Raw genomic sequence first — 105068 nt, forward strand, 5'->3', positions numbered from 1 at the left:
AGCCTCTAGCCTTCATTTTTAATCGATCGCTCGAATTGAGAGCATTTCCCAACTCTTGGAAACTATCTCACATGTTTCCTGTATTTAAATCTGATGACCGTAAGGACGTTAAAAATTATCGTGGTATTACCAGCTTGCCTGTTGCTTCTAAGGTTTTTGAGATCATTGAGATTCTCCATAGCGATCATGTCCTTCATGCTGCAAAAAAACACATTTCGACGGATCAACACGGCTTTTTTCCCGGTAGGTCGGTGACCACTAATTTACTGGAGTTCACTACCACCTGCTTGACAGCCATGGAAGAAAAATCGCAAGTGGATGTGATTTACACGGACCTCAAGGCGGCGTTTGACAAAATTGACCACAAGGTACTGCTTCGTAAACTCTCTCGTCTGAGATTTTCAAACAAACTGATGTCGTGGTTTTCCTCATATCTGTGTGGCCGGTCAATGTGTGTTATGCAGCGTACATACCAGTCAAACAGTTTGACGAACAATTGACTCCACACCCCCAAGAAAATGCCTCGGTTGTGTCGTGACCCGGACCTAGGATATGATGTGACAAGTAGTCATTAAAAATCGTACCGATTTTCTGTCACAATCGTACCGGTTGCTGATTGGTTGAAAATGACAATCGATTACTTCGATTGGTGGCGGCGCGTTTTTCGAAGGGCAGCATGTTGTTAGTTTGGCCGTGTTGCAAGTTTGTAAAGTTGATATTAGGCAAAACTCGTAAATGTTTGAGTTTCAGTTTTTTGGGCCAAAATTAGTTTACACTGGATTTTGTTTTTACACGATTTACACTTTCTTAATTTTTCACTCATCTTAAATGCTTAACGCATATTAATTACCATGTGATTTTTCTTTGAATTATTTAGGATTTTTTGAAACATGTTGCAAAGCTTTTGGTGACAAATTGAAGTCACACGAACAAAAATACGAGCGAACAAAAATCGTGTAAAAACAAAATCCTGTGTATATTGAACTGCAAACGCCACATATATTTATCTAAAGGGTTGTAAAGGTTTAAAATTGTTGATTTAAAGCGTTATCACTCCCCTCTCTGTCATTTTCGATCTCAAAGTCATATTTTCGTTAGCAAAAACTTCTCTCTGTAAGTCTTTCGTTTCTCTTACATAAATAATGAATTGAACGGAAAGAAAAACTTCAAGTTTTGATACATAATATTTGGAAGATTTTGTAGCAAATTAATTTGGATGCACTGGCGACCACCTCGTCAGAGCAACCGACTAAAAAACAACAAGGCAGTCTCAATTGAGTTGTCACATCCTATCCTAGACCCGGACGAGGTTTCTAAGCTCGACCGTTCGTCGCAACAATACTCAGCAAACTGAACTCTGTTATCGATTCGTTCCAACATGAAAGAAAAACCGAAAACACCTTTGCGTTACCATGGAGCACAAGATAGCCCTATACACGCTGATCAAAATGAATCAATAAATGAGTATATATCGTAATAATAATCTCGCCAAACATGTTTGAGCGTTTGTAGTGAAGTCACACAACCCCCTTACATTTTTGATGGTTGGTGTTCCAGTTGGCGCGTCGGTCGTTCGTGTGTGATATTGTTGGTCGAATAAATTGAGTGTTCGTGTTGCGGTTTGTAGAACATGGTCGATGTTTGACTAAACGAGGGGTGGAGTCAATGTTCGTCAAACTGCTTGACCGTGTGTACGTACCATTAGACACGGATCATAAGTCTCAATAATATCCAAGGATGTCACGGATCCGCACTGTTTTAAAACACTTTATTAGTGCTGTCCAATGATCAGCTCGAAGTTGTTCCCGTCCTGCTCGTTCTTTTTTGTCAACAAATGGACATGAGCAGGACAGGGAGAAACTGAAGAATTTTAATGGATCTTTTTTCCGGGAAGAATTTTCGGATGAATTTTCCGAGGAATTCCTGGAGAAGTTTTCTGAAGAATTCCAGGAGGAACTTCTCAACTAATTTCGGGTGGAAATTTCAGAAGAATTCCTGGAGGAACTTCCGAAGGAATTGTTGAAAGAACTTCTAAAAGAAATAATGGAAGATTTTCTAGAGGAACTTCCAGAGCCATTCTTGAAGGAACTTCATTGCTGGAGGAATTTGGATGGAATTTGTTAGAAATTCCGGGAAGAATTCTTGGAGAAACTTTTTTTCGGTTGGAATTCCCTGAGGACCTTCCGAAGGAGTTCCTGAAGGAACTGCCGTAGGAATTCCTGAAGAAATTTCCAGAGAAATTCCTGGAGGAACTACCAGATGAATTCCTGAAGGAACTTCCGGAAGAATTCCTGGTGGAACTTCCAAACTAATTCCTGGAGGAACTTCAGAAGATATTCTTGAACAAACTCTCTGAGGAATTGCTGGAGGAATTTGGATGGATTTTATTAGAAATTTCGAGAAAAATTGTTGGCGAAACTTTCCTAGGAATTTCTGGAAAAGCTTTCTAAATAATTCCTGGAGGAACTTCCGGAGGAATTCTTGGAGGAACTTCCTTAGGCATTCTTGGAGGAAGAAATTTTCAAACGAAATCCTGGAGGAACTTTCGGACAAATTTCTGGAGGAACTACCGGAGGAATTTCTGGTAGAACTTCGAAAGAATTTCCAGACGAAATCCTGGAGGAACTTCCGGAGGAACCCCTGAAGGAACGTCCGGGGAAATTCCTGGAGGAACTTCCGGAGGAATTACTGGAGGAACTTTCGGAGCAATTGCTGGAAGAACTTACAGAGGAATTCCTGGATGAACCTCCGGAGGAACTGCTGGGGGAACTTCCGGATGAATTCCTGGAGGAATTTCCAGAAGAAATCCTGGAGGAACTTGAAGAGGAATCCCTGGACGAATTCCTGGAGGACCTTCCGCAAGAATTTCTCGAGGAACTTCCTAGAGGTATTTCCGAAGGAATAGCTGGAGGAATGTCCAGAGGAATTTCTTAATGAACTTCCCAACGAACTTGTAGAGGAATATTAGCGACGATGAACAAGCTGTGGAGTCGCCTACACTAGATGAGGTTAAAAAAGCTGTTAAAGAGTTGAAAAACAATAAGGCTGCGGGGAAGGACCAGCTCCCGGCTGAACTTCTCAAACATGGCAGTGAGCAGCTTTATGAAGTTCTGCACCATATTATGTCGAAAATATGGAAAGACGAGGAAATGCCTGCTAGCTGGTTGGACGGCCTCATTTGCCCTCTCTTTAAGAAAGGGCACAGACTGGAGTGCGCCAATTACCGAGGAATAACCCTCCTTAATTCGGCGTACAAAATTATGTCCCGTATTCTGTTCAACAGATTGAGACCGCTTGAAGAGTCCTTCGTCGGCGAATACCAAGCAGGTTTTCGTGAGGGCCGATCAACGACGGATCAAATGTTTACCCTGAGACAGATCCTTGATAAATTCCGGGAGTACAACTTGCAGACACATCATGTGTTTATTGATTTCAACACCCAACCAGCGGATGGCATATTTTAATACAGCTCTGCATAAGAACCTTACAGAAACTGAATAATAATTGGGCATATACAATTTTGGAAGATTTTAATACAATTGTTGAATTGAAATAATACAGATTTGTATTATTTTAATACAATATTTGTATAAAAAGCTAACAGAATTGTATATGCCCAGATATTATACAATAATTGTCAGATTTGTGTTTTGGGTGAAGGCGGCGTACGATTCGGTGAAACGGAATGAATTATGGCAAATTAAGCTTGAACATGGTTTCCCGGCGAAACTGATACGGCTGATTCGTATAACGTTGGACGGATCGAAATCAAGTGTAATGGGTCAAACACAATTGATACGTTTGCGTGCGTTTTGACAGTTTTGGCAGGGTTGCGGATGAAATATCGATGTCATTTGTTACCTTAGATGGATTAAAGCAGGGTGATGCACTCTCGAATCTACTGTTCAATATAGCGCTCGAGGGAGCGATTACGAGAGCTGGTGTGCACAGAAGCGGTACAATTATCACAAAATCGCATATGCTGCTGGGATTTGCGGACGATCGATATTATGGGGATTGATCGCCGTGCCGTGGAAGAGGCTTTTGTGCCTTTTAAGAGGGAGACAGCGAGAATTGGACTCACGATCAGTTCCAGCAAAACGAAGTATATGGTCGCTGGCAATCAACGTGGGTTCATTAGTGGTGGTGGTAGCGAAATGGTGCTTGATGGTAAAAAGTTTGAAGTGGTAGAAGAATTTGTGTATCTTGGAACATTAGTGACGTGCGATAATGATGTTACCCGCGAGGTGAAAAGGCGTATTGCAGCTGCAAATAGGGCTTATTACGGACTTCGTAACCAGCTTAAGTCCCATAGTCTGCATACGAAAACAAAACTCGCGCTGTATATTACTCTGATTCTTCCGGTGGCTTGAATTTTATCATACCCAAATTTCGACCATATTGATTAACAGACTGAAAAAATATTGCGGTGATATCAAAATGAATTTTTTAGCAAAGAATTGTTTTACAAAAAAATCCGGGGGAACATTGATTATTTATTTAAATTGTTTTGTAAATTTTCCCCCGTAAGTGAAATCATGGCTTATTACAGATTTTTAAAACGAGTACTGTTAGATGTAGAACGAGCAAGGCTCTTGTTCTTGATTATTTGATAATTTTAAACTTGTTTTAAAAATCGTTTTAGTTGAGTTTTTAGGTTTTTCAATTTGTGATAACTTCATCAAATGTTTCGATCATTTATCTGTACAAATGTCTGTCTGCTGTGTGTGTGTGCATGTTTGTGTACGTTTGTGTATGTGTGTATGTAGGGATCCTTATCCGATACTCCCGTAACGAGTTGCATAGAATTTTATACAAACTGGTCATTTATTTTGAAAGATATGAAGAAAATGGTAAATTTTTCACATTGCAACGTCTATAAAGCAAGCGTCTGTAAACGTCTTAAGGTAGGCAATTATTGGAATTCCTTACACTGAGGCGATGTGTATCGATTGTTTCGAGAAAGGCATTATCACCGCTAGGTGAAATTTTTTGGGTGTTCAATATTAAAAATCAAAATTTTGAAACAAAAAATATAGATCAGTCAAGAGAATAAGATTACTTATCACACAATTTTTGGTACGAGCTTAATTTGTTTTTATTATTATATTTGTTTTGAGTACTTTTTAGGCAGCCTGCAGAGAGTACAAAAGTATATGTTGATTTTTTTTTCACCAAATTTTGGTGAAAAATAAATGCAAATTTATCCGAAGATTATATCATTCAGTAGCAAATTTAGTCATGATTAACACCTGACTCACAATAAGTAATTGTGATATAACAGGAAATAATATTTTATTCATTTCTTGAAAATGGTGAACCTGATCAATTTTACCCCGGTGACCAAAGTTACCCCGAATTAAGGTATCTAGAAAACTACAACTCTTAGCGTACATTACATTACTTTGCATTATCAGAATACGCATTTTTACTGAACACGTCATCAGTCTAAAACTTTATATATTTAATAGAACAATAGAACTTAAAATATTTATAAAATATGTTTTTGCCAAGAAATTCATTTTTGTATTACCGCAATATATTTTTTACCCTGTGAATCAATAAGGTATGGTGAAATTCAAGCTACAACTGAGATCTGATCAAATTTTCAAATCGGTTAACGGGCAACCGAGATCCAAAGCTCCAAAGTTGACCATTTTGTCATAATATAAATATTTCTTTAGGAATGAGAATATGAGTTCGTGTTGAATTGTTCGTTTTGCAAACAATGCCTTTCTCCACAACCCTCCGTTTTCCCATTGACACATCCACACTTTCTAAAATCGTTTCCTTATGAGTTATAATAGAGAATATGTGTATCAAATTCGGATGAAATAAGCTATGGCCATCCGGAAGATGCTCCCTGATGATCTGAATCATACGAACCATAATTCGAGCATGACGCTAGTCCACACCAGTCACGACGTCAATAACCCGAATCTGCAACTGAAATAACCTAAACCTAAATCCCTACCCCGTCCGTCCTGAATAAAGTAATCTCTAACCTTGAGTCACCACGAGTATTTTGGTCTTTGTCCCTTCCCAACTAACTGTTAATTATAAGATGATATACATTGTATTGATATGATACTTGAGAATTGCGACTCCGCAAAGTGTCACATACGACTGAGCCTTCGAAATAAATAATATGGTTAAAAAAATTCGGATGAAATTGTACGGGGCTTCCGAATTGAACGTCTTCTAGACAATACCACGCTCCCACCCCTTCTTTCTTTTCGAAATGACCCTCCCATCGTTACTAAAATTGTCTCCTTAGGATAATGCAGCGGTTCTCAACCTAGGAAACATGTACATCTGGGTAATGTTGCCCGAATGAAACTTTTTTTCCGCGTTTGAATCATGCAAGCATTTTTTTTCAATTTTATTTGTGATTTGTGATTCTATTAGTGATATTTTAGACTTAGACTATGATATTTTGCTATTTCAAACGTTTAAAGAGTCCCGCACATAGGATACGTTTGCGCTGCGTTTGACACTTTTTCCATGGGAAATGTGTCAAACGCAACGCAAACGTATCCTATGCGCTTATTATTAGTTTACTAGTTGGATTATTATTTTTATTTTCTGTTACAGATGCTGCTCTTTATTGCCTTAATAGCCCATCCACTGTATATAACCGCAAAATCGGTGCAACTACTGCCAGATGATGTTTTCGTTGACCCAAACCCACAAACTGATCCAAAAACGAACCAGCAATATGGTGACTATTTGAAACATTTGACCAGGTTTGATGACTGGGCTACCGGACAAAGACATGTTCGTCAGCCTCATGAAGTTCTCCCGGATGACGAGTTCAACGATCCCAAACCCCAAACAAATCCCAACAATACTGCATTCAACGATTACGTCAAAGAGCTTACCAGATTCGACTCATGGGTAACCGGCAAAGTTGTTCCCATACCAGCTGATCCAGCAACGGATGCCCTACATCAGGATCTAGAGTCGGAAGGAACTGAAAACGCACAAGCTTCCAACTTTGACCCGGTCACAGTAGGCAATCCGCAAGCGGGAAACATCGGATTTCCAGATTATGCTCCACCTGACCATGCTGACCCTACCCAAGCTTTCAAAGACTACGCTAAAGTGTTGACACGATTTGACTCATGGGTTACCGGCGTAAGAGTACCAATTCCAGCGGACTCTGCTACTGATGCCCTACATCAGAAGTTTCGTCGATCAGTGATCAGTTCCGAGAAGAGTTTTGCCGACAAATTCGAAGACCAGGCCCCAGTGAATCCTACCGGGAGTTCTTCGTATAATGATTTCGTCAAGAAGCTGAAGCGATTTGATCCATCGATAACTGGTCATAAGGTACCAATTCCGCGGGACGCAACTACTGACACTTTACATCAAATTAATAAACGATCATCGCTAAATGGTAGTTTCATTCAAACGAAATAAATGTGATAAAATTTACTAATCCATGAAAATTGTTTCATTATTTTTGCAGTCCATAGAAACAGAGCTTAAGCAACCCAAAGGTGATAATCGATATGGCATTGAGAGTTAAAGAGTAACAAATTGTGAGCAGCTGAACGATGACTAGTCTCGTGAATTTACTGCGAGCAAATATTTTCCATATATAAAGTGTGAATAAATGTTTTGAAACTGTTATATACCTCAATGTTGCAATTTTTTTAAAGGCGAAGATAAATACAGAAGCTTCCGATGTGTCATACAACCGGTTATAATCCAATGCGTTTGATTATTTGCGACTTCTGGTATTGAAACCTGAGAAATGTTCTTGATTTGAATGTCGTTGTACAATGTACATATTGAGCTTTTTCGTCAATAACTGCATAGATTAAAACAAATCGTTATCCTTAAATTTGTGCTTTGCTTTTAGTTAAAGTTATCCATAACTGATGAATATATGTAATGGGAATCGGCTTTACATGTCTAAATTATTCAAATAATGTTTCAACTGCCCAGTTAGAAGGAGTTAAAACATTATTGTTTGAACAATTTAGACTATAAAGCCGATTCCCATTATGTTACCCATAACTGATTCGAATGGTATAGATGTCCCAGGTACTATAATATAACCCAGTCCCAGGTACTATAGGTATAACTTGCTATTTGACTCGTGTCCTTATACTTTTTTCGCGTAGTGTACTCCGTTGTAGTAGTAGTAGTAGTAATTCATTTATTTATCATCAGATAATTTATAATACAATTCATACAATGTTTAACTTAATCTATACATATTCCTGACAAACATAGTACATTTTCTTTTAAATTCCATGACTGATCTTGCATTTTTCACGTCTGAAGGTAACCGATTAAAAAGTCGTATTCCGTTGTAATAAATTGATTTTTGATTGGTGGTCATTGTGAATGGAACCACCCGCAAATCGTCAGCCTGTCTTGTTGTGTGTCGGTGTACATTTCTACCTCTTACAATTATATGGGTTAAGTATTCCGGTGTCATGTTGTTTGTCAATTTATATATTAACAAAAGCACATTGAAAGTAATTCTTTGTTTCACAGACTGCTTTCAGGACCGTTGTACATGATATTCCACAGAACCGGTCCGAGGATCGATCCGTGTCGTATATCAACACCCTATTCTGAAAATAGCTTTTCATTATGCTGCACAGATAATCCGAAACCATCAATCGGTGCAGGGAATCAGTAATAGCTGCCCAGCTAGCGTTATAAAACGCATTTTTCACATCAAGTTTACTGTCGTGAATCGCATATCTGTCCTATCTTTGCTGGGTTTCCTATACATATGGGACAAATATGCGATTCACAGAAGTGTAATCAATGCGCAGACGCGCAGTACCGAATACCTCGCCTATTCAAATCTCTCGCTATCTTAGCCGTATCCGGTACCGATCGAATTGCTTCGATGGTAGAATGGCCCTTACGGAAACCATACTGGTTGCTAGATAAGCCCATCACACTCTGTATAAGCTGACAATCTATTCAGGATAACCCTCTATAGCAGCTTTCCAGCTGTGTCGAGTAGGCAAATTGATCTGCCGTTTCGAGCGATCTGGGAAGTTTCCTTCGTCCATGCATCTTTGGAGGCAGCTCCTGGACATATCTGGATCAGCAAGAATAGCATGTTTAAGGACCAGGTTTAGAATGTTATCCGGGCCTGGTGCCTTATTGAGCTTAAGTTTTCTTGCAGCTACGATAAGCTCCTCGTTAGTCACTAGCGGTACCACGTCGACTGACTCATACGGTGTAGTAGGCCAGGGCGGAAACAATCCTTCGACTATTCTGGCCCCTTTACATTCATAAGATTTATGACCCTTGCCAAAACACCTGAAGCAGCCCTGAAGCTGTTGGCTTATGCTCAGCGGGCATACTGACCAACCCACTTTCAGTTTAGCCTTATCCATTACCTTCTTTGCCTCGAACAGAGGTACTTGGTATGAGGCAACCTGCATTCTCGCGTAACTTTTGCGTAGCCGAGCCGCAAAATCCTCGATCTCGACATTGCACTGATCTCTCAGTGCGTCGACCAGGTCTCTGGCCTCGGATACTTCAACCAGCCCCTTGCACTGGATATTCGAGACTGGGCATAAGGCTCTTACCGAGGCTCTTACTTGAACCCCATCACCCATGACCTCCTCCGTCAACTTTTTGTACTCAGAACTCTTCTGAGCAGCATCCCGCTTTAAGACGAGAATCATCGCTAACTCTCATGGCCTTCAATACTTCAGCGTAGCTTTTATCGTCAGTCTTGACGATAATCGCCTCACCTCTGTCTTTGCGCTTTCCACTGCCATTGGTAGGCACACCCGTCTTCTCCTGGGCTCTACCGTTAGCAGCCGTGCGCTGCCGACTCCTCCTCGCCTTTTTGGGCAGGGCAGGGCAGCTCTTCTTCCTGGCGAGCTTCAGTGGTCCTCGCTGGTAAAGGCACTGGTCTCTCTGTCTTGGTAGGGCCAGCCTGTTCGACCACATTGAGAGTTGACGTAAAGTCAATGTCAACTTCTCTCCCCGAACAGCCAAGATAGCTGTGTGGTGTCGGCAGCCAGTTATCTGGCTAAGAATAACGCTACGGATTGCCTGTTCCGGTAGTAGAAGTCCACCATACAGGTGACCCCAAATTCTTGGTGTGATGCGGCTTTATGCTTACCGTGCCTACGAATGAATGGTTAGGGGGGTCTAAAAAGAACCTAACCGCTAACGGAGCCTGTGAAGCACCAGGGCACCCTTTACAGTATCTAGCCCTTACTGCGCTAACCGGAGCTATGGCGTAGTTGACTTTTTGCTTCTCCGAAATAATCGGCTACTCTTATTCAATCTCAACTTGAGGTTAAATAAGGGTGGGATTATGAGCATGTTTTTATTTAGTTTTTCAACAAATTGTCACCTATATGGATTCGCTTTATGCGTTTTTCACAGTGTACTCTGTGTTTCGTCTTTGACGTTCTTGATACGATACTGACTTGGTTTCATCGTTGCTGTTCATATCAATGCTGAAGTTGTGGAGTGCATTATCTTAATTTGCAATGGCTTCAGTTAAGATAGCTCAAATCAATCTTCAGCATAAAAGAACAGCAACGATTAATCTTTGTAGACTCATGCAAAATGGCAAATCCCAAGTGGCTTTGGTGCAGGAACCCTATTTTCGCAAGGGTAGCTTCTACCTAGGTAACCTAGTGAACCCGGTTTTTGCTGCTTTCAGTAAAGAAATGGCAAACTCTCGATCAATGCCGCGTGCATGTGTGCTTGTTAACAATGCTATTGTTGCTACACTTATCTCTGAACTAACAACCAGAGATGTATGTGCTGTCACAATTGATGCAACTGGCAGAACCCCCGTCAGGAAATACGTCTATTGTTCGGTTTATCTACCACATGATGAACCATCCCCTACGGATGCTTTCAAACGAGTTGTCATATATTGCACTTCAAAAGGCCTTCCGCCAATTGTCGGCAGTGATGCTAATGCTCATCACATCATCTGGGATAGCTCGGATATCAATCTGAGAGGCTCCAGCTTGATGGAATACTTAAGTAGTACCGAACTTAGTTTACTTAACATAGGCAATCGCCCAACCTTTATGGTATCTAATAGAGCAGAAGTGTTAGACCAGTGGTTCCCAAACTGTGGGTCGCGACCCCCAGGGGGGTCGTGGGCTGTTCAGTGGTGGGTCGCGAAAGACAAATCTTAATTAATAATTTTGTTACTGTTTTGTCCCACAAATCTATTCCATATTTTGAATTAGGATTTAACTAATGATTGCAACAAACCTGACTAGGTCAATGGCTTTTTTTGTTATACGATATTTGGGCAAGTAGAAAGAAGTCCTATCCCAAGTAACATTTAAAGTTTTATAACGCTCTTGAAGAGCATAATTTACTCTTCAAGAGTGTTATAAAACCAGCATAAAACCAAAATGTTACTAGGGATACAATCCAAATGTAAGCCCCGAACCCAATCCAAAACCAATCCTAATCCAATTCGAATCCGATCTAAATCAAATCCAAATCTATTCAAAATCCAATCTAGTGATGAACTTTCTTTATAATTTAAAAATTACTTTAATAAAAAAGAAAATTCAAATCCAATCCAAATCTAATTCAAATCCAATCAAAATCCAATCCAAATCCAATCCTAATCAAATCGAAATCCAATTCAAACCCAATCCAAATCCAACCCAAATTCAATTCAAATTCCATCCAAATCCAATCCACATCTAATCCAAAAAATTGACGAATTTTTGACAAATACAATGATGGGATATAAAGCAATTTATTATAATTTGTCCAATCGAACGCGAACTCATTTTTATCTAAATTCACAAAATCAATGCATTTGGTACCTGGTGGGTCGCAAGCAATATGGGATTCTGCTTGGTGGGTCGCATATCCAAAAGTTTGGGAACCTCTGTGTTAGACATAACCCTTTGCTCCAATAGAATCAGTCACGAATTGACGAATTGGCATGTGTCAGATGAGGAATCGATATCTGACCATCGCTACATCTACTTTGATCATTTGAATGTTACTTCGCAGACCTTGCGTTTTAGAAATCCCCGTTCAACAAACTGGGATCTTTACACAGAGTTGCTCTCTACCAAATTTCATGGATATCTACCTTCAATAGAAACTCCTACCGACTTGGATGATGCAGTTGATACTACAACGTTGCACATCGTGGAAGCTTTCGAAGAAGCTTGCCCTTTACGTTCTGTAAAAACCTCAAGAGGAACCCCTTGGTGGAATTCCGATTTGGCTAAGCTAAGGAAGCAGTGCAGAAGGAGTTGGAACAGACGCCATTCAGCAGGGACGGATTCTTTCAAGTTGGCTCGCAAAGCTTACAAGAAGGCTCTACGATTTGCTGAACGATCCGGCTGGAAAAACCTTTGTGCAAATGTTTCCAATTTGAGTGAAGCCAGTCGATTGAATAAAATTCTTGCGAGATCCAAGGATTTCCAAGTTGGCGAAATTCGCAAGCCAAATGGCGACTACACTTCTTCTGATGAAGAATCGTTAGAACACTTATTTGATACGCACTTCCCTGGATGTGTCGATATAACATCTTCGGATGATCCTGATGGCTTTTCATGTAGCTATGGGTCTTGGGCTCAAGCACGTAGAATCATTCATTTCATTTCATTTCATTTATTTAGTTAACATCTAAACAGATAACACTGAATCAACAATTTGACGCCACAATACACGGTTCGAGGCCGCATCTCTCCATCCTCGGATACGCCCCACGCTCGCCAAGTCGTTCTGCACCTGGTCTGCCCATCTCGCTCGCTGCGCTCCACGCCGTCTCGTACCTGCCGGATCGGAAGCGAACACCATCTTTGCAGGGTTGCTGTCCGGCATTCTTGCAACATGTCCTGCCCATCGTACCCTTCCGGCTTTAGCTACCTTCTGGATACTGGGTTCGCCGTAGAGTTGGGCGAGCTCATGGTTCATTCTTCGCCGCCACACACCGTCTTCTTGCACACCGCCAAAGATGGTCCTAAGCACCCGTCTCTCGAATACTCCGAGTGCTTGCAAGTCCTTCTCGAGCATTGTCCATGTTTCATGTCCGTAGAGGACTACCGGTCCTCACGTAGAATAAAGCACGTAGAATCATAACTACTGAATCGATTCAATGGGCTCTTAATAGTTTTGCTCCTTACAAATCTCCAGGGGAAGATGGGATCTATCCCGTTCTTCTTCAGAAGGGTTTTGAGCATATCAAACATGTTTTGAAAAAACTTTTAGTAGTTTTGCTACTGGGTATATTCCCATATCCTGGCGGGATGTCACTGTAAAGTTTATCCCAAAAGGAGGACGTGCTTCGTATGAAGAAGCGAAGAGTTTTAGACCCATCAGTCTGACCTCATTTCTTCTAAAATGCTTAGAACGTATTATCGACCATCACATTCGTGATGACTGTTTGGCAAACATGCCTCTTCATGTTAATCAACATGCTTACCAATCTGGAAAGTCCACCGTGACTCTTCTACACAAGGTTGTGTACGATATCGAGGAAGCATTCGTTCAAAAGCAATCGTGCTTGGGTGCTTTCTTAGATATTGAAGGTGCTTTCGACAACGTGTCTTTCGATGCAATATTGGAAGCCGCACGTTGTCATGGGCTACCTAATATTATTACCAAATGGATTCACCAGATGCTTAAAAACCGACATCTCTACTCGACATTACGTCAAGCAGCGATTAGGAAATTAAGTGTCTGCGGATGCCCTCAAGGGGGAGTATTATCTCCACTTTTGTGGAATCTCGTTGCAGATACGCTATTGAGGTTACTCAATAATGGCGGTTTTCCTACCTATGGATTTGCCGACGACTATCTTACATTGATAGTGGGTTTGTGCATGACTACCTTATTCGACCTGATGCAAAATGCTCTTCAGGTAGTTGAAAGTTGGTGTCGCCAATATGGCCTTTCGGTCAATCCGAATAAAACATCTATTGTTCTTTTCACGGAAAACGTAATCGTAATGGTATTCGTCCATTACATCTTTTTGGTTCTGAAATAAATGTAACTGATCAGGTAAAGTGTGTGGGTCTAGTCCTTTATTCTAAGATTTCCTGGAGAGCTAACACCGAGTTCAAAGACGAAAGGACGTGTATGGCCAATGCCGAAAAACCTTAGGGTAAAACTTGAGGTCTTGAACCTAAATGTATCAAATGGATTTACACAACAATTGTACGACCAATTTTGGTTTATGGATTTCTTGTGTGGTGGCCAAGGGGAAGTGAGGACAATTCAGTCTAAATTAGGCCATCTTCAAAGGATGTGCCTAATGGCAATGACTGGTGCGTTCTCTTCAACTCCCACGGCTGCTCTCGAAGTTCTCTTCGACGTGGCCCCACTACACATACATCTCAAACAAGAAGCATTTTCTTGTACTTACCGACTATGGGTTCTCGGTTTTATGGAAGAGAATCCTGTAAACCGCAGTTCTACACACACTTCGTTGTTACCGCTTATGGTTAATTGGGACAAAATTTTCCTTGCTCCAAGTGATCTCACACAAGTTAGTAGTTTTCCTTATAGGACATTTTCGACACAATTCCCTCGCGGGATGAGTGGACATCTGGCTATTTGGAGAGAAGTATGTCGGACAGCATTGTTTGTTACACTGACGGCTCCCTCCTCGAAGGTAGAGCAGGTGCAGGCGTCTATTCGCGTGAGCTGAGATTGGAACAGTCACACTCACTGGGTACACACTGCACTGTCTTTCAAGCGGAAATATTTGCCATCATGTGTGAAGTGCAATCTGCACTGCAGCAACGCATTATGGGCAAAGTAATATACTTCTGTTCAGATAGCCAAGCAGCTATTAAAGCTCTCGCCTCGGCCAACTCAAGGTCGAAGTTAGTAATCGCATGTCGAACTCAAATTGAGGAACTGAATTCAGTAAATACTTTACACCTTATATGGGTACCTGGCCATTCTTCCATAGCTGGAAACGAATTGGCTGATGAGTTAGCTCGTAATGGAGCATCGCATGACTTCATTGGTCCTGAGCCAGCTATTCCAATGTCCAAGTGTTGGGTGAAGCTTTTGATCAACTCTTGGGCTGTCACTCAGCACAAATGGCATTGGAGTAGTCTGGATTCATGTCATCAAACAAAATTGTACATCCGGGAGCCATCTCCGGTAGTAGCAAGCTATTTAGCTAATCTGTCTAAACAGAATTGCAGTGTCTTAGTCAAGGCTTTGACAGGTCACTGCCGACTGAACTATCACATGGCGAATATTCAACGCGTTGAATCATCTGTTTGTAATAGTTGTGAATCCGATTATGGAACTTCTTATCATCTAATATGTAACTGCCCAGTCTATGCACAATTGCGCTTCCAAATATTTGGTAAACACTTACTTAGTGAAATTGACTTCAGAAACCTGAATCTTCAGAGTATTTTGTTGTTCATAACCCGTTGTGGTAAGGAGCTATAAGCTCTTGTACGCTTATGCATTGTATGCCCTCTTCAAGGGCCCTTTTCCAAACATTCCCTTTGTTCTCCCATCCACATTCCTTTCCTTTTGTTCACTTCCTTTTCCGTCAGGTGTGTGATGAAAAAGGCTGTGAAGGCGATGGCACAAATCTCCCAAATTGAGGTGAACGTGCCCCTGGAGCCGACGTTCTGATACCTGATACCTGGGCATAAGGCTCTTACCGAGGCTCTTACTTGAACCCCATCACCCATGACCTCCTTCGTCAACTTTTTGTACTCAAAACTCTTCTGAGCAGCATCCCGCTTTAAGACGAGAATCATCGCTAACTCTCATGGCTTTCAACACTTCAGCGTAGCTTTTATCGTCAGTCTTGACGATAATCGCCTCACCTCTGTCTTTGCGTTTTCCACTGCCATTGGTAGGCACACCCGTCTTCTCCTGGGCTCTACCGTTAGCAGCCGTGCGCTGCCGACTCCTCCTCGCCTTTTTGGGCAGGGCAGGGCAGCTCTTCTTCCTGGCGAGCTTCAGTGGTCCTCGCTGGTAAAGGCACTGGTCTCTCTGTCTTGGTAGGGCCAGCATTCCGCTCGATGTTCTCCCGTCTTTCCCGCTTAGGAGCTGCTGACCTCTCGGTCCACCTCCGCCTGCGGACTTCCTCGGTCTGGCTCTCCACCAGCCGTTTTCCTTCGGCAAGGAGACGAATCCTCGATTCAGTCTCCTATCTGACCTTCTCCACCTGGCGTTCCGCCAGCTTCTGCTCCTCCGTAAGTTTGCAGATTTCGCGCTCCGCACTCTTACTGGCATCTAATAGGGTCCTCTACTACTAGAGCGCAGAGCGTCTGTACAGCAAGTTTCAGGTCCTTGCTGTACTTAACGCGGTTGTCCAGAAACGACATGATCACATCTGACACGTCTGTAATCACCTCCATCGTCTGGCCACCGCGTTCATCGTAGTTGTTCATCACCGAATTGATGACTCTGGTCAGGGTAGGACCGTCCATGTTTACTTCGACCGGCACCTCCTCTCACCCTCCACGGCCTTCTCCTTCGCCTTCCCCCGACGACCTTTGGAGTGACCTCTCGATTTGTTCAATGCGTTCAACAATGAAGAGCAAGTAAAAATCATGCAATGATGTAAATCCCGATTCGAATTATGAGCGATTCTCTGGGCCATGATTCTGATGGGATTTTTACTCACACATGATTTGAATCGTCGATGAGATTTGAGATTTTACTAACACTATGGAGCAGAAGTCTTAATTGCTGTTTTTCTAATCTGTTCCAGTGGCCTTTCATCGCTCAGGTCTTGTCCTCTACGTTGATTTACCCCAAACAATACCATACTTGGAGTATTATTTACAGAACGACAAAGTGTGTTGTTTAAATAATACTCAACATTGTACAAATATAGTAGAAGTACCCCTATCAGATACGATCCTCCGTGGCACAGAATACTGAAGAAAACTGTTTTCCAGGCATCTCACTACTTCCCCAGAACCAGTACTTTTCGTTGAATACAGTTTGATGTATCTTGTGAATGCATCTATCACTGCAAAAATATACTTATTTACAATGTTTCATATTAAAATTTAGTTCGACAAAAAAACAGACCAACGTGCAATCTAGAGATTAATATCTTTTTGTCAAGGGTTTGTGCCAGCGAGTTGATGAGGCCAAAACTAGCGCGCCATATAATTGAACCTGAAACCTCTGCAAACAATACACAAACACCAGATTAACTAGCTCAAAACTGTGGAGCCTTGATTCAGAGACTTTTTTGATAAAGTACATCACAGGGTGCATACCCCTAGTAACATTTTGGTTTTATACTGGTTTTATCACACTCTTGTAGAGTAAATTATGGTCTTCAAGAGCGTTATAAAACTAAAAATGTTACTTGGGACTCCCTCCTTGCCCATCTTTCAACAGCATACCTCCAAATCATAATGCACTTGCAACAGTATGCAGCTCCATTCTCGCTGTAGGCAAATTGATCGCAAGTACATATTGACTCATTAATGTATCCAGAGTGTAAAATAATCGAAATTTTTTGGTGAACTCCACCTTTCTTCACTTGTCAGCTCACTTCCAGACACATTCATAGTCGGCTCTGGACTGTCAATATTCAGTTGAATATTAGTTGAATATTCAATAATATTTATGCACATTATACAAATTGATAAATTATCTGAAATCTGAACACGTCTCAAATGAGTAAAGTAATTTATCACTAAATCCGATTCTCAACCGTGAGGCACTTTCAACGGTAAACATCAACATGAACAATGCTAATTTTTTTTTCTGCACATAGTAAGCACTCTTAGTGACAGTCGAATGAATGAGTTTTTGGAGTAGTCGTCTGACTATGCCATTCTATGTTATGAATATTCATGCGATGTTTGTCAAAATTCGTACTGAAGCTGCTTCATGAAGATGAATATTTTATGCTCTGAATGTATCTTTCAATTCTAGGAACGACATCAAACCGACATCGTTCAATAAAAAACGGTTCTGCTTAACAATCTGATACACCGGATGAGCTATGGTCGAATAATACTGAATATTTTTACGAAAATATGATGTCAGTCCTATGAACCTTTGCTTGCGACTTACCTCAATGAAGTTTCTTGGTATCGGAAAATAGTCAACGGCGTGAACATTACTCTGACTTGGATGCATTCCGTGCTGGTCGACTTCGTATCCTAAATATGTCACATTAGTTTTCAAAATTTAACATTTCAAAATTTGTAGCTCCAGTTTACTTCCGCTCCGTAGCTGTAGCTATCATTACATCATCCATGTAAACCATTATTTTGCCTTCACGAATGAGATCCTTGAAGATCAAGTTAATGAAACGCATGAACACCGCAGGAGAATTACACAGACCAAATGGAATACGAGTAAACGATTAATGTCAAATTGTGTGTGACGAAAGATGTGAAATGTGTACTACCTTCGTAAATAGTAAGGTGGAAAAAACACTTCTTTCCTTGCAACTTATCGATGTGGTCTTCTGTCAATGCCATAGGAAACCTGTCTTTCGCCACCAGGTTTGTTCAGTGAGCAAAAATTGACGCACATCCTATTTTCCCCATTCTACTTTTTGACTAGCAAAATTTAACCCACATGCGGTAAAGAACTTTCGTTTATAACTACCTCTGCGAGAAGGTCTTCGATGATTACTTCAACACTTGTCCGTTCACTCTAAGACAATCGTCGTGAAGTGTAACTGAAAAGTTCCTCTTTTTGCAAATTACATTTTTATTTTATAGCACACTTTCGGCCGAAAAGCATGAATGTAGCAATCCTTCAGAACACGTTTAGCTTCATATTTTGCGTTAGATGATGTTCCAGCATCTCCTGTTGGAATATCAGGTAGTGTGCGACGCCTCGCTATAGATCGAAGATGGATAGAAGCGGGCGCCGGTTAGTTGTAGTTGCTCTTTGGTACAGATTAAGGAAGTTTGTTATGGATTATTGTATATACCTACTGTTGAATAAAGAGAACTGCAGCTGCTGGCATAATTATCAGTCAGTAGCCTGCCGTGGAGTGAGAGGGAACTCTAGTTGTTATTCTTTGTAAGAGATTCCCTTCCTATGGCCAAAAGGTTATGGGCCCAGGAACGATTCCCGTTCCATCTTAGAGGGATGATATGGCCGTCGACGTTATCGCAGTGGGATCATGGATCGGCCGCATAGGTCGCGTGGCGCAGTGGGATCATGGATCAGCCACGTTAGTCTTGGGTAGCGCCGGACGGAATTCATCAGGAGTTTGGAACGTTCGGTAGGATGCTGGCTGGTCAGTCCAGGAGGAGCTTTGAATCGGAACATTCGGGAGCTGGTCGGCAGAACATCGAGAGGCGCTGTGCAAGCTTCGGAGTCGGGCCACTTGTGCAGGCGCATGTGCTGGAGAGGTTGTCGTACAAACATCGGAGTGGAGGCCATTTGTACGGGCAAAGAATTTGGACCACGAGGAATTGATCCAGCGAGGAGGAGCCAGGAGAGTTGCGAGGCATACACACTAAGGAGGAGTGTTGGAATATCAGGTAGTGTGCGACGCCTCGCTGTAGATCGAAGATGGATAAGAAGCGGGCGCCGGTTAGTTGTAGTTGCTCTTTGGTATAGATTAAGGAAGTTTGTTATGGATTATTGTATATACCTACTCTGCCGGTACTTTCATATCAGTCCCATATTGTATTTTCGCATACTGAGATAATAGCCGATGAAGCCTCAAAACGCATTTTCCATGCATAACTTAAAAAAAATCTAATAAATTCAAACATTATGCGATCTGGTTGAAATTTTGCAGAGTCATTCCTCATTCAATGAGTTAATGCAAAACGATTCAAATCAATGGAAAAATAATTGAATTTTGAGCAATCCACTTATGTAAATTCTTAATGGGACTGGTATGCGGGTACATTCAATATGGGACAAGGTTGGTTTGGTATTTTTTCACATTTCTCCCGAGCAAAGTCTCATTTTTTATCATGTTATGTGGAAGCATGATAAAATTAAATGCTATTCACGGTAATAACTCAAAAGTGACGAAAACCGAAATGGGACTGATATGCGAGTAGCGGCAGTACTGTTGAATAAAGAGAACTGCAGCTCGTGGCTCATCATTCGCCGCACACACCGCCAAAGATGGTCCCAAGCATCCCCGTCTCTCAAATACTCTGAGTGCTTGCAAGTTCTCCTTGTACGTGCATTATCCAAGTTTCATGTCCGTAGAGGAATACCGGTCTTAGCAGCGTTTTGTACATGGCACATTTGATGCGGTGGTGAATCTTTTTTTGATCGCAGTTTCTTCTGACCACGCCTTCGTATTTCACCACTAATATTATTATCAGCCATTAGCAAGGATCCAAGATAAACGAATTCATCGACCAACTCGAAGGTATCCCCGTCTATCGTAACACTGATTCCCAGGCGGGCCCTGTCAAGCTTGGTTCCGCCCACTAGCATGTAAATATATCACTGTCAACTACTAACTTTCCGTAAAAGACATCTTTGAATAATATCTCGGAATTATTGATTCCAATGTATCTCTCCTTAAAACTGACTTCTTTCGTTGCTATGATCCCTGCATCCCTAACAACCGAATCATGAATCAGCGTTACCGTCTGCACTTCAATGTCGTTTACATAAACAGTAAAAGTTGTTAGGTCCCTACCTTCATGGATTACAGCAACTCCAAACTCCTTTGATGGTCCGTGCAGTGAAACCGGTGTCGGTTGACGCATGACCGCCCCTGTTTCTGCTTGCCTGTTTTTCGCACCGCCTAGTCGGCAGACTCGAACGAAATGTCCTCTGTTATTGCAATAGTTGCACCGAATGCCTCCTTTTCCTGAACGCCAGTCTATCGATTTTTTATCCGTCGTGTCGCCCTCGAAAGAGCAGCCTCCGACGTCTCCGGATTACCTCATTTCGGAGCGACTTCAACTCATCGTCTTTGATATTTTCTTCATCATTTGCGCCATTCTCCACTTGCGTCGTCAAAGGATTTTACTGAAGAAACTTTTTTCGACTCTTCCGAACAATTACCACTTATTTTCCGCTGATCCCACTTCTGAACTGTAGTAAAACAAGTTGCGTTCATTTCCACAGTATGTGCTTTTATTGAAGCTTGCCAAGTCCGAGTCTCCGCAATAACGGAAGTTACGCCTATAATTCATCTGCAAGAAATTTGGATACTTGATACAGCTCATGATTCATGCGTCTGCGCCACACACCATTTTCTAGTTTCTCTCCGAGTATTGCACGCAGCACTTTTCGCTTTTTTGACGTCCATAAAGTTTTATTAGTGTACATAGTAGTTAGGTTATCAAATTTAAAAAAAAAAACACACTAGCGCCTCCTAAAGGCCGTCATGATATATTATATTTTAAAACTCAGATAAGAATATAAAAATCAAATCGAAGTTAAAGGGTCAAGCCGGCCGATCACTGTATATGTATAAACAAAATAATTGTAGAACAAAAAATGATTGAATAAAGAAGAATTTTACTACTACTATACGTCCATAAAGGACCACTGGTAGAATCAAAGTTTTGTATAGAGCAAATTTCGTTTTCGTCTGCATGTTGCGGGACCTAAGCGTAATCCGTAAAAGGCACATGTCACAAGCGTTCCAAGGTAAACAAATTCTTCAAAAACCTCAAACACCTCCTCATCAAGCACTATCTCAGCACCACCACCACTAGGTCTTCCTCTTTCTCTACCTGCCACCATGTACTTTGTCTTGGTAGAGTTAATGGTTAAGCCTATCCTCGCCGTCTCCACTACTGCTCTGCGATCGATTCCAATGAGGTCGATGTCGTCCGCAAGGCCCAGGAGCATATGCGACCGTGTGATGATAGTGCCGTTGCTCTGCACGCCAGATCTCCTAATAGCGCCCTGGAGTGCATTGTTGAACAATAAATTCGAAAGTGCATCACCCTGCTTCAATCCGTCTAAGGTCACAAACGAGGATGACACTTCGTTTGCAATCCAGATACTTGATTTCGAGCCATCCAGCGTTGGACGTATCAGTCTAATCAATTTCGCCGGAAAACCATGTTTGGACATCATCTGCCACAGCTTATTTCTTTTCACTGAATCGTACGCTGTTTTGTAATCAATGAATAGGTGATAAGTCTGTAAGTTGTAGTCCCGGAATTTATCAGGGATCATCCACAGGCTAAACATCTGATCCGTCGTTGATCGGCCCTCACGAAAACCTGCCTGGTATTCGCCGACGAAGGACTCCTCAAGCGGTTTCAGTCTGTTAAACAGGATACGCGACAGGATTTTGTACGCAGAGTTCAGAAGGGTGATCTCTCTGTAGATGGCACACTCTAGTCTGTGCCCTTTCTTATAGGTTGGGCATATGAGGCCATCCAACCAGCCGGCAGGCAGTTTTTCATCCTCCCATATTTTCTGGATAATGTGGTGGATTGATTGATACCGGTAGTCCTCTACGGAGACGAGACCAGGACGATGCTCGTGGAGGACCACCGCGCACTTGGAGTTTTCGAAAGAAAAGTGCTGCGTACCATCTATGGTGGCGGATGGCGGATGGTACGTGGAGGAGGCGAATGAACCACGAGTTGCATCAGCTTTTGGGAGAACCATCCATCGTTCACACCGCGAAAATAGGGCGACTGCGGTGGGCCGGGCACGTAGCCAGAATGTCGGACAGTAACCCGGTGAAAATGGTTCTCGACAACGATCCGACGGGCACAAGAAGGCGAGGTGCGCAGCAGGCAAGGTGGATCGATCAGGTGGAAGATGACTTGCGGACCCTCCTTAGACTGCGTGGTTGGCAACGTGTAGCCATGGACCGAGCCGAATGGAGAAGACTCTTATATACCGCACAGGCCACTTCGGCTTTAGTCTGAATAAATGAAATGAATTGATTGATGCAGCTGCTCACTTCCGTGTTTGAGAATCTCTACCGGGATCTCGTCCTTCCCAGCAGCTTTACTGTTTTCAGCTCGTTTAGAGCCTTCTTTACCTCGTCCAGCGTTGGTGGTTCCACAGCTTGACCAACGCTGACTATGTCCATCATGCTCCTTAATACACCTTCATATCCACCGTATGGGGCCCTCCTTAGTCGTGCGGTAAGACGCGCGGCTACAAAGCAAGACCATGCTGAGGGTGGCTGGGTTCGATTCCCGGTGCCGGTCTAGGAAATTTTCGGATTGAAAATTGTTTGGACTTCCCTGGGCATAAAAGTATCATCGTGTTAGCCTCATGATATACGAATGCAAAAATGGTAACCTGGCTTATAAGCCTCGCAGTTAATAACTGTGGAAGTGCTTAATAAACACTAAGCTGCGAGGCGGCTCTGTCCCAGTGTGGGGATGTAATGCCAATAAGAAGAAGAAGATCCACCGTTCAACAAATCTTCGAAGTGCTCCTTCCAGTTGGCTGCCACCATAGTCTTGTCTGTCAGCAAATTCCCCTCCCGGTCATTCCACATGGCGGGCGCTGGCGCAGTCTTATGCCGCGCGTCATTGACAGTTGCGTAAAACCTCCGAATATCGTTTCTATCCATGTTCTCCTGCGCTTCAGCTATCACACGCTTTTCGTGTTGCCTTTTTTCCTGCGGTGTTTTCGTTTCTCTTCTGCTCTTGCTACACTGTACCGCTCTCTGTTGGAACGGGTACGAGTCACTAGCATTCGACTCCTAGCAGCATTTTTTTCGTCCGTCACTCGCTGGCACTCCTCATCAAACCAACCATTTTGTTGGCGTCGCTATACAGTGCCTAACACTTCCTGCGCTGTTGTAGTCACAGCTTCGTGGATATTTTCCCACAATCTGTTGACATCGCCAGATCCGGTGGCATCTCCTATCCGCTCGTCCAGCTTCTAGTGGTACTGTTCAGCAACTTCTTCAACTGACAAGCATTGGATATTGAAACACATAATTCTGTTGTTTCGCGAAATCGTGACGCTGGAAAGTCGCGCCCGAATTTTTGCAACTACAAGGTAGTGATCCGAGTCAATGTTCGGACCTCTGAAGGACCTTACATCTATAACATCCGAGAAATGTCGTCCGTCACTCAGAACATGGTCTATCTGTGAGCAAGTGTCTCCACTCGGATGTTGCCAGGTGTGTTTGCGGATTTTTATACGTGCGAATTAGGTACTGCTGATTGTCATCCCTCTAGCTGTAAAGGTTACAAGCCGCTCCTAACTTGGAGAACAGACGCTCGATCAGATGTGCACCTCCGGAGATGAGCAAATTCCTCCTTCCCTGTCAGCATACGACCATAGTTCCCACCGGGGTTGGTTACCCGATCTACCCTAAGGTTGCTCGTATCCCGGCCAGCGCCACGAGGGGGTTGGTATAAGAGTTGCTGGGTAAGAGGGTAAGGACCACGAAATGGGGTCTATTTTATTCCTTTAGGTACGAAACATACCAATGGTACGCTTTACCCAGCAATTACCGCGCGCGAAATGCTGGATACGCAGAATCCACCAGATTTGCATTGTATTGAATAGGCATTGGATCTAGATATCGAAACAAAATCGAAACACACTTAGGGGATGTTCACAAATCACGTAACGCTGTCGAGAGAGGAAGGGAGCGTTACAATTCATACAAATAAAAATGAGCAATGGGTAATGTTTTGAACATAACCTCGAGTAGACGTAGGACTTAAATAAACGTAATGTATTTACATTGAACTTTTGAACAACTTTTGAATTTCTGGGGTTTGAAAATAGGTATTGATTTTGGAAACAACAAACTGTGTAGAATTATTAGCAATTTGTGTATTTAGAACTTCAGGAAATAAATAAAAACATAATCAGATATCAGAATAGCCGTGAACTCCGAGCGATGCGATGGGCGATCGCATCAATCGCAACCAAAACCACTGCATCCGACCATAATCAAGCATAGAATGACAAAAAAATATGTCCACTTCAGTAGGCGCTGCTGTCACAAACTGAAATAACTCACACACGGCAGGCACAGCATCTTTTTTTAACAAAGAAAATATTGCGGTGGACCTGAAGGCCCGTGGGATACTGCATTCTGATGTCCGTGTTAGGAATGCCCGGGATTGGTTATATATGAAATTGTCATTGGCTTTGACAAGAATTGCAAATTTCAATAGCTAATCGTTAATAATCTAAAGTTTCAATGAAATTGACAAATTCCTGGAGAAATTGATATATAAATCTTCAAAATCCACCGAAAGATAAAGGCGCTAGTAACGTTCGAAATCTTTCCTTCCAGCGTAACGTTCTCGATTTCCAAAAATCTAAATGACACCCAGTACCCAGTATAGTAAAGAAAGACGTAAGACGTACGTCAAAAAAAAACCTTTCATACAAAAAGTGTTACGAGGGGGAGGGTGGGTGTCAAAAATCTCCCAATTTATCGTTACATAATTTGTAAACAAACACTTAGTGGCGTGTTGAATTGAATTAAAAAAGGTTGTGTTGTGTTACGACCCAATTTTGTCACCCCAACAAAACGAAAATTTTAGTCATTCATTTTATTTTTGTAAATAAATACTACAAACAACAATGATTTACATGAAATAACTTTTACCGCCTATGGTTTATTATAAATAATTTCTGAGTACCTGTCAAGGATTTTTTAAGGTTTCTGGACAAGAAATAACGGGTAACGTACACGCATTTTACCTTTCCAAGGCCTAAACTGAATCATATTTGTGGAATGAATTAAAAAATTTAAAATAAAAAAAAATCCGATTTTGTCACATTCTCTATTTTATCACCCCAAAATTCGCCAAAGGGGTGATAAAATCAGGATATTACTGTATTCAGTTAGTTTCCAAGGCATATCTAGATCACCTTCTTAACTAATTATTCCTTCCCGGGCGCTCACGGAGATGCAGAGAATTCCTCGGTTTATTGTAGCAATGAGTGTAGAACCAATTGTTCCATTCTATTCCTAAGCTAGCTGAATGTGAAGACGTGGTCGTCTTCGATATTGATCTCGAATTCATGAAACTCCAAAGCATGTAGAATACTTTCGAGAGGCAAAAAGAGTACGTTGCGATGCGACGTATCGGAGCCGAGGCAAATCTAATTAGCAATCCCATAGAGCCGATGCCCATGTAGCGTTTTTTAACGCCAAGTAACGCCTAAAAAATAACGCAAGTATGCATTGACGCTACAACGCTTTACCGCTATTTCTTGATGCACACCTGTCTCCTTTTAATGTCACGTGCACGAAATTTTTAAAATACGCTACGGAGGCAGCGGCCCTAAGTGGTGTGTGAATTATTTACTAGCACTAGGTTAAACAAGCTTAATTTAAATTAGGAAGGATTTGCATCAAATCACTCTCTAGAGCTAATATGAAGAATCTCGCTAAAGCCCAGATATTTTAAATAAATTTACAAAGCTGAAGGGATAGGGGGATAGTACGACGTATAACGTAGTTTGTAAGAATATTTGAAAAATGAAAAGAAATTAGTAAATATACTTGAATATATCATCATCAATACTTTCAGTGATTCGCCTTTATTTTAACTTAGTCATTAAAATAGGAATGGAAAATGTCATCAATTTGAAAATAAAACCATCTGTCCGTAATTCATTGTGACGATTTAAACAATAGACTTTGTATTATCATTGCATTTGCTATACACTTGACAAACCCTCGTTATATTCTCAATTAAATATCAGAAAAATACTATTCAAGTGTTGAATACCTCTATTTTACCTAAATACATTTACCTACATTAAATTTAGCTATTTTCTAATCTGGCAAAAGAGATAACTACAGCTGCAGCTATCTTGGAATCATATCCCATTGTCAAAGAGAGCTGCTTGCCTACGCGCCCTACCAGTTCAATGATATGTCTTCTAACTTTGTTATAACTAACAGATCTTCCTTAAGCGTTGATTGCTTGTTTTTCTAGTAGCTTAAAACTAGTATCACAAAAGAATACGCAAGAATTCCATCTTGCGGATTAGAAAAACGACTGCACATATGCGGTCGAATTACCGATATTGCAAAACATATCGTTTTGTCACCTCCGGGGTGTGTGTCGAGACCACCGACAGCAGAAGGGGCATGTCATTGGCAGTGATATTCAGGGTTTTGGTTATCGATTCAATTGAGCAGAAATCAGTGGTGAGAAGAAAACTGGCGATCGATTCCGACTGCAGGTATAACTCGCGCAGTTTGGACTCGATGAATGCCATACACTGGAAGGATGATAGTCCGGAGATCCACATAGCGTGTACCGTTTCCAGCATGGAAGAAACAATCTGCGACATGCCTACCAGTTCGCCGTTGATGCTGCCGGGCGCCATTGAAGATTGGTTGGAAGTAATCAATCGAACATCGTGAGTCTCGAGGTTGGCGACGATGGCGAGATTTTCCGTGGAGTACTGCTCCATGAGGGCAAATCTGGATGCCAGCCGAAGATCCTTTTTAAGAACCCTTTCCCACTTGGGTGGAGGAGCGGTGGTGCCCTGCAAAATCATGTCCGGGATATAGTGGTCCGTAACACGGGAGAACAACGAGGGTATAAAACCAGCTTTGCTAGGCAATTTCCTTAATTTATCAGTCTTGTCGTTGTTGTTCTCATCGTTCGCGTTGACGGATGGCTTCAATATTGGTATATCCACTAGCTTAAGAATGCTGTCCGGATGTTTATATTTGAGTTCAACATTTTCTTGAACAGTTGCTAAAGAGAAGGGGTTAGGGTTTCGATCGTGACAGGATGAATCATTCAGTGAGCTGGACAAGCTTCCTTCATTCAGGTCACTGGAGAATTCGAGTTCTGATGCATTTGTTGGGGTTTGTAAACACAGCAGAGAGGTATTACGGCAAATGTCGCACTCTTCTTCCTCGGCGGGATCCGTGGAAGGTGGAAAATCAGCTTCCGGATGAAACTTGAGGGACAGTTTTACGCCTTTTTCGAGAAAATCGTGCTCACTGAGTTCGAGGTTTTGACTTTTCAAATAGTTCTCTACCACTTTGGGGTACTGACCAAAATTGAAAATGACGGAATGTTTTTTAATTCTATTGTGGGAACATGGCTTCTTTCCGCCAACTGCGCCTAACTCATTTGCTCTATCGGTTGATGTTGAAGCTTGTGGTTGTTTGATATTTACAAGTTGTTCATCCTCTCCCAGCACGAATACAACCTCTTCTTTGGGACGATTTTGCTTTAACGCCTCATAGTTCCCACGCAGGACGTCAATATATTTTAACTGTTCCAGTGAAATGCCTTCTTTTATCCCTTCTAGTCCCCATAGAAATCTCTGTTTTCTCACCGCATCTCCGATGTTGTTCTCCGTGATTAACTTGGACAATCGTATCGAATCGCAATCACTTGTATCACTTACATCTAATTCTATCGCCTCTTGGCCAGTCTCATCTGGTTGGGTTAACGTCATCCTTATTGGTGACATATTCTGCTCCTTTTTGATATGATATATTTCTAGAAACTGCTTTTCCCTGGCATTCATCAACAGTTCAGTGTCCATGCTTTTGTTGCCAATCCTGAGCTCCTGCTGTACAAATCTGGAGTCTCGATAAACCAATACGTTCGGTATGTCATTCATCACTGTTTTCTTCAGCAAACTTGATAGCTCCATATCTATATCATCGCCTATATCCTTTCCCATTGTAGTCAAGTCTTTTACACGCGTTGCAGATCGAACCATTCCGGAAGCGGTTCTCGAAAGTTTAGGTGATTTATAATCACTGCTCTGCCCCGTTCCACATTGAAAGGTCTGATTATTGACTATACGTTGAGCAGCAAAAGCTTCTTTAACTTTATCTTCCTCGAACACTTCCGCTTGAGCTGTTCGCCGAATTTCACTACACCGAACAAAGTAGGACAAAACGTTTAGAACTTTGTCGATGGTATTGCTTAGCTGGGGACTGCCGCAGATGATGGTTTTTGTCAGCTTGACCGGATGTCCTACCGCTCCGTACAGATCACTCAATTGTGCCCACAAAACGTTGTATGGATGGTTTGCCGTAATTTTGGATATTTTATCCTTTTCGCCCACTGGTCCTGCGAGTGACTCTGATGAACCAAAGGTGGTCATTGGTGCAATGGTACTTACCCAGCCAAGGTGGTGAGTTAAGACCGCCGTCAGAAGGGTGCTGATGAATCTAAAAACAAAAGAAATTATATAATTACCATATTGAAAAAAATTTCAACTTCATTCTTTCTACCGAATTATGTTAAGCGTACCGAAATGTAGCTATTCAAAAGCACTGTTTTATATTGACAGGAACTAGGCCACATTACAATGCTAAAAAACAAAATTATGGCAGTTTGAATTGGTCTATTTATAAAAATATACTTACAATTTGGTATCTTTAGTATCCGCCAGCGACAGTAATGAGGACAAATCATTCATGAATTTGTTAGCAATATTAAGAGCAGCTGCCTGATTGAGTTGTAAACTGTTATTTGTTGTTCCCGAACCCGCGCTGGTACTTAAAGTAAGCCACACTGGATTCGCCAACCGAGGAGCCGTAAAGAAATCCATCAGCCATTGCTGTGCTGTGTGCCACGCAGTCAGCATTATCTATTAAAGAAGCATACTTAAGTCAAATAGTGCTCATTATCATAAATTACTTAATGTAATAACAACCTGCAAAAACATCGGCCATCTGTGGCACGCAGTCTCCGCTGCTGCTCTAAGTCTGCACAGAATAGATTCGAAAATACTCATGTGTTCCGAGCAGTAGGCCTCCAGCTCGTGCTGTGAACCATCATCCAGCTGAATATACAAAGCCAGGCCTAGCCGTGCCTTCTTGCTCGGTGGTTTACCCTGATAATTGGTTGAAGTTGACAACACTTCACCACTGAAAGCTTTCCGCCTATTCAGTTCCATTGTTTCACTGTTTCTCCGATGCCGTCCAATACCGACACATCCATCACTAGCTGTCACTTGATTACTGGCACACGTGGGTCCCGTTTGATTGAGATCGTCCACATGGCCAACATGGTCGGCCATTGACAGCCGATTTTCGAACGACGTGGACAAATTTTTCGACACTCGACGATTAAAGCTTCCATACTGACTACAATCACTGACACTAACCGGTTGAGGTATGTCGATGTTGGTATCGGTACTAAGTCTCCGAAAACATTCGAAATCACTACTTATTGATGCCAGACTACTTCTATGAGACGACAAAGGATGCCGGGAGCTGCCTGCCGAACATGCCCAGGGATCTGTTCCACCATAGCCGGAATCCATCCCGCTGTTCGTTGATAACCGAGGATCAACTAACCGCTCCAACTGGCCAAACTCGGGTGGTATAGGTGGCCTGTGGCGAGAATTGTACGACATATCATGCTGTGTGGAAGTGGACGATGTGACGGTAAACGAACGAAGAGATGTAGTATCGATTGAACTAAGGTCGCTCCCGGATTGATATCGATCATGGATATACCCGCTATTGCTCCCGACTACTAATTCGGAACCCAAATATGACGAAACGGAAATTTTCTTACTGCTACTTCCACTGCCATTTTTCGACACCGGTGCAGGAAATACGTGAGAGCACATCATGGCAACGGGGGTCTTCAACCAGTGAACCTTCAAACTGCTTCCCTGGAAGGCTATCGGCGCCGAACCAAATATCATCTCCGCCAACGATTTGATGTCATTCTTTGGACTGGAACTATGCTGCATCAGAGATAAAAACTTCGATCAATAACTCTAATTCACGTGCAACTAGATCCATTACGAACCTGGTACAATGCCTTACAATGGTCACATTTTTGGATTGAGGGTACCGTTTTGTAGTTGGTTGTTGACGCAGTTGCTGTGGCTGTTGCGGCGGATGACGTGAATGGTGGCGATGGTCCCTCGGGAATTTTCTCAACCGCACTCGAGTCAAATAGCAGTTTGCGTCCACGGATATCGCATTCGCGAAAAAGAACAACACGAACCTGGTCGGCGGCAAATGGAAACTGTCTGCAAAATATAAAGAGAATAACATTGGTCATTATTGTATGCAGTTGGTTGGTTTGGGTCGTTCGTGTACTCATTTGGGACGTGTCTTTATTTTACTAACAGAGCAACTAATGAAATTGAGTATTCGTGAGAAGCTTCCAACATGATTTGATTTCACGTTGGTAAAAAATGCAGTTTATTCTCCTTTTCGCGATATTGAAGATCTTCTTCTTATTCCTTTCTAATAAAGAATAAAAAAAAAATCTTCTTCTTATTCTTAATTGGCATTATATCCTCCACTGGGACATTCTCAACTCGCATATTGTTCAGAAAAGCACCTCCACAGTTATTAACTGCGAGGTTTCTAAGCCAAGTTACCATTTGTGCATTCGTATATCATGAGGCTAACACAATGATACTGTTTTATGCCCAGGGAAGTCGAAATAATTTCCAACCCGAAAAATTCCTAGAACGGACCGAGAATCGAACCCACCCTTAGCATGGTCTTGCTTTGAAGCAGCGGCTAAGGAGGGCCCATCGAAGATCATAGAGATCAAAGAAGATGTAGTTGAAAAAAGTTAAATTTCTAAAATTAGTATGGAGAAATAAACCGAAATAGGTAAGATTTACATCGAATTAAAAAGTTCATCCATCTGTAAGAACATTGAAAAGTTACTGTATTCGGGTTTTAGAGCCGACCAATCTGTCTAATTTTCATATGTTTCCTAAAGTCGAAAAGGTATTCTTCCCGCACCTCAGCTATGATCAAAATGGAATCAGACTATACTAAATAATATGTACAATACTTTGCACTGCGCTTCGATGTAGCCGACGTTTTTTTCACGGATTTTCTGCCGGATCTGGACCTGAACACCCCACATTTTCTCGTGATTAAGATGGTCGAAATATTTTTCGTAGTCAACGAAAATCAAATTTGTTGATCTGGTTAAGAATAATAATCAATGATACCACGGAGCATGACAATATGGTCCACACAAGATCTTATGTCACTGAATTCAGCCACCGGATAGATCATTCGTAGATCAGTCGTATCGATCATTCACTGAATCCGCGATTAGATGTTCGATGAAACAGTTGTACGATTGGCATAGCATGGGATTGACTTTGATTTCATGCTTTGGGTGACCGTTTTTCGGGCCAAGACATAATCTTTTTTCCTCTTTTTAGTGAGGAATATCATTCATACATTACTCTTTTCTCTAAATAGAGCTAGCCTTGGAAGATAGACGAAAATCGTGCCTATTAGATAAATGAAATTCTGTTTTCCTTCCACCCTTTTTTCACTCATTTTTCGCAAGAATTATCGTCAAACAGTTATAAAAAAAAATATAAATTCGAAAGGATTCGAACCTTGAACATAAACAAAAAAAAGCGTAGTGATGCGCTCACTCTAGAGCCACATCACCAAACGAAGTGAGCGAAAAATGGATATCACTATATAATGTCTGATAAAGTCTATGGAGAGTAGAGTGGGGCGCAGTTGTATGGAAAAACGCAAACTTCGTCCGATCAAGTGAGATCAAGGTTTTTCTGAATCGTTTTGGGACCCCAATCAACTGTGCAAAATATGGGCTCGATTGGTTGCAACCTCGCATGCCGCATCGCGTTTTAAATTTACATGGAAATTAGTATGGGAAAATGTTCCCGTTGGATCGGTTTGAGCAAAAGCGGACATAATAAAAGTGCATGTGCTGAGAAAGCGACGACTGCTCAGCATGAAGGTGGACTGTATTCTCAATGTGAGGAATGATGCAGCAGGCGTTAGCAGACAGTATGGTCGGTATAAGCCAGAGGACAGCATTACGTTCGCAGCCTGGTACGCCAGGAAGGTATCAGGTCAGTTGGCCACACGCGATTTGGCTAAATGCCGTTCAGCCGAATAATTGAAAAAAAAAATCCCCGGGCTGCGAGAAGTGAAAAGCGAAAAGTATAGTAGTGAAAATTACGTAGTTTGTAGTGGAAGTTATGCACAAGATATTTCTCACTTCTCACTACACCACTGCACAAAAGAAACAAAAAAGTGAGAAGTCCGAAATGACAAGTGTGAGTGGAGTGAGAGTGAGAAGTAAGAAATAAGAAATGAGAAGTAAAATGTATGTATATAGTGAGAAGTGTTAAGTAAAAAGTGAGAAGTGTGAAGTGAGTAGTCAAAAGTGAGATTTGAAAAGTAAATAGTGAGAAAAGGCAAGTAGAAAATGAGTAGTGACAAATGTGAAGTTCAAAAGGACATGGGAAAAATTAGATGTAAGCATCAGGAAGTAAGAAATTAAAAACCAGAACTGAGAACTGCGATGTGAGAAATAAGAAATAGAAAGTTAGAACTAAGAAGTTAGAAGTGAGCGATGAGAAGTGAGAAATGAGAGTATCGAGAAATAAAAAAATGAGGGAGGTGGGAAATTAGAAGTTAAGAATGAAGAATAAGTAATGAGAAGTAAGAAATACAAAATGAGAATTGAAAACTGATTAATTATTTTTTAAGTCGCCTTTTGAGATCTTCCATCTTCCTTCTTGGCTTTTTCCTCTACCTTCTTCATTTCCCCTGATTCAATGCTATTCTTTCTTTTTCCTTCTTTCTTCTTGCTTCTTCCCTTTTCCTTCTTTCTTCCTTTGTGATTTCTTCCTTCTCTCTTGTTTCTCTTTCTTCTTTCTTCCTTGTTCTTTTTTTCCTTTTTCCTTCCTCCTTTATCTTCTTCCCATTTTATTCAACCTTTTTTCCTTTTTCCTTTCTTATTTTTCCTTTTACCTTTTTCTTTCTTCTTTCATTTTTTCCTTTTTTAGTATTTCCTTCTTTTTTTTTCTTTTCTCTTCTTTGTTCGTTTTCCTTCACTTTTACTTCACTTCTACTTTCTTTATTCTTTTCCGATCCTTCATCTCACTTATTTTTCCTTCTTCGTTCTTCTTTTGATCCTTCTTATTCTGTTTGTCCTTTGCTATTTCTTCTTCTCCTTTTTGTTACTTCGTTTTTCCTCCTTCTATCTTGTTTTTTCTTCCACTATCCTTTTATTTTGTTTACCTTTTTCTTTCTTTTTATCCTTGTTTCATTTACTTTTTCATCCTATCTCCTACCTTTAATTTTCCTTTTTATTTTTTCCGTCTTCCTTCTTCCTCTTCCTTCCCCATTTTTCATCACCCTCCCCGTTGTCTTCCTTCTCCCTTCTTTATTCTTCCTCCTTCCTTCTTCATTCTTTCTTCTTCCTTCTTTGTTCTCCTGCTTCCTTCTTCATTCTTCTTCCTTCCTTCTTCATTCTTCCTCTATTCCTCTTTATTCTGTCCTTAAATAAAAATCGCCATTTCGTTCAATTTCGAGTAAATGGAGTGAATGTGCATCTCCAGCTGGATACTGGTTTCTGTAAGCAAAAATGAAATGGACGGAAATGCATAGAATAAGTAGATTTTGATTAGCTTAAATGAATCTGAAAATTTTATTTTCCATTTGGGTTGATAAAAAATCAAAATTAAATTTCAGTACGTATCAGTACAAAAATAAAAAGTAAGGTTACGCGATGCCACTGATATTTCGCGTAAAATGTCCGTTGGCTAACGTCTTGTAAGTGGATGAAGAGTTAGATATACTAGAACGTACCAACATTATTTCACCAGTGGATTTCTCCGATTGGGCGGCTCCCATCGCAGTGGTGCGTAGGGCCAATGGAACGACTATTTGGTAGGCCTCAACGATGCTCTGCAGCCGCGCTATCTGTCCTCAGCCTTCATCCAAGTAAAAATCGAAAAAGCCAGTCGAAATCTCCATACTATTAACACCTATCGTGGGTTATGAATACCGTTACAATCAACTGCAATAAGGAGTGAAAACTGCCCCAAGTGCATTCCAGCAACTGATGGACACCATGTTGGCCGGGCATCACGAACTTCTAGGTAAGTGACTTCTAGGTCGATGACGGAAAGGTAGACAAGAATGTGCACGCATTTTGCATGCAGTTTGGACCGGTTTCAAGTGCACGGATTGACCTTACGGTTGAAAAGAGTACTTTCACTGAACTTCAAGCTCAGCACCTAAGTTTCCTGCTCGATTGCAAGCAAATCTGGCTAGATCCATAAAAAATCAGGCAATTACCGACTTAGCTCCTCCCGCCAACGCCCCTGAGCCTGAGGTACGTTCGTTCTTAGGAGCTGTACACTTTATAAACCCGTCATTGTCTTGATCAACTCCATCGTGGCCATTCTGGTATACAACGTATGAAAACCATTGCCCGTCCAAAGTTTAATGTCCGTCCTTGTACAAGTACATCGTCAATCATGGAGCCTTGTCGTCATTGCTCCCCCAGTGTGAAGTCACCATCAGCGTTAGCTCCGGTACTGTGGCCAAGTTCAACCAAACCATGGAATCGTTGTTGACTCTTACACGTAATGGCCAGAAATCATTCAAACATAAAGTGTAACCACTGCTAATGCTTTATTCTAAGATTTCTGTACAGAAAACGGCATGGATTATCTTGCAATCGATAATTTCCTTGTAAATTTTTTCAACGACTGTTTACAATTCGAGATTTCTGATGTACATGCTTAAAGAATACTATAGCGTTGTCATTGTTCGAAATACAAAGTGTGAGACAGAAATTACAAAAAAAAAATCACGAAATGTCATGACATTACTCTAATGTCATTCGACACTATTTCGGCTCTCAAGCCGCAGATTTTAGATTTAGGCCAACGTTAAAAGAAGCGTTACTTATGGAAGGCTTTGGCTCATCTGAGTTGCAATCAGGACAACCAATAGTTTTAGCTTCTCGCCGCTCTTCGCGTGCCCGATAAGCGCCTCAACGAAACTTGCCGTTCCTCCTGTATTAGAGGAGAGTAGTTGGGTATTGAACAAACCCTAATGGACAACCATAGTTACAGGGCTTAAGATATATGTACTGTTAATTTTTCGACTGTTAAGTTGTCAATTCTGGAATGTGGTTGATTTGGGCTTTGGTAACGCCATCACGGCCGCGTGAGGAAATTTTGTATAGGTATGCCAAGATTTTATACAGATTCGTGAGGTTCTTGTTAGAAAATTTCTTTGCAGAAAACAGAGGATGTGGGCTAAATTATGTCATCAACAGAGTCTTTGTAGACATTGTATGATAATCAGCGATCAACCATAATCGGAGTAGAGAAAACAGTTAATACAGTAATACAGTCCATCATGTGCCTTTGAATGTACTGTACTTATAGAATTTCAATCAATGATGATAAAGATTGAGTAGATAAGTAGGTAGCTAGCACATGTAACATTAGACAAAGTATGTACTATTCTTTCCCACTCTACCGTCACGCGCAGCGCATTATTTTCTACGACGACAGCGCACGCCACGCCATTTCACGAGACATGTCACGAATTTCATTCAGCATCATTTCGTTCACTACCTACGCTTCATTCATTAGTACTGCTCACCTTCATCACTTACATGGTCTATTTCGGCAGTAAAATTAGAATGGCACAAATTTCATGAATGGATAGGTACGTAAGTGTTTTGTTGTAAGGTTAGAAGCAACTGACTCAACCCACGTCAAAGCCATGATGTTGCGGTGTGCAATGTTTTCGCGAGTAGTTGCCGTGAAAATTAACGCCCTAACACCCGAATCTCTGATGAGATTCGCCGATTCATCAAAACATTATTTCAATGGATCGTTGTACACTGATCAATGCAAGTGAAGCACCACTTCGTCGTAGGTGCTAATCATAGTCACATTCGGTCGATTCAGATCCGTATATTTGCGTATTTATGAGAAGCATGTGATTTTCTTGTCATCTCACTTTTATGGGGTGTAACACATTATATTCGCCGAATAAACAAATAAAAATTGTGCTAAATAGTGTCATGCACTTGATTACGTGTGTGGTGGCCTCGGAGGGAGAGTCTTACACTTCAAGACTGCCAACAGGCGCACAACGGAGAAAAAGTGAAAACCAGTGGTTAAAATAAATAAAAGCCGAAACCATGTGTGCTATGCTATGATCCTTTCCGAATTCCGCCAATGATTTTTTCGCATGCCCTCATTGTGCAACGAACGGGTCGATGCCGGGTACGATCTGAGGCTGCTCTCGTTTCCTACATCATCTCGCGGTCAGCGTACAGCATTACGCAAACCCGACCCCCAACACGTAGATACCTACGAAGTGAAAAGTCTTGTGACTTGCGCTGACGATCGTGGAAATCAAGAACGGCGGAAAACCTCGCAAAATTTTCACTAAGCCGGGTGCTAAATGTTGTTTATTATTGTTCGTATTCGCAGTCGAGTGCAATAAACCGCCAGAAAGCAGCGCGTGGTCATGTGATATGGAAATTTCAATCCTTGCGCTGCTCCGCCAGCAAGAGGGTGGTACTTTTGTCTGTCACATTAATCGTAATTTTCAAAGCGATGGTAGCGACAGATAAAAGGTTGGTAGAAAATGACAAACCATTTATAATTTTGAAAAACAAAAAATTCAGACTAACCATGTTAAGAGCTTCTCAATACATATGTATGATCAGATTTTTTTTATTATTTAAGATGATGTGCAGATTTTTGGTGCTCTTCGGCGAAAATCCACCTATTAATAACTTATACTCAGCGTCATACACAAATTCCAATTTTTGAACAAATGTTTCTATTTGTTGTCAGTGCAGTCTACATTCCTACTTTGTGCGTCAGTGCGACTTGAGCGTTTTTTCTTCAAAATCCGGGGTCACTGAACGCAAGCGTGAATCATCAATTGTTTATTTTATCTGGACTATATTCTGACTATGTTCACCATTGGAAACCATTGTCCACGTATGATTTGTCGATCGTGTTAACACGCACGTCCACCGAGCTGCTGCTATTCGTTGACGCATAATTGCTTACGCCAATCAATATTTTTTTCTAGATACATCTAGTCTCTGAATAATGAGTGAAAAACTTATTTCAAATAATGCATTTTTTATCAACTAATCATCTCATAATCACGATGAGAGCGATAGTGACAAAAGCCCAGATAACCGTGTCACTGGATTAAAATGTAACTATTGATCGCCTGTAACACTGATAAACAACTATAGGAGTAGGGGAAGCATAATCACAATTCACGGTTTATCACTCATTGTGTTAGGAATATGACTCCTACCTTCTATTTATATTTAGAAAACAATAACATAATTAAATGCTAAATGTTTACTCAAGATTTCATAAATTTGCTCTGAACAAATCACGTTTTTTTTTATGTAAATAATCGTACTTGAGTATTTTTACGATATGCGGATTGAAATTAGGTAAAATGCCATTAAATCTAGTAGCTAAATAGGGAAGCCCGGTTGGTTGACCGAAGGGGGAGGTTGGCCGACAGGCTTTTGTGAAAATGCTGCAAGGCGCATTTAAGGCGCATTATAGTGACTTTGATGGGGTAATATGTAGGTCGTAAATGTTCGAATGTAATTTAATATATTTTTGTGATTTTTGCTATTTTGGCGCTAGTGAGTAAATTTATGTTATGGTAAAGTCATATTTGTAACACGAATCAATATTCATCCGATTTCCAAAAACGTGGTACGCTGGAAAGGATATTCAAAATCCTACAAAATAGTATAAATATTATCAGGGTAACCTTCCTTTGTGTTTGTAAATTGTGATTGTCTCAAAAACATCCAGTTGGCCGGGTTGGCAAGGTTGGCCGAACTTTGTGTGCTTGGCCGAATTGAAAGTTTAGTAAATACCAATTGACACATATTTTGACCGACCGCACCGAAAATGCTCGAGAAAATGATATCAAACGTAAATATATTCTGGCAGAGGAAAAAAAAAAGTGGCGGGAGTTGTGAAAAGTTCACTAAAAATGTTAAAAAAAAGACTAAAAGTAGACAGTAAAATTTTTTTACCTGCCTAAATATTACAAAATTACAACACTATTTTTCCCACTTATAAAAATTTTCATTTTCACGGAAAGCGGTCTAGTTGTTTCCTATTGAAAATTGACTCGATCGGCAATTGCATTTCAGAGTTAATGAAAAGACAAACAACGCGAGGTGGATCAATATGGGTTTTTATTGTTTAACAATGTTATTTGTTTTTCATTTGTATAACAATGTTATTGGAATGGGTCCGTCTTGTAAATTGTTTATTCAATTTTATTAAAAAGAGAATAGTTGCGATTTTCGCCCTTATTACAACGAAATCTTTTTTCATAGTTAAGGTAAAAGAAAATACGAAAAAGGTAAAAAAAACGTTGTCTGCTCACAAAAATAAAAGTCATTATTGACTGATTATCGGTCTGATTAAAATCGTTCTAAAAACATTACCTGCAATCTAACATTCCAGACTTACATATGAAAAAAATAATCTCTAACGTCATAACGTCATAGGTCACATGCACGTTTTACGTTTTTTGAATGGTCATGCTCAATACTGTATTTAAAGCCTTGCCATTAGATTACCATATCGATTTGTTCTTATTAAAACCAGCACAGAAAACCAACCGATAAATCGATTAGCCCGGTTCCCGTTGATAAGGTCGCGTGAATGCATTACCGAAAGTCGGCCTCCCATCGATCGGGACCTTGCGCTGATATAAGCGGACAAGGAAATATGCCGTTGTTCGATAATCCATGTCTGAACCCTTATCGGGAGTGTGAAATCCCATCGAATAAAAATCACCTGAGGAAACTGATTTCCATTGTTCCTCGCCAGATGCGATGGGGCACAACCGGCGAAGAAGCTGCAGAGGTAAAAGTGCGCGACTAGCGTATGTAATGTGTACAGCACCATTCATTTATCTTATCGGCCGACCGAGTCAGTGACGTCCTCGCGGAACGCATTCGAAAATAATCCAACCCCGAACAATTCACCGGCTTTCATCAGGCATAATTAGGCTCCCGTGCCGTTGCCAAATTACGGTTGCCGCAACGCAACGCTCCTCCCTTCGCGCATGGTTCCTTGTTCTAAATTGCCGCGCAGTTCATAAATGGGTTGCTTTCATGCGGTGGAATTTCATCCCACGTAGGCCTGGTTTTCGCTCTCATGCGCGATGCTGATGACAAATGGCGCGCGCGACGTATCCACCAGTCACATGCTTTCTGTTACGCGTCGTCGTCTTTTTTTTTCTGTTGTTGTTACCATCGCCGCGCGCTCGCAGGTGAGTGGTGAGCGAGCGGTATTTTTGTTTACGTTTTGTATTTATCAAGGCGGGTGTGCTTTATGTAAACTAGCACGTTGTTGCCGAAATGTTCCTATATGTATTGACTCAAGCGATTATCATGCGGTATTTTGGAGAAATAAAAACTTGTTCTTGTACGTTATGTTGTATGTGGAAAGATGGGTTGAGGTGCTATACGATTCAAGAATGCACTTTTTCGCATCTACCAATGGACTGTGCGACTGATAACAATATGTTTCATCGATCCTAATTGGCACGTTTTAACCAGTTTTGTTCTATATTGGGGTTTTGAAAGGCTGTGTAGATCAAACTATCTAAAACTTGGGCTTTTCTAAAACCCAGATTAATCCACCTAGCGTTGGTGGTGCCTGTTTCACGCATTATAAAAATGAGAAAACACATAAGAGAGCCGTCTAAGACGAGTTAAGTACTCTCCATTTAATTCCACCAATTACATATTTTCGAATCTTTGCAGATATGTATTTCGACCACAACTGTGTGGTCGTCTTCAGTGTCTTGTACTTGACTCGACTTGTCGTTGTGGTCGAAATGCGTATCTGCAAAGATTCGAAAATAATTGGTGGAATTAAATGGAGAGTACTTAACTCGTCTTAGACGGTTGAATACATTCCACTAAAAGAGCTGAATATATTTTTCTGACATAAGAGAGGTTAAAATATCACTTTAGAAGGATAGATTTTACTATTTCCATCAATTCATATCTATTTACGGTCATTTGAATGCATTGCAGCAAATTCAGGGATTTTTTTCGATTTTGTTTTTTCCAAGGGAAACCCTTGGAACTGTTGGCTTGACAAATGGATTGTGAGATGCTGGGTCATATAGGCCGAATGGCCATTAGGCCTAATGAGAACTGGGGAGTGAGAGAGAGTTGTGAGAAATGAGGAAGAAGTAGAACGGGAGAAGGAAGAAGAAAGAAAGAATAAGAAAGAAGAAAGACGGGAGAGATAAGGAAAAAAACAGAAGAATGAATAAAGAAGAAGGAAGAAGGAAGAAAAAAAAGGTAGAAAGAAGAAAGAAAAAGAAAAAAGAAGAAGGAAGAAGAAAGAAGATGGAAGAAGAAAGAAGGATGAGGAATAAGGAAGAAGGAAGAAAGAAGAAGGAAGAAAAAAGAAAGAAGAAGAAAGAAGAAGAAAAGAGAAAGAAGAAAGAATGAATGAAGGATAAGGAAGAAGGAAGAAGGGAGAAAAAGGCGAAGAAGGAAAAATGAAGAAGAAAGAAGGAGGAAGAAAGAAGGAATAATAGAGATGGAAGAAGAGAAAAGGAAGAAACAAGAAGAAAAAAAGCTACAAGAACAAAGAAAAAGAAAGTAGAATAAAAAAAGGGAAGAGCGAAGAAAGAAGAAGGGAGAAAGAAGAAGGAAACAAGAAGAAGAAAGTAGAAAGAAGAAGGGTGGGGAAAAGAGGAAAAAATAAAGAAGGGAGAGGATGAAGGAAGAAGAAAGAAAAAAAGAGGAGGAAAGAAGAAGAATGAAGGAAGAAGAAGAAAGAAAAATGTAGAAAAAATATGGAAGAAGGGAGAAGAAATGAGTAACATAGAAGAAGGAAATAGGAAGAAGAAAGAAGGACAAGCAAAAAAGAAAAAAAATTGAGGAAGAAGGAAAAAGAAAACAGAAGAAGGAAAAAGAATGAAGAGAGAAGGGGTAAGGTGAAGAAAGGACTTCCCATTTTTCAATTTGTGCAACCTTTTGCTAATTCGGCCTAAAGGAATGAAAACCGGATTGTGAGTGATTCGACTATGCGACCAATTTGGGAATCTTGGGCTCATTCAGTAGCCGCTCAGTTGCGAAGGCCGACGGAGGTCTTTCGTAGCTTAGGGAGTTAAAAGCACCAGTCTAGCTTACTGAGGGTCGTGGGTTCGATTCCCATCTCCCATCGAAGGGAAAGTGGTTACTTGCAATTCATTTTTTAAATCAAAATCTTCCACATAATGTACATATTCACATCTGAGTTTTCAGAACATTGTAAAAAAAAACTCAGGAATAGCTTTGTCAACTCGGTTTGCCAACAGCGGGCTGAAGCTGATGATCATTCGGCACAAATTTCCTGTCTTTTTCTTTCAAGTGATAGTATTCACCCATGCATTAAATAGGGGCGTCACTTTCACGCAGCAGTGAGTGAACTGAATGGACTGTCACTGCGTGATGCGTGTGCGATGAGAAAAGAGGTCTTTTGGTTACTTTATCTTTGATTTTTCCTGCTAACTATTTTCAGTTTTCACTGCTAGAAAGTGAGTGTGAACAGGCAATGGTATCATTATCCTACAAATCTCAGTCACTGAGACTGAGAATTCGCACCACTGATCTGAAACTTTCGAATATTTTTTAAATTATTTTTACGAAGGGTTTTAAGCAAGGTTTTTCTCAAATAGCATCCAGGACTGTATGGTATTCTCATACAGATAGCACGAAAACAAAACATTAAATTTGATTTTCCGAGAATCCGTAAAAATGTGCTTTTACAGACATTAATAAATATCTGTAAAAAATCTTCAATTAAGAATGAGTGAAGCGATTCCAAAGATATTGTGATTTTTAATTGATTTGGACGGAATTTCACTTCTCTGCTTTTATGTCAAACATCGAGAAATTGTTTATTTGATGTACGGTACATTTATATTTTCTGCCTTCGCAAAAATTGATTATAACAAAAATGCATGGATAAATAATTTTGAAAAGAATTTAAATAATTTAATGTTCACCAAATTTCTGAGTATTTGCCGGTGTTTTTTTTTTCGATTTATTCAAATTCATGGTCCTTACAATTTTCTTGATTCAGTGGTAACCTTGGACCTTGGTTGGTACAGTGACCATTCGTAGTCTCAGACAGAATAATTGTTCGAAAATTTGGCACTCGTTGCAGCTGGTTGAGGATTTTTCCGTTATGCTAAGGACCTGATACCACTGCGATCATGTACAGCATGTCATTAGGTTCAATCACTCGAGTGCCATAGTTTAATCGAACGGCCTTATGTAAAACAAATTTAGACAAGCTGAACAAAGTTTTACAAGAGTAACTCTACACGGAAGAAATGATCAGCCGAAGAGTAAGTTTAATTCAACTAACTTCAGTTGGTGATAAAAGCTAAGTTTGAGAAAAAATCATTACCTAAAAATGGCATTAAAAGTACTCAACATTAGGTACTTTTTCGAATACGAAATGGCAATCGCTTCTTCTTCATACGCAGAAGATTGGTGGGTTCAACCATAGACCCAATCCATTCGCCTACTTTGTACATTTTCCTATAGTCAGCGAGTGACTGCAACAACATTTCTTTTCCATCACTGATACAGCATAGGGGTGGTGGGGGTAAATTGGACACCCTAAGAACTGCAGCTGATTATCAAGTGGCTATCAAGAATTTGTATTTATCAATGCAGGTGTATCGAAGCTTATCTTATTGGTTAACAAAGCCCGTTGTGAAAATCTTTTTTAAAAATATTTAAATATGTTATTTTGATCGTTTAAAATTAATCCAAAATAGTTAAATTTTATTTTGGGCGGGGTAAAATGGTCAGGCGGGGGGGTAAAGTGAACAATATTGTAAATAAAGCAAATAAGTAGATCAAAATATTTTAAACTAAATACATATTCTTAATAATATTCTAAATGTTCCCTGACAGGTATAAACCCTTCGTTTTATCACAGACAAACAGACGTACCGGGCTTGGTCAAAATTATAGGGCGTGATTTTTTTTAATATTCAATTGACCATTGCTCAGCGAAATATTACCAGGTTCTTTTGGTTTTGACATGGTTCGGCAGGAAATTCATCTAGTTTTGACTAACGGGTGAAAAATCATGTTCTGGCCGCAGGAGAAATTCTGGATTATTTTAGGTCAACTCAAAATCGCTAGATTTTGTGCGCCTATATTATTCAAATGGATGCAATGTTGGCCCTTGTTATAATTTTTAACAGAAACTAGAGCTTTTAATGAGTTGATTGAAATATGGATATCACAGATCGGATGACAAATATCTGATATATGGATGTTTCCATGAACGAGGTGCGTTGTATGGAAATATTCGCTCAGGAATGTAGAAGTTGTACGACAATGTGTATATGTAGCGTAAATGACCAGATCCCCCTTTTTCTTCGCCCCTGATTGATGATCCCACTGTCAACCGAACCGATTAAGGTTGAAAATTGAGCTAGTTTTTCTCCATTTCTCTGTCAGAACATTGGTCACTTTACCCCCAGGCGACATGACCAATTTACCCCATAGCTACATGTTTTTCAAATAACACCTAAACTAAGAAAAACAATTAAAAAACTATCTTCCATCAACCAGTTCCGCTTCATAACAAGCAAAATGAGCGATGTGAACGATATTTTGGTTTAGAACTACTAACTCAGAGTTTTCATGGCTTAAATGCAGCAGTGCCGAAATTACATCAAACTAATATTTTGCGAAAGTGCGCAGAATGTTGCTAAAATCTAGCTGCTTAATAGATATTTCATGACTTGAAATAGGGGGAAAGACGGCTTTGGCAGGTTTTGTTCTATTATTGGCAGGGGGGTTTTTGTCGACCAAATTTTATGAAATTTGGCCACAATATTCTTTGATATGCAAAGAATGTTTAGGCCAAATTTGAGCCCAGTCAGTCATAAAAAAACCCCTGCCAATAATAGAACAAAGCCTGCCAAAGCCGTCATTCCCCCTAGCTCGAAGAGCATGAAATGCTTAATTTATGGTGTAGCATGGATAATAATACGATAAATTCAAAAACAGGGGATAGACAAGCCGTTACCCACTTTACCCCGCCTGTTCACTTTACCCCCGCTACCCCTAAGGACATCGCCAACGCCGTTATAGACCATTTAACAGTTTTTACCTCTTGCAGTATGCATGTGGAGTACCTCGAGTTTCTGACAATCAATATGAAGGCGTTACCTTAAATGGGTATTAGACTGGCCCAGCCTAGGAAAAAAGTTAACATTCTATGCGGCACCCCGTAGCTGGCGCATTTTATTTGATGTTGAAATTGGGTTTCCACCCTAAATATATAGGAAAATACAATTTTACGACTCTTTTGTACTGGAAATCGGTTCGAAAAGCCCGATTGAGCTCAGAATTGGAAAAATGGCAGTTAAAGAACAATTCCACAGAATATCGTTGGATGATTAAAGGGGCTGTTATTTACTTTTCAGCCAATTAAGTATTGGGAGCTGGTGTGTGGATCTTGGAAATCGTTGATTTGCTAAACATGTGCATTTTACCGCAAGGTGGCTGCTATATGTGTTGTGACGCGTTCACAGTCACATATGTTTAAGGTGAAACTGTCCACTGTTTTCACAGGCAGCAATCTCGATAAATAAGCAACGAATAACTTTCATCTTTTTATTTTGGCTTTGCTGCGTCGCAGCAAGCGCAGAATGAAAAGATGGCAGCAGCTCGTTGTTTCAATATTGATAGTGATGCCCTTGAAATGGCGAGGTGAGACAAAATTGGATTCCGTACAGTTCTTCCTTAAGCGCGCACGAAATCACACATCGCAGACATCTATGATTGCATGCGTATGTTGTTCACGGAAATCAATGAATTCCAAAATACACAAGCCAGATCGATAAATCGTCCGAAACTAAGAAAAAGTTCATCTAATCATCAACAATGTTTAGTGGATGTTTAGTTGACATACCGACTGTCATTTTTGCAAATCTGGGATCAATCGGGCTTTCGGAACCAATTTCCAAGTTACGTTTCACATAAATGCCAATTTTTTTTTATTCCTTTCTTTATTTGATAGGCACTCTGTGTTACTTAACCGCTACTGTGCCGAGATCTACTGTGGTATTCCGCTGTACAGAATCCACACAGAATATATTTTTAGACTTCCATTACTCATTTATTGCTGTCGTTGCCAGTCCATCTCATCGTGAGTCCATTGCCATTGTGTCCGTTTGTCCATGCCGTGCATCCAATGATCGTTGCATTATTCGGTTGCCATTTATTCGGGTAACGTTGGAGGAATTCCTCCGAGAAGAACAAGTTGTCAGTCGTCATCAAGCAGCCGTGACGGTAAGGCGCGCACCCCAAACACCACCGTATGGGCTGCGGATCCGGCGACTAACGAGGGTTTGGTGAAGGGTCTGGGAATCGAACCCATGACCATCCGCTTGTAAGGCGAACGTGTAGCCAACTTCGCTACGGGACCCCCCTAAATGTCAAAAATTATTTATACAAAATAGTCTTAGTATAAACCACCTACAACCTCTAATACAGCTTCTATAGAGATTGAATAAAATGAGTTTGTCATCAATGTAAGTAAAATGTGCCACTGCGATCAGTTATTAGATCTATTGTAACATTACACATGTCCTTAGTGTATTAGTGCATGTCGAATTCTTCTTCTTCAATGCCTCTACATTTCAACTAGTACTTGGCTTGCTTTTCAAGTATTCTATTAGCATTTCCTCCGTTATTAATTAAAAGCTTTTCTATCCCGCCATTGCATACCAGCAAGTACAATAAATACACTATGGCCAGAGAATCGAGAAGACATCCTAGACCGGACTGAGAATCGAACTCGCCATATCCGGATTGGCAAACCAACGCCTTTGCTCAAGGCTACTGGGGACCTCTGCATGTTGAATTTCTCCAATGCTATCAAGAAGCAATGCAGTATGCGGTTCGATACTGTTTTTTTTTCTTTCTCATAAGCTTTCGAAGGAGTAAAATATGGCAAGAAGATCCCACTGTTTAATCCCTTCGTTGAGAGTTATCTCATTAGAGGCGAGCCAGTTATCAAACATAATTTATTGTTTTTACGAGAAAAACAAAACGGAAATATTGTTATTCGGCAATACATCAAAGCCCTAACAATATCCTTGTCTTGCTTCAAGAATATATCCAGTAAATGCTTGTCATAAGACGAGTTTGTACTATTCCATTTATTTTCATTACTTTATTGTACCTTTGACAGATACGTATTTCAATTTCAACAGTGACCTCAGTGTCTTATACTTGACACTCAAACCGAACAAAATCGAGAATATTGTAGGGTGCTGTCAATACGATACACCGCGCGGCTGTTGTAATGTTTCCAAAAGCGCATTTGCACAAGATTCCACGCGGCGTTTCCCATTCGAAAGGAACAACCGCACCCTACGAAACGCCGCAATGTTATCTCCCCATAAGAATCGAGTATACGGGCAGCAAAAAGCGCGGTGCGTCGTTTCCTTTGGGAAACGCCGCGTGTACTTTTGGGCAAATGCGTTAATATATTAAGCAAGATGCATTTTCAATCAATAAGACTAACAACGTGATCCCGAAAAGTTAGAATTCAGAGCTAATACTTTGAAGACTAAGTATTTATAAGCTGAAAAATCGCGCGCGATAAATTATATGTTCATTTACCTTGGCTTAGTGACGCTGTTTGTAATCTCAATAATTTATCACTGTTTTAAATTCATTCATAATTAACTCGAAAAAAATCATATAAATAAAAACCACATGTTTCGTTATCACCGACCCGAAATATCATTATAAATATTTGCGAAAAAAAAGCATACCCGAGAATAGTAACGTGACAAGTTCCAGGTAAAATGAGAACTTTTCGAATTATCACACTCATTTTTCATCATCCGTCAACCGAAGTCAACATTTGAGGATTTATCAGTCCGTCGTGTCGCGATGTTTACGATAGTCGCCTGAAGAAAAAAAAAACACACAGAACACGTTTCCGCTTTCTGAAATCTCACTGATGACGGTTGTTCGTGTCACGAGCTTCGGGTTTGTTTTATTTTTCCTCTCAGATGTTGTTGTTTTCTTCCGTTCCCTGCTACTTAGTAGCGCTATATGTCTGCCCTGTCATCTTAATCGAGAAGATGCGGTTAACTAGGGGAAAGCTTGTTGTATTGTCTATGACGAAACATGTTGACGGAACATGGTTAGAATAAGAAAGTCAATTCTTTTAAGATTAAGACACATCGTTTACAAATTAATGTATTATTAAAAGCTGGATGACTACCGCTCTTACCGTTCTCTACGCAGGATGTCGTGCGTGGAAAATTAGTGTTTCAAAATTCTTTCGTAATCGCTACAGATAGAAACGGACGTCAAGCCATTTATATAATAAGTTCTTCGGCTACAAGTTCCTAAGTCCATATCTAGAATCGGAAAGGGGTTTAAACTAGTTTCTGTGCATCGAGAAATAAAACAAAATTTAACTTCACAAACGACAAATCTTTAAAAAAAAAGATGAATCCGTACCATGAATATCATCATAGCTTATCGGCACTCCATACGATAATTAGCGGATGCTGCAGATGATTTCGCTTCCGTTTCCTCAATCGATCTGAGGTGGTAGATTCCAATGTTGCCAATGCCTGCTGTCTGCAAATGCACATAAAAAATGAAAGCATTCAACCGTTGATTCTTTGTGCAACTGCAATTGAGCAAGCAATACACGAGTTGCAATAATGGACGCAGTTATTAATTGAATGCTGTTCATTGTTTGATGTTGTTTCTGTTTGTGGAGAGCGCAGTTATTTGAGTGATTAAAATTTCTAAAAATACAAATTTTAGTCACACTCTGTCGATTATCCTTCATTTTGCTTAGGTACGAAATAAGCGAATTTATTCATTTAAAAACACTATAAATCACCACACACCACGAAACATAATAATTTAAAAAGTTTAATCCAATCTCTTTATTGCCGAGATATCTCCCCCCGTTCCTCCTGAATAATTATTGAAAGAGAAAACAAAAAGATAAAATCAAACATCTGATCATCCACGGAATGTGTGCTATTTCCTCACTATCTCGCGCAGATACAATGAGTAACGTATGCGTGTGCGCCAAGATCACTGTATTCAACAGGCTTCACAAAGCATCGATAAATCCGATGTGCACCCCAAAAATCAATCCGGATCCATGCAGTTCAGATCAATATAAGATTTAACTCGTGACTTTGTTTACGTAACTACGTCAGTGGGGCACTGAAATCCACTAGGAGATTTATGTGTTAAACACGGACTTTTATTCGCATCTTTCCTCGAAATGAAAAAAAAATCGTTACTTTTTAATTTCAAGCATCAGTGGTAATCATTTCCGAAGGTGATACGATAGAATGAATCTGCGTGCACTCATCCGTATTAGTGTTTGTGATTGTAGCGATTGCACAGTTGGTCAACGGACTATGCAAACAATATGCACAGACAAACATTATCGAGTATAGAGTATAAACCTCGTTTCTAATTAATTAACAATTTCGAGAAAAAATATTCGCCATCATTTTTTTTCTTTATTTCTCCGACACAGGTGAAAAGCTATGTGCAAAACTGAATATCTGGATGTCATTATAGAACGATAACCGCTTCTCCTTCGTATTCTTATTGCCATTACATCCGCAATGTAGTGTTCTATAAGCACGACCACAGTTATTAACTGCGAGGTTTCTAAACCAAGTTACCATTTTTGGGTCCGTATATCAAGAAGCTATCACGATGATAATTTTATGTGATGGAATGTCGATAAAATATTGAACCCGAAAATTTGCTGTACCGTACCGGGATTCGAACCCAGCCACATTTAGAATGTTCTTGCTTTATAGCCGCGCATCACACCGCACGGCTAAGGAAGACCCGAAACCGCATCCTGAATTACAACAAAGGCAGCTGATATGTTGAAGATCAATTCCACAGAACATTATACGATGACTAAATTACTTTTTATAAAGTTTCGGATGATTTATTAGAAGTCGGGCTGTGCACTTTGAAATTCATTGATTGTCATGAAAAACGTGCGCATGTTATCAAAGGTGGCTTAGATATGTGCTGTGGCGTGCGTTCCTCAGCATATGTTTGAGAGCATGCGAATGATTTTCATGGCAATCAATGAATAATTCCAAAGTACACAACCTAACCCCTAATAGATCGACCGAAAACCATAGAAAAGTTCATTTAAATATCGTATAATGTTCTGTGGAATTGATCTTTAACATATTAACTGCCTTTGTTTGCAATTCTGAGCTCAATCGGGCATACATCGAACTAATTTCCTAAGCAAAAAAGTGACGGAGGTGTATTTTCCTATGCATTTCGGCTGAAACCATAATACAAACAACATTAAATCAAATGCGTCAGCTTATGCAACAAGCGATTGAGCTGAAATTTTCAGATTGATTTTCTTACCCAAAGGAACATTCCTGGGGTGTGCCCCGTGAAATTCGACAACCTTTTGTTTCCTGGGATAGTCTAATGCACATAAGCAGTTTCTCAAATGAGCGATAATTGTAAATTTTCTCCAGCATTATTTTTTAAATAAATTTTCCCCAATATTTTTTTTTAATTTTCTTTAATAATTCAAAATATTAAAAAAAATCAAAACATGTTTGACAAGAATAATGTACATGCAGTCTTCCAAACAAACAGTTTAATTGGGTCCTAAAGCCCTACTTCTTTTATGGTTGCAAACGATAGTGTATCGGTCAAGATTACTTGAACCGATGTTATAAAAATTCTAGTAAAAGTCTAAACCAGTAAAATAATATTTTTGTGTTTAAGACATTTTTAGGCATATTTTGGGCTATGCGACATTTCAGAACGAATCAACCATCAGCCCAAAACGTCAGGCCCATATATTAACTGTCAAAGGTTGAGTCAAGTGCCCTGCGGTGTTTTGCTAGTGCGTTTGAATCATATTGTTCCGTACGTCAAACAAGATCGAAAATGTCGAGGAAGCATTTTTCATCTATTTTCAAATTTCAAATAAAACAATGTTCCTTTCGATTTTTGAGTCAAAAGAATAACTGACGCGTTCAAGATGATTAACTTCATCGTTCCCTGAAAGAAAATCGAATATCTATTTTTCATTTTAGTACCCAATTGTTCTAGCAAAATCTAGCTAGAGACTTAAATATGATTTGATTATTCTCATGCGTAACCTGATGAGCTTTTTCTTCCTCTTCAATGGTTCTACATTCCAACTGGAACTTGGCCTGTTTTCAACAAGTATTCTACTAGTATTTCCTCAGTTATTAATTGAAAGCTTTTCTATGCCCGCCATTGCATGAGACTGTATCTGTGTCGAGAAAATTTCTCATAATATATAATAAAAATAAAACATATAGAGATTGTGTAATGAAATTAGCTTTCCTTATAAATAAAAGGTACACTATGGATCAATTTTGTACGCTTGCAACTGATGTTTCAATCTCGTGTCTGACACAATAGGAGTTCTCATTAGCAAGAGTTTCATTTGCTTTATGTACAAGAAATAGTAAATTAATGTCCACCAATATGGATGTTTATGACTCAGTCGAATCACGTATCACCACAATAAAAAACTACATATATTATATTCCTGCAATTTTGTAAGCACGCAGAAGGCAGGATATTTAAATAACAAAGATCATCTAATAATATTCCTTGCGTCTTCTTACCTAACAGCAAGGTCGTGGGCGGTATTGTTATCCAATGACCAATATTATATTTCAGTCACTGGAATTTACACAGTGAGAATAATTGACCAATTAGCTATTTCTGTTAAGCTGTGATCAATTCAGCTGATTCATTGTGCGATATCGCAGTATCCGATTCATCAAGTCAGCCGAACAAAGCAAAAAATTATAAAACATCCGTTTACTATCATATTCTGTCATAAAAAAGTGGTAGGGTTACTGCTTTTGGTTTTTTATTTTTGTGATTTTTTTCAGCAGGTAGCACACATGATAGCATTTGAAACCCACGAACAGATCAAAGCTATCAAAATATATTCTAGAATATATTCAATTATATAATATATTCAATTATGAGAGTAATGCAATGCGCCACGGCTTAAATGATTGTTTTTGTTTTTGTAAACAATGTTTTTGTTAATTAAAAAATAATCAATCCACCTAGCGTTGGTGGTGCCTTTCTCGCGCATTAAAAAAAATAGAAAAACACATAAGAGAGGTCACATTAGTACTTTAGGGAGATATATTTTACTTTTTCCATCAATTTATTTGCATTTGCGGTCATTTTAATGCATTGCTGCAATCTTTGAAAAAAAAAACTTTTTTGCCTTTCTCGTATACAAAGTATACGTAAAGGCTATAGGATCACTCCAAAACCGAACTTTTGATAGAAGGCTCGGAGACCCATAGTGTTATATACCAATCGACTCAGTTCGACGAATTGAGGTGATGTCTGTATGTGTGTATGTATGTGTGTGTGTGTGTGTGTGTACAAAAATGTGAGACACACTTTTTGGTAGTTAGCATTATTCGATTTGCTCGCAACAAGTTGCAGTCGACGCGGATTGCGGTCTAGTTGTTTCCTATTGAAAATTGGCCTGATCGGTCATTGCGTTCCAAAGTTATTGAAAAAACATTGTTTTTCTGCCAAGGGTCCCCCCTTGGAAAAAAAATTTCAAAAACGAAAAAAAAATTTTTTTTTTAAGATTGCAGCAATACATTCAAATGACCGCAAATGCATATAAATTGAAAGAAAAAGTAAAATCTATCTCCCTAAAGTGCTATTTCAACCTCTCTTATGTGTTTTTCTTATTATTTTATTGCGCGAGAAAGGCACCACCAACGCTAGGTGGATTGATCTGGGTTTTTCGTTTTTGATTTTTTTCCCAAGGGTCCCCTGGCAGAAAAACAATGTTTTTTCAATAACTTTGGAACGCAATGACCGATCGGGCCAATTTTCAATAGGAAACAACTAGACCGCAATCCGCGTCGACTGCATTTTGTTGCGAGCAAATTGAATAATGCTAACTACCAAAAAGTGTGTCTCACATTTTTGTACACACACACACATACAGACAACTCAACTCATCGAGCTGAGTCGATTGGTATATAACACTATGGGTCTCCGAGCCTTCTATCAAAAGTTCGGTTTTGGAGTGATCCTATAGCCTTTACGTATTATTTTGTATACGAGTAAGGCAAAAACTCCAGAGTGCAATGGTCGATCGACGATCGGCCTAATTTTAAATAGCAAAAAATAGGCAGCATTTCACGTTAAATGCAACCAAATGCGATCAAATCGAACAATGCTAAGTATTAGAAACTGTGTCTCACTTTTTTGTACACACACATACAGACATCATCTCAATTCATCGAGCTGATTCCATTGCTATATAACACTATGGGACTTCGATCCTTCCACTAAAACTTCGGTTTTGGAGTGATCTAGTCTTATATACTAAGTAGATGAAAAAAACATATAGGAGCAAGTTCTTAACAATTGGACAAAATATTATTTTAATCCTTATCTTCGCATCGTATCTTTATATCTTCACTGACTAGGCTATCTGTAATCCGAGATCAACTTCAACTCATTTAATTCAAGAAATTATCTGATATGTATTAAAGGAAAAACCAGTTAAAACTAAAAACAGCTTTTCATTGGAATGAATCAGCTACCAGGAAATTGGCCAAGAATGACAGTGATAAATAATGCCACGCATGTACTGTTTATGAATATATTGAATCATCGCATATATTGCAGGGAAAATCACCTTCTCCGACGAAAGCCAACCTCGCATATCTACGTACGTGTGGCAAACTCGCTCGCTCATACAGTTCTCACTCTCTGTTTTCGTTGTTTCTTCTAAGCCCCGTCGTCCTCCTGAAGGCGGTTGGCGAGGCTAAAAATAATGATAGAATGCGAGAAAAAACCGCCACAACAGCAACACCACATCATGGTGGGGGAGACACGAGGCCACCGGTCGGCGCGAGAAGGACGAAGAAAACAAGCACGTGATTTCGTATACGCTCTACGACGGAAGCGATCACCAGTACCTACCAGCAGTTTGGGCCTCGATGTGTATCTACTATACAAAGTTCATCAATTCGCACAATTCGGATGGGATGGGGGTTACCAGACGACGGCGGTTCGTTCAATGATTGACTGGTAGAAACTAATCGCAGCGGTTTTCGCATTTGTTTATATTGTCCGATAGATGATGGGGAAAGCCCCGCAGGTTGAGGTAATTCGAAAGTGAAAGGAGTGAGTCATTGATATTTAGGTTATTTTATTACGGAATGCTGCGTAGATTACATACCGGTTTTCACCAAGCGGGTGGATATAAGAACACAAAGGACGCCAGTTGGTCTAAGCATGGGATGCGGTAGAAAGGTTAACGACCACCATAAGTCCTACATGAATGAGAATGCAAAGCACTCCGCCTGCTCATGAAACAGGTAGGTGTTGCGCACATCATCAGAGCTCGTTCCTTATACATATTAATATGAATTTACTGTTTAGTGTTTACTGTGTTGATGGCCAATCATATGTTGAAGTTTTTCTGCTGAAATAACATTCGATTACGTCAACTTCATTTACTGCCGCAGTAAGGGAACGATTTTTCAGCTGAGATATCGTGAGCCAACGCTCGGCTGTGCGAACCCGAGATTCAAAAGCAGAAAGCTGGCTAATCCTCAATAGTATGATGTTATTAAGTGGTAACCATTGCCAAGCAATGAAACGTTATTTTAAAATTTCACTGAAGTGTCGGTAAGTAATATGTTTTCTAAATCTCAAGAGAAAAGAAGCTGGAACCACGACGAAATTTTGAACAAAATCTCAAGCTTCTGGATAGTAGTAAAAAATGTAAACCGCCAAAAGAAAATCAAAGGACCCATGAGCAACTTATTTATGAACAGCTTTTTAGCTCGTTTAGTGGATTGTCTTCACTTGTGGTAAGACGAATTAGTACTATTTTATTAAATTCCACTACTTTGTATTCTAAGGCCGGAGTGGCCTGTGCAGTACATAAGAATCTTCTCTCTTTGTATTCTTTAGAGATACGTATTTCGATCTCGACAGTCAGGCCGTCTTCAGAGTCAAGTTGTGTTATCAGGAAACTCTTTGATAAGTTTCTCCCGGAATTTTGAAGATCATTTCGAAATGCCTAATGATAGAACATTTTGCTATGGATTATTTACCTCTGCTAGACTTTTTATACTTCTTTTAAGTTTTCTATGAACTGGGACATTCCCTGACTAGATTTTCCAACAGATTTTGTTTTAGAGTTTCTCATGGGATAATGATAAAATAGAACTGAAAATATTGAAGAGGCTACAGAAATCCGTTTAATAATTTATCCATAAATTTATCAAATTTCAATTGAAATATTATCCTGGAACGTTTTCTCCAAAGATTGAATTAAAAAATCCTCAATTTTTCCATAGATTCTATAATAAATTCTATCAATTCTATAAATTCAAGTCAAGCGCGAGTCAAATCCTAATAGATTCATGGCCCAGAGATTTATTTATGATTAGAATCTCCATGATTTTTTACGTATTCTTCAATAACTTAATGTAATGGATAATACATCAATATATAAAAGTACGCTGCTGTTTGGCGATTTGGCGTTGCAAGAGAAACAAGAAGCACATTCGAAAAAAGGCCTTTGAAAGGAAAAGAAGAAAAAAAAAATGGAAGTAATTCACACCGTGTCCAATATACCTCATAAAGATTCAAGCTTCAATAATTTCACATCAGTTATTCGGATTTTAATGGTACAGGGGTTAGACAAAAAGGTTGAGATAGGCAAAATTTTGTCGAAGTTCAAATCAGCATAACTTTGCGTAGATTAATTCGATTTCAATAAAACCGGGACCATCAAACGCAGAAACTCTCAGAAAAAACCTCAGATTGTTCCTTGACCATCGGAGATGTTCCAGGTTTTCCGAAGGTATGTTAAAAATGCATTTTTTTTCTTCTGCTTATCATTTTATGTGTTGTTTACTTCCATTACGTTTTTCCCAGAAACTAATATGCTTTCCCCAGAAACTAATATGCTGACTAATGCTGGCTGCAGATCGGACGCCTCAAATTATTCTTAAATTTTCTGAAATATTTCGTCGAAATGTTTCATCAAGCTGGATCGAAAGGACTCATGTCTCTGGCTTGTTTTAGTACGATTCCATTCCTGTAATGTAAATAAATTGAATGCGACGAAATAGTTAAAAGACAGCCTGAGTTATTCAGTTTGAATTATTTGCAATAGAATGATCGGTATTGTGTATTGCGTAATCAAGTGTCCGAGGTTTGAAACGTTGTGTCCAAAATATGAATTCACCCGGATAGAACCCTTGTTATTGATAACAAAACGTGATATTAACTTGTTTAATATAAGAGTAAAAATAACAAAAAATTGGCCGAAATATCATGAAAATATCAGGTTTTGCTATTTAACAAGAACAAACTAATATCTGCAGCTGTTGTTCCAAGGTTTGAATCAAACAGAAGCCGTAAATTTTAATAAATTGCAAACATTGTATGCAATAACCATGCCAATTTCAGTAAACATGCATACAACAGTTATTAATCGAAAATTCAGGTCATTTTAAGCTGATCGAAATAAAAATAGCACCACTTGGTATTTTACTAATATTTTCTTAAATCATGAATAGATGATGCTAATTTCAGCTCAGAATGTAAATAAATTCTGATTTACAACTTTTCAGTACATTGATGTTAAGACGAACCATTTAAATTTAAGCTGAAAAATTCATGAAAAAAGACGCGAAATAAAAATAACACCACATCAGTTTTTAATCAATGTTTAGCAATATTTTAGCAAAAACCATCTTAAAATTCATGATAAAGTTCTTTGTGATGACAGTAGGAGTCATTCTCAATTGTTATTTGATGGACAGAATTATTTTTCCAATAGTGTTCAGCTCGAAATGCTCCCAGCATTCACGAAAACAATTTGTTTTTTTAATATTTATGTTGACGAATCATTTACCTTTAGTACAGAAGTAACGAGGGATTACAACACAAAGGTTTTCTAAGGAATTAGGGCCTAGAGAACAGGCTAGTCTCTCAAAACTCTGTATATTTCTCCCTAAAAATCTTGTTTTAGTCAACTCAAAGTCAATATCAAACTAGAAAGTTAGTTTTGGGCCCATGAATGACTCGAGGGGCCCTCCTTAGCCTAGCGGTAAGATGCCCGGCTATAAAGCAAGACCATGCTGAGGGTGGCTGGGTTCAATTCCCGGTGCCGGTCTAGGCAATTTTCGGTTTGGAAATTGTCTCGACTTCCCTGGGCATAAAAGTATCATCGTGTTATCCTCATGATATACGAATGCAAAAATGGTAACTTGGCTTAGAAACCTCGCGGTTAATAACTGTGGAAGTGCTAAATGAACACTAAGCAGCGAGGCGGCAATGTCCCAGTGGGGGATGTAATGCCAATGAAGAAGAATGAATGACTCGCCGTGCTTGATTACGCTTATGTCTAACGTTTCGAAGTGATCCTCCGACTCAATCCTCGTAGATACTCACAGCGATAAAAGATTTACTCAAAATTTAAAAAAAAAATCCTAGTAATAATCTTCATTACTTCATCACCAAGGTTTTGACTGATTTTGACAACCAGTTCTAGGTGCAAATCGCACAAATAGTATTGTCAACCATCAAGATTGAACTTTTCGATTGAAGGAACTATATTCATCCACTTACTTGTGCAGGTAATGTACATCTCATCAAAATTGAAGCTATTATGTTTTTGTCACCTTATAAAATAGAGCTTACCGCGCCTTCTGCGCCACTTCAAGTTTTCGTTGCTAGGCAGAATTAAGTTCACATATCTTGATGGCATTCAATATTGCACTTCTGCACGACTTTTGGTATGATTTACTCTTTTAGTTCACTGTTTCCTTGACATTTCTGCGCTCATATTTTGCCCTAAGCTGGCTTCTTTTTCCTCGTTTTTCTATGGGATAGTCTTTATTGAAATTTTCCTTAAATCTTTCGACTACGGTATGGAATCGGAGGCCTCTAGGATCAATTTCACTGCAAAACAGACATGCATCATTGCAGGATTTAATTTTTACAATCTACTCAAAGGAATATGCTCCACCCGACTAATTTCTACAAAATTACAGAAAACAAAGCTTTATTTCATCAGTTTTTGCATTCAACTACACTTTCCATGTCAGTTGTTGGCAACTGACTGAAATTCGAAACAAAAATAGCTTGAGCTTGAGCTTGAGCTTGATTGACTGCTCGTAGTTGCTACTCCATTATAACCAGATCAGCTGTTCTTGCACAGGGAACCAACAGATGTTTGCTTGGGACTAGCACACATCTTCAATGTACAAGTACTGGTGATCTCATTTGTTAGGTCATACTGGCGCCTGCCACGTCAGAATGCAAGTCAATGTAGGGAAGGGGAGGAAATGATGATGCAATCACTCGCCCACTGCAAGCCGAATATACCTCTGCACTTGCCACGAGTTCATGCGGAATTTGTTGGAATTTCTGGGTTAGGTTGGAGAGGCAGAGGTCCGTCTTGGTTAACGAGCTGCCAATGTGATAGATAGGAGAAGGTAACTGATGGAAATTCTAATTGGAAGTAGGAAACGAGCTCTATAAGTTCATTTCCAATTCTAGCAGATTACTGTTAGAATACTCAAATTGAAGGTATAGGAATAGTAATGGAAACGGTATGGAAGTCCATTTCCAGCTCTAGCGATTGCTAGAACATGAGAAATAAAGAGAAAGATACAAAGTAGGAGAATGGAACGGACCTGGGATTGAATTCACGACCTCCTGCGTATGAGGCAGAAGCAGTAGCCATATCACTATCAAGCCCGCTTCGAAACATGAGAGATCACGCACTGAACTAATTATTTTTATTACCGGCCGCACAATGCAGAACACAATAATTCGGCCGACCGCGCGATCGTTCTGCTGTCCGAAACATGAGAGATCACGCACTGAACTGATTATTTTTATTACCGGCCGCGCAATACAGAACACAATATTTCGTCCGACCACGCGATCGTTCTGCTGTCCGAAACATGAGAGATCACGCACTGAACTGATTATTTTTATTACCGGCCGCGCAATACAGAACACAATATTTCGTCCGACCACGCGATCGTTCTGCTGTCCGAAACAAGAGAGATCATGCACTGAACTGATTATTTTTATTACCGGCCGCGCAATGCAGAACACAATAATTCGGCCGACCGCGCGATCGTTCTGCTGTCAGAAACATGAGAGACCACGCACTGAACTGATTATTTTTATTACCGGCCGCGCAATGCAGAGCACAATAATTCGGCCGACCACGCGATCGTTCTGCTGTCCGAAACAAGAGAGATCACGCACTGAACTGATTATTTTTATTACCGGCCGCACAATGCAGAACACAATATTTCTTCCAACCACGCGATCGTTCTGCTCCTGACTAAAATTCGAAACAAAAATAGGTCAAAATTATAATATTATATTTTTATATTTCAAAGTGGTACTATTTTTATTTCACACCTTTTTTTCATGAATTTTTCGGCTTAAATGTGAATGGTCCGCATTACTTAATATCAATGTAATGCACTGAAAAGAAGTGAAACAGAATGTGCTTACACTCTGCTCTGAAATTATCATCATCATATATATAATAGCCCTGTTTGTCTGTCCGGTGACTAGCCAACCAGACGCAGCACGCGGGGAAATTCTCACAAAAAAATAAAATATTTGACACTTAAATTCTTTTTTACTATCAGATGCAGAAAATAAAACCAGTGACAACCTTTGACAACCAGACACAGCATTTGATGAAAAAATCACAGACAACAGACGTTGAAAATTTTGATTTTTTTAATGCAGAAAAGAATCTAAACACTTGCCACAAATAAACTAGTCTGTTCATAATTTAAGAAAATATTGGTAAACACCTTGGTGATGCTATTTTTATTTCGCTCAATGTCTGCCCAGTATAAAAAAAATAGAAATTCATTTATTTTAACAGCTATGAGGCACTAAAAACCCAGATTAATCCACCTAGCAGTGATGATGCTTATATCGTGCATTAAGGAAGAAAATGAAAACAGTCACTAAGAAAAGATCCAATTCCCAAGATCAGGATGATAGTGAGCCCTTCGAAGAGGGGCCGGTTTTTGATCAATTTGGAACCATGCATATACATACCCTTGAAAAACCCAAAACATCTCCGATGGTCAAGAACCAATTTGAGGTTTTGAATGGGGACAGAATACCAGTAGAGTTCCCGCGTCTTCAATGGTCCCGGTTTGATCAAAATCGGATTATTCTACGCAATGTTGTGCATTATTTGAATTTCGACAACATCTTACCTATCTCAATCTTTTTGTCTAACCCCTGTAGGGCATTGAACAAGAAGACATGATCGTTGTCCACAACATGCATATAAAACAGAAAGGATAGCTGAAGCCGCAAAAGTTTGGTAATAAATTTTTAAACTCAAACTGGGCGTGTGTCATTCTCTACCTTTCTTGTATTCTGAAGAAATCTTCTTCGACTTTTAAGAAAACCCTCATCTAAGAATTCTAAGAATTCCCCCTCTAAAAACACCTTCTACAGGAATTCTGCAGAATACTTTCTCTAAGAGACAAGGGAATTCATTCTACAAGGATTCTCGCACCCCAGATATTCTCGCTACATAAATGTAGAAGTTACGGTAAAATAATGGCAGAGCTTCGGTACGAGTGTCACCGAATTTCAGTAAAAAAAATTAAGAGGATCTTAGCCGAGAATCCTCGTTAAAGAATTCACTTCTCTTGGAAAGAGAACCCTCTAGGGTGACATTTAGAATCGCATCTGTAGCATAGCATAGCATAGTTACATAGTCGTGTTTTACTTTGGAAATCCCTATCCTGATTTCTGTCAGAAATTAAGGTGGGTGTGTGGACAAAAATCACAAACGCATGAGGACTGCTACTCCTGGCCACGTCTATTTTCACCGGAACTTGGAAGGGAAAGGAAGTGTTGATGTAGTACCTACTTACTTAATGAGAAGCCCCCGACTCAGCGACACCCTCATAAGTACCACGGAGTTGGATATTGTGGATGGTGTTCGTTGTGTCAGGATTTTCCTGAAGCTGACAATGTGATCATGGTAGATCCTACACCGTAAAAAACACGCAAAGCTGTCTGCTCAGCAGTACGAGGGGACATTTAGAATCACGTCTGTAGGGCATTAATAACTCTGATGGTGAATATAAAACCAAATCTATTATAGCCATTTTAAATTGGCAACAAACTAATTGTGTAAGGTATTCTCTAGTTTTTTCAATCACCCTCTTTTTTACTACAATTTGCTTATAATATTTTACATTCTGGTCGATTATTGCTACGACTTCAATGAAACAATGAGTGAACAAAACAAAAACTATATTGCATACCCTGGTCCGTTATTCAATTAAACCGCAAACACAATGACTGAGATTGGACCTCTGCAATTGAATCTCGGAGTCAATCTTGCTAAGATTGAAAAATATCAAAAATAAAGATGTATTCAAAGCATACTATTTATAAACCTGAGGGATGATACTCTTGAACGACTGTTTAACTGCTATCGCTGTGAAACATATTTTTTTAAACGGCTCTTCATTCCAACCGCGAATTGTCCTGCTTTTCAACTTTGTTTTCCTTTGAAGCATTTTCACAGTTCAATTTGCAGCTTTTCTTATTTGAGGTGTACATAAGAGAAAATACACCTCTGTCAATCTTTCGTTCATAAAACTGGTTCGAAACCGCCGATTGAGTGAAGAATCGCAAAAATGACAAACATTGTACGTGAAAAAGGTAAAATTTGATTTAGTTTTTGAGCATGCCCGATAGAATAAGTTTCTTTTTGTTTCCAAGGCTATTGAAGAATTAGTCGATCGTTCATCAAATGTTCTCTCAATCCGTGTTTAAAAAAAAGAGTGTAAAGAAGCAATTCACTTGCGAGTGTAGGTGCCACTCACATGCTTTATAAGGAAAGAACATTGAAAACTGCATTATAGGGAGATAGGCTCTTTCATTTCATGTTTGCAATAATTTATACACATTTTCGGAAGAATAACACAGTTATCTTTCCATAATTCCAGAATGCACCGAACTGGCAAATTTGCAATGAAACAATTTGACAATATTACCGTCGAATACAAATTCGTCATTCTGAGTAGATTGAATTGATATAACACTACTGTGTTGAATATTGTATACGTTCAGGCAATATCTTCCAAACCATTAAATTGATTATGTCTTTTAGGTATTTTTAAAACTGACGGTTTGTTATGCGCTGCATCAAGTGATGAACTTCTTAAGTCGAAAAAATCACTATAATAATGTTTAAAAAAAATGAGCTGATAAAATTATCTGATGGGTACAATTAATTCGAATTACCGATATATGTATTAGGGATCGATTACATTTATTTCTGTCAATCTTTCCCAATATGTGGTTTCCTTTATTTCTTATACTTTTGTACGAAGGCATTCTGATCTATAAAACTTGGTCCAATTTATTCAGATCTGCTCAAAACTTGAAGAAGGTTTAAGAGTTAGGTTAATTTTTTTATATCTTGTCGCCCGTCCATGTTTTTACGCAAAAAAAATCTTATTTAAGCGGGCAACAATATAAATTTATAGAAATTTTATGATTTTTCAAAATATCTTCAACAAATTAGTTGAGTTTTTAAAAAAAATATCCTATCTCGTTGACATCTCAAAAATCGTTGTAAAATATTCAAATACCTAATAATATTATATAGCAAGTTTTCGTTCGGTTTCGAACTTTGTTTTATGAAATATCCAAAGACAACTTCCTGTTTCTCAAATGTTTTGTAAACATTATCTATGGCATATGTAATATTGTAATTGATGAATCTGTTTTTTTTTGCAGAAATTCTACCTGATAAGTAAGGAATGGACCGTCATTTTTTGTCTATCGTAATATTGTATTAGATCATCAATTACTGTCAAAGTGTACATGTACATTGTGTAATGCGTTCAACCCTAGATTAGTTAGCTTTGGTAGGAATATACCAAGATATCGCATAAAAAAGAACGAATCCTTGAGTTCAGATGTTGGTCACCCTATTTTTGAACACACCCACAATGCGGATGTTTGATATTCAGGTGCATACCACACAGATGTCCACAAAGAACGGAGTCGGCACTTCGAAGACAAAATCCCCCATTAGTACTTAAGCTGCATTTGTAACGTATGTATATCCATTAAAATAATTAGTCTTGATAAGTACCAAAACAGGAAAACCCCTTCGATACACGGATACGACCATTCACCGCTTTACCGAATACAAAGATGCAACGTAGAACATTCAACCTGTCGGCATCTACTTACCCCGGGCTTAATTTTTGCGATGATTGGCTTGTGTTACGCTTCTTGTTGGTCGAGAACAACTTATTAAATAATGCCATTATATTTATAGTCGATCGTGATCGTTTCACTGCACCGTTTCCGCTCTGTTGTAGTTCGCTTCTCGTCGCCTCACACTTTGGTCATACTGCTGTACAATATCTCCGCTATCCCAAAGGTGTGTATGTAGACGGCAAATCTCTTCAGTTTAATCTCTTCACGATTTACCACCAATGAATATCCTCCGTTTTCACTTCATTCTATAACGGACTGACGTAGTCGCATGAAATATATTTTTTATTGCTTTACACATTGTCTCTGATATGGATCCATATGATTGCCGTTTATTATTGAATCACTTTCACTGCCTTTATCAATTGCCTTTGGTCGTTGAAACTGTTGACTAGCACAATGAGAAATCTTCTTTTCCGAATCTTTGGTCACTTCCTTCTACCACCGGCATCGATAATCGTTTCAACAAACGTTCTTCGCAGGCGGGAATCACACATTAACCGGAAAAATATACGCCATCTATCTGTAGGATAAATACGAAAAACCTTGCTCGCGTTTGCAGAATTGCGACCAATGCTTCCTCAATCCCGAACACAAATGATTCGAGGATTGTTGGTTTTGGTTCGTTCTAGTGCTACTGGTGCTACCGTTTATTGCCATTACTCTTTCCCAACTGTATGAGACAGTACACGTTGGTGAATTAAAGTCACTTATGCGCGGAGAACCGGCACTGGCGTGTGCAGAATTTGTGAGTGATGAGGATCGTTTATCTGCAATGAGGAAAAGGTAAAAAAGGGTGATTACATTGGTCCCAGCCGTCAATTTGACAACACAAACAAAAAAAAAGGGTGATTTGGTGAAATAATGCCAGTTTGTAATTTTTTGTTGCGAATAATGTTGGGATTTTGAGGTAAACATGTATGCCCAGTAGGGATCAACTTTGTAAGGAAAAACAATTTTCAATTTATATTTTGAAGTGGCGCCGTCTTTTTCCATTATATCCTGAAATGTCGGATATTCACCTTTAGACGGTGTGTTACGGAGTAAAAAAATGTAATAGTCATATTTTCAGCTATGTGAAAAACGACGTTTTGGACCGAAAACACGTGTTTTGAGGAGGAGATTATTTATAAAATATGCAAAAATATTCACTGCCTACCGGTGGGAATCAAACCCACACCTCCCAGTACGCTAGCCGGATGCTCTACCAATACGCTACCCGGGTAGAAACCGTGATATTGATAACAAAATATGATATTAACTTGTTTGAAATAAGAGTAAAAATAACTAGCGAAAATAACAAAAAATTGCACCGAAATATCATAAAAATATCGGGTTTTGCTATTAAGAAGAACAAACTAATAGCTCAAGATATTGATAAGTTCTTGTTAATGGCAAAACCTGATATTTTTATGATATTTCGGTGCAATTTTTTGTTATTTTCGCTTGTTATTTTTACTCTTATTTCAAACAAGTTAATATCATGTTTTGTTATCAATATCACGTTTTACTGTTAATGAGCCATTTTTGTCTACCCGGGTACGGCACACTTAATGCTACCCTCATTAAGTTACCCTAGCGGTAATGTGATAAAAACGGTCTAACCCTCTACGCAATTACCAAATGACCAGGAGTGGAACAACAGTTCAAGAAGATTCAAATCGTGTCCATTCAAGGTGTCGCTAACAAGTGTCAGTTGGTTTTGTGCAGAAATCCATGAAGCGTGCTAGGTTACATGATAACAAGGTGCATAAAATCCCCATTCAACCACTGCAAAAAACCGCGCCAGGAAGCTTTACACGAAGTTGTTCACCAAATCGTGTTGCATCGTGATGGATGATGAAACCTACGTCAAAGCTGACTTCCGTCAACTTCCTGGGCAAGAATATTTCGTTGCCAAGTCGATGTTCCGGAGGTTGTCCGAACGAAGAAGTTATCAAAATATGCAAAGAAGGCAGGTGATTTGTGGATGTGGTGAAGTAAGCGCTCGCAAATTCACCGGAATTTCGCCAAATTGAAAAAATTCTGGGCATTGGATCAATCAAGGTAACTCATATTGCACTCACCGCACCAGAACAAAGGCGCCACTGTATACGCATATTTCTATTCGTGTGTGTTTGACAGAACATGTCTACGGTGGCGCGATCTGCTCATTTCATAGCGGCAGTTTTTGCTTATTGATTGGTCCATTGTGAAGACGGAACTTTGCAAACATCCTAAAATTAGTAAAATAGAGCTGGAGTTGAAGAAAATGTGAATAAAAACAACAAAAACATTGGGAAAATCGATTGCGCGCTTTCGGCATGGGTGATGAAATCGAATAAAACAAATGTTTTAAATCATAAAGAGCCCCGCACATAGCATACGTTTGCGTTGCGTTTGACACATTTCCCATGGGAAAACTGTCAAACGCAACGCAAACGTATCCTATGTGCGGGGCTTTTAACTCATTAGAAGTTTTTCATTCCCTGAATATTTCAAGAAAATCCGATAATCGGTTTGATTTTGGTGAGTAAATATGTGTGTGCCCTTTTTTGTCGAATACACCCTTTACGATGAGAGTCAAGACATCTATACAAATGAAACATGTTGATTTGGTGAGAAAAGTGCAATCAGTAGTGTTAGACAGTCGTATGGATTACATAGGGGAAGAGGCCCCAAAACGCCCCCCCCCCCTCCCCCACGAGTCAAAACGCCTTTTGTGGTTTCCCTCTAATTTACCGTTATTAAGATGTCCGTAACAAAACTAGATCTAAAATTATGTAGGTTTGGCGAAAAAAGTTTCAAAATAGTAACCGAAAATTTACACATTTTGTAGAAACATCTAACATTTTGGCGAGGCAAAACACCCTAGTGGCACTAACCTACAAAGTACTTGCGTCGCCACGGACTATCCATACTAGAATGCTGATTCGCCGACGCGTGGTGGTTTGTTCCCTAGGAACTGCCAGCTAAAAGGCGTTTTGCCTCATGAGTTCTCCGACAACAGAATATCACCACTTTTTTGAAATGTGAATGTTATCAATATGATTGAGATTTTTGACAATTTTAGAATGGCCTCAACTAGCTATCTTATTTAACTGATGCATATTGTAAAAATACCCATGAATAGCGTTACAAATAAGACAATAAAGCAGTGTTTGCTTAGCTAGGGCATATTGCCCCCCCTCCCCTTCTCCTAACCACAAAATTTAAAAAAAAAACTCTAGTTAATGTAAACTGAATTCATTTAGTGATAAGTAATAATAATTGGCGTCAGCGTTTATTTGACCTTCAACGGCCATATTATAAGTGAATGACATCGTACTGTGTCGGGTGACACCAATAAATATGTTCCTTCAGCTTTAGCTTATACACCTAAATAAGGATCTTTATTGACCCGTTGAAGGTCCGGTGCCATTTTTACTGCCATCGTGATACTCTACCAACTATGTCCTTAATGTATATAGGGTAGGATAGGGCAAGATGAGTCGCCTAAGGCGAACCTTCAATGTCTCAAAACAAAAACATTTTAATTTAGCTTTTCAACATGGATCCATAAAAATAGCTCATAATCTGTAAGCCAAGGGTATTATATTGCGGAAATTCTACTTTTTATTTCATTTTGAATCATTAAAGTAAAGGTTTTCTGTCAATCTGCAAAACCCGCTTCGACCAGGTCTTCACTCTTGGCATGTCCATCATTGAAAATGGCTGCTAGGGTGGGCCTGGTCAACTGGAACGCTTGCTCGCTCAAGAGCAAAATAATTGAGCTGAAGGATTTCTTAGAGGAGAAGGAAATAGACGTGGCGTTCATCACCGAAACGCACCTAAACCGGAGGTGAACGTCAACATCCCGGACTTCCGCATCGTGCGACTCGACCGGCCGACCAGGGGAGGCGGTGTGGCCATCGCTCTTCGCTACAACATCAACTGTCGTCTGCTTCCAAGCTTCCAGCTCAGTGTCATCGAGGCCATCGGTGTCGAAATCACCACTTCGGTCGGCACAATCGCGCTCATGGCGGCGTACTGTCCAACGCAAGCCAAAGCCGGCGATGGATCATCGGCTGCCCTTCGGAGGGACATCGTCAAGCTTACGCGGAGGCAAGGTCAGTTTATCATTGCCGGCGACCTCAATGCCAAACATGGGGCAACAGTCGCGGCAATCGAAACGGCACCATCTGGAACAACGACATGGAGGAAGGGCACTACACGATCTTGAGCCCGGATTTTCCCACTTGGCTGAGTCGGTCCGGTGTCCAGTCCACGCAACCCTCGACCTCTCGAGGTTAACAAACCTGAGTGACCACGTCTCGCAGCCGGTCGTCTACCAGGAGCTCAGTTCGGATCACTATCCGGTGGTGGCGGAACTGGGCTCCTCGGTCAATCGGCACCAGCAGTTACGGCGAAACTATCACCGAGTGAAGTGGCAGCGGTTCCAGCAGTGCGTCGATAACACCGTCGATTACGAGGTGCGTCCGGAGACGCCGGAAAGTATCGACCGCCAGGTTTGCGCTATCAAGAATGCAATCACGGCGGCCCGGGAGCAACACGTACCGACGGCTCCGCAGGTAAGCAACTCCTTAAACATCGATACACTCACCAAAGATTTGATTCGATTGCGGAATGTCACTCACAGGCAGTTCCAGCGTACTGGACTGCCTGAACTTAAGGCACGCTGCAATTGAATCACAAAAATTATCCAGGCCAGAATGGTGGACCTCAAAAATAACGATTTTTCAAATAAGATCCGCACTCTCCCAGATTATGCCAAGCCGTTCTGGAAAATGACCAAAATACTAAAATCCAAGCCTCGGCCCATTCCACCTTTGATCCCACTAGACAATAATGGCTCTAAGGATCGCTTGATAACTCCTACAGAGAAGGTCGCTGAAATAGGTCGTCACTTCGTCAGCTCACACAATCTTGGGCAGAACATCGTCAGTCCACACGAAGCAGCTGTCAACGAGCATGCTAACAACATCCATTTGATTCCCAACGACTTCTCGGAGGAGTTGGAGATCTCAGCTGGCGAATTGACGGCCTATATCAAATCATCGAAGAACATGAAGGCCCCAGGCTTCGATAGCATCCTGAATCTCGAGCTCAAACACATGAGTGCTCCATTCTTTGAGCACCTCTCGCTGATCTTTAATCAGTGTCTCCGGCTCAGCTACTTCCCATCGTCCTGGAAGTCAGCGAAAGTCATCCCCATCCGGAAGCCTGGGAAGGATCCTTCCTCCTCCAAAAGTTATCGTCCCATCAACCTTCTCTCAGGGTTATCCAAGCTATTCGAAAAAGCTATTCATCACCGGTTACTTAAGTCTGCCGAAAATCTCAACATCTTGCTCGAGGAACAGTTTGGTTTCCGACGCGGTCGGTCAACTGTACACCAACTGACTCGAGTTACCAACGTCCTCAGACGGAACAAGTTTGTCTCAAAAACATCCGCCATGGCCTTACTCGATGTCGAGAAGGCATTTGACAATGTATGGCATGATGGCCTGGTGTACAAACTACAACGCTACAATCGTCACAGCTACCTGGTGAAAATCATCAACAATTACCTGTCGGCAAGGACATTCCGGGTCTCAATCAGCGGAGCGAGTTCCAATGCACACAACATCGTCGCAGGAGACCCCCAGGGCAGTATCCTCGGGCCCCTGCTTTTCAATCTGTTCACCTCCGACATGCCAGAACCTCCAGAAGGCGGCATTCTGTCTCTGTTCGCAGATGACACCTCCATCGTCTACAACGGTAGAGTGATCAGAGCGCTAGTGGCAAAACTCCAACGAGGCCTGGATGCCCTGACAGAGTACCTCACCAGCTGGAAGATCTGTATCAACGCGGCGAAGATCAAGGTCATCATTTTCCCCCACTCCAAATCCCCTAAACATGTTCCGCCTGGGGACTGTAAAATCATCCTCAATGGCACGACTGTGGAATGGGCCAATGAGGCCGACTACCTTGGCTTGACCCTCGACAGCAAGCTTATTTTCAGGCAACAGGTTGACAAAACGGTGACAAAGTGTAACGTTTTGTTGAAACTACTGTACCCTTTGATCAACCGCCGGTCGTCATTGTCCCTGAAAAATATGCTTGCTGTCTACAAGCAAATCATCCTCCCTGTGATCGAATATGGCATGCCGGTCTGGGAGAGCTGCGCTTAAACCCACCACCTCAAACTTCAACGGGTCCAAAACAAATTCCTGAGGATGATCCTCAACACCCCTCCCAGGACAAGAACATCCGAGGTCCACCGTCTGGCCGGAATAAAAACCTTACATGAACGCTTTGGCGAGTGTAAAGAAAAGTTTAGGGTCCGTTGCTTGCACTCGGACCAAGAAGCGCTTAGGGCGCTAGTTCCAATCTAGGTTATCAAATTTTTATTGTAAATATTAGTGTACATAGTAGTTAGGTTATCAAATTTTAAAATACACACTAGCGCCTCCTAAAAGCCGTCATGACATATTATATTTTAAAACACAAATAACAACATAAAAAAAATAAATCGAAGTTGAAGGGCCAAACCGGCCGATCACTGTATATGTATAATCAAAATAATTGTAGAACAAAAAAATGATTGAATAAAGAAGAATTTTACTACTACTACTACTCAATCGAAAAGTGCCGGGGTAATATGGGTCAAACAGTGGGGCAAAACGGGATCACCTTCGAATTCTGCAATTCTGTATTTATTCACAATATAAAATTACAAAAAGATAAATAGGTTTAATGAATAAAAAGGGATTTTTTAGCTTTTGATAAAAAATGGCAATACATTATGAAAATATCTGATATTTCTTATGAAAACTAGTCGTCTGTGTATTGCTTTCTTAAAGACAGAAATTATACATTTTCAATAAACAAATTAACATAATTATGCTCAAAGATACCCTCGAAATGTTTATATCAGCACTGTAAAATATTTTTTGGATACGAAGTTTGCCGTTCAGTTCGTGTTGACAAATCGTGTCACATTTGCAAGTTTATGTTGGAATATCTTAAAACTGTGTGAAGATTTCGGGCGAACACTAAGACAAGGTGATGGACTTTCGTGCCTGTTCAACATTGCGCTAGAAGGTGTCATGCGGAGAGCCGGGTGTAACAGCGGGGGTATGATTTTCAACAGATCCAGTCAATTTATTTGTTTGGCGGATTACATGGACATTGTTGGCCGAACATTTGCAAAGGTGGCACGTACCCGCCTGAAACGTGAAGCAACAAAAGTTGGACTGGTGGTGAATGCATCGAAGACAAAGTATATGCTTGTGGGTGGAACAGAGCGCGATGTGTTACGATAAACAGGGATACCTTCGAGGTGGTCGAGGAATTCGTCTACCTTGGATCCTTGCTAACGGCTGATAACAATGTTAGACATGAAATACGAAGGTGTATCATCTGTGGAAGTCGGGCTCCTGAAGAAACTGCGGTCAAAAAAGATTCGCCGCCGCACCAAATGTGTCATGTACAAGACGCTGATAAGAATAGTAGTTCTCTACGGACATGAAACGTGGACTATGCTCGAGAAGGGCTTGCAAGCACTCGGAGTATTCGAGAGACGGGTGCTTAGGACCATCTTTGGCGGCGTGCAAGAAGACGGTGTGTGGCGGAGAAGAATGAACCACGAGCTCGCTCAGCTCTACGGTGAACCCAGTATCCAGAAGATAGCTAAAGCCGGAATGGTACGATGGGCAGGACATGTACCTAGAAATCTATGTAAATTGCAGGAAGTTTTCAAGCATTTACGAAAAATCGCGTTGAGTTAAAAAAAAAACCTGAAAATATGAAAGGTTTGCAAATCCGTGAACATTTTTCTATAACGTCTAAGAAAATTCTAAAAAACGTTGATTTTTTCATAAGGTCCACAAGTAATAATTTAATAATATTATTTAGAGTTCCTTTGACGTTCCATAAGTTCGACCAAACACTCGAGAATAAGTAGGAATTTGAGTAAACGATTACACTTTATTAAAGATCGATAGAAGACCTAACATGTTTTGACGTAGAATACGTCCTTCGGGAAAACATAGGGGGGTCATTCTGCAGAATCAAATTTGAGACCGTCACGAAAAATCAGGAAGTATGGGCTAATATCTCAAGCATCCTCCAACCGATTTTGATGATTTTTGTATCAATCGATCGACAAACTCTTTAAGATTTTGCACAACTATTAAAAGCAATTGAATAAAGTCGCTCAACTATTGAAAAATTGAATTTCGTCAGGCACTGTTGAAAACTTGTTATACACAGTTAATTGCCTACATTTCGGCTATTAGTCATCTGGCGTCATCTGATAAATGTTAAAAATCAAATTCGAAAAATGATTAAAGGCAAGAAACCTATAATTATTGTTCTGAGTCGCTGCACTCTAATACGTAATTCTACGTTGATTTTGCGATCGTGTCTCTGATACAACCTTCTACTTTTTTCTACTTCTTTTTCTTCTATGGCTCCACATTTCAACTGGAACTTGGACTTCTGTTCAACTTAGTATTCTATTAGCATTTCCTCAGTTATAAATTAAAAGCTTTCCAGATGGATGTACTATGCCCAGGGTGTCGATAAAGTTTCAAACCCGAAAACATCATATACCGGACCATACATACATTGGTTTCTGATTTTGGATTTAAATATAGTTTCTAGGTAGAGGAATTCTGGTTTAAAAATGGAGATCAAGTATGTTCACTTTTCTGTATTCTTTTTTCATGACGAGAAATTGACAAAAAAATCCCGGTGACTTCATAAAATCCCCGATGTTTTACTGGCTTTTTCAAAGTGATTACAAATTCCCGGCTTTTTCCGGTTATCCCGGGATTGCCGGGTGAGTGACAACTCTGATATTAATAAAAGTACATAAGGTAGGACAAAATAGCACTTATAGAAGATAGATCCTATTATTTCCATCAGTTCCTCCCAATTGTTGGCATTCATTGACACATATGTACAGTGTACACACACAGACAGACATCACCTCAGTTCGCCGAGCTGAGTCGATTCGCTATATATCAGATTAAGTCTCCGGGCCTTCTATATAAAGTTCGTTTTTCAAGCACACATATAGCCTTTTGGTAGTACCAGAAAGGCAAAACAAAAAAAAGGGCAAAGGCAATAATTCAAAACTCTACACAGTTTTCTATCTCCCTACCTTTTTCGTATCCCTTGGACATGCCGATGCGGTGAAAACTACTCGCCAATATTCGGGTTTACGATTTCCTCGCGAAGCCTGTTCAATGAGCACAGTCGGGAAGAGAATTCTACCGCTCAAACGAACATTCCGCCGTCTATTATGTGAGTAAGCAGCGCAAGCGCCCGTCGTGCGACAGTTCCACCCACCCACAACCTATTATGCGCGCTAAATTACGATATTGTCTCGCGCTCGTACCATCAGGCGGCTTGATAACGATCTGATGTGATTGGCGACGAGCGACGATTACCTTCTATATATGATGGGAAAACAATACACTCTGCCTGGCCGGCAGAAGTGCGACCAGATCAACGTCAGTTTTATCAGCTCGCTGCTTAGATTCTCAGATCACGTGCCAAGCGGACAAAGGTACATCGACGGTGATATTCGTACATACGCGGAATCAATTCGAACGGTTTTTATTGTCCACTTTAGATAAGGAACCACTGTTGAGTAGTTTAGGCACATGGCACTTACATGGCGGGATTCGCGAAGTACAAGACCGTTTAAAATTGCATAACATGTGGTCATATTTGAACAGATATAAGAGACGGTGCAGTAACAACGTAAGGTATTTTTCCTGGTATTTTGTTTTCAAATTCCTATCGTCAAAAACATTAAAATTTCTTATAATTATATTTATTATTAGTCCTTACATAAAAAGTACAAAGCACCTAATCACTCTTACCCACGTTCTGAGATAGGCACATATTGTATAAATTCATATTTTAACATATTTCTTGTGAAAATCCAAATCCAAAATTTGAAAAGGTCGTTACAGCCAAAATTTATTCCTTCTGTCTACATATATAGCTTTATAGGTAGATGAAGAATCAGAAGGAATCCTTTTTGGCTGTTACGCCCTTTTCAAATGTTGGTCTAGAGTTATTCTGCAGCACAAGGCAAGATTTAGTTTTTCTCAAGAGAAAAACAATTGAGGCAGTGTAAGTCTAGACGCTATCTGAATACAAAAACTGTTCCGCAATTTAGATGGTGTTTGTTCGTACCACAGTTATCAACTGAGAGATTAATCAGACAGTTGGTTAGCAAACATTGTCAGATAATGGAACATAGTACGTACATACCATTAGATTGATTTATTTTTTGGAAAAATCTTCTTTTATTATTTATGACTAGCTGAATGTACTATGTCTTGCTTGGAATGACCAGCACGTACACCTGAATCTACTCATTTACTAAGAAGAAACATCATTGCACAACATCATCAAAAGGAGAGGTTTCCATAGCTAAAATTCAGCACTGCTTAACATAGAAAACCCATGTCTGAAACTCGATTTGATTTATGCATATGTACAACATGTGATAGATTTAGTTCGAAAAATGTATTGGAGGGCAACCACTTCCTTCGGTGGGGTTTGATCCCACGAAACCAGTACGCTAGACAGGTGTTTTCCCTACTAAGCTACGAAAGACCACCGTCATCCTCGACGTGTTTTAGCCGTGCGGTAAGACGCGCGGCTATAAAGCAAGACCATGCTAATTGCTGAGGGTGGCTGGGTTTAATTCCCGGTGCCGGTCTAGCCAATTTTCGGATTGGAAATTGTCGCGACTTCCCTGGGCATAAAAGTATCATTGTGTTAGTCTCATGATATACGAATGCAAAAATGGTAACTTGGCTTAGAAACCAAGCAGTTAGTAACTATGGAAGTGCTTAAAGCTGCGAGGCGGCTCTGTCACAGTATGGGGATGTAATGACAATAAGAAGAAGAAGAAGAACTAATCAAAATCCCAACTTAATTAGCCGATTAGCGATACTGCCTTTCCCGTGTTCAGCCAAGACACCAACCTTATATGGTTGTATATAGCTCTTTATATCTTTTAAACGCAACGGTCGATTGTTATCAAAGTGATCAACAAGGATTTGCAACTTGTTGCGAGAAAATCGATTAATATTACTATGTGAAAAGTTGGCTAATGTTTATCAGTTTTCGATACAGATAAACCGATCATAGATGACGTCTTGATAAACCTCTACCACCGACTGTCAACGAATTTATAATTAGAAAATTTGAAGAAATAGTTCAATTTATTAATGTTAATACAAGAAGATATGCATTTGTTAGTGATAGTGATATACTGTTACATGTTCAAAAACAGATACTCTACACGGCGAGAAAAAAAATGTTCAAACTTTGAAAATAAAACTTGAATATTTATTTTCTCAAAAACGAATTTTTCAATATTTTTTGATTATTTATTTATATGTTGTAGCAGATAATATATGTATTTTTTTGCACTTTGAGTCATAATGTTGAAATGAAGAAGAAAAAAAAGGTTTAAAAAAATTAAAATTAGTTAGTTTTTGAAAAACGGTCGAAATATTTCTTTTACGTTTTTATCGTATTTTGGTCGGCGAAGGCTTGGCGATTTATTTATTACGTTTGTAACGTAAAGTTTTTTTCAGTATGTTTTTAAGACATTAACGGGAGAATTTTTTATTTCACCGCAAAAATCTAATGAACTGTCGAGAGAGGAGATTCTTGGAAGTTTTTCGAATTTTCAACAGGAAATTTCTTTGAAATTTTTACGGGAAATTGTTTAGAAGTTTACCTATCATTTACCTGGTCATTTGACCGAATACCACTTGGCCGAATAATACGTTAAGCCAAAAGCTATCTAGCTGAATTCCATTTGCTCGATACGGTTATTATGTGGAAAACGGTTTGACGGTACAACAGGTCGTTTGGCCGAATAGGCCTTGTCGTCGAAAATTCGATTTGATCGAAACGGTAGTTAACCAGGTAGGGGAATTTGGCCGAAAATGTTATTCGGCTGCAAAAAACGTCGACCCGTTCGGCCAAACGCCATTTTTGAAAGCGTCTTTTTCGGTCAAATATGTATGATCCAAGTATGATCTTCACCCGTACGTCGCTTTCAGCCAACTGACATTTTTGGCCAAGCCGTTTTCGACCTTATGTCACCTCGTCCGACCAAGCAGTTTTTTCGGCAGCTCGGGCAAACAACACTTTCGGCCATATGTTCATTTCGGCCAAATGGCCCATTTATGCCAAACGACCATCTAGGCCTTTTTGGCTAAATGACCTATTTGATTAGACGACTTTGCAGCCAAATGACCTGTTCAGCCGAACGACATTATCGGCCATATGTCTATTTCGGCCAAATGCCAGTCGATTTTCAGATTAATGACATATTCGGCCAAACAAAAAACGGCCTTTCCCCGTCAAAAAATTTGATTTAAACGTGAATTCTGTAGATTTCAACAGGAAAACCTTGGAAATTTTCGCAGGTAATTCTTTAAGATTCCCAAAGGAAATTATTTATAATTCACCCAGGAAATTTTTGGAATTTGCACCTGGTGGACTTCGTGGCCGTGTGGTAAGAAAGTGGCTTTAGTCGTCTAAGCGTATTTGCAATCCATGGAGTGTGAGTTTGATTCTCGTCCTAGTAAGGAGAAAACAATTCGTAAGGCGGAAAACGCTCAGCTGGTTCACTGGGTGCTGTGTGAATGTCCTGTCCGTTGTATAATGCTAAGTGTTAAGAGCCCCGCACATAGGATACGTTTGCGTTGCATTTGACAGTTTTCCCATAGGAAATGTGTCAAACGCAACGCAATCGTATCCTATCTTCGGGCCTCTTTAAGGTGGTTATACAACAAAGCCACAAATCGACCATCTTGGAAACCACGTGCTATTTAAGTCAATGTTCAAGAGCACGGATTGAGAGAACTACAACGCGCATAGTGGTGATACAATCGTAGAATCATTTGCTTGCTTATGCCATACAATCGACTTAAAGTATTATGTAGTATTTTATCTATTGAAGATGGGAGTGGAAAACATGTGGTGAATTTAAAATTCACCACTGGACTGATTGTATAATCACCTTAAGTATTCAGTCCGTGCAACCTCTGGTCAAAGAAGGTGATCCTGTCTTCCTTTCTTTTAAATCATACAAAAAGATCTACCAAATTTTTAACGAAATTTACTCAGAATCTCAACGGTAGTATTTTCGAAATATTGAAGGAAATTCTTCAGAATTTCTAATGAAAGTTCTTAGTTTTACGAAAAGCTTTTTCAATTTTTCACCGAAAAATTGTATGGAATTTTCAAGAAAAATTGCTTTTTTCACAATAAATCCTCTGGATATTCAACGGGATTGCCATAAACTGTCGGCGGCGACGGCGCACACCTCTAACCACCGTATGGTCCTCCGGGAAATCTGGAGGATCCCAAAACTGAAAACTTCTGAATGTTATCGTTAAGCACCAAGATTTTTCAGATGCACTTGATGTTGTGGCTTATACATGTCGTAGCCTTCCGAAAATTCCGGAACATCGAAAATTCCGGAAATGGAACAAAAAATAATTAATTTCATCGCATAGCACCCTTTGACATTCTAACGTCGGAATTTATTTCATTTGATTTATTCAAACATAAAATTTATCTAGATTCAGCTCGGTCTGTAGTTGCACGTCGCCAATTTTGTAGTCTACGCACCTTTGCTCCCTGCGCACCTCGCCTTCTTGTCCCCTGCGAAACCCTATCAGGAACCATTTTCCCCGGGTTATTGCCCGACATTCTGAGTATGACATTGTGTATGGATCACCTTGTCAGTGGTGGAAATACTCGCTTCACGAGTAAGAAAAGAGTGTAATTGGGCCTACCAAAAATGCCACACTCGCGCGAACCTACTGCCTGCCAAAAACAAAAAGCCGACTATATTTAGTTCGGGAGTAAAAATACGGTCGCGAGTTTTTGTGATTACTTCGATTACAATGGATAGATTTGACTCGACATAAACAAAATAACAATAAACAATTGTGTTCTTGCTCGAACATCAGTGAGAAATAAGTTCCGAGGTTGTTTTATGACTTTTAGCAAATTAACCCGAATGACTCGCGAAGCTTCACGAACAAAAGGCAAAACAAATGTTCGCGAGTCTTTTGCATAGCCTACTTCTTGTTTTGTGCTGGGACGGGACTTGCAAAGAGGAAAAAATGTTACTTCATCTGCAACCAGCAAGCGCTGTCACGAATTGTCAGATGCAACCAGCACCTTTTTGTGTAAAAGTATTGGTATCCCTCAAAAAGTATTCCGAATGATTTTGTTGTACTAGTACTTTTTCACTTTGGAAAGTATTCTAGAAAAGCCGGACAGCTTAATATTGAACTGTTATGAATACGTGTTTTATTTCCGATAGGAAAATCTTTATAAAAATAAGTTTAAAATCCGTAAATCACAAACACTTTTATTGTGCTCAGAAGATTCTACCCGGGATTTAGGTGAAACACTCAAGGAAACAGTTGAGAATCGATGATCAACTGTGATGAAAAGAAGAACAAGTGTCAAAACAAGGAAAAAGAAGCTGTCTTTGCAGGTCTCGTCTCAGGTTTTGTGAGTAAGGTTCGCAGATTTCCACCGGCAAACACATTGAAATAGAAAGGATTTGCGGTACAAAGCTCAGAAGATTCTACCCGGGATTTAGGTGAAACACTCAAGGAAACAGTTGAGAATCGATGATCAACTGTGATGAAAAGAAGAACAAGTGTCAAAACAAGGAAAAAGAAGCTGTCTTTGCAGGTCTCGTCTCAGGTTTTGTGAGTAAGGTTCGCAGATTTCCACCGGCAAACACATTGAAATAGAAAGGATTTGCGGTACAAAGCTCAGAAGATTCTACCCGGGATTTAGGTGAAACACTCAAGGAAACAGTTGAGAATCGATGATCAACTGTGATGAAAAGAAGAACAAGTGTCAAAACAAGGAAAAAGAAGCCGTCTTTGCAGGTCTCGTCTCAGGTTTTGTGAGTACACGGTAAAAAATCAACACGCTCAATTCAACTGTTCCATCTATTGAATGATCAACTTTATAATCACTATTATTGAAAATGATATTGCTTTGATTTTGAAGTGGTGTCACACCTTTCACAAGTGTGTTGAATGCAGACAATTCCATAACATCAACACTGTTGATCAAAGTGCTACTCACTGGATGTTGAAATGATTAGCACTTCGATCAGCACCAATAATGTCTCCACTAGAATTGGAAGTGCTATGCTATTGAATTCACAGGTTCAAGGCTATTGATTTAAGAGTGGAGCGATATTGGTGTTGTTCTAAAAATAGATGACAGTTCTTTCATCTGTTCTGCTAATTTCAAGAGGTATTTCGAAGTGTGAGATGGAGTCATGGTAAGACGAAGGACTTTCAAGCAAAGGTATGTTATTCGAATCTGAGCTGAGGAAAGTCTATTTTTTTATTTTGTTGTTTTATATTCAAAACATTGTGCACGTCGAATGGAAGTTGTGGTCTTTGAATGCGACGATCTCAGCTATTGATATTGATTTGATTCCAAAATAGTGCATATTCAAATGCAGAACAGTTCGCATGGACGTGTATATTTTTTACCGTGTAAGGTTCGCAGATTTCCACCTGAGACGAGACCTGCAAAGACGGCTTCTTTTTTCTTGTTTTGACACTTGTTCTTCTTTTCATCACAGTTGATCATCGATTCTCAACTGTTTCTTCGAGTGTTTCACCTAAATCCCGGGTAGAATCTTCTGAGCACAATAAAAGTGTTTGTGATTTACGGATTTTTAAACTTATTTTTATAAAGATTTTCCTATCGGAAATAAAACACGTATTCATAACAGTTCAATATTAAGCTGTCCGGCTTTTCTAGAATACTTTCCAAAGTGAAAAAGTACTCGTACAACAAAATCATTCGGAATACTTTTTGAGGGATACCAATACTTTTACACAAAAAGGTGCTGGTTGCATCTGACAATTCGTGACAGCGCTTGCTGGTTGCAGATGAAGTAACATTTTTTCCTCTTTGCAAGTCCCGTCCCAGCATCTGACAATTCGTGACAGCGCTTGCTGGTTGCAGATGAAGTAACATTTTTTCCTCTTTGCAAGTCCCGTCCCAGATTTCCACCACTGGCCACCGAGTGATTCTTTTGGAAATGAAAATATTCATTTCATCATTAGGGAAGATCAATTAATTATGTAACGCAAAAATAACCATTTTCAATCCCTCCTCCCCCCCTATGTCACACTTTTTGTATGATATTTTCCAGCCCCATGTGTTGCTACTATGAATATAGAACTGGTGTTTTAATCCATACATGGACCACCGTTGGTGAAATAATTATGTTTTCAAATAAATATTGAGGCTGTTCACAAAATATGTAACGCTGGCAGAAGAGGGAGGAGGTCAGGCTGTGCTTTACGATTCATACAAACTAATTAAACCTTCCATATAAAAAGCGTTGCGAGGGGAGGATGGAGGTTCAAAATCTTCAAATTTAGCGTTACGTTATTTGTGAATAAATCCATTCCGGATATTCTGAAGGACCATTCGGTGGCACGAATCACAATGTCCATGCTGTACTCAGCATGTACATACGAATCAAGGGGTGTCTCACATAGAATGAATTGAATTTATCTGCCGAAAATTAACCAAGCAACTAATAGAAACTTATTGAAAGTCCAATTGCTAATTTTAGCAACACAACGAATCATTTGATATATTTTTGCAAATCGAACAGTGAGTGATTGTAAACACGTTGCATTTCGTTGCACGGTGTTCAACGCAGATCAGGAATAACAAAATTAGTTTTTTCTAATGCCAGAATCTGGACCAGATTGCATCGCTTGGAAGCGCAAATATGCAACAGCTTGCGTTTATCCCTTCCTTTCAAAGAGACATTTATCGATTACATTTGTTGAAACCCGGAAAACACTTCGTGCTGCTTGGAACATTTCCCTTCGGCGATCAGCCTTTAACCCTTCTTTAATCCGACATATTTCGCCTGTTGGATAGATCATAAACCCCGCATATACCATCATCTAATACTAATCCTTTTTAGTGAAAAATATCTGAAGAATAATCGCTATAATTCTGAATAGATCCAGTTAGTTGCTAGCAAAAGTTTAGTATTGCCAATCCGGAGATGGTGATATCTCGGCCTGGTCTAGGATGTTTTCGAATACTATACGTTGTCCACCTTGTGGGAATGGTTCCGTTCCATTGTGCTTACCATACATGCTACAAATTCATGCAATGGTAGGCATAGAAAAGGTGGAAAAGCTTTCGATTGATAATAAATTGGAAATTGGGCCAAGTTCCAGTTGGAAGCTAGAAATGAAGTTAAAGGAACGTTTAACAAAAAGTGATCGATAAGTTTAAAGCGATCATTTCGTTCACTTGACCCTACAGCGTCAGGTAACTAATGGAACGTACACACGGTCAAGCAGTTTGACCAACATTGACTCCACCTCTCGTTTGTTCCAACATCCATCAAGTTTTACCAACAGCGGCACGAACAATCAATTTATTCGACCAACAATATCACACACGAACAACCGGAGCGCCAACTTGAACATCAACCATCAAAAATATATGGGGGTTTGTGCAACTTCACTACAAATGCTCAAACATGTTCGGCGAACCTTGACTCCGCCCCGACAACTCAAACCAAAATCAAACCGTTTTAATTTTTTCCAACCGAGCCGCCAACTGTCAAATGGTTGTTCGAACAACTTCACACACGTTCAAACAAAGCAGCAACCGAAGCGTTTTCTTGGGGGTGGAGTCAATGTTCGTCGAACTGCTTGACTGGTGTGTACGTAGCATAACAAAAATTGATTTGAGAAAAGCTCTAGCAAGACAAGACATTTTTCTAGTATTAAATATTTTAAAATTCTCGATACAAAAATTCAACGGGCGTGTTCAAGATTTTTTCGATGTTTTCAGATTTAATTAGTGGACGATTCCAAACATACGTTTATTTTTAAACACAATGGAATTCCCAAAACATTTAAATGCTGCTTTCTTCAAAAGTGCTTTGTACCGCAAATCCTTTCTATTTCAATGTGTTTGCCGCCCTTGTATATACATATCATTTAATAAGAGCATTCAAACACCTCCAGCTACAAGCACAAACGCTGCATCCTGTAGTCCCAAATATGTAGCCTAAAATATGGAAAAATTATTTTAATAAATGAAGTTAATAGATTGGTATCGAAGATCCAGAAATTTCGCAAAACTTTGTTTAGTTGGTGAAAAAAACTTGAGTGGTGTCTTTGACACGTAAAAAATCCACGATTGCTTTGTCAAAAATTACAGTTCAATTAGGGTCTCGCCGACATTTCTCACCAACACGAAAGCGGGTTCGTGGTTGCAAACAATCCCATTTGATTTGAAACTGTTCTGTCAAAACGAAAATGGTACGTTGCAATATTGATCAAACAGTATCGTATCAGGAATCAATGCCATTCGCTTTGAATCGACTTTATCTTGATTGATATTCGCTACGATCAATAGCAGTGAGACACCCCTTGATACGAATGCTTAAAAAAATCGGTGCTTTGAATTGAAATTCATTTAATGGCCAATTATGAATGTTTTTGATTTCCGTTCCCTTAGGATTCTTTCAATAAATCCGTAACGCTGAATTTGATAATTTTGATACCTCAACCTCCCTCTCGTAACTTATGGCAGGTTTTTTTTTGTACGGCTCGTAATGGTTGGTCTGACTTCCTTATTTCCCCTAAAGCGTTACGTAATTTATGAACAGTCCCTTAGGAAAGCGAGAAAGCCACTATCATTACTAGGTGTCTTGCACATATTGGATACGTTTCGGATACACAAAGATAATATTTCTAGTTTTGTAAGATGGGTAAAAATATTAATTCGGATAATCGAGCCATTTTCTCCTGTTAATCGAGCCTCTGGATAATCAAGTCCGGCCAGTACACCGACTTTTTATATTTTCAGTAATTTTCGATTTTTTTCGAATCTATTCAACCTAGAATCAAATTTTACTGAACCGTTGATATTTATTGACAAATGCTAGTAATGGAGAAGTGGTTGGCCATTTTCATGGTATGAGATGGTGGAGAGACCAGAAAAAGAAGCTCTGAAAAATGAATTTAGTGCAAATCTTCCAAACATAATTTATCTAAATTTAATCTTTTCTCGTTTATTTCTTCAACATTCATAAGCTTTGTGGTATACAGCTCAGCTCAATAATTATTTATGGGGTAGATGGGGTAAGATGGATCAATGCCTTAAAATAAATAAAAACATTTTATTTTAACATTTTAAAATGGATCTATAAAAAAAACTTCAAAATCTTTGTGCCAAGAGTAAGAAATAAATTCCACTTTTTATTTCCTGCCAATCAAAAAATGCCGGAGTAAGTTGGTTAAAATAGCGGGGTCAAATGGGTCACCTTTGTTTTCTAGTGATATTAATAATGCTTTAATAATGCTCTCGTATCTTTGACAAATTTAATTGTCAAAGCCAAAGGCATTGCAATTCCTAAATGTGAAATTACATTCAGCTCCATTATTAATTCAAAATTTAAGAGATTTATTGATAGATTATTGCGTAACACGCCTGCGCAACGCATACAAAGTAAAATTATAGACACTTCCGTTTCGCTAAGCTCCAGTACGAAATCCTGGAAATTAACGAGAGTCTATTATATAGAAGTTCGCAAAGAGTGAAGCTAAATCTACCTATTGAACTGTCAAATCTTCTAACTATCAAGCAAAGAAAATAAATGCTTGTTGGTAAGGCGTCTGGCGTATTGTTATCGCCTAATGACCCCCACCCACGAATAAAGTAGAAACAAGAAACTGATTTATTTGCACTCTATAGGTAGCCTGATTATCGAATTTTAAAGCTTTGAAAGTGAACACTCCCGTGAAGTCACTTGGAGGGTTGAACAAAAATGCAAGTTGCCAACATAATAATATGAGCATCATTCAGAATCAGTGTAAGGAGATCCTCTTTGCGTAACTTTACTATCATAAAATTTTGTACTGAGCACCTTACCCCGTAACACATCTTGGCCCACCTTACCCTACTAATAAATAATCAATTTAAAAAAAACTGGCTGATCACAAACAATGATATTACTACTGCGCTAGTACCCCTGTCACGACGTGCAACAATATTATTTCTATAGCGATAACATAATAAGTAATCTGTGTAATGATTATATCAATTTATAAATCCACCTGAAATGATATGTCCTCAGCTAAATAAAATTAAAATATATTATCAGACTTGAAAAAACACCAATCGTAGTCGATAATTTGAAGAGGCTTAAAAGAAGATAATGTGAGCCACCAAGCACGAGTTTGTATCACTGCTGACGGAATCGTTTTTACGGTTTTACTCACATGATAGTAAAGCATTTTTTAATTCTCGTTCAGATTGACGACCGAGCTTTACCTAGGCACACTCATTACCACCAACATCGATATCAACAGATAAATCTAAATGGGTAGCGTTGCGGGGAATCGTACTTAATTTTGGTCTTTGTAAGACTCTTCCATTCAAGGGGGCTATTCCGATTCGATCAGAGCCTTATTATCGAGGGCTTATTATAGAGTTTACCTTATCTGTTGCTACGGACGAAAGTGATGCTTACTTCTTATAACGACCTAGGCAATAGGCATGTATAACATACGAATTTATGCGAATTACCAGTCATGTTTTCGTTCTAGTTTTACTACGCATAGTATGCGTTATATAAAGTTTAAGTTTATACTCTCACTATAATATTCTGGGAATACAAATTTCGAACTTTAAGGCAGCGTACTACTCAGTGACATGGAACAAACAGTGGCAGATAATGCAGAATATGGTCCCTATCTCAAGCTTCCACGGGTCGTCCGATGACAAAAGACCGCCAGCTAAGGGTTGTGTACTTAGCTGGTAGTGCAGCCTGGGCACTGTTGTTCTTCTGACATCAGCTAGAGTGAGAAGGTACGCCTGGAGCGTCTGTTCACCAGGAGGTGCGGCTCAAACAGCGTCTGCCTGGTACCCAGCGGCTGATTAACGAAATGCTGTATCGCGTCAGCTATACCTAAGGTGGCAGCCCCATCATCGCGATGTAGGTAACGCGACCCCGGTAAGGTAGCTAACTGAAGCCTCTCAAATACCACGAAAAATGGAGATAGAAGAAAAAGAGAACGTTATTTTTGGCAACCGACCCGGCAACGAAATACGGACTATGATTGGAAACTCGGTACCTGGAATGTCAGGACCCTAAATGAACCTGGAAGAGTGAGCCTTCTGGCTCGTGAACTGCAGAAGGTTGGAGTGAACGTGGCTGCTATTGAAGAAGTCTGATGGCCTAGATCCGGAGAACGTGAATTCCGAGCCGTGGACCCCACGACCAATACTGCATTCAAGTATAACATCTATCACAGCGGCGGTGAAAAAGCAGAGCATGGAGTTGGTTTCGTAGTGATGGGCAAGCAGATGAAGCAAGTGATGCGGTGAAAACACATTAGCGAACGAATCTGTGTGTTGAGGATACGGGGCAAATTCTTCAATTACAGCCTAATCAACGTTTACGCACCGACAAACGATAAATCCGACGACGTGAAGGACACGTTTTATGAATGTCTTGATAAAGCCTATGGAGAGTGCCCAAAGCATGACGTGAAAATTGTTATCGGAGACGCTAACGCTCAGGTCGGTAGAGAGGACTTTTTCCATCCCATAATCGGTAGGGAGAGCCTTCACTCCGCTACCAATGACAACGGCCTACGGCTAGTAAATTTTGCTGCTGCCAGAGGGATGGCCATCAGTAGCACCTACTTTGCACGAAAAAACATCCGTAAGCACACCTGGAGACACCCAAATGGTGAAACTTGCAACCAGATAGACCATGTTCTGGTGGATGGGCGCCATTTCTCGGATGTTATCGATGTGCGGACATTCAGAGTGTTACCAGCGGTAATATAAATACCTGGTCGTGAAAGGGCTAACAGCATAGACTGCAGATAAAGCTGCGAACGCACCCTTGTTTATCAACGTTTTTCTGTGCATTATAGCAACACACACATAGAGCGAACAAGTGAATAGGCGTTATGTTGTTTGTTGACAAATAAGCCACTTGTGGATTGAGGCCAGAAGGCCATAGTTTGATAATTTTGTATTTAAGTGTTTTGTATAGCTGTAGAGTATGTAATTGATTCGTGTTGTATAGTTATCGTCCGAAGGAGATATTTTGCGTTTGTGTGCTTATTGACCCGCAGGAGGAGTGGGTGGACTACAAACGACGAGTCCACACAGTCGACTTGGAAACCTTTGGCGACTTCATGGAATGTTTGATTGAAAAGGCGTTGGAAGCAACATTTGAGAAGGCGGAATTGAGCGAGTGTTCCAGAAAGCGGGAGAAATCAAGAACAAAGGCTTTCGTAAACTCCACGAACGCAAAACCCCGTCAACTCGTCGAGAAAAAGTCGCAGAACGTGCAAACCCGAAATATGAACTGCTGCGTTTGTCATAAAGCAGGGCATTTCGGAAGAAATTGCCAGGAGCTGCTGAGACAGACTGTTGGGGAACGGTGGCAGACAGTGAAAAGGCTGAACCTATGTCCGCTCTGCCTGTACGACCACGGAGATCGCTCATGTCGAATAAGGATGCAGTGCAAGGTAGATGGATGCCAAGAAAAGCATAACGCTCTTCTCCACGGACGTCCTGGAGGATCATCGCGAATACAAGCGCAGTGCAACAGTCATCTCCGGTCTCAGCGAGAAGTATTGTTTAAAAAAATTTCAAGTAACGTTGTATAACGGCAAGAGAAGGGTCATTGCGATTGCATTCATTGACGAAGGGTCGTCAATTACCATGGTGGACAACGAGCTAGCGGAAGCTCTGGGCGCAGATGGTCCAGTAGAATCGTTGCAGATGAGCTGGACGAACGGTGTACAACGTACGGAGCATCAGTCAAAGACAGTGTTATTGGAAATATCCGCTCGAAACTCATTGAATCAATTTTTGAGTTGTTGGAGGCTCACACCGTGCATAGGTTGGATCTCCCTGCTCAGAAGCTGGATGCTAGGAAGCTAGTTCAGGAGTTTGCACACCTCGAGCACATCGATATCGATCCTTACGAGAAAGCTGCTCCGAAGATCTTGTTGGGAATCGATAATCTCCACCTCATCGCCCCGCTAGACTCCCGAGTAGGAAAGCCTGGAGAGCCAGTCGCTGTTCTGTGTAAGCTTGGATGGACGGTGTATGATCCACGTACAAACGTCGTAGGCAACGTACATTTCCTGGGGCACCATCGATGCGCTTGTGAGGAATGCAATCAGGTAGATAAAAGGTTGGACGACGCGATAAAACAGCATTATCAGCTCGAAGAGGTCGGAGTATCGCCAATACGCCTTGAATCGAAAGAGGATCGACGAGCTCGTGAAATATTGGAGAAGACAACCCGGAGGGTAGGCCAGAGATTCGAGACTGGACTGTTGTGGAAAGAGGACAAGATCCATTTCCCCGATAGTTTCAACATGGCTATGAAGCGGATGCGAAGTCTGGAAGGTCGAATGAATCGAAATCCGGGGGTACGCGAAGCCCTGCAGAAGCAGCTGAATGACTACCTAGTCAAGGGTTACGCACATCGCATCACTGAACGTGAATTGAGGGAGACTCCGAGGTATCAAGAATGGTATTTGCCGCTGAACTACGTGGTCAACCCGAAGAAACCTGGAAAAGTGCGCTTGGTCTGGGATGCGGCTGCGAGGGTGCAAGGAGTGTCATTGAATGATAAGTTGCTGAAAGGGCCGGACATGGTTGCAGCACTATCGGCCGTGATCAACAGTTTCCGTGAGAGACGAATCGCGTTCGGAGGTGACATAAGGGAAATGTTTCACCAGGTACTAGTACGTCCGGAGGATCGGCAGGCACAGCGGTTCCTTTTCCCAGGTCCAAATGGGGAAGTGGAAATCTTCGTGATGGACGTCGTGATTTTCGGATCGAATTGCTCACCCTGTTCTTCACAATTTGTGAAAAATCTGAACGCTCAAGAACACGCTGATGAGTTTCCTGAAGCGGCGGATGCTATCATCCGTAAGCATTACGTCGATGATTACTTCGATAGCGCGGATACTGAAGTGGAAGCAGTTAAAAGAGCTACCGATGTGCGGAATTTACATGCCAGAGGGGGTTTCGAGATCAGGAACTGGGTCAGTAACTCGAAGGAAGTTTTGCGGCAGCTCGGAGAGGCGGATAGCACGGTGAAGTTGCTAGAAGTGGACAAGGGTAGTCAAACGGAAAGAATTCTTGGAGTGCTCTGGGATCCAGAAGAAGATGCATTCTCGTTCTCCACGGAGATTCGGGAAGATCTGCAGCCATATGTTTGAGAATGTGCCTGGCCCACGAAAAGGATCACGTTGAGATGCATAGCTAGCTAAACAGTTACTTGCTTCATTGTTGATTCGCGGGAGGATCATAATGCAGGATCTGTGGCATAACGGAATCGGCTGGGACGAAGGGCTGAAAGAAGAACACTAAAAGCGGTGGCTGCAGTGGACAAAGTTGTTTTATCAAGTCGACGAAATACGAGTTCCTCGATGTTATCTCGGAGAATTGGATTCGAAGGCATACGAAGGGGTGCAACTTCACGTTTTCACCGATGCTGGAGATGCAGCGTATGGGTGCGTCGCCTACTTTAGATTCGACTACGGCGAAGTCATTCACTGCGCATTCGTCGAAGCGAAGGCAAAGGTGGTACCGTTGCAGTACTTGTCCACTCCGAGGAAGGAGTTGGAAGCTGCGGTCCTGGGTGCACGATTGGTCAATTCGATTTGCGAAAACCATTTTTTTCCGGTGAAGAGAAGATTCCTGTGGTGTGACTCCGATACGGTGGTTTCCTGGATAAAGTCCGACCAACGAAGGTACAAACCCTTTGTCGCCCACCGGATAGGAGAGATAGTCAGCATCACAAATCCAGAAGAGTGGCATTGGGTGGGAACGAAATGTAATCCTGCCGATGACCTGACGAAGTGGGGCAAGGGAACGGAGATCAAATCGGAGAGCCGATGGTACCGTGGACCTGATTTCCTATACCGAGGAGAAGAAGAGTGGCCGAAGCAGGATCGTCTGCGAGTTGAAGTAGCCGAAGAGCTCCGAGCGAGCGTGCTACTACACCATATTGTGTTGCCCGATAGTCTGATCGAGAGGATGTGCCATATCTCGCGTTGGCCAGTAATGGTACGAACGGTTGCTACGGTATTCCGTTTCATTACAAATTGCCGTCGCCGTGTACAGAAGAAGCCGATTGAAGCTTTATGGGGGAGTAGCAAGCGATCCGGAGTACAAGGGTTCCCGAGTGTTGAAGTGCCGTTACAACAGAAAGAATATCTGGCGGCGGAGAATCTTTTGTGGAAAGCTGTGCAAGCGGACCAGTTCGCCGATGAAGTGAAGACCTTGTGGAGGAATAAGGAGCTGCCGAGCTCACAAGCAATACCGCTCGAGAGATCAAGTGCGTTGTATCGTCTGGCACCGTTCCTGGATGAAGACGGAGTTATTCGCATGGAAGGTAGAACCGAAGCAGCGGAGTATGCACCGTTCGACGTCAGGTTCCCGATCATTCTACCAAGGGACCATGCAGTGACGACGAGGTTGCTGGAGCACTACCATCGAGAGTATGGCCACAGCAGCAGGGAGAGTGTTGTGAACGAAGTTCGGCAGCGGTTCTACATACCCAGGCTACGGGTACAAATCGACAAGGTTATGCGAGCATGTACTTGGTGCAGTATTCGGAAGGCAAAACCATCTGTGGCGAGAATGGCACCCCTGCCGAGGCAGCGCTTAGCAGCGAGGGTCGATCCGTTTGCCTACGTAGGTATCGACTACTTCGGGCCGCTGGAAGTGTCCATTGGACGAAGGAAGGAGAAAAGGTGGGTAGCACTTTTCACGTGTATGACAACGCGTGCGGTACACCTGGAGGTGGCGTACAGCCTTACGACGGAGTCGTGTAAAATGGCGATCAGGAGGTATGTGAAGCGACGCGGCAGTCCGTCCGAAATCTTCTCCGACAACGGCACGAATTTCGTAGGAGCCAATCGAGACCTGACGAGAGAGCTGAATGCGGGATGTGCAGACACATTTACCAGTGCGAAAACCAGGTGGGCGTTCAATCCTCCCTCAGCACCACACATGGAATGGTACGCTCTGTGAAAAAGGCAACGAAGGCGTTCGTCGATGGCAGAAAGCTGACGGACGAAATATTGCACACCATGCTGATTGAAGCGGAGAATCTGGTGAACTCTCGTCCCTCACATACGTATCCACGAACGTGAAGGAGGACCAAGAAGCTTTGACGCCGAATCACTTCTTGCGCGGGCGTCCGGTTGCTGAGTGCTTGCCGCCGAGGAACTCGGTGGAGCTAGCTGATACGCTGCGGAGCAGCTATAACCGAGCGCAGTTCTTGGCGCACAAATTTTGGGACCGTTGGCAGAAGGAGTACCTGCCCACACTGAATAGCAGGTCGAAATGGATGGTCGACCAACGTCCAGTTGCGGTTGGAGACCTAGTGTTCGTTGCTGACGGCGAAAAGCGGAACGTTTGGGAACGAGGTATGGTGAAGGAGGTGTTCGCGGGAAGTGACGGCCGAATCCGCTCGGCGTCCGTGCAAACCTCAAAGGGAGAAAAGGTCCGGCCAGTGGCGAAGCTGGCTATCTTGGAGCTGAATAGTGAGGAGTAAACCCCGTCCTGTACCCGAGAGAACCAGCCACAGGGTTTACGGGTGGGGGGATGTTGCCGCCGGCCGCAAAGGGCTACCTAGGCGAACGCATTCGATAGGAGCAGCGAACGCGCTCCACTTTGTTGTGTTGTTGCTTTCGTATAACAGCAACACATAGCAGCAAGCGATACGATGTATGCGGGAGAGACGAGCAAATTGAATGTTTATTGTGCACTGCCGAGGCAGAAGATGGTGTTTCGTCCATCGTTATTTGTTCGTGATCGAAAGTTGTAGTATTGTAATTTGATAATTGTTTGATTTGTAATATTATATTAATTGTTTATTTGTGTTAAAGATTTCCTGTTTGCCGTTAATCGTCCGTCTCCCGCACAGTAGGTGTGTTTGTTCCACTACTGTTGCTAACTGTGAGTTTAAGTTTGAATCGTATCAGTATGAACGTTTGTGATAATTTGTTCAATGTAATTAGCTAATTAGATCGCCGCGAGTCCGGAGGTAGATGTTTGTCTGTTTGTAGCCGGAAGGAAAACTAGATTGTAAGTGGATTTGTATAGTTTGTAAATGTTAATTCTAATACTGTAAATATATTTTTAGTTGAGTATCGTTTGGAACAACATACTGTGAAATCGTTTTTCATTTACTCCCGGAGGGCGTGAACACAGAGGTCCGAACATTGACTCTGATCACTACCTCGTTGTCAGTAAAATTCGATCACGGTTGTCAACTGTATCGAACGAAAGATCACAGCGAACGATGCGTTACAATATCCAGCGATTGTCGGCGGAAGGAGTATCGGCTGAGTACCGCCAGAAGCTCGACGAACGGATAAGTGCAATGAACGTTAGCGACAACATCAACGATCTATGGGAGTCGATCCATGGAGCGGTGAGCACAACAGCACGAGAAGTGGTAGGCACTGCACATAGGCGACCCAGGACGGGTTGGTTCGATGTGGAGTGCCAGAGAGTGACAGACGAGAAGAACGTTGCCAGAAGGCGGATGTTGGTGTCGGGTACCCGATCGAATAGAGATCGGTACAAGGAAGCAAGAGCAGCCGAAAAACGAACCCACCGCAGGAAGAAAAAAGAGTACGAAGAACAAGTTATTAGTGAGGCGCAGGAAAAAATGTCTGTCAATGGCGTGCGGAGAAAGACAGCGCCATCTCCCGTCATGTGCAACGACCAACAAGGGAATTTGCTGACAGATAAAACTGAAGTGACTGCCAGGTGGAAGCAACACTTCGAGACTTTGTTGAATGGAGGAAGTGACGGTGCATCGGTGAACAGAATAAATATTAGCGACGATGGACAAGCTGTGAAGTCACCTTCACTAGATGAGGTTAAAAAAGCTGTCAAAGAGCTGAAAAACAATAAGGCTGCGGGGAAGGATCAGCTCCCGGCTGAACTTCTCAAACATGGCAGTGAGCAGCTTTATGAAGTTCTGCACCATATTATGTCGAAAATATGGGAAGACGAGGAAATGCCTCTTCGAACAACTTTTTCAAGTGCCAGCCAGGCCATCACCACCTCGGCATGATCTGCCTAGGATCCGGCGTATAACACGCGTCAATACCGAAGCTCCATCACTGCTAAAGATTCAAACAGCCATCCAAAGCATGAAATCGAATAAAGCCCCAGGGGTCCACCGCATATCAGCCGAGATGCTCAAAGGTGATCCCATGACATCCGCTCAACTACTGCATCGTTTATTTCGTAATATCTGGGACACCGCAACTTTCCCTTTCGACTGGATGCAAGGTATCTTAGTGAAGGTGCCCAAAAAGGGTGACCTGACTGTATGCGATAACTGGCGAGGCATTATGTTGCTGTGTACCGTTCTCAAAGTTCTGTGCAAAATTATCCTTCAGGATTCAGGAGAAGATCGATGCGACTCTCCGGCGGCAGCAAGCCGGATTCCGTGCCGCAAGATCCTGTGTGGACCATATTGTCACGCTCCGCATCATTCTGGAGCAGGTCAACGAATTCCAAGAGTCCCTTTACTTGGTATTCATTGACTACGAAAAAGCTTTCGACCGTCTCCATCACGAGAATATGTGGGGCGCCCTGAGACGCAAGGGAGTTCCTGAGAAAATCATCGGCCTCATCGAGTACGTGTACGAGGCCTTCTCGTGTAGAGTGCTGCACAATGGGGTCTTGTCCGACCCTATTCGGGTCGTAGCTGGTGTGAGGCAAGAATGTATTCTATCACCGTTACTGTTCCTCATCGTAATCGACGAGATTCTGGTAGATGCGATTGACCGTGAACCAAACCGCGGGCTGTTATGGCAGCCTATAACCATGGAGCACCTAAATGACTTCGAATTGGCGGATGATGTTGCACTCCTCGCGCAACGGCGCTCTGATATGCAGAGTAAGCTCAACGACCTTGCCGAGCGCTCCTCTTCGGCAGGTTTAGTCATCAACGTCAACAAAACCAAATCGTTGGATGTAAACACGGTGACTCCTTCCAGTTTCACAGTAACCGGGCAACCAGTGGAGAAGTTGAAAGCTTCCAATATCTTGGTAGCCAAATGGCGTCAGATGGCGGTACCAAGATCGACATAGGCGCACGGATAAAGAAAGCAAGGGCTGCCTTTGCGAGTTTAAGAAATATCTGGAAAAACAGGCAGATAAGTGAACGCACCAAAATACGAATTTTCAACTCTTACGTGAATTCTGTGCTGTTATACGCTAGCGAAACATGATGTGTATCAGTGGAGAACACTCAACGGCTGCAGGTGTTCATTAACAGATGCCTGCGGTATATAATTCGGGCCTGGTGGCCTCACAACTGGATCTCAAACAGCGAGCTCCATCGTCGATGTCACCAGAGGCCGATAGCAACAGAAATTCGGGATCGGAAGTGGGGCTGGGTCGGCCACACTCTACGTAGAGGCGGAAACGAAATCTGTAAACAAGCATTAGACTGGAACCCAGCGGGACATCGCAGCAGAGGCAGACCCAGAGGCTCATGGCGGCGAAGCCTCAATAAAGAAATAAAAGAAGTCGACCGAAATCTAACCTGGCAACAGGTTAAAGCGATAGCCGGGCAACGCTCAGGATGGAGATCTTTCAAGTCGGCCCTTTGCACCACCGGAGGTGTACAGGACCCATAAGTAAGTAAGTTAGTTTGAATTTAAGGCGTTGAATTTGATAAATGGTATGTAGCTTAGAAGCAGATAGACGGAACGGGAAACACGCTTGAAGATGAATCGAATGATTTATATTAGATGTGTCATTTCAGGTCCTTTTTATATGCGTTTTTCTCGAAATATTTAAATTTTTTATCAAACGGTGCACAGGTTGAAGAATTGATCACGCGACGCCTCTGCTTTCTTGGGAAATGAATATAGCGTAGAGGTGACTAGGACCAAAAACTCACCTGCTGGAAAATTTCTAGAAATGTTATGGTTGCATGCCCATGCCCACAATTCGCAATTGAGTGAAATGCCGAACTAATTGATAGCAGCATGGAAATGACCATGACCACAGCAAATGCTGGGTAAAGGGTACCATTGGTACCTTCGCGTACCTTACTTACTTACGGTTTAGGGTCATCTGGCCGAATGCCGTTTGACCGAATGTCGTTTGGCCGAATGCCATTTGGCCGAAAGGGTCATTTGGCCGAACGCCATCTGGCCGAATGCCGTTTGGCCGAATAGTTGAAATTCTCTGAATGAAGAATAAACGAAGAAGAAAACAAAAGAAGTAGAAAGAATAAAGAAGAAAGAAGGAAGAAGGATGAAAGAAGACGGAAGAAGGAAGAAGAAAGAAGGAAGAAGAAAGAAGGAAGAAGAAAGAAGGAAGAAGAAAAAAGAAAGGAGAAAGAAGGAAGAAGGAAGTAGAAAGAAGGAAGAAGGAAGAAGGAAGAAGGAAGAAGGAAGAAGGAAGAAGGAAGAAGGAAGAAGGAAGAAGGAAGAAGGAAGAAAGAAGAAGAAGGAAGAACTAAGAAGGAAGAAGGAAGAAGAAAGAAAGAAGAAGGATGAAGGAAGAAAGAAGAAGGAAGAAGAAAGAAGGAAGAAGGAAGAAGAAAGAAGGAAGAAGGAAGAAGGAAGAAGGAAGAAGGAAGAAGGAAGAAGAGAGAAGAAAGAAGGAAGAAGAAAGAAGGAAGAAGAAAGAAGGAAGAAAATAGAAGAAAGAAGGAAGAATAAAAAAGAAAGAAGGAAGAACGAAGAAGGAAGAAGGAAGAAGAAAGAAGGAAGAAGAAAGAAGGAAGAAGGAAGAAGGAAGAAGGAAGAAGAAAGAAGGAAGAAGTAAAAAGGAGGAAGGAAGAAGGAAGAAGGAAGAAAAAGAAGGAAGAAGGAAGAAGGAAAAAAGAAGAAAGAAGAAGGAAGAAGGAAGAAGGATGAAAGAAGGAAGAAGTAAAAAGGAAGAAAGAAGAAGGAAGAAGAAAGAAGAAAGAAGGAAGGAGGAAGAAGGAAGAAGGAAGAAAAAAGAAAGAAGAAGGAAGAGGGAAGAAGAAAGAAGGAAGAAGGAAGAAGAAAGAAGTAAGAAAGAAAAAGGAAAAAGGAAGAGGAAAGAAGAAAGAAGGAAGAAGGAAGAAGAAAGAAGGAAGAAGGAAGTAGGAAGAAGGAAGAAGGAAGAAGGAAGAAAGAAGAAGAAAGAAGGAAGGAGGAAGAAGGAAGAAGGAAGAAGGAAGAAAGAAGAAGGAATAAGTAAGAAGGAAGAAAGGAATGAGTAAGAAGGAAGAAAGAAAACGGAAGAAGGGAGAAGAAAGATAGTAGCAGGAAGAAGAAAAAAGAAAGAAGGAAGAAAGAAGAAGAAAGAAGGAAGAAGGAGAAAGGAAGAAGGAAGAAGGAAGAAGGAAGAAGGAAGAAGAAAGAAGGAAGAAGGAAGAAAAGAAGGAAGAAAGAAGAAGGAAGAAGGAAGAAGGAAGAAGGAAGAAGGAAGAAGGAAGAAGGAAGAAGGAAGAAGGAAGAAGGAAGAAGGAAGAAGGAAGAAGGAAGAAGGAAGAAGGAAGAAGGAGAAGAAGGAAAAGAAGGAAGAAGGAAGAAGGAAGAAGGAAGAAGGAAGAAGGAAGAAGGAAGAAGGAAGAAGGAAGAAGGAAGAATGATGAAGGAAGAACGAAGAAGGAAGAAGAAAGAAGAAAGAAGAAAGAAGGAAGAAGGAAGAAGAAAGAAGGAAGAAGGAGAAGAAAGAAGGAGAAGGAAAAAGGAAGAAGGAAGAAGGAAGAAGGAAGAAGGAACAAGGAATAAAGCAGAAGGAGGAAGGAAAAAAGAAGAAGAAAGAAGGAAGCAGAAAAAAGGAAGAAGGGGGAAGGAAGAAGGAATTAGAAAGAAGGAAGAAGAAAGAGAGGGGAATGAAGAAGGAAGAAAGGAAAAGGAAGGAAAAAGAAAGAAGGAAAAAGAAAGACGGAAGAAGGAAGAAGGAGAAGGGAGAAGGAGAAGGGAGAAGGAGAAAGAAGAAGGAAGAAGGAGAAGAAAGAAGAAGGAATTAGTTCTCTGTTCACTTTTATCTTCCCACTTTTCACAATTCACTTCTCACTTCTTACTTCTCATTACTCACTTTTCATTTCTCACTCTTCGCTACTCGTAATTTGAGGTCAATTTTTATTAACTATTCGGCCAAACGGCATTCGGCCAAATGACCCGTTCGGCCAAACGGCATTCGGCCAAATGGCGTTCGGCCAAACGGCATTCGGCCAAACGGCATTCGGCCAAATGGCCTGACACCCTTACTTACTTATGGGTCCTGAACACCTCTGGTGGTGCAAGGAGCCGACTTGAAGGATCTCCATCCTGAGCGATGTCCAGCTATAGCTTTAACCTGTTGACAGGTTAGATTTCGGTCAACTTCGCGTACCTGAAGAAATAAAATAGACCTCATCTCGCGGTCCTTAGCGTCTTACCCAGCAACTCCTATCCCTACCGTCTCGTGGTGCAGGCCGGGATATGAGCAACCTTAGGGAAAATCGGTCTAACAGAGCTGCGGCAACACGAAAGAGCTGGGAACAGCTTTCATAGTGATGGGCGATATGCAAAGACGTAATCGAGTGGTGGCCGATCCATGAGACAATGTGCAGGTTGCGGATCAAAAGCCGATTCTTCAACTTTAGCATAATCAACGTCCATACCTCTCATAAGAACGCATTCTACGCGCAGCTGGAAAGTAAATACGACAGAGGTCCAAGCCACGACTTCAAAATCAACATAGGAGATTTGAATGCTCAGGTTGGCCAAGAGGAGGTGTTAAGACCGACTATTGGAAAGTTCAGTGCCCATCAGCTGACGAACAAAAACGGCCTACGACTAATTGATTTCCCCGCCTCCAAGAATATGGCCATTCGCAGCCCCTACTTCCAACACAGCCTTCCATATCGGTACAGTTGGAGATCCCCACTACAGGTAGAATCACAAATAGACCACGTTCCGATTAATGGACGGCACTTCTTCGACATTATCGATGTCAGGACATATCGTGGCCCTAAACTCGACTCTGAACACTATCTGGTGATGGTTAAACAGCGCCCAAAACTATCCGTCATCAACAATGTTCGGTACCGACGACCGCCGCGGTACGACCTAGAGCGACTGAAGCAACCTGATGACGCCACTGCATACGCGCAGCATCTCGAGGTAGTGTTGCCGGAAGAGGTGAGCTCGATGGGGCCTCTCTTGAGAGAACAACGTCGAGTATGTGGGATGAAGTCGACGGAACGATTGGTTCTACGAAGAAAGCAGATAGATTCTGGCGGAAAAGGACACATCGCGGGCAATCCCGATACAACAAGGGACCCGGCAGAACGTGGAACGCTATAGACAGAAGCGGTGAAAGCAGATCCGGCTTTTTTTTTAGAAACGCCGCCTTAAAAAGCGGAGTGCGAGGAGATGGAACAGCCGTTCTCAAGAAACACGCAAGTTTTATCAGAAGCTCAACAAATACCGCAACGACTTTGTGCCGCGAGCCGAGATGTGCAGAAATAAGGCAGAATCCATTTAAGATTCTAAAAAGAATCCGTTTGAGATTCTGAAAAGCATCCGTTAGGGACTCTGAATAGAATCCGTTCGGAATTTTAAAACAGAATCCGTTTGGTATTCGAAAGAGAACCCGTTCGTGATTTTGAACAGAATTCCGGAGATTCGGAGCAGAATCCATTTGGATTTTGATTGCAATTTTGAAGAGATTTCGTTTAGGTTTCGGTTTGAATTTCATTAATCATCATTATGATAAATCGTGCGTGTTTACGTGATAATGATGTAAACTTCACAAGCTCCCGAGTACACCGAAATATTGGGAATGATAAAAGGCTTTTCCTATCATATAATGCTAATGAATGCGCCCCAAGTATGCTTTTACTCGTGAAACTTGACTACGAAATATGTATAAAATTATATGGTACTGGTTTTTATCCATGACATATAAATAGTAGGATGATATTTATTTTAACAACAATCCATTTATTTACTCTTTTTAATTGATCGAAATACTCTTTATGCAGATTTCTAGCAAATAGATATTACCTACAACCGGTCATGTAAGAGGAGGCCAGCCAATTTAGTTGGAAAATACCTAAGCTATGCATAACGTTCCGTTGACTAACTGTATATACATACCGCACTGAACGGCGCGAGATCCCTGCTTCATAACAACAAAACGACAAGTCGATTAATCAGCTGGGTTACGTTTGACAGTCAGGGAACTGATAGGCAAGCAGAGTCATATGACTCAGGTTTGAGTTTGTATGGAAACAGCCACCAAGCAAGTACCCTGTTGCTGTTCCTAATAGGTGCGTGTCGCCGTCGCTTCTCTAGCCGTTCAACAGAAATAAAACACTCTTTTATCTCTGTAATAGGGACCTTCCCTTCATCAGTGCTGCCGCACAGAGAAAAGGTAGAAACACAATATTTCAACGCGGCTTAAAGTGGCCGGCTATACAATTTTGAATACCTTTGGACAGCTTCAGACTATTGAAACATAAAATATAATTTTAAAAAATCATTGAAAACACAAGGAAGTCAAAAATGTAATAATATATCTACTCTACATTCAAATCTCTATCTTGATATCAACGAACTTGATATATACAAAATACAATCGGGTCAATTATAAATCGTATAAAGAGTTGTATGGACTATCATACTAATTCCCGCTTGATATGAAACCAAAGAAGCATTGTATACGGTTGCTTGTTCAAAGTTCAAAACGTTTCGAATAGAAGTTGCCTTAAAAGAAAATGGTAATAAAACGTGAAAACGTAGGTAAGTCAACTGTGCGGTGTTTGAGCCAATCCTATTTTAAATGTATTGAGAAAACACCCAGGGGTTGGGGTACAGCTGACAATATTTTTCTACCTACATAAACAGATTCGGTTCTGTATCTGAGGTGCATCCATACGAGTGCAAATACCTACCTGGATGTGTGCAAATGCGCGTAATTTTAAGACGGATTCCAAGCGCTTGTGAAGCTCTCACGATTATCGGCGCAAAGTGGGTGGAATATTAAGCAAAATCTTCTGCATATATGCAAATGTTACTGTTCAAAATCTGATGTTTACTGCCTTTTGTTTCACATTGGATGCAATTCCATTAATCGGCAGTAATGCACAATGCCTAAATACCTAATCACTGCACTAGAAAAGTTAAATTAATCCACAAAATACGAGTATTTTCACCGAAAACAAAACAACGCAACCGCGATGGAATACGGAAAACAAAACTAAACTCGTTAATCACTCACGCAAGGAAAATGACATTTTGGGTAACTCGCGGCCTGCTCGCGGTGAGTGTGAGCCCTTCAGAAAATAATGTGGCTGCGTGCTACATTGAATACACACTAATTTTGATATACCTATTATATACTATTAGTATACATGCCTTTTTTACTACCTACTATCTGACTGAGTAAAATTGTATCCAGCTTTTCACGATAGATCAACGCAAAATGAGCCCTCCTAAGAAATTATGACCTGAGCTTGAAATGAACTTTTGTTCGAGTAAATATCCCGTTCAAGTGTCAAAATCCATTAGGTGAGTGAATTTGATAAACTCCTGCGCAGGTCTATTGGTTTTGGCGGCTTGGGAGTGTGATAAAATCAATCATTCTATGTACTTTTTGACAATACTGGCGGTTGTCGAAATATCGGTCCTGGATGAGAGAAAGGGAAATTAGGCATTTTCGCCGGTGAGATTTTCTCCAGCTTGTGTCCAAATATACAATATTGCGCATAAGCCCCAAAATTTTATTCCCACCTTTGGGTTTCCGCGCCGAGCACTCAGCGCCAGACTCGGCGACAAGGAGATAGTGGTCAAGTTGGTACTCCTGATTTTTTGACAACTGATGTCGATTGGTTGTGTGAGTGCATCGGTGTCAAAAAATAGAGCTTTTAGCTGGAAATTTAATTGTCAAATGCACATTTTGACAGCAATATAGATGTATGAGTGTATCAAATGTGCAAATGCTCTATCGCGGAAGCAGTCGCTGAAGACAAGTGTCAATGGTTTCAGTGACGAAACGAAAAGTTTCAATGCAAAAAGCAATAACCTAATGATTTTTATACACCGACAAGGTCCATGAGGACGTGAACCGAATGAACACAATGACGTTTGAACGGTGCGCTGTTTACTAGAAGAAAAACCCATATGACGGGTGGCTGAGCCGTACCAGATCCTTCCTGCCAACAGCAACTGGGTGGCGGATGCTACGGGGATTGCGGCCATTCAAGTGATGGGCAGATTCCCTATCCAAGAGGTGGTAGACGGTTTCATAATCGCCAAAATTAACGGGATCTTTGTGTGAGCTGTTACGCAAGGTGGACTTTGGAGCAGTATAACCGGATGCTGGATTCACTTACGGAGAAGCTCATCGACCGAAAACCGGTGATCATCGGAGGCGATTTAAATGTTTGGTTGATGGACTGGGGAACCAGACTGACTAAGTCCAGAGGTTACAATTTGCTGGCAAAGCTGAAAGTCAGATTAGACAACGTAGGTACCGTTAGTACATTTCGCAGAGATGGTAGGTGTGAGAGACACCCTATTATTTACAACGCCGCATTGATGATGGTAATGATGACTGTAACCACACTCACACAGGTGAACTATGTTACGCATGCGCAAGTATCTTTTACTGCAGAGCAAGACATGTGTGAGTGAACATTACCGCGGAGCGAGGCTTTATAATACATCCAACCGTTGGCACGAGGGCTCGTCTGCATCCAGTGCTCGTCGAGGTAGGTTGTGGCTCCCGGTGCAGCCGGTTGGGTGATTCCGCTTGTGAATCGCGTTTGCGGAGTTACACAATGGCGATCCTGCCAGGTATAATATCATCGATGATATTATATAAAAAACAAGTCCTGAGTATAGACACTATAGGTTCCATAGACGAGCGGAGGAACGGTTGGGTCATTTCGATTAAGTGTGTTTTTCCACTTTTTCACAGTGTACCACGTGAATTTGACGTCACGCGCTCCGTTGCTTGGATTGCAATCGTGACGTCATGCTCGTTTGGCTACACTAACTGACAGTTCGTTTGGCTACACTCGCCTTCGCCTCAGCTCGTCTATGGAACCTATAGTGTCTATAGTTCTGAGGTGTGTAAGCGAGAATCACTCAACTGGCAATTGGATGACATACCGCGTGTTTTTCGTTAACTACTAGCTTGTGGGACGCAAGTTGGAACGAATCGTGCGTGTTGGTACTTTGAGACGAAAACCAGCGCATAACTGCCACTGTAGCGGGACGTTTTATGGAGTGAAACGGCCAGAAAAAAACGGTTATTTTGTTAATTTGTGGGACGCAAATTAAAGGAGGAAAAGTGCGCATAAGTGTTTTCGGGACGAAAACTAGCGCATAATCATCGTCGGCGGAATGCGCGATGAGAAAAAATGCCGGGACGGCAATTATTAATTCGTTAATTTGTGGGACGCAAATTGAATTGCCGGGACGGCAATTCTCTTGTTAATTTCTGGGACGCAAATTTGTTAATTTGTGGGACGCAAATTAAATTAGAAAATGTACACCTGTGTTTTCGTGTTTTCGGGACGAAAACTAGCACACAATCATCGTCAGCGGGATGAGCGATGAGAAAAAATGCCGGGACGGCAATTATTAATTCGTTAATTTGTGGGACGCAAATTGAATAAGAAAATGTGCGCATTAGTGTTTTCGGGACGAAAACTAGCGCATAAACATCATCGGCGGGATGCGCGATGAGAATAAAAATGCCGGGACGGCAATTCTTTTGTTAATTTGTGGGATGCAAATTAAATTAGAAAATGTGCGCATAAGTGTTTTCGGGACGAAAACTAACGCACGGGATGTTCTATGAGAAAAAAAATAGCGGAACGGCAGTAGAGCACAATCACAATGCGTAATGAAAAAAAGCCAGAAAGACATTTCGTGAAAATGTATTGAAAAATATGTTTTCTGTAATCCGAGTACGCATGGAACGCTTGAGAGGAAAGTGGAGAATGAATGTCAGAATGACTAATGAAAATTAGTCAGTAATTTTTCGGAGGCGTCATTGAAAGTAATGAAGAATACGACAGACCACCGACTCCTGGGTTAGAACATCGGAAAACGTGATGGAACAGTAGCTCACATAACATATAGGGTTATTTGCCATAAAATGTGATCCTTCCATGATTTTGTAACGATAGCGAACCTAGCGGTAGTCAAGGTTTACTGAACTATGAGCATAATACAGAGCAGCAGCGCATACTTTTCTGTCTCTTACTTTCGTGTTGGATATAGGGGAGCGTCGTTTGTCAATTGTTGATATACAGTCAAATTTGAAACTTGCATTTAGTTCTATCGGTGCAGTAGATGGCTGGAATGTCAGGATGTCGTTCAATCCCGAAGTCGAATGGCATGATAGGAATTAAACATCATCGGTAACACAATTGGACGAAGACGTTACACGGTCGGTAGCAAATGTAGCTGCACAATGTACGGACGACGATACTGCTGCAAATCACAACAGTTAGCTGGCGGATGGTGGTAAAAACCCCGAAATGAGTGAGAGATTATCCTCACCAGAGAAAGGACTTGCGGAGCTATGCACGCCTCTTACTCGAACAACGTGCTAGCAAATAAAACCTGTTGCAATCGATCAAACTTGGGCTGCATCATATCACGAAGCAGAGATCGCTGGGCTGTCTTCGTAGTGATCATATCCCATCATTTTCGAAAATTGTGTCATCCAATGGTATGAGACAGGCTTACAATAGGTACCTAGAAAACTTTGAGATAGTTATTGCCATGGCCGCACCAGTAGCTTCTGGAGAGGAGTTGACAAACGTTGCTTAGGCGCATAATTTATCTTCTCACCACAACATCATAGTGACACCGGAGGAAATGACATATGGGAGAAGATTTAGAAGAGAGCTACTATTGTTGAATCGGGGTAACGTTATCTTAAATGAGGATGAAATTAGGAAGCGAGATCGAAAGGCGAAGCTGAAGAGGAAAGACAAGCGTCGAGGTGCTCGAAAATGTCAATCATGCTCGGAGACTTAATAAGTATATAGAACAAGGAGTGCGTTCAAAAGGGGACAGCAAGTAACTCAAACGAAGGACATATAAATTAAAGTGGGTGGTAATCTATTTGCAGTTAAAATATCACTAATACTTCTAGAGGAAGACAGCATACATCGACAGGAGTACTGCGGAACCACGCACACTTTCATTCATCTGGGGAACTCAATTAAAGAATTTATGCGTGTAACTGAAAAGGAGAAATCACTTACGAGACAGTAGTAAGAAAAAGTAAGGTATTACATGTTAAACAATCAAGTTGCATTAGAAATTAAAAATGGATTGATGGATAACTGTACGGAAACTCCTGGCTATTTCTTTTTTTAAGCTGAAGTGGGATGTGAGAGACACCCTATTACAACGCCGCATTGATGATGGTAATGATGACTGTAACCACACTCACACAGGTGAACTATGTTACGCATGCGCAAGTCGACATTGTTGTTTCAAAAGGGCGAAAGTCGCAAACGTAAACATTGACTTCTTTTGCTGATTTCAGGAAGATTAGAGACTTCTGGCGGTATTTTCCACTTCCATTCGATAGAAGACGCGGAGCGCCACCAGTTCCAAGTGGTTGTTAGCTGGGAGCGGTGTTAGTTGTTGAGAAATTTGCAGGAAAAGGCATTGTTTACGTTTGCGACATTGGCCCTTATGAAACAACAGTGTCGAAGTATCTTTTACCACAGACAAACAGACATAACACATTGAACATTTACTGATCAAATTCATCGTCGTTTGAACACTAACGACATCTGTTGATTTCAGTTAGTTGGGCAAAACACGAACCAGATGGTAGTGTAGCAAACGTCAAACTCGAGTAGTGAGCAAATGTCAAACTCGAGCAAAAACGATGCCCGCGCCACGAGTGATCGATTGGCCAACTAATGATTATTTGAATTGACCAGTAAATCAGATAACGATGGAAATTTGACAAGTGTTATGTCTGTTTGTCTGTGCTTTTACTGCAGAGCAAGACATGTGTGAGTGAACATTACCGCGGAGCGAGGCTTTATAATACATCCAACCGTTGGCACGAGGGCTCGCCTGCATCCAGTGCTCGTCGAGGTAGGTTGTGGCTCCCGGTGCAGCCGGTTGGGTGATTCCGCTTGTGAACCGCGTTTGCGGAGTTACACAGTAGGGAGTGTGGAGTATATAGCGAGAATGAGAAAATCAATTGAACTTTGGGTAACATAATCACACTTTGGTTTGTGATTTATTACATATTTGTTATTTCTTAATAACAGTGTAAGATACACAAGATTACACTCAGAAATTAATTTATACTAAATAGATTTAAAGTCATTCTAAATGACTATTCGCCTGGTTGACCCCAAGCTTGTTTAACTTGCAACAATACGAGCATAGTATAACTTTTGTTTATACTGCATTTAGTATAACTTTAAAATATATAGAATAGAATACTTTGAAAGAAATGATTCATTGCTTTGTTTTTGTTCTATTCAGCCTGCCAAGAAAACATAAACAAACAAATCTGTTCTTTTTTTCTAACTACATAGGAACGTTTTATTTCAAATTTAAAATTATAATAATAATTAAAAGTACATATTGGAATCATTGTGCTGCTTTTTTACGCCCTCCATCGTATTTGATGACCCTCGAAAGTTTCCTCCGAAAGCGCTACAGACTTGCGAAAGATGTGCTCTTCGATCACAAGGATGGAAAACGGAACAATCGTTGCGGAGTTTTTTTTCTCCCGGATGATGCTTTTGTTGCTTGCAACCGCCTAGCATATCGCACATAAGCAAGTTCAACTGAACATAAAATGAAATACATTGATAACATTATCAACCAAAACACATTTATGGAATCTACGTACCGTACTTAATTTGACTGCCTCTTATCATGCCCAGGGAATTTTCGTTGGTTATGAAAAGTTTTTAGAAACCCAAGTAACCGAAACTTCCTTTAAGAGTACGTTTTTCGCTTATTCAGCGTTACTGAGCTGCTTAAGCGAAAAACGTACTCCTAAAGGAACTTTTGGTTACTTGGAAAGTTAATCCATAACGCATAAGTACCACCGGAACAATCAACGTCGTAGGAAAACCTCCCCACAGTAAAGTACTGTCCAGGATGATGACAAAGAAAAAAACATGCTCGGCCAAAGTCCTTAGTTCCTTTCGTGATTTGGATGCAGACGTGGAATCTCCTCTGATGAATCTTGCTTTCCTTTTTTTAGCCAGTTCTCAATTTGAACATGATTGTGCCCAGGCGCGCAAAACTCTTCATTTGTGTTGAGGGATGGTAGGTCTAGATACATAAAAACAATGGAAATAAATACCCATATTGTTCACTAAGCCTTTCACTTTCTCACCGTGGTTGGTAAAAATATATTACGAATAATTATTTGAATTATTCAAACTCGAGGAACTAGATAGAAATTATACATGGCCGCACGTGCAGAGATTTTTTTTTCACGAGGCAGAATGCAAAGAAAAATATACTCCAGTTATTCTGCCTTAGGTTAAATTATGACGCTTGGATAGTATACTTTTTAAACTAATGGATTATAACATGCAGGAATGATAAAACAGCTTAATTTTAAACCTTTCTTGGATTTATAATATTTCTGAGTGTATGAAGTAGTTAGGGAATTTTCCGAACGCAATCTTCTGACACGTATGTCTTTTACCTTAGCTAAAAGCCTCAGAAATCGTTTCAGCGAGCAAAAGCGTCATACGAGATGATTTGCAATGTGCATGAACGAGATAGCATGCATTTGACAAATGCACTTGAGTGGAACGATGAGAACGATCGGGCATTCAGTGTTCGTTTCTTGAGGCGTAAGCACGCTTCTTGAAAAGCGGCTTCTGATTCCGGTTTTCCATAGAAGTAAAAAAAAATG

At 40.7% G+C, this 105068-nt stretch overlaps 3 protein-coding genes across 7 annotated transcripts in view; 2 read left to right on the forward strand and 1 right to left on the reverse strand.

Moving 5' to 3' along the window:
- LOC134215796 (uncharacterized) overlaps positions 1-7645 on the forward strand; it is an 11579-nt gene extending 3934 nt beyond the window's left edge. The window contains exons 2-3 of the mRNA XM_062694910.1: positions 6595-7399; positions 7472-7645. Coding sequence (XP_062550894.1) covers positions 6595-7399; positions 7472-7491 — 825 coding nt within the window. The 3' untranslated portion in view covers positions 7492-7645. The remainder of the gene's footprint in view (positions 1-6594; positions 7400-7471) is intronic.
- An 18830-nt stretch (positions 7646-26475) lies between these two features.
- On the reverse strand, positions 26476-98410 carry LOC134211544 (folliculin-interacting protein 2). 5 transcript variants are annotated; one of them, XM_062688488.1, is made up of 7 exons: positions 98083-98406; positions 63719-63841; positions 63045-63594; positions 30618-30843; positions 29509-30552; positions 29219-29442; positions 26476-29020 (listed from the first exon to the last, which is right to left on the reverse strand). In XM_062688488.1, the coding sequence occupies exons 3-7, from the start codon at positions 63119-63121 to the stop codon at positions 26887-26889; spliced, it is 3705 nt and encodes a 1234-aa protein (XP_062544472.1). In that variant the 5' UTR covers positions 63122-63594; positions 63719-63841; positions 98083-98406; the 3' UTR covers positions 26476-26886. The 5 variants fall into 5 exon arrangements, with proteins under 5 accessions (XP_062544472.1, XP_062544473.1, XP_062544474.1 ...); XM_062688489.1 differs by having other exon boundaries at positions 63045-63455; positions 63617-63841; XM_062688490.1 differs by lacking the exon at positions 63719-63841 and having other exon boundaries at positions 98290-98410.
- On the forward strand, positions 85683-89736 carry LOC134209507 (uncharacterized). The gene is made up of 4 exons (XM_062685488.1): positions 85683-85783; positions 85861-87385; positions 87630-89197; positions 89283-89736. The coding sequence occupies exons 1-4, from the start codon at positions 85683-85685 to the stop codon at positions 89734-89736; spliced, it is 3648 nt and encodes a 1215-aa protein (XP_062541472.1).
- Positions 98411-105068: the final 6658 nt, after the last annotated feature.

Source organism: Armigeres subalbatus, chromosome 2 (genome assembly GCF_024139115.2).
Source record: "Armigeres subalbatus isolate Guangzhou_Male chromosome 2, GZ_Asu_2, whole genome shotgun sequence".
Taxonomy (NCBI): domain Eukaryota; kingdom Metazoa; phylum Arthropoda; class Insecta; order Diptera; family Culicidae; genus Armigeres; species Armigeres subalbatus.

Bases quoted from the DNA above. Each gene is read 5' to 3' on its own strand.
- LOC134211544 (XM_062688490.1), bottom strand. From the start codon at position 63,121: ATGGCATTATTTAATAAGTTGTTCTCGACCAACAAGAAGCGTAACACA. The intron at 30,844-63,044 runs GTAAGTAGATGC...TATATTTTGCAG, and splicing joins TCGCAAAAATTAAGCCCGGG to ACAGTTTCCATTTGCCGCCG. The intron at 30,553-30,617 runs GTTCGTAATGGA...TCTCTGATGCAG, and splicing joins ATTGTAAGGCATTGTACCAG to CATAGTTCCAGTCCAAAGAA.
- LOC134209507 (XM_062685488.1), top strand. From the start codon at position 85,683: ATGGATGCCAAGAAAAGCATAACGCTCTTCTCCACGGACGTCCTGGAG. The intron at 85,784-85,860 runs GTATTGTTTAAA...TCATTGACGAAG, and splicing joins ATCTCCGGTCTCAGCGAGAA to GGTCGTCAATTACCATGGTG. The intron at 87,386-87,629 runs GTTTGAGAATGT...TTGGATTCGAAG, and splicing joins GGGAAGATCTGCAGCCATAT to GCATACGAAGGGGTGCAACT.